Consider the following 144179-nt stretch of genomic DNA (forward strand, 5'->3'; position numbering starts at 1 on the left):
CAAGAGAGCCAATGGCCACTGTCGCCACTCCATGGGACCGGTCCGGGTTGACACACTTTGCCCCTCCTCCCGGTTGGTGCCCATAGGGCACTGGAGTTCACTTTGTGATGGAGGGGCAGCTGGTTCGAGCCCCGGCTGCCCCTGCATCGTCTGGCTCTGCCAGTCTTGGCGGCTCCCCAATGCCTGCACCCATTGTGTCGACGCCCTAGGCGATGCTCCTCAGTGACTGGGACACAACACCCAGTGACTCGGCAATGCCCACCTGCAGTCCAAAGATGTGCAGGTTAGGTGGATTGGCCATGATAAATTGCCCTTAGTGTCCTAAAAAGTAAGGTTAAGGGGGGTTGTTTGGGTTACGGGTATAGGGTGGATACGTGGGTTTGAGTAGGGTGATCATTGTTCGGCACAACATCGAGGGCTGAAGGGCCTGTTCTGTGCTGTACTGTTCTATGTTCTATGTTCTATGTTCTAACTGGGACAAGCCCCGCAGCACCTTGGCCATTCCCATCTGAGAGTGGAACATGTACTGCAGAACCTCATAAAGGTTGGCCTGGTGCTGGGTGACATCCCCCAGCGAGGCAGACATTCTGTCACGACCCTTAGCCATGGCCGTCACTGACTGCATGACACCTTGGACACATTCATCAACCATGCCGACGTCGTGCACCAGCCTCTCCACTGTGGTCACCACCCTAGTATTTCCCACACCGGGCACCCCAAATCAATTTCCAGCTCAGCACGACAACATCACTGAAGCATGAAGGGTTTACAGCCGGCACTGCCAAGCTGGCAGGAGCACTTTCAGGTTGCCAGCGCAAGGAAGCTCAGGTGCCAGGATGGCACTGTCAAAGGTCAGGGCCCAAAGGAGGCCAAGCCCATGAAAGGAGAGTGGAAGGCGGTTTGAAGGGTGGCGGTGAGCAGGGCAGGAAAGTAGGAGCCTCTGGGAGGTGGGGGGGGGGGGGGGGGGGGGGGTGGATGTGCTGAAGGGGGGTGGGTGCTGCAAGGGGTCTTGGAGGAGCCTTAGAGGGAGTTCCCATGGATCCATAGCAGGGTGTCCTCACTTGGGGTGGGGGCAGTGGGGTAGTGCCAATGTGTGGAAGGGGTGACTTTGCCCATGAGTGGGGAGAAGCTCACTTAAGAGATCGGGGCACCCTTTCGAAATGGCAATCCGATCTCTGAGTTCAACTCCCCAGTGCTGAATAAAAGTCTAAGGGCTCGATCCAATGGCCACGTTGTGCTCGAAAGTCAGCTTGCCATGGTACAGCGCGGCCGATAAAAGCCAGGAGACCCCGCTCCCAGGATTTACCCGGCAAATCTGCATATCAGAGCGAGACAGCTCATCTCCTGCTAATGTGCAGATTCCTGAGGTACCCGAGGCTTTAGAATTCATCCACTTCGCCTCGGAGACCTCGAGCAGGTGACATTCAGCACTGATGCCCAGAAATGGGCACACATGGGGTATCCCAGGGGATTGGAGGCCCTCGGCTGCATGCCATTTGGGCAGTGTGGTGCCCTGGCACTGCTGGTGCCACCTAGGCAGCCTGAAAATTTCACCCATGACAGTGCCACCTGGGTATCAGACTTGTACTGCCAAGGTGCCCAGGTGGCACTGCTAGCTAGCATGGGCACTGCCAAGGTGTCAAGCTGGCATTTTTTGTGCACCCGCGGTCAGGCTGGGGGTGCCCTGCGTGGATGTTGGGGTCGTGGGGTGGTGGGGCGAGGATCACTTTGGGGGCTACGGAGATCGGGACCCGCAAGCAGAGGTCCCAAGTGTGCAAAACACGAGTTGTCTTTCTCAGCGAGCGCTGGGAAATATGTGGCTAAACGCGGTCACTGTTTCCATTTAGTGGGATTGAGCCCTAAGTGTGGGCAGAACCGGTGAGAAACTCCCTGAAAAACCTGCCACAAATTAATTTAGAAATCTTTCCATTGATTTCCGCCCATGGTTTCAAACGTTCCGGATGATGCAAAGCTTCAAACATTATGATCTGTGAAATTGATAGGATAGAACTTCAAAAAGGGCAAAGGCAAGTTGGTGGAATGGGAAAGAAGGTGGCCGATGAAGTTCAATGTAGAGAAACATGAGGTGATTCATGTTGCTAGGAAGAACCATGGAAAAACAGTATAAAACAAAGGGTACAATTCTAAAGTGCAGGGCAGAGGGAGCGTGTGTTTATGTACCTCAGTCATTAAAGGTGGCAGAACTGGTTGAGAGCACAACTGATTAAGCCTACCCTAGGCTTTGTTAATAGGGGCATAGAGTAAGGAGGTAATATTGAACTTTTATAAGACACCAGTTCAACCTCAGCTAGAGTATTGTGTTCAGTTCTACGCACCACACTTTGGGAAGGATAGAAGACAATGGAGAGAGTGTGGAAAAGATTCACAAGAATGGTTCGAGGAATGAGAAACTTCAGTTACCAAGATAGATTAGAGAACTTGGGGCTGTTAACCTTGGCGAAAGTTGAGAAGAGATTTGATAGTGGTATTTAAAATTATCAGTGGTCAGGGCAGAATAGTTTGGGAGAAATTGTTTCAACTTGTGAAAGGATCGAGAACGAGAGGGCACAGAATAAGAATAATTGGCAAAATTGCAAATATGACAGAAGAAAAAACATTTACTCAAACGGAGAGGTTAATATCTGGAATACACTCCAAGAGCATGATGGAGGCATGTTCACTTGAGGCGCTCAAAAGGCAATTGAATTAGACTGTTATCTGAAAAGGAAGGTGTACAGGGTTACAGCGCGAAGGCAAGGGAGTGACACGAGGTAAATTATTCATTCGGAGAGCCAGTGCATACACAATGGGCTGAATGGCCTCCTTGTGCACTTTAACAATTCTTTGATTCTGTGATTGTGATTTGGTCGTGCCGTGTGCAGTCATCAGCCTGAGCTCAGGATAGAAATTCCCCCCCATCCAACTCGAAGTTGATATCAAACCTTCGACGTGAAGCATTTGTAACACTTCCTGTCACCACCATAAGAGCACAGTCCAGACCCAAGCTCTCTGTAAAAGACTTGCCATAAATACAGAATACCAGAAATCATTATTCATTATTATTATAATTTATTCCATAAACTGCTCTGTAATGTTCCAGTCTTTTGGATTACCTATATCATTTGCAACATTTTACATAAGTGCCAGTACCTATGGAAATTCATAATAACTACAAGATACTACTTCAAAGCATGGTATAGTTTGAGCCTAATATTTTAATGTGCAGTACATTGTAACAGAACTTCAGAACTAAATTATCAAACCAATATTTGGGAATAATGAGTCAGGAATAATGTTCATTTTACAGCCCCTAAGGAAGGTGAATTGCATTGCATTCAAGGTCAGTGCAAATAATGAAAATAAGTCTAAGCAATATTGTAGAGGTACAATACAGCCACACATGTCATTGTTAAATAATCACCATCATATTGGCCCATTTAAAATGATGAAAAATCTTCAAATGTGCGAATACAATAATCAAACACTGAATACCTGTAGTGCAGAGTGCTCTCAATCAGCAGCAGGAAGACATGTCACTGAAAAGGGACAATCCCTTCACACTAGCTGGGGAAATTGTAAAGTGAACAAGTCTTCATCCAGTGAACTTTTGCTGCACTGACTACTGTACCTTCATTTCAGTTGACCTCCATAAGCTTTGGGAATCACTTGGGTCTCTTTCTTACACTAGAAATTACAGAACAATGATCTGACGAGGGGGATAGATAGAGTGGACGTTCAGAGACTATTTCCTCGGGTGGATGTAGCTGTTACAAGGGGGCATAACTATAAGATTCAGGGTGCGAAATATAGGAGGGATATCCGAGGTAGGTTCTTTACTCAGAGAGTGGTTAGGGTGTGGAATGGACTGCCTGCTGTGATAGTGGAGTCGGACACTTTAGGAACTTTCAAGCGGGTATTGGATAGGCACATGGAGCACACCAGAATGACAGGGAGTGGGATAGCTTGATCTTGGTTTCGGACCATGCTTGGCACGATATCGAGGGTCGAAGGGCCTGTTCTGTGCTGTACTGTTCTATGTTCTATACCTTCAAAACTACCATCTTACCTCGCAGCCTGTTGATTAGAGCACTACTATTTGTTTGGCACTTCTGTTAAATAACAGAACTGCTGATATTGGAACTTCACTGCTTTGGTCCACTGCTAGAATTATTTTAGAAGTCACAACAATAAAATGAGAATCTATAAAGGCTATGCTTCTTACAACAGAGATTTTCTGTTTACAATAGTTCATCAGTGCAGATCATTATATACAAAGTATTTCAATAAATAATTGGTCTATTTGAATTCTAAGATAATATTATAAATCAAAGATATGTTTAATTAACACAAAAAGTGGAATGTTTTCACACACATGAAAATAAAAAGCATTCAGTAATTAAAACAAACAATGCTGTAAACCAAAAGAATATTAGCTATAATTTGGATCCATCTTGGGAAAAGTCTCAAGGCACTTCCTAGGCAAATCGCGTTTCCACCTTCAATAATTTGGGTCTGTAAAAAAATTGAAATTAACATTTAGAAACTAAAAAGCAACAGGTTCTGAGCTAAAGAAAGAATTTATTGACTGTATATATATTTTTAACCTATAAGCTGCACATACATTTATTGCAACTCATTTTCCTACATGTAGCATCGAGATGTTACAGTTTAACTAAGGTCTAAAACTCAAGTGGAAACCCACTGGGGATGAATTTGGACATTGCAGTATCCACTATATTTAGCCAATATTTTCTTTTTATTTCAGACCTGCTGCAATTCTATTTGACCCTGAGATTGCCTCTCCCGTGTATTTTCATTATCTCCAATACTTGCCAGTTCTTTGATTCTTTTCATGTCTTCCCATCATCTCCCCTCAGACCTTTCACATTGTCCAATAGATTTTTGGAACGCAATTTGTAGGTCAATCAGCCTGTAAGCCTTCTGAACCTGGAATAATGATAATTCTCTTCTTGTTTGCTTCCTTCCTTACTGTTTTCCAACCGAACTATTCTGATATGGAGTACAAAATCTGCTAGCTCGGCATTGTGCCAACCCACAGAGAAGCCCTGGGCAACCAGAGACAAACAGGATCTGAGAGATATTGATGGCGCTGAGGTATTGTCATGGACTCGCAATCCAGAGACCCAGGTTCATGTTCTGGGAACTGCCATGGCAGATGGTGAAATAACAATTCAATAAAAATCTGGAATTAAAAGTCTATTGATGAGCATGAAGCCATTGTCAGAAAAACCCATCTGGTTTCTGCTGCACATTAGCCCGCTACCACTCTGCTTCATCCAAGCCTTTCATTAAATTAACTGACAGAGGGATATTGTGTGAATGGGCGGCACAGTAGTAGTGGTTAGCACTGTTGCTGCACAGCGCCAGGGACAAAGGTTCGATTCCTGGCTTAGGTCCCTCTCTTTGCGGAATCTGCCCATTCTCCCCATGTATGCATGGGTTTCCTCCGAGTGCTCTGGTTTCCTCCCACAAGCACCAAAAGACATGCCCATTAGGTGAATTGACATTCTGAATTCTCCCTCAGTGTAGCCGAACAGGTGCCAGAGTGAGGCGACGAGGGAATTTTCACAGTAACTTCAAAGCAGTGTTAATATAAGCCTACGTGTGACACTAATAAAGATTATTATTAAATGCCCATCTACTAAATTGGCCATCAATAACATGTTATTTTAATTGGAGGCAGAAAGATGATAATAGAGGCAAAATTGGACAGCCCCCAACAATATGTGCAGGAACTGTGAAGCAGGAAAGAACCCCCAATCGTTGCTTCTGATGCAGACGGTAGGCCAAATTTATGCTGCTTACTAATTTGCAATTTGCCACTCAGCGCCAAGCATGCTGGAGGCCCATATTCATGTGAGGCTAGTGCCTCTTAGAACAGGCTTCTCCATCATATGGTTGTATGTGCCCGCAAAGCTCTTCTATGCGGCAGTTTCGGAAATGCCGATCAAACAGCTAAGTTGGAATGGAAAATTGTGCAAGTGGAAGTTCCTGCAATCACAGATTGTTTCTCCCCCCCACATTTCTGCTGAGAGGCTCAGTAGTGAGTCTAGTAGGAGCAAACGAGGGGGAGAAACAATCAGTGATTGGAAAAACAGCAGACACCAGCGGCAGGAAGTTTGGGCCCATAGAAACTGTGTGCTGGGAGTGGGGCCAGGGGAAAGAGTGAGCAATGTTTGTGGAAGTGAGTGTCTGTGGGAGTCAGAGAGGGAGTGAATGTCGTTGGGAGGGCATGTAAGTGAGAGAAAGAGAGGGAACGCGAAGCTTAATTTGTGTGTGAGGGGGATAAGTGTGTGTATGTGTGACAGAGAGAGAGAGAGACGTTGGGTGAGTGCGTGTGAGAGAGAGAGGTTAAGTGCCTGTCTGTGAGAGAGAGGGGGTGAGTGTGTCTGTGAGAGAGGATTTGAGTGTATGTCTGTGAGCGAGAGGGCATAGGTGTGTGTCTGTGAGAGAGTGAGGGGGTGAGTGGGTGTGAGAGGGAGAGAGTGAAAGTGTATGAGAGAGGGGTTGAGTGTGTATGAGAGAGAAAGAGAGAGGTGTGAATGCGCAGGTCAGTGTCTGTATGTGTGTGTGTGAGGGGGGTTGAATGTGTGTAAGAGAGACAGATGGGGGTGTGTGTGTGAGAGTGAGTGAGTGAGGGAGGGAGGGAGTGAGTAAATGTGAGAAAGAGAGAGGGTAAGTGTGTGTGAGGGAAAGAGGGTAAGTTGGTGTGTGAGGGAGAGGGTGTTAGTGTGTGTCTGTGAGAGAGGGTGGTTGAGTGTGAGACAGAAAGAGAGGGGTGAGTATATGTGTGAGAGGGGGAGGGTGAGAGCAGGGCCGGCTCAAGGCACCGGCAACTCGGGCAGTCGCCCGGGGCGCCATGTGCTAGGGGGCGCCAGAGACTGCGCATGCGCAGCTGGGCCGGTGCCAACCAGCGCATGCACGGTGGCCGCCCTCCCCAGGGCGGCCCCCCCGCCCTCGGTCCGCCCCCCCGCTCCGTCCGCTCCCCCCGCCCCCCCCCCTCGGTCCGCCCCCACCCCTCGGTCCCCCCCCGCCCCCCACCCCCTCGGGTCCGCCCCCCCGCCCCCCCCCCGGGTCCGCCCCCCTCTCGGCCCCCCCCCGCCCCCCCCCCCCCCCCCCCCCCCCAAGGGCGCCGAAGTTCAGCTTGCCCGGGGCGCCAGCAACCCTAGGGCTGGCGCTGGGTGAGAGAGAGAGAGAGGGCAGGTATGTGTGTGTATCAAGGAGGGTGAATGTGTGTGTACGAGAGAGAGGGGGAGAGAGAAAGGCAGTGTGTGAGGGAGAGAGAGAGAGTGGATGAGTGCTGACGGGAGAGTTTTTGGCTGGGTTGCACCCAGTCTCAGGGTTCACTTTCACCCACATGCCCACCGGGACTCTTACCCATTCAGGGCGACAGGGTACCCCAGTGGTTAACACTGCTGCCTCGCAGCACCAGGGACCCGGGTTCATTTCCGGTTTTGGATGACTGTCAGTGTACATTCTCCCCATGTCTGTGTGAGCTTCCTCTGGGTGCTCCAGTTTCCTCCCTCAGTCCAAAGATGTGCAGGTTAAGAGGATAGGCCATGCTAAATTGCCCCGCTAGTTCCTCAGGATGTGCAGGCTAGGTGGGGTTATGGGTTTATGGCAGGGGAAGTGTGTCTAGGGATGGCGCTCTTTTGGAAGGCCAGTGCAGACCCAATGGGCCAAATACCTCCTTCTGCACTGTTAGGATTCTATTGATTTATGGATCTTTCACAGTGGTGAGGGTGAACACACTGGGACTGTTGGCATGATTCTCACCATTGGAGGCTAGGTGCTCCAGCCAGAAGGAAATCCGGAGTTATTCTCACTGGCGCTAGGAGTGAAACCAATGTGCTAATCAATGGCATAGAATTGTTGTACCCAGGATCAGGGTTTCTTGCCAATCAATGACACATTGGGGTACATGTTGGACCCAAGAGGCGCAGGATCTAATCTTTCTGACATATCCCACACTCCAGAGATCGGGGTACCCTTTAAAAAGGGCAACCTAATCTCAGAATGCTGCTATGGCCCCAGCCTAATCTCTGGAAATGGGCCCCCTCTCAATTCCCCCCTTCAGTTCCTCCCTTCAACTTCTCCCCTCAGCTCCCCACCCCTCAGCCCCCCTCAGTCTCCGCTTCCCTTCTTCAGTCACTCCCACAGCACCCCCCAGTCGCTCCCTTCAGCCTTCATGGATAGGGTCATTTGGCTGATCTTCCCACCTGCAGTCTTTGAATACTTTAAACTGTCTGTCAGTACCTCAAAATTAAAGTTCTCTGACAATAAAATGAAAATCCTTCCATCTGTAGCCTGAAACCCTTTGAACTGTCTGTCAGCATACCAAGTTCAAAGATTAATGAGATGAAGGTATAAGTATTCCTTTATTGTGATGGAAGCTTTTCAATTTTGTTTTTTGCACTGTCAATTTCATTGCCCTTCTTTTCTGAGCCTGTTTGAATGCCAGAAGCCTATAAGCTTTGAACGGCATTGTTCACCTTCAATTTCATGGACCCTTGCCTTTTTACAAGCTTTTAGATTGGCAGGCTGAGGCATTTCAAAGGGAATATTAAGGGTGTTTATTTATATATTTCTACAGGGATCCGTCACCTCGAGAAGCAGCTGCTTTTCTAACCTCACGAAGGGAGAGCAAGTTTATGGATTCTCTAATTCAGCACTAGACTCCTTGCTCCACTATCCACAGGTGGCCATACATCCTTTCCAAAGGCAATAGGGTTTGATAGCCATGACAGTCAATGCTGGGAATCTAGCCCAAATTACCCAGATGGAGTGTCACAAAATATTTTCAGGGATTTCAAAAGACCGTCAATACATGGTCAAATGTCATATCCTACCAACTGCACCATGAACCTCACACACTTTTCTACATACCACACTCCCATCATCTACATACACGATTTTTATCAATCATGACCTCACCTTCACAGATATAGCACTGCTGCAAAAGCATCTCACAGCTTACATGCACCCTCAGCTATTCAACCTTTTAAAAATTTCTTTCATGGGATGTGGGCATTGCAGGCTAGACCAGAATTTATTGCCCATCCCTAATTGCCCTTGTGAAGGTAGTAATGAGCTGCCTTCTTGAACTGCTGCAGTCCATGTAATGTAGATACATCCACAGTGTTGTTAGGAAGGGAGTTCCAGGATATTAATTGAAGAAATGGCAAAATGGTTCCAATTCAGAATGATGTGTGGCTTGCAGCAGAGCTTGCAGGTGATAGTATTCTCATGCATCTGCTGTAATTGTCCTTCTAGGTGGTAGAGGTCATGGTTTGGAATGCAGTAGCGAAAGAACATGGATGAGTTCCTGCAGTGCGTCTTGTAGGCGATACACAGATGCCACTGTGTGTCAGTGGTGGAGAGAGCTACTGTTGAAGTTGGTGAATGGAGTTCCAATCAAGCACATTGCTTTGTTCTGGATAGTGTTGAGCATGTTGTGTGTAACTTGAGCTGTGCTCATCCAGGCAAGTGGAGTGTATTTCATCACACTCTTTACTTGTGCCTTGTAGATGGTGGATAGGCTTTGGGGAGTCAGGAAGTGAGCTACTCGCTGCATGATTCTCAGCCTCTGATCTGCTCTTATAGCCACTGTATTTATGTGGCTAGTCCAGTTCAGTTTCTGGTCAGTGATAAACCCCAGCATGTTGATAGTAGGGGAATCAGCAATGGTAATGTTATTGAATGTCAAAGGGTGATGGTTAGATACTCCTTTGTTGGAGATGGTTATTGCCTGGAACTTTGTGGCCCTAATGTTACTTGCCACTTTTCAGCACAAGCCTGGATGTTGTGCAGGCTTGTTCCAAATGGACACAAACCTCTTCAGTTTCTGAGGAGTTACAAATGGTACTGAACATTGTGCAATCATTAGTGAACATCCCTCCTTCTGATGTTATAATTGAGGGAAGGTCTTTGATGAAGCAGCTGAAGATGGTTGGGCCTAGGATGCAAACTGAGAAACTCCAACAGTGATTTCCTTGGGCTGAGACGACTGATCTCCAACAACTAGAACCATCTTCTTTTATGCTAGGTACGTATGACTCCAACCAATGGAGAGTTTTCCCCCTGATTCCCATTAACTCCATTTTTACTAGGGCTCTTTGATGCCATACTTGGTCAATGTTTCCTTGATATCAAGCACATGATTATAGTCACATCACCAAAATACTTACATCACACTCACTAACACTGGGGGGTGGGGTGGGGGGGTGGGGGGGGGGGGGGGGGGGCAAGCATGGCTGCATGGCTGAATCTATTGAAAATTATGGTAAATTCATACCTAATCCTTCTCATCACATTCCACATGCACATCAAACCTCAACCTCTTCTGAGTTACAAGCTTCATGTGGTGTAAACATGCACCTATTTCTTTCCCCTTCTTTCCTCATCACAACCCAATCTTTGTGTCTTTATCCTTCCAGGTGCACCAGAACTGCCACCTGGTCAGGCAGTGATGGAAGATAAAGAGATGAAAGAGTAGAAGGACACCGATGAAGAAGAAACTTTGTCATCTGCTCCACCATTCACAGCCAACAGCACAGTTACTGACATTGCAGGTACTTTGGAGGATAATGTCCAGCAGCATCTGCAGAGAATGAGACACCAGACACAAGTAGGCTGCAGCTAGCAAAGGGGGGAAAAGAACCAGGAAGTGTTGTTGGATGAGATCCCACGGGTGTTGTGTTGCTGAGGACTCAGATGAGTGATGGAGTGGTCAACTAAGGAAGACTGATGGATATGCAAAATTTAACATTTGTTTCATTGGCTGGCATAACAGAAAGCCTGCTTCCAAAGTGAAGAAGCACAGAGGATTCCGGCATTAACTTTGCACAAGGCTTTGGCAATGCTTGGAGTCCACCCTTTCCACTCTGGAAGTCATACCAGTGATCCCACTTGCAAGCTGAACCATGATACAGAGTCTAATGTCTGCTGTCCCAGCTTCCATTGCAGCAACCAACCACCTAGAACTTTGATGCTGCAGTGGAATCTCAGACTTCTGCAATAGAAGGCCAGTTTGCTTTTACACCGGCTCTGACTGCTCAGCTGACAAGATGAGCTCGATGCTACACAAACTGCTGCATTCAGGGCTGCAGATACCACAAAGAGGATTGTAGGGGCCCTCTATCAAATTACTAAGATGGTTGAGGTGCCAGTCCAGGGAGAGTCAGTGACTTTGTGAAGCGCAAACCTACTGTCCTCTCTTATGGTGACAACATCCGTCCTCTCATCACTGCTACTCTGCCAGTGCCCTTGTTGTGGTTTCTCAGCCAGCCCAGACTGTGCCTGCCCATGTTAGATGGTGCAGTGAGGCTGGGCTGGGCCTCCAAAGGCCAGTGCTGCTCGAGGTCATCCTCAGACCATGTGCAATCTCACCCATTGAAAGGCAACAACCTTTCACCAGACAGCCATGCTACAACCACTAGAATAACACTACATTAGAGCACCAGGGGAGGAAAAGGCAGTCAGGTACCAAAGGAATTTAAGATGTACCACAACAGGAAGGTCTCTTTATGTCCATCTACTCTGCATATTGTGATGGCCAATGCCTTCACCAACCACCCACACGTGGAAAGCATGCGTACAATATTATTTGACATTTGTATGCAGCATTGTGTGGCTGCTTTATAGATTTGTTTTGGAATATTTTTGCATTCGGCTTTATTTCACACTGTGGTCCAATGCATATCATACAGCAGGTAAAGACAGGGTGAAGAAGGCATCATGATAGCTGCCATGATAGCAGGCATTGGCCTGCACAATATGAAATGAAATGAAACGAAAATCGCTTATTGTCACAAGTAGGCTTCAATGAAGTTCCTGTGAAAAGCCCCTAGTCGCCACATTCCGGCACCTGTTCGGGGAGGCTGGTACGGGAATTGAACCATGCTGCTGGCCTGCCTTGGTCTGCTTTAAAAGCCAGCTCTTTAGCCCTGTGCTAAACCAGCCCCTATGCAGAGTAGCTGGATATAAAGAGACCTTTCTGTTGTGGTACATCTTAAAGTTGGCCTTCAGCAACCGCAAAGTGGCATGCATACAATCAATGATAACCTGGGGGATGTTGCAAATATCACTGCTCCAGCTTGGACGGAGCCAGATACACAAGCGTTCATGGCCATGGTCACCTCTGCTGGCATTGCCATCTTTGCCCTGTTCTAAGGCTGTAAAGGCAGTGGCAACAGGTGGTATATTTTAGTGAGGACATAATAAAGCAGAGATATTTAACACGCTGTCCATCATTGAGGTGCAGGACAGTGGACTGCTCTCATAATACCTTGGGTAAATATGATCTCTTGTTGAATGTCCTCCCATTTCACCTCCTCCCTCTTCTAGCAGCTTATCATACTCTGTGTCACTCCTGCTCTTTCACCCTGTCATGAAATAGTCAAAAGAGGATGAATATCACTGCACCCATGTCTGGGAGCAAGTTGTTTCTGCAAAGAACTTACTTCAAATCTTTCTCGGGGCCTGCAATGCATCTTAAACAAATTACTTATTTGATCACATATCCAGTGGTAATACGGCACATATTTGGTGCTACTGCAGTTCACTGGTCAGGTATCTCATGTGTGTGGGCAGCACGGTGGCGCAGTGGTTAGCATTGCTGCCTCACGGCACCGATGTCCCAGGTTCGATCCCGGCTCTGGGACACTGTCCGAGTGGAGTTTGCACATTCTCCCCGTGTTTGCGTGGGTTTCACCCCCACAACCCAAAAGATGTGCAGGGTAGGTGGATTGGCCACACTAAATTGCCCCTTAATTGGAAAAAAATTAATTGGCTACTCCAAATTTTTTTGAAAAGGTTTTTCATGTGTGTCATCAGCCAAATTTGAAGTGATATACCGTGTGTCTTCACAGCCACCACAAAGTCTGCTTGCAGGTCCAAACATGCCAGGGAACTTTAACTGCCTCAGCATGAAAGCACTATGGTGGCTTCCCAGGAATCCTGCATATGCCTGCACAAATATCTTTTTGGGATTCACACCAGTTGATGAAGCTGAAACCCCAGTTCATAAAATGCTCCTGATTGTTCAGTAGGTGCCTGGATCACCATGTGTTTTGCTGCACATGATGTTCTGCACCTGTGGGAAGCTAGTCAGAGACACAAAGCAGAGAGCCTACTCATTCTAACAGGTGCCATCACAGACAACGTTCTTAGAATTGCTGGCTCTGGAAAACAAACTCTTGCATTACAGGCCACCTTCTGGATATGCCTCCAGCAGAGCCCTGGAAGGTTACGGTGACTTTGATACAGCAAGGTCATATGTTGCTCAGTCCAGCAGGGAGCTGGCCTACCTCTAAGTGGCTGCAGATAATTCCCAACACCTGACATGACAATTGCAGCCACCAGAACTTAAGGGAACTTTAACTGTACAGCCCATGCTGAGGGCAGTGTCTCCTGTGAGCTGCAGCCTCCTCCTGCTTCCCGCTCTATTGTCCAACTCTTGGCCTCTCAAGAGCAGCTGCTGTTGTTGTTGTTACATCTGGTGCTGATCATATTGCTCCTCATCCAAGGTCCAAAATAGGGCAGCCAAGGCACCACCCATCCTGATGTGATTCAGAAAACCTCAACTGTTGAATATGAATTCCTTGGGAAAGTACCGAACAAACCTTTTCCACTAGTAGGTAAGAAAGCAGCTGTGAGTACTGAGTAGTTAGTGCAGTATTTCCATGCATTTGAATCAGCCCCTCAGTCGCCACTGCATTCCTATGCTGCTTTCAATAGCGAGTTTCATGAAACCTGGGATGCCATGTTAATTTAAATATGTGTTGAAATGGTCTTCCAATTAAGCGATTGCCATTTGTTAATAGGTTATCATACTTTTCCCCAGGGGTTGCAGACAACCAGGCAGGATTAATTAATTACCTCTTATTGAAGGCAACCTTAGGTAGCAATGAACATAATATGATTGAATTCACATTCTGTTTGAGGGAGGGAGCAATGGATCAAAGACATGGGGTGGAATTCTACGTTCCTGAGGCTAAGTGCCGGCGGCACCAATGGAGAATCCGCGGTAGATTCATGGCGGGAAAATCGGCGCAAGCCCCTCTCCGATTCTGCTACTGGTGAGTGGTTAGCACCAGCACCACGTGCAACACCCATGGATCGCATGAAAAACGGTCGGAAAATCGCCGAGTCCAGGGCAGCGCATGCGCAGGGCTGGCGAACTGCAGCAGTAGCATTGGAAAACATGGCGCTGTCCATGCTGGAAGCCTAACCTGCCCACCCTGACCCACAGCCCACCGCTTGGCTACCCCCCACCACTCCTCCCGGCCCTAGCAGAAGCCCCCTAGCCAGCGGCACAGATCCCAAACAAGTGTGGTGGTCCTGGACACTGTCAATCAGGACGCGCTGTAGCCACCTGGGTTGGCCACTTCCTCACACAAAATGGAAGAACGCAAAGGTTACAGGGAAAAAATGGACATTGGCAAAGAAACAAGCAGGTTGCAGAGACCCCTGTATTCTAGCTGCTACAGAAACCAGACAGAATTGTAACTAACGAGCTGCGCATATTAAGTGAGTGATTCACGGTGATTCCCAGGCACAATGGACACAACAGTTAACTGCAATCGCTACATTCTATGGAAGGTCAGACATCCCGGCGCCAGTGGAGTCTGAGACAAAGAACACCAATAAGGTGGAAGGAATCGCCCGGTGATCGAGGAAAAGCCCCGTTATTGGGGAAATTCAAATCAATCGATTGGGAAGAGACCCAAACGATTGCACGTTTATAGAGGGTCCACCCAGAAGGACGCAAAGCCCCTGGACCTATAAAAGTCAGGTCCCAGGACTGATTCTTTCTTCTTGACCAGGCGGCCCTCCCAGCAGAACACCTTTGCAGCAGAAGACCTTGAGAAGGAGAGGCCTAGTCAGCAGCCGCCATCAAGTAAGTGTCATACAACGCACGATACGAGAGTAGACACTCCTGACCCCTTTAGTCCACACCAACTGGAAGCCTGTGGATCCAGGACAAAGCAAGAGGCCATTGTTCCCTGATCCGGCAGTTCCCTTATTCCAGATAAGTATTGGCCTGTTAGTGGTAGGAATAGCCTAGTCTTTTAGTGTTATATGCATGAGTAGTAAATAACTGTTATAATAAACGTGTCTTGTTTTGAACTTACTAACTGGTGTATTGAGTTATTGGTCTGAACTTGAACTTGAATCTTGTGGCGGTATCATAATGATACCTGGCGACTCTAGAGCTAAGGAATAAAACAGAGCCAAATTGTGTGTAAAGCACACTCACCTAGAACGAGCAACAGCGCGCAGTCACAACGCTGTTGCCGCGCTATCAGCCAGTCCACCGGCGATCAGGCAGAGCATCGCGGGTGGGCCAGCTAATGACGCACCAATGGCGTTGCGACTGCGCGCGTCCCGATGACACCGATTTGTAGGGGCGGAGCATAGCGAACCGGCGACAAACCGGCACCTGTCCCAATTCCGGTGTCGGAAGCTAGTCTCCGCCCAATTGCTGATCCCGAGATCGACGTCACGCTCCGGATAATTCCGCCCATGGGCATTGGGGAGACTCTAGAGTATTTTTAATAAGGACATGGGGAGCCTACACTGAGTAAATAAGACAAAGTTTTATTTACAGAAATGATACGTACACGATCAGGCAGATCGTCACTGGTTTCTCTCTTTCTATGATCAATGCTTTACTGGCCGACCTTCTATATATTTGCTAATTGAGATACCCTGCATCTAGCCAGGGAGCTAGTACTCCGCAAAGAACATGGGAAAGTAGGTAGGTCCCTTGCAGGATATTACAGTATTGTGTATAGTTTTTGTCTTCCTATTTAAAAAAGGATAAAATGCATTAGAAGCAAGTTCAAAGAAAGTCCATACGATTGATCCCTGGAATGGGATGAGGACAGCAATGTTATGCGGAAAGGTTGGACAGGCTGAGCCTGTGTCCATTGTCATTTAGAAGGTCGAGGGGTGATGTTATTGAAACATATAAGTTTCTGAGGGAATACAGGACAGGGTGGATGCTGAAAGCATGTTTCCCCTTGTGGGAGAATGTAGAACTGGGATGCAGTTTAAAATTAAGGGCTCTCCCATTTAAGATGGAGATGAGTAGAATTACCTTCTTTCACAGGACCAGGAATCATTGGAACTCTTTTCCCAGAGATGAGAGGAGGCAGGGTCAATTAATATTTTTAATGTATATGTAGATAGAATCTTGATTAACAAGAGAATTAAAGCCATATTTGGATTCCAAATTCACCACATGCGGCTCATGATTAGCTACCATCTGGCAAGCATCCAAAATGTGACCATAGTAAAGTTTCACAATTATTGAAAGAAATTGATTTTGTCCTAACTCTGAATGCTCAGCATTCAGATGTGATATACGCAGTTCACTGTGCTCACACAGCAGGGCCAAGGAATTTTAACACCTAAAGCTAAGATCATTTTATGCATATACGGTATACTTACATGGCAAACATTTAATGTTGTGTACACAATGGGCTCACAGCTAATCTTGTTAGTAACCTTGCACATCTTTTATAGTCTGAAACAGAAAGCACACAATGGAATTTTAGAATTAAATATTTAGAGAACAATAACTTTTTGTGAACAATTTTATTCAAACGCAGTGAAAGTCTTGATGATTTTTAATACATTGCTGCAGTTCATTGTAAAATCAGAGCCTAATCCGGAAATTTAGACTCCAAAGGAAGTTCTGATCAACCTCCACAGAACGACCTCCACTGGAATATTCTGTCCAATTCAATAAAGCTACAGTGCTTTAGGAAGAGTGCAAAGACTTTAGAAAGGGCTTGGAAAAGATTTACGGGAATTGTTCCAGGGATGAGACTTCAATCATGAGGATAAGTTAGAGAAGCTGGAGCTTTCCTCTGCAGAAAAGTGAAGGTTGAGAGGACATTTTATTCTCCCTGTGTCTGCGTGGGTTTCCTCCGGGTGCTCTGGTTTCCTTCAACAAGTCTCAACATGCTTGTTCGGAGAATTGGACATTCTGAATTCTCCCTCAATGTACCTGAACAGGCGCCGGAGTGTAGCACCGAGGGCGTTTTCACAGTAACTTAATTGCAGTGTTAATGTAAGCCTACTTGTGACACTAGTAAAGATTATTATTATTAAACCAGAGGATAGGTGCTGATTTGAAGTGATTGGCAAAGGAACCAAAGGCGACACAAGGAAAATATTTTTTATGGAGAGAATGGTTACAGTTTAAAATACAGTGCTTCAAAGGGTGGTGGAAGCAGATTCAGCTATGCTTTTCGATCGGAAATTGGATAAGCGCATGAAAGGAAAGAAATTGCAGGGGTAGGGAATAGGGTCAGGAGTGGAACTAGCTGAATTGTTCTTGCAGAGTCAACAGAGGCTCAACTGATCAATGGTTATTTCTCTGTTATAACTGTTCCATGATTCCATAGGGAAGTGAAATTCAGTCTGTTCTTAAGGGTATAAATCAGGGACTTTCAGCAAAATCCAGTTTTTAAAAAATTTGGATCAATGTTGCAATTTTCACAGGCACAGAATGTCCCGAATGCTTCTTTTTGAAATATTTTATAAGTGCAGCCGTTGTAATATTAAGGAGCGGAGGCACTTCCCCACATTACACATTACGTGGGGCAGCACGGTAGCATGTTGGTTAGCATAAATGCTTCACAGCTCCAGGGTCCCAGGTTCGATTCCCGGCTGGGTCACTGTCTGTGCGGAGTCTGCACGTCCTCCCCGTGTGTGCGTGGGTTTCCTCCGGGTGCTACGGTTTCCTCCCACAGTCCAAAGATGTGCGGGTTAGGTGGATTGGCCATGCTAAATTGCCCGTAGTGTCCTAAAAAGTAAGGTTTAGGGGGGGGGGTTGTTGGGTTACGGGTATAGGGTGGATGCGTGGGTTTGAGTGGGGTGATCATTGCTCGGCACAACATCGAGGGCCGAAGGGCCTGTTCTGTGCTGTACTGTTCTATGTTCTATTACAATTATGCCACCATGGGGTAAATACAACTGCCACCAATTTGGAAGCCAGTGCATTTCTTGGAAGAAATTAGCCTGGGAGATTATGACCCAAAAGTTGACACCCTCATCTTTCATTTTTTGCCCAAGTAAATGGAGAAGCAGAATTGAAATTCTCTCTTTGTGATTTCAATCCTCACACTTTCATTTCCAGAAGCTTAATACTGTTCATTAAACATTGAAAATGTGATAATAACTTTGAAATTGTAAATTGATACCTTTGAAAATTGATCATTTTAAACTTTCTATGGTATATTTTATTTTGTTTCCTGATTCTAAGGAGGCTACCAAAAATAGACAGCAGAAATTAATGAACATTGTATCCTTGACACAATGACATTCATACAGTAGAATCAGTAGAATTTGTATCTCAGGATGATAAAGAAAAATGAACAAAACACTCCAATAAAACTATATATTAAAGTATATACTGTAAACTGTTGGCAGGTAATTGTAACAAAGACTAAAGAACATAAAGAGCAGTCATTGAGACAGAACCACCAACTAACATTAACTGATCAAAAATTATTCAACACTATTAAACTCATTTATCTATTGGGGGAACTTTTTCTACTTCAATATATATGAAATGTCAGAGCTGCAAAGTGAGGGGGATAGCAGCTCTGCAATCTGAGGCATTGGGAAAGAATCAGTTAGAGTGGGAGACAGAACAATAAATCTTAATTTCAGCATGGTGAGGTGTGATGCATATGAAAAACATGCACATCAGCAGATTTGGCAAAACATTGCAGAAAAGCTCAATGGTGCTGTCCCATATTTTCACCTATAAAAGGCCAGAAAGGAAAGCCTTTCAGATGGTCAACTTTTTCTTGTGTTCTGCTCAGACTGCAATTGAAGTGTTAATTGATTAGAATTGCATTTACCCTCTCTGTTAGTGGTCTAATGAACATTTTGACATGGAGCAAAGATGTAATGCTGCTGTTACACCACACGTACCGCTTTGGAAACTGGCACACTTTTTATGGGCTCCTGCCGGCAGGTATCATGAGGGGAGTGGGAAGAAACTTTCCTAAGTGTTGGATTTCATCGTCGATATCTGCTCGCACTGAGAGGAGGCGCCTGGCCTATGGGAAGTATTCAAACGTTGTCCAGCGGATTGCCGTGGATCTTGATGGTCGGGGGACAGTGTTGTGTGGCAGGAACAGGCTGGTAGAGAACCTTTGTTTTCCAGATGTTTAGTCTGAAGCCCATTCTCTCATACATCTCGGTTTGTAGCTTAGCCTCTGAATGCTCACACATGCACGTGTCATCTGTGTACTGCAACTCAGTGACAGAAGGTGAGGTGGTCTTGGTTCTGGTCTGGAGGCGCTGGAGGCTAAACAGTTTCTCGCTTATCCTGGTCAGCTCTGCTCTGGCGGGAAGATTCATGGTGATAGCGTGGAATATTGCAGTGAAGAAGATAGGGAAGATCTTTGGTGCAATAACGCAGCCCTACTTGACTCCAGTTTACTTGTATTGACTCTCTGATGGATCTATTGCATGTCATAGTGGAGCATGTCACCGTGACAAATTTCTGCAGAAGTAGAATTTGAGGAGGATGTTCCGCAATCCCTCACAGTTGACAGATTCGAAGACCTTTGCGAGATCGAAGAAGTGTCATGTACTGGGCTTGGTGTGGAACCCTGCACTTTTTTTGGATTTGTCGTGTGCTGAAGATCATGTCCATTGTGCCTTGATGACCGGAATCTACAATGAGACTCAGAGAGGAGCTCTTAAGGCACTGGGAGGAGTTGGTTGAGGAGGATTCTCGCGATGGCCTATATCGTGGCGGACAGAAGGGAAATCCTCTGTAATTTCAGGAGTTGGACCTGTCTCCTTTCTTGAAGGTGGTCACAATTATGGCGTCCCTGAGATCTCCCAGCATGCGGTCTTCCTTTCAGACGGGGGTCATGAGGCTGCGCATTCGTGTCACGCATGTCTCTCCGCCGTATTTTATTACTTCAACAGGGATTCCATCTGTGTTGTAAAACTTGTTGTTTTTCAGCTGTTCGATGGCCTTTTAAACCTCACGGCAGGCTGGGGCAGTGCGGAGATGGTGGTAGGTAGCGGGATGGTGTCGAGGGCAGGAGCATCGAGGCTGTGTCTTGGTTGAGGAGGTCCTTGAAATGTTCTTTCCAGTGGGCATTGACTGCCTTTGTACCTTTGATGAGCGCCTCTCTGTTTTTGGCTCTCAGTGTGAAGGTGTCTGGGTATTCGGACCCTAGATGGCTTTAATTGTGCTGGAGAAGCCATTCAGGTTGTGGTTGTCAGTAAGTTGCAAAGTCACTTGCGCTCTTTCCACCCACCATCTGTTTGTTAAATCAGGGGTTCTTTGTTGCACATCAGCCTACAATTGCCTGTTGGTTTGCTTTCTCTTACTTGGGTTTTTGTGAAGCTGCCAATTCAGGAACACCTTGAGCTTGTGGTCCAGAATATCCTGGATCTCCTGATCATTGTAAACGAACGGGTCTCCTCGTTGGTGCTGACTATGGTGGCTGGTAGGGCGGTCTCGTGGCTGTGGGCACTCTGCGGCTCTGGCTCGTTGGTCAACGCCAGATTGGCTGTGAGGCACCGGCTGAGTAGTTCTTTATTCTCAGGGTCTTTGAGCCCAGCTACATTGAATGTCCGGAAGCAGAGATTTTTCTGCCTCTGCTAGTTTGGATCCAGGTTGACGGAAGTGGTAGAGTCGATTAGTCGGTTGTCAGTCTGGCAGTCATCGACTCCTGAAATCGCGCAGGTGTTGGGGACGCCTTTTCGGTTCCTCGCTCAAATGATAATTTAGCCTATTACGTGCCAGTGCTTGGAGTGGGGGTGTTGTCATGAGGCCTTCTGCTTGTCTCTCTTGCAGAACGGGATGTTTGTTGTGACAAGGTCATGTTCGAAACTCCATTGGGGTTTGTTTACCCCACGTTTTCCCTCCCTAACAAGTAGGCTTACATGAACACTGCAATGAAGTTACTGTGCAAATCCCCTACCCGTCACATTCCGGTGCCTGTTCGGGTACTCAGAAGAATTCAGAATATCCAATTCGCCTAACAACATGTCTTTCGGTGCTTTGTGGGAGAAAACCGGAGCACCCGGAGGAAACCCATGCAGACACTGGGAGAACGTGCAGACTCCACACAAACAGTGACCAAAGCCAGGAATCGAATCCGGGTCCCTGCCACTGTGAAGCAACAGTGATAACCACTGTGCTACCATGCTGCCCATCTAAACCTAAACTAATTTTTAAACTAATGTGGCAGGGGGATGGGAACCAGATTGGGAAGTTAGAGGTCAGTAAAGAGGCAGTAACTAAAGCCAGTAAGGTATTAGATAATAAACTCAATGTGACTAAGGGGAAGAGTAGACAGGGAAGAGATGATGAACGCAAAGGGACAGGTGGTCTGAGGTGCATTTGTTTTAATGTGAGAAGTGTAGCAGGTAAGGCAGATGAATTTAGGGCTTGGATGAGTACCTGGGAATATGATGTTATTGGTATTACTGAGACTTGGTTGAGGGAAGGGCAGGACTGGCAACTGAATATCCCAGGGTATAGATGCTTCATGAGGGATAGAGAGGGAGGTAGAAGGGGTGGAGGAGTTGCATTACTGGTCAGAGATGATATCCCAGCTGTGATTAAGGAGGGCACTATGGAGGTTTTGAGCACTGAGGCAATATGGGTGGAGCTAAGAAATAGGAAGGGTGCAGTAACATTGTTGGGACTTTACTACAGGCCTCCCAAAAGCGAGCATGAAGTAGAGGTACAAATATGCAGACAAATTAGAGAAAAATGTAGCAGCAATAGGGTGGTTGTGATGGGAGATTTCAACTTCCCCAACATTGAATGGGATTCATGTAGTGTTGGAAGCGTAGGTGGAGCAGAGTTTGTAAGGAGCATCCAGGAGAGTTTTTTAGAGCAGTATGTAAATAGTCCAACTCGGAAGGGGCCATACTGGACCTGGTATTGGGAAATGATCCCGGCCAGGTGGTTGAAGTTTCAGTCGGTGATTACTTTGGGAATAGCGATCACAATTCCGTAAATTTTAGAATACTCATGGACAAGGACGAGAGTGGTCCTAAAGGAAGAGTGCTAAATTGGGGAAAGGCAGAGTATAACAAAATTCGGAAGGAGCTAGGGAATGTGGATTGGGAGCAGCTGTTTAAGGGTAAATCCACATTTGAAATGTGGGAGTCTTTTAAGGAAAGGTTGATTAGAGTGCAGGACAGACATGTCCCTGTGAAAATGAGGGATAGAAATGGCAAGATTAGGGAACCATGGATGACTGGTGGAATTGTGAGACTAGCTAAGATGAAAAAGGAAGCATACATAAGATCAAGGCAACTCAAAACTGATGAAGCTTTGGAGGAATATCGGGAAAGTAGGACGAATCTCAAACGCGCAATAAAGAGGGCTAAAAGGGATCATGAAATATCTTTGGCTAACACGGTTAAGGAAAATCCCAAAGCCTTTTATTCGTATATAAGGAGCAAGAGAGTAACTAGAGAGAGGATTGGCCCACTTAAAGACAAAAGTGGAGTCAGAGGAAATGGGTGAGATTCTTAATGAGTACTTTGCATCGGTATACACCAAGGAGAGGGACAGGACAGATGTTGAGGCTAGGGATGAATGTTTAAATACTCTAGGTCAACTTGTCATACGGAAGGGGGAAGTTTTGGGTATTCTGAAAGACATTAAGGTGGACAAGTCCCCAGGACCGGATGGGATCTATCCCAGGTTAATGAGGGAAGCGAGGGTCGAAATAGCTGGGGCCTTAACAGATTTCTTTGCAGCACCCTTGAGCATGGTTGAGGTCCCGGAGTACTGGAGAATTGCTAATGTTGTCCCTTTGTTTAAGAAGGGTAGCAGGGATAATCCAGGGATTTACAGACCTGTGAGCTTGACGTCAGTGGTAGGCAAACTGTTGGAGAAGATACTGAGGGATAGGATCTATTCACATCTGGAAGAGAATAGACTTATCAGTGATAGGCAGCATGGTTTTGTGCAGGGAAGGCCATGCCTTACAAACCTAACAGAATTCTTTGAGGAAGTGACAAAGTTAATTGATGAGGGAAGGGCTGTAGATGTCATATACATGGACTTTAGTAAGGCATTTGATAAAGTTTCCCATGGCAGGTTGATGGAAAAAGTAAAGTCGTATGGGGTTCAGGGTGTACTAGCTAGATGGATAAAGAACAGGAGACAGAGAGTAGTGGTGGAAGGGACTGTCTCAAAATGGAGAAGGGTGACTAGTGGTGTTCCACAGGGATCTGTGCTCGGACCACTGTTGTTTGTGATATACATAAATAACCTGGAGGAAGGTATAGGTGGTCTGATTAGCAAGTTTGCAGATGATACTAAGATTGTTGGAGTTGCAGATAGCGAGGAGGACTGTCAGAGAATACAGCAAAATATAGATAGATTGGAGAGTTGGGCAGAGAAATGGCAGATGGAGATCAATCCAGGCAAATGCGAGGTGATGCATTTTGGAAGATCAAATTCAAGAGCGGACTATATGGTCAATGGAAGAGTCCTGGGGAAAATTGATGTACAGAGAGATCTGGGAGTTCAGGTCCATTGTACCCTGAAGGTGGCAACGCAGGTCGATAGAGTGGTCAAGAAGGCATACAGCATGCTTGCCTTCATCGGACGGGGTATTGAGTACAAGAGTCGGCAGGTCATGTTACAGTTGTATAGGACTTTGGTTAGGCCACATTTGGAATACTGCATGCAGTTCTGGTCGCCACATTACCAGAAGGATGTGGATGCTTTAGAGAGGGTGCAGAGGAGGTTCACCAGGATGTTGCCTGGTATGGAGGGTGCTAGCTATGAAGAAAGGTTGAGTAGATTAGGATTGTTTTCATTGGAAAGACGGAGGTTGAGGGGGGACCTGATTGAGGTCTACAAAATTATGAGAGGTTTGGACAGGGTGGATAGCAACAAGCTTTTTCCACGATTGGGGGTGTCAATTACAAGGGGTCACGATTTCAAGGTAAGAGGGGGACAGTTTAAGGGAGATGTGCGTGGAAAGGGTGGTGGGTGCCTGGAACGCTTTGCCAGCGGAGGTGGTAGAGGCAGGCATGATAGCATCACTTAAGATGCATCTAGACAAATATATGAACGGGCGGGGAACAGAGGGAAGTAGACCTTGGAAAATAGGAGACAGGTTTAGATAAAGAATCTGGATCGGCACAGGCTGGGAGGGCCGAAGGGCCTGTTCCTGTGCTGTAATTTTCTTTGTTCTTTGTTCTAAACCGTCTCCTCCACTGAAAATCAGCAACATCCAACAGCCATGCTACAGCCAGAAGGATAGCACTCCCAGTGCTAATGTAATTCAATTTTTTCAAGGGTTCTTTGTGAATTTTCTTGAGGGCTACATTTTGGTTTTCAGGGGTTCCTTTTTCATTTTCACTATTTATTAGTATAGCATTACCTCCTGTATTTGTGTTGAACTACTTGGGATTTCTTCTTTAGATCTATGTTTTCTGAACTTTATTTTCCTAGGACCAACTTTTACCAACCGGTTGATCTTCGGGATCTATGCTGAACTTCGTGACCCACGCCGATCAACGTTCATGACCCATGCCGGGTGATCTTCCTGACACACCATTATTGATTACCTTTAATGTGACAGGCGAGTCTACTTGGCCCTCACAATCTCACTTGCTTTATCATTCAATGTTACATTTCTGCTAAGGACTTCAGCTGACGGTTTAAGTTCTCGCTGCATCCTTTGAAAATAAATCAATAGGTTTGTCCTCGAACCCGCCATGCTTCATCTTCAAATGCCTTTGATGTTTTGAGGGTTTTGAAATTTAATTTGCCAGTACTTCCCTGCAGATAACATACATTGGCTTTGCATCTTGATTTGCATTAGCAAAATAAACAATGCCACACCTGAAGAAATCATCTTTATACTGCATTGTTCCCAATTTCCATTTCTTCTTAATTGTTTGTTCCTGGAGCATTGGATACAGCTGGAACCAGCAGTGCATTAGAACATAGAACAGTACAGCACAGAACAGGCCACCCGGCCCTCAATGTTGTGCCGAGCCATGACCACCCTACTCAAACCCACGTATCCACCCCATACCCGTAACACAACAACCTCCCCCTTAACCCTACTTTTATTAGGACACTACGGGCAATTTAGCATGGCCAATCCACCTAACCCGCACATCTTTGGACTGTGGGAGGAAACCGGAGCACCCGGAGGAAACCCACGCACACAGGGGGAGGACGTGCAGACTCCACACCGACAGTGACCCAGCCAGGAATCGAACCTGGGACCCTGGAGCTGTGAAGCATTTATGCTAACCCCCATGCTACCCTGCTGCCATTGTCGTGCCCTGGACTCTCCTGAGAAAGCTCTCTCCACCAGATTCAATTTTGAGATCGTGGCCTGTTTACGTCTCTTCCTTTAATACAAAATTATTCATCTTCAGTTCTTCACACAGTCCTGTTGCTTGCTTGATGGAAGGTACAAAATGGAAGAATCTCTCCTCCGCGATTTCACGCCAGAGCATGTGACATCAGTGTATGGGATGCATGATCTGCACTCTACCGCCTCTTCCGGCAGGAAAACTCCATCATTGTTTTTACCCTTTGGTAAGGCATGGTGACTCAAATGCAGCAGGTAAAATGGATTGCCATAGAATGAAGGCACCATGATTGATACCCTCTGCCCATATTCATTGAAAGAACACCTTGGTTGCGTACAGTCAGGAATGCATTATGGCAGAGATTTTGGTGCAGTGGTAATGTCACTGGACTAATAATCCAGAGTCCCTGGCTAATGCTCCCACCATGGCAGCTGGGGGAAATTAAATTCAACTGAAAATTTTTGAATATAAAACATATCGTCAACTGTCATTGATCATTGTAAAAACTCATCTGGTTCATTGGTGCTCTTCATAGGGGAAATCTGCCATCCTTTCCTGGTCTGACCTCACTCCAGATTGACAGCAAGGTGGTTGACTCTTAATTACCTTCCAAAATGGCCCAGTAAACACTCAGTTTAAGAGCAATTGCCAGTGGTGCCCACATCACATGAAAGAATAAAGAAAGAAAAATACTGCACTGTCATGGTGTTTCATGATTGATGGAGGTTTGAATCCTACCAGGAGGAAGACACTCATGTGGTGGGACATATTCCTAATTGCCCTCAAGATGGTGGTAGTGAGCTGCCTTCCTGAACCGCTGCAGTCCATGTGGTACAGGCTTACCCACAGTGCTGTTAGGGAGGGAGTTCCAGGATTTTCACCCCAGCGACAGTGAAGGAACAGAGATAATTCCAAATCAGGATGATGAGTGGTTTGGAGGGGAACATCCTGCTGATGGTGTTCCCATGTGTCAGCTACCCTTGTCCCTCTGGATGGTAGCAGTCATGGGTTTGGAAGAGGGAGGTCATGCCTGATAAATTTGATAGAAATATTTTGATAAAGTGGCCGTGAGTGTGGATGAAGAAAATGCAGTTGATGTAGTTTCTATGGATTTTAGCAAAGCCTTTGACAATGTCCCATATGGGATACTGATTGAGAAGGTTGAAGCACATGGAATTCAAGGATACTTGGCGAGGTAGATCCGAAACTGGCTTAGAAATAGGACACAAAGGGTGGTGGTAGAAGGCTGTTTGAGTAACTGGAAGTCAGTGTCCAACGGTGCACACAGGGATCAATGCTGGGTCCCTTATTGTTTGTTTTATATATATAAATTGTACAGATGGGAACATGGAGGAATGATAAATAAGTTTGCAGACAACACCAGGAAGGGTGGTTAACAGTGAAGAAGGGGGAAGCACGGTGGCGCAGTGATTCGCACTGCTGCCTCATGGCACCCAGATCCCGGGTTCGATCCTGCCTCTGGGTCACTGTCTGTGTGGAGTTTGCTCATTCTTCCTGTGTTTGCGTGGGTTTCGCCTCCACAATCCAAAGATGTGCAGGGTGGATTGGCCACGCTAAATTACCCCTTAATTGGAAAAAATGAAGTGGGTACTCTAAATGTATAAAAAAACACAGTGGGAGGTGACAGGAAGATATAGATGGGTTGATCAGATGGGCAGACCAGATGGTATTTAACCCTGGTAAGTGGGAGGTGAGGCATTGTAGAAGAGGAAACAGGACAAGGGAGTATGTAATGAATGGCAGGACATTAGGAAGCTCAGAAGAACATGTGGATTTGGGGGTATTTGTTCACAGATCCCTGAAGGTGACAGAGCAGGTGAATAGGATAGTTAAGAAGGCATTTGGAACATTTGCCTTTATCAGTCGTGACATAAAATGTAAGAACAAGGAGGCTATGTTGAAGCTCTATAGTACGTGGGTTAGGCTACAATTGGAGTACTGTGTGTAGTTCTGGTCACCTCACAATAGGAATGCGATGATTGCACTGGAGGGAGTACAGAGGAGATTCACCAGGATGCTGCCTGGGATGGAGCTACTGAGCTCTAAGGAGAGACTGGATAAGCTTTGATTTCTTTCTACAGAGCAGAGAAAGCTAAGGGGGATATGGTATAAGATTAGGAAGCGGTTGCATTGGGTAATTAGGAAGCAGTTGTTCCCCTTGGTTGAGGGGTTTATCACAAAGATCTTGCAGATCGTCCACATTACCGCGACTGTTTGTCGGAGGTGGAGGGAGTAAATAGATGTGCTTCGGGTGCCAGTAAAGTGGGCTGCTTTGTCCTGGATGGTGTTGAGCTTCTTGTGTGTTGTGAAGCTGCACCCAAGCAGGCAAGTGTAGAGTATTCCAGCACATTCTTGGCTTGTTCCTTGTGGACATGCTTTGGGGAGTCAGGGGGTGATTTACTCATGCAGGCTTTTTAGCTTCTTACTTGTTCTACCACAGTATTTGTATGACTAGTCCAGTTCAGTTTTGCTCGGGCTCCTTGTTGTCACAAATGCTACCTTAATGTCAAGGGCAGTCACTCACACCTCATCTCTGAAATTCAGTTCTTTTGTCTTGGTTTTGTTTGAATTAAGGCTGTAATGAGATCAGTTGCTCAATGGCCCTGACAGAATCCAAATTGACCATCAGTAAGCAAGTCATTGCGAAGTGCCACTTGATAGCACTGTTACTGATCCTTTCCATCACTTTCACAGAATCCCCACAATGCAGTTGGAGGCCATTCATTCCTGGAAACTAAGGGGCAATTTAGCATGGCCAATCCACCTAACCTGCACATCTTTGGACTCTGGGAGGAAACCGGAGCACCCGGAGGAAACCCATGCAGACAGGGGAAGAAAGTGCAAACTCCACACAGTCACCCAAGGATGCAATTGATCCCGGTCTCTTTACTGATGGCTCAGAATAAACTGATGGGGTGGTAATTGGCCTGGTTGTATTTGACCTGTTTTTTGTGTACAGGACATAGCTGGGGTATTTTCCACTTACTAGTTAGATGCCAGTGTTGTAGCTGTACTGGAAGAGCTTGGCTCAAGGCGCAGGAGGTTCGAGAGCACAAATCAGTACAATTGCCAGAATATTGTCAGGACCCATAGCCTTCTCAATATCCAGTGTCTTCAGCCATCTCTTGATATAACGTGGAGTGAATCAAATTGGCTGAAAACTGACAGTTGCGATGCTGAGTACCTCCGGAGGAAATCAAGCTGCATCATCCACATGGCACTTCTAGCTGAAATTTGTTATGAATGTTTCAGTTATCTTTTGCACTGATGTGCTGGGCTCCTCAGGAGGAGGTTACCTTGCCCTTGTTTGCCCTGATGCCATGAGACTTCATGGATCAGTGCCAATGTTGAGTACTCACAGAAAACTGTATACCGCTGTGCCGCCACCTCTGTGGGGACAGGATATACCCAGGGATAGTGATAGTGGTGTCTCGGACATTATCTGTGAGGTATGATTCCATCACGATGAGTATGTCAGGCTGTTGCTTGACTAGTTTGTGGAAGAGCTGTCTCAAATTTGGAACAAACTAAGTGGCTTGCTTGGCAATTTCACAAGGCATTTAAGGGTCAATCACGTTTTGCGGGACTGGAGTCACATATAGGCCAGACCACATAAGGACAGCAGATTTCCTTCCTTAAAAGACCTTAGTGAGGCAGATGGGCTTTGACAAAATTTAACAATGTTCCATTGTCATCATTAGACTTTAGATTATGGGCTTTCTTTTATTGAACTCAAATTCCACTATGAGATTTGAACCCTGGCCCCCAGAGCATTACCCTGGGTCTCTAGGTTACTTGTCCAGTGACAATATCCCTGTGGTATCAGCTCTCCAAAGGGACAAAGGGAGCTGTTTTATTGTCATGTGATAGCATAGACAGTGATTTGAGAGGAAGTCCATTTATTTGAAAGTGACGTGCACAGGTTATCAAAAGTAGACTTTGTTGTACAGAAGGAATGTATCAGGGCAGCACAGTGGCACAGTAGTTATTACTGCTGCCCCACATCGCCAGGACCCAGGTTAAATTCTGGCCTTGGCTTACTGTCTGTGTAGAGTTTTCACATTCTTCCCGTGTCTGCTTGGGTTTCCTCCGGATGCTCTGGTTTCCTCCCACAGTCTAAAGATGTGCAGGTTAGGTGGATTTCCATTCGAAAAAATATACCCTGTGTGTCCAGGGATATGCAAGTTAGGTGGGGTTACGGGGATAGGGTGGGGTAGTGGGCCTAGGTAGGGTGCTCTTTTCGAGGGTCAGTGCAGACCTGATGGGCTGAATGGCCTCCTTCTGCGCTGCAGGAATTCTATGGTCAGTGATATGTTCCACAGTGCCCCTTTCAGTAAATGTCATCATGGTAAATCTGCCAGTGATCCAATCGTTCAAAAAGAATGAAAGGCAAATGCGGGTGTCTGTCAGTATTATCACATGGCTTTCACTTCCATTGAAATCAGTGGAAATGGAAAGCAGCTGGTGTCTATAACATTTGACAACCTGTAACACAAACCGGAGTCATTCTTTGTGGCTGGCTTAGAGGGAATATCTGTGGAGGGCTGTAGGCCAGAGTTTGATTGAAATATTATGGGGATAAAGGAATACTTAGCAGTTGATGTTTTTAGAATTGAGGAGTAGATTTTTGTCTTTGCCACCCAGGCACTAAGCATCACCTTATTATAGAGTGCAAGCCCAATGGGGAGGATCGCATGCCAGGAACTGAAGTTGCTGACTTCTGCTTTTCAATTATTGGAAGGAAAATGTATTGTGGTCGATAAGAGAAATGTGGTCATCTTCACTCCTCTCTGCAATTTATCCTAATGATACTTTATAGCTACGCAGAAAATCTCCCCCAGAGGGTTATATTGTAGTACTTTCTTAAAAATCTTTATTGTCACAAGTAGGCTTACATTAACACTACAGTGAAGTTGAAAATCCCCCAGTCGCCACACTCCGGCGCCTGTTTGGGTACACTGAGGGAGAATTCAGAATGTCCAAATTACCAAACAAGCATATCGTTCAGGACTTGTGGGAGGAAAGCGGAGCATCCAGAAGAAACCCACGCAGACTCGGGGAGAACATGCAGACTCCGCACAGAGTGACCCAAGCCAACCCGGGACCCTGGAGCTGTGAAGCAATAGTGCTAACCACTGTGCTACTGTGCATTAGACCCAAATTGGTTCTCTTCAAACCAGCACCTTGTCTTTGGATTCCAGAAGTATGCAGACAAATTTCAACAGACTAAGGGGCACAGTACGGGAGGTGTCTTGATCCATAACTATCCCTCAATCAAAAAGAGATTTTCTGGTTATTAATGTTTTTGTTTGCAAGACATGGTTGTGCCCAAATTGACTATTGTGCTTTATACCAATTAAGAACAATAACAATAACAATGCCCTAATATAACTAACTGGCCCTGAAATGTGGGAAAGCTTCAGGCATTTGGCCTCTGATGTGTTCCCAAAATGAGCCAAAACAAATTTTGAGCCGTTTTTGTTTAATGTGTACCTTGATTTGCAAGAATAACTTGTGAGTTTGTAAGTGATGATAGTGAACCTTGTAAAGTAAAACTCGGGTACTGTTCAGCAACAGAAGTGTAGAGTTGCTGCTTTGATAATGCTCAATATTTTCCACACAAGAATGCATTTTTCAATATCCAATTTAAAAATCATGACGGGATTAAGTTTTTATTTCAAAATTGCATAATAGAATGCTTTGACCACAAATTATTATTTGCTTTGGCAAAATGTAATCCTATCAAGAATTATTTTCTATGAGGAGCTATTTCAGACTATTTCAATGCAGCAAGACTTAATTTCATTAAGAAGAGCTTACATCTAACACAGTGCGTCATTCTAAAATGTTGTTTTATTTACAAAATGATGTGAAGAATAAAATAAGGGCTATATTTCCTCATGGGAACTGATCAGGGTCTGGGCAACACCTAATAACAAACTCAAGTTCTGCATGATGGTCACAGAGGAACTCTGGTGGTCATAATTTCAGTGTAGACAAGATGGTTTAAAGCCTGCACCCTGATCAAATAATCTCATTGGAAGTGCTGATTTGGATTTGAAGCAACAGTATCTGTGCTGTACAATTGAACACACAAAATTAAGGAACACTTAACAAATCAAACATGAGTTCTAATCTCATTATTAACTCAATTTTTTTACCTATTTAAATTTAGCACAAAATAGGCCTTTTCTCATTAGAACGGAGAAGGATGAGAGGCAACTTGTTAGAGGTTTATAAGATGATCTGGGGAATAGATAGAGTAGACAGTCAGAGATTTTTTCCCTGGGTGGAACAAACCATTACAAGGAGACATAAATTTAATGTGAATGGTGGAAGATATAGGGGGGATGTCAGAGGTAGGTACCCAGAGAGTAGTGGGGCATGGAATGCACTGCCTGTGGAAGTAGTTGAGTCGGAAACATTAGGGAGCTCCAAGCAGCTATTGGATAGGTACATGGATTACGGTAGAATAATAGAGCGTAGATTAATTTGTTCTTAAGGGTAGCATAGTAGCACTGTGGATAGCACAATTGCCTCACAGCTCCAGGGTCCCAGGTTCAATTCCGGTTTGGGTCACTGTCTGTGCGGATTCTGCACATCCTCCCCGTGTGTGCATGGGTTTCCTCCGGGTGCTCCGGTTTCCTCCCACAGTCCAAAGATGTGCAGGTTAGGTGGATTGGCCATGATAAATTGCCCTTAGTGTCCAAAATTGCCCTTAGTGTTGGGTGGGGTTACTGGGTTATGGGGATAGGATGGAGGTGTTGACCTTGGATAGGGTGCTCTTTCCAAGAGCCGTACTCAATGGGCCGAATGGCCTCCTTCTGCACTGTAAATTCTATGATAATCTATGATTAATCTAGGACAGAGGTTCGGCACAACATCGTGGGCTGAAGGGCCTGTTCTGTGTTGTATTTTTCTATGTTCTATGTTCTAAAATGGAATAATACCAGGGGCGAGATTCTCCATTTCAGAGACTTTGATGCTGGGACTGAATTGGTAAACTTCCACGACAACTAAACTGGCGCCGTTAATGGGCTAGCACCGGCGCCAGGAGAACTCAAGTGATTCCAATGAAACACGGTGTCCGATTCGCTGGGGTCGGGATTGCCACTTGAGTGGCTGACAAGCTGCAGCCACACACACTTATCCCAGCCAAGAAGATGGCAGCACAAAGAGCGGAACCCCGGTTCACGGGTACAAACTCTGCTGGACACCGTGAAGTAGAGGCAATCTTCACCGTGAAGTCACCTTGTTCCCCAGGGTGGGGAGAAGGCTGCCACCTTCCACCATACACCGGGCCTGGGTACAGGTGGCAGAGGCCGTGAGCGCCACGGTCCCCACAGCCAGGACCGGCCAGCAGTGTCACAAGAAGCAACACAAGCTCCTCAGCACAGCCAGGGTGAGTAGGCAGCACCGTGTCCCTGGCACCAAGCCCTGTCCCACACACCCGTACGTCCCCCCTCCTCCCCACGCAGAGGGTGACCGAACCACATCCATCAGCAGTGTGCGTGGTCCCCACCCTGCACCACATGGCAGCACCCATACCTCCCGCCATGGCCAGGTGCCCTGTTCACAAAGGCCACAAGCTGACCACCCACTGTGCGGCACATGTCCGCCTGCCTAACACTGTGCACTTTCTGTCTCTGCCCCACTCCAGGAGAAGGCAGCGTATAACCATAGAGAGAGAAAAGACCAGAGGGCAACTAACGAACCTACGACCCCTCACCGTCATGGAGCAGCAGGCACTAGACCTGATTGTTGAGCCCAGAAAGAGGGCAGTCACCGAGGTGGAGGTCAGCAATAGGCAAACAAGTGAGCCCCCGCTGAATTGCAGTATCCCCATGGCACATCCCCAACATGCCCGCACCACCACCCCACACCACTCCCTCACTGCCCCACTGTCCCCTCACAACCCCTTCACCCCTATACCTGATCACTACCCCCCACCATCCCCTCACCACCTCCACACCATCTTACCTCCCCCACACAACCCAGCACCCTAACCTACGATCCAATCATGTCTTGTGACTCATAGGATCACCTGGCGGCGCCGTGGGTACTTCTGGTGTCCTCTTTCCCCGACTCCAACCCCAAGCAGGTTCTAATGAGGACTCGGCAATGGACAGCGATGCAAGCCTGAGACACCCCGAAATACCAGTCAGAGACATCATTAACTTTCCGTCACAGTTGCCACCAACACCCTTCACCATCCCAGAGACACTCACCTCGGTTGGCATGTTAATGAAGAAGCTCTTGGGACTAGCTACCTCTCGACGGGTCTCGGGCATCTGGAAAGTGCGGTCCCATCAATAATAGAGAAGCAGACACAGAGCTAGGGATTACATGAGGGACTGTCAGTACCCTCCAGTGCCTGTAGGGGTCACTGGAGGAGTCCAATGGCCTGCAGGACAGGAGGCGGTGCCGACAATGCGAGCCACCTAGGCCAACACAGCGTCCGCGGTGGAGGCCTTGGGCCAAAGGTATTGGCCATGGGGCAGAATGTCCATTGCCGGAGCACTTTGTGCGAGTGGTGGACAGGTCAGGGCTGCCCTGTCACAGGCAGCGATGCACCAGGGCCTCCTGGTCTTGCAGCAGCGCTCCAGAGCTTGGCCTAATTACAACAGATTATGGCTGAGGGCATCAACGGCATTGCCTGGATGCTGGCTGACCTGATCCAGTCCCAGAGGGAAGTGAATATTCACTACGAGGAAGGTGGCCCAGTCTCTGTGCTCCATGGCAGCGATTAAGGAGACCCTGCTTGAGATGAGAGCGGACCTCGATGATTGGCTGCATCAGGTGATGAGGGAGCACCAGGAGTTCGATCCTGTCGCACCCCTGGTCCAAGGATTGGGCACCCCGAGAGAGGAGGAGGTGATGGGGCCCATGGCAGTGACACCCGGAGGGGAGGTGCCAAAACACCACAGTGCCTCAGACTCCCCACCTCCTGCCCCCGTTTCTTCCAATGCCAGTGGGCAGTACAGGGTGGTGCCAGGTCACCTGGGACACTGGAGCAACTGTTGGGCCCATTTGAGCCCAGTTGCTCCAGTGCAAGGCTGCCAAAGGAGACTCATGGTGGAAATCTCAGCAGGCCACCTCCACCCCTGATATACCGGCTGGGGATCCAGCTAAATGTAGTGTTAGGGCCCGTAAGGCCAAAAAGGTAGACACCAATTAAGTTGGCACGGGTGCAGAATAGCATTAGGGGCTAGGGCACAAATCATTCACATGTTATGTTCAAAATAAACACCTGGGCACAAAAGTTCCAAACTGCCTTGCTGCTCTTTCAGCGGGTGTGAGGAATGGGCTGGGCTGGGCGGATATCGGAGGTGGGCATGAGCGGGGCCCCAGGTTGGACACTGCACATCGCCCCAATATCCCACCCCTCCCCCTCAAACCCAAATCCCCCTCCCTCCACCCCACCCTCCCTCCGTTCCCCATCCGCACCTCCTCCACGCCAAGGATTCGGTATGTTGGAATGGCCAGATCGCATGCAGGGATCACTCAGGTGGACAGTGGAAAGTGCTACCAGGATCAGGGAGTCAGACATTACCAAACGACGCGGAGCACCAGAGCTCATCGGCGAGTGGGCCGCCATCATCCTCTATCCCATGGACCAGACGACTTGTTACTGCAAACTGAGGGCCCGCACTGCGTAGTGAGGCAGGTAGGAATCACACAAGGGGTTACAAAAAGGTCTTGTATTATCATAGGTCATACATAGATCATAGTGCATAAGGAGGCCCATCAAGTTTGCACTGGCCCTTGGAAAGAACACCCTACTTAAACCCACACTTCCACCCTATCCCTGTAACCCAGTAACCCCATATAACTTTTTTGGCCAAGGGCAATTTATCATGGCCAATCCACCTAACCTGCGCATCTTTGGACTGTGGGAGGAAACCGGAACACCCGGAAGAAACCCACGCAGACACGGGGAGAACGTACAGACTCTGCACAGACAGTGACCCAGTGGGACCCTGGAGCTGCAAAGCAACTGCGCTAACCACTGTGCTGTTGTGCCACCCATTGGGTGCAGGGGGATGGGTGGTCATGGGAAGGAGTGGTCGGCCGGTGGTTGGTGGGAGAGGGGGGGGTTTGGGAGTGGGAGTTGGATGTCCGTGCCATTGGCCAGGCTGTCTGGTTGGTAAACCTGGAGGCGATTAACGTGTTCCACCCCTGCCGGTCCTGGCGCACACATTGTGTGGCCTCTCGTGCCTGCCATGTCCTGCCCATCCTGGCCTACCCCCCATCCTCCTCATTGGATGAGGCTTGCCCTCATTCATTGCCCTCCTCCAGTACATCGCCCCTCTGCTGCGCCATGTTGTGGAGGACGTAGCAGGCTACTACAATGTGGGAGACTCTCCTAATGCAATACTGGAGTGCCCCTCCAGATCTGTCTAGGCACCTGAACTATATCTTCAGGATGTTGAATCACCGCTTGCTCATGTCCCTTTTTGCTGAATGGGCGTCATTGTAGCGGGTCTCCGCATCCGTCTGTGGCCTCTGGATAGGCATTATCAGCCACAACTGGAGCGGATGACCCCTGTCACCTAAAAGCCAACCCCTAACCCTGGGATGCGCCTCGACGGTATCAGGAACCGTTGAAGTATCAGGATGAAGGCGTTGTGCACACTGCTGTGTATTGGGCGCAGAAATGCATGATAAGCAGCTCATGGTCACACGTCAGCTGCATGTTCATTGACTGGAATCCCTTTCAGTTTCTGAAGATCAGCCAGTCATGGGCCGGTATTTGTAGGGGGATATGCATCCCTTCAATCACCCCCTGGATCCGGAGCATCTCGGCGATGGCAGTGAACGCTGCCCGGGCAACCTGTGGGCTCGGTCCACATTTTATTTGATATATTGTGCCGAGCAGGTTTAGAGGGCCTCTATGGTGGCACAGATGCACCCACTATGCCCCCGACCCTGGCAGACGCCCACCTCCCCCAACCAGCAGTCCCAGCAGGACCAGCAGCCCGCAGCGCCTCTGGGGAACATGGCCTACCTCCCCTCTGTTCCTTAGCAACCACTGCGGGTTTTTCCCAGTTTTTAAAAACACAAGTGAAACTTACCAACTGTAATTCTTCCTGCGGAGGGGGAGCATCTCGTGAGCCCCGGAGAATACAGGGTCGAGCCCGTTAAAGCCAACAGCTTTTACTGTACATGTGGAGTAGAATGCATTGGCGCAGCTGGTGGGGAACCAGAGCATGGCATTCCATCAGGCACCGCAGCATGGCATTCCGTCAGGCACCGCAGCATGGCATTCCGTCAGGCACTGCAGCATGGCATTCCACCAGGCACCGCAGCATGGCATTCCGTCAGGCACCGCAGCATGGCATTCCGTCAGGCACCGCAGCATGGCATTCCGTCAGGCACTGCAGCATGGCATTCCGTCAGGCACTACAGCATGGCATTCCGTCAGGCACCGCAGCATGGCATTCCGTCAGGCACCGCAGCATGGCATTCCGTCAGGCACCGCAGCATGGCATTCCGTCAGGCACCGCAGCATGGCATTCCGTCAGGCACCGCAGCATGGCATTCCGTCAGGCACCGCAGCATGGCATTCCGTCAGGCACCGCAGCATGGCATTCCGTCAGGCACCGCAGCATGGCATTCCGTCAGGCACCGCAGCATGGCATTCCGTCAGGCACCGCAGAATGGCATTCCATCAGGCACTGCAGCATGGCATTCCGTCAGGCACCGCAGCATGGCATTCCGTCAGGCACCGCAGCATGGCATTCCGTCAGGCACCGCAGCATGGCATTCCGTCAGGCACCGCAGCATGGCATTCCATCAGGCACCGCAGCATGGCATTCCGTCAGGCACGCAGCATGGCATTCCGTCAGGCACCGCAGAATGGCATTCCATCAGGCACCGCAGCATGTCATTCCATCAGGCACCAGAGCATGCCATTCCGTCAGGCACCAGAGCATGGCATTCCATCAGGCACCAAAGCATGGCATTCCGTCAGGCACTAGAGCATGGCATTCCATCAGGCACTAGAACAAGGCATTCCATCAGGCACCGGAACATGGCATTCCATCAGGCACCAGAGCATGGCATTCCGTCTGGCACCAGAGCATGGCATTCCATCAGGCACTAGAACAAGGCATCCCATCAGGCACCGGAACATGGCATTCCGTCAGGCACTAGAACAAGGCATTCCATCAGGCACCGGAACATGGTATTCCGTCAGGCACCTGCGCATGGCATTCCATCAGGCACCTGAGCATCGCATTCCGTCAGGCACCTGAGCATGGCATTTCATCAGGCACCTGAGCATGGCGTTCTGTCAGGCACCTGAGCATGGCGTTCTGTCAGGCACCTGAGCATGGCGTTCTGTCAGGCACCTGAGCATGGCGTTCTGTCAGGCACTAGAACAAGGCATTCCATCAGGCACCGGAACATGGTATTCCATCAGGCACCGGAACATGGTATTCCATCAGGCACCGGAACATGGTATTCCATCAGGCGCTTGGTGTTGGCGACAATTTTTGGCTCATGCACGATTCTCTGCCAAATCGCCTTTTGCGATTCTGGTATCGCTAGACAGAGAATCCTGCCCCAGTGGTAGTACTTAGTCTATGCTGCTGGTATTGTTTACAGGACATTGTCATAATATCCACTCATGTATATCATGAGATGCAGACAGGCAGTGATTAACGCACAGGATAACCAATGAACACACACGACATAGAACAACCAATCACCAGACAGGACACCACCACTATAAAGCCCACAGGGCATTAAGGCTCGCTCTCTCTCACAGGGCACGGCTAGGGAGATAGTCACAGTGCAAAGGCCAATGAACATCATCATCATGTGGTAGAGAGCTAGTCTGGTCAAGCCAGTAGGAGGTTATCAGTTAGGTTAATAGAGTGTCAACCCACAGCAGATTATGTACAGCAATCAACAGGTTCAATAAAACAGTGTTGGACCATCTCCTGTGTCAGAAGCCTGTTTTTCGTTTTACTGCGTCCAGTTGCAGTCGATGTTAGACCAGCACAGATAACACATCAGACATGTCTGTTAAAGAAGGTTTTGTCATCTTCTATGTGTTAACAGAAGGCCTTTATTAACTGCTCACAACTACATACAAATATGCAGTAAAGAGTACAAGTACGGAGCTATCTCCATCTTCAGTCTTAGCTCGTCTCTGATCAACACCACACTGACTCTAGGTCTGGGTCATGTGCCTTTTAAAATCATTGTGTGGACAGTATTGTACTCAGTCCCACATTAATCTTATGTGCACCGGTCCCTTCTACTACATTAAGAACCAGCGGACTGGGTTCTCCGCACCCTGGTGCCAAAATCGCAGCTGGCGTGGGGGATGAGAATCAACGATCCCGCAAGAAATCGGGATAGCCGCCGGTTCACTGATTCTGCTGGCCCCGAAAAGCGGCGTAGTTGGGGAAGTCCCAATGGTGTGGAACTAATGTGCTCCAGCTGGTCAGGATACTCGCGTGGTAGCTGCAGACTCAGTCCGTGGCCACCCTGTTCGGAGGCGGGCAGTTCGGAGGCTAGGGGGGGCCTTATAGGCAGCCGGGGGAGTGCTTCTGCGGGTGTTCAGGGTCGGGCGTGCAGTTGATCAGAGGGTCTCCTTACTGGATCTAGCTCCGCAGTCCGAGTCTGCCATGGAGCATGGCGCGGTCGCTGGAGGCCGCTGCCATGTGCATGCGCAGCCTCCCACCCAGAGGTGTGGGGGCCCATATCCGCAGCAAAAGCTGCGAGATCTATTTGGGTCCCTGCTAGCCCCCTGAATGGCTTGGAATTCGTGTTCCTTGGAACCAAGTTTTTCTGGCGTAAAACTACCGTTTTGATGCTGGCGTGGGGACATAGTCCCAATAATGGAGAATCCAGCCCAACATCTTTTGTCCTCCGGCTTTATCTGACTATTTGGGACGAGCTGCTGATCCTCACAGCCAGCTGACACAATGAGAAAAGACTATTTCGGGTGGCTGACAGCAATGCATTCTGGGACAAGGATTAGAGCAGTCTCTGATCTTTCAGGCAATTGTGAAGCCCTGTAGAGTCAGTGGGTGCTATTATTGAGAGGCCAACGTGCTGGTGAGTTAACCAGACCTATGACCTGCCTCATTCATTGATAACTAATTTTGCAAAGGGTCCTGTCAACAGTTATTAGGCCCCTGCAAGCATCTCAGAAGGTGCAATGTCAGTTTTAGACATACACTAGGACGGTTAATAAAAAAAGGACTCCATGAACTTAGCAATGGGACCATCGTCTGTGATATTTGGGCACAGGCTGACCCATTGCTAAATTTTCAGGCTATGCCTTTAGTTCAGCTTGAGGAATAATCACAATATTTACCAACTGCTTGTTAAATGTCTACACATACATGTTTTCTCACAGTGAGGAAAGTAACATTATTCCCCTTGGCAACTATGTGAATATATAAGAATGATGGATAGATTTGAAAAACAATGATATTCCTTTATGCCTTATATTTTGTTTATTTTACACAGAAGCATGTTCCTTGTGAGCCAGATTTAATAATACAAGGTTCATAAGAACAGATGCAGCTGGCACACAGGCTTAGATTAATCTGGTTATCTACTCAGACAAAGCCGCTGGGATGCATTTAGTGCAATTCTTCAGTATAAAACAGCTGCATTACAGCAACTGGATATGTCACAGAATACAGACTGATCGATTATGAGGTCTTAAGTTCCAAACCAACTCAGGCTGGTGGCCTGAGAATTTCCACTGTGTGCTGGCTTTAAGGTTTCTGTCGTGAATGAGTTTGGGTCCCTCAATCCAATAGTTACGAACACAAATGACTTAACTCACGCAGCAGGCGTGATTCGAGTTGATTTTGAGGCAGATTCTTTGGTCCTTTACTCTCCACATTATAGCAGAGGTGCAAATACTTGATGCTAACCCTCCATGACCAAAAGGAAATTCTTACATTTCTCAGCCTTAAATTTATATTCAAATAAAAGGAAAGCTTCAAACACAGTTCTTCAAATTCTTGATATGATTTTTCTCTCCATTATCCATTTGGGGCGTGACGGCGGCACAGTGGTTAGCACTGCTGCCTCACAGCATCAGGGACATGGTTTGATTTGGACCTCAGGTGACTGTGTTGAGTTTGTACGTTCTTCCCGTGACTGCATGGGTTTCATCCGGGTGCTCCGGTTTCCTGCCAAAGTCCAAAGATGTGCAGGTTAGGTGGATTGGTCATGCATGTGTCCAAAGGTTGTGTGGGGCTACGGGGATGGGGTGGGAAGTGGACATAGGTGAGGTGCTCTTTCAGAGAATCGGTGCAAATTCGATGGGCTGAATGGCCTCCTTCTGCACTGTAAGGATTCTATGATTGTTGATTCCATCTAGGTTTTGGTTCTGGAATGTTCCATCTGAGGGGAAGGTTTCCTCCCACAGTCCAAAGATGTGCGGGTTAGGTGGATTGGCCATGCTAAATTGCCCGTAGTGTCCTAATAAAAGTAAGGTTAAGGGGGGGTTGTTGGGTTACGGGTATAGGGTGGATATGTGGGTTTGAGTAGGGTGATCATGGCTCGGCACAACATTGAGGGCTGAAGGGCCTGTTCTGTGCTGTACTGTTCTATGTTCTATGTTCTAAAAGATATTCTGGAAGCAGTAGCTCAGAATCTGAGCACTCCTGCAACATAATTTTGGCTTCCTCAGTACTTATTTAATCAGGATGATCGCATTGCCATCAGAAAACATACTTCATTTTATTTGTTTTGGGATATCGGCAACAGTGTGAAGGCACCGTTGATTTTTTAAAACTCTTGCTATCTGAATACTATTGTGTAAGTGTTTTTAATGTTTCCTCAGAAGCAGCCTTGTAGCTGAATTTAAGCTACACTTTAAGGAGAGCGATTTTATAATATCACCAGAGATGACAATGTTGGCTATTTGCACTGACAAACAGGCAGTCTGTCGCAGTCTGTAATGTTAACTTCTTCTAAGTAAAGCTCTGCATTTTGGTTGAAACGTCGATGCCTGCAGACTCAGTCTTGAATTCACTGCATTAAAAAACTGCCAATGAGGTAGGTGAGCAGCATTTGTAGGCACCGGGAAAAAAAGTCAATCAATGTTTGTGGGCACCCAAAAAATTAATAAATAACTGAAATTGGTGCTACATGAAAGTTCCAATGTGGTAACCAAACAATATGTCAGCCACTGGAAGAACCATCCGAATCACCGAAAAATCCAAAGGAAAACCTTTGGAGAGATGTCTGCCGCATGCTCGCCCCCAAAATGAACTCGGCAGCCCTGAGTAGCAAGTACCCAGCAACAACTAATTTAGAGCTGGGAGTGTTTCAAAACACAAAGAGCTCAGGTTGTTTTTTGTTTTAGAGAGAAAAGTAATGATCAAAATTCATGGCACATTGTGCACTCACAGGTCCTTCCGTCGAGACGAATGGCAGGTCTGGGACTGTTTGATGAGAATACCTAGTGATGGAGCTCGTGTACAGAACAATTCGACTATTTTGTTCAAGCTAACAAGATAGCAGCTGATACAAACGTCCCAATGTTTCTGAGCATAATGGTGGGGGGGGAAACATTTAACCTCCTTAGGAGTCTGGTACAGCCAGTAAAACCAGGCACATAAACACATGAAGAAATAGTGGAGGTTTTGCAGGGCTATTATTCACCTCACGACATTGTTCCAATGGGAATTACACCCATTGTGAGCGGCTTCATTTTTTGGCCAATCTGCATATTAGAGCGAGACAGCTAGTTTGGCTTTTAATAATCTTTATTGTCGCAAGTAGGCATACATTAACACCGCAATGAAGTTACTGTGAAAAGCCCCTAGTCACTACATTCCAGCACCTGTTTGGGTACACGTAGCTGAGGGAGAATTCAGAATGTCCAAATTACCTAACAGCATGTCTTTCATTAATATGCAGATTCCCGAGGCATGGGAACCAGATGGAGTGGCACTTGTGGAGGTCTCCCAGGGAATTGGAGGCCCCAGGTGCTTGCCCTTAGGCAGTGAGATACCGTGGCACTGCTTGTGCCACTTTGGCACTGCCAACCTGGCACTTTCAACGTGGCAGTGCCACATGAGTGCCAGCCTGGCACTGACAAGGTGTCCAGGTGGCACTGCCAGCTGGCAGGAGCACTGCCAGGGTACCAGATTGGCACTGTGATCATCACCAAGCCAGTGAACAACTCTGATTCAATAAAGAGTGCAGGTCCCCGGAGCAACATCAAATAGACATAAAAATGAATGCCACCAAGTAAAGCTGCTACACAGGTCTACTTGTGTGGCAACCAGCATTAGCAGCCGCAATTCCATAGCAATGGGTCAGGTCTCAGCCCTACCAAATCCATATTAAATAACTTATTGGAGGATGATGCGCCATAAATATCCCCATCTTCAATGATGGAGAAGCCCAGCACATCAGTGCAAAAGATAAGGCTGAAGTATTTGCAACAATCTTCAGCCAGAAGTGCCAAGAGTATGATACATCTCGGCCTCCTACCCAGGTCACCATCATCATAGGTGCTAAATTTCAGCCAATTTGATTCATTCTACGTGAAGTCAAGAAACAGCTGAAGGCACTGGATACTGCAAAGGCTATGGGCCCTGGCAACATTCTGACAATTGTACAGAGGACACTTGTCACACCCCGAACTATGCTGTTTCACTACAGCGGCAACACTGGCATACACCTGGCAATGTGGAAAAACAATGGACACATATGGAAAAAAGAGCTGAATTCTAGAGAGAGGTGAAAGTCAATATCCTTGACATCAAGGCAGCGTTTGATTAAATGTGGCATCAAGGAACCCTAGCAAAGCTCGAGTCATTGGGAATCGGTGGGGGTGGGGGGGGGGGGGGGGCAGCCCTCTGCTAGTTAGAGTAATACATGACACAATGGAAGATGGTTGTGGTGGTTGGAGGTCAACCATCTCAGCTCTAGGATATCAATGCAGGAATTCTTCAGGGTAGTGTCCTGGACTCAACCACGTTCAACTCTTTCATCAATGACCTTCCTTCCCCCATAAGGTCAGAAGTAGGGATATTCATTGATGACTGCACAATATTCAGCACCATTTACGACTTCTCAGGTACTGAAGCAGTCCATGTCCAAATGAAAGAAGACCGGGACAATATCCAGGCTTGGGCTGACAAGTGGCAATAACATTTGCACCACACAAATGCCAGGAAGTAACTATCTCCAACAAGAAAGAATCTAACCATCACCCCTAGACATTCTATGGCATTACCATAATTGAATCCCTGACTATGTAGACAGCATGATAGCACAGTGGTTAGCATTGTTGGTTCACAGCGCCAGGGTCCCAAGTTCAATTTCCCGCTGGGTCCCTTGCGGAGTCTGCATGTTCTCCCCGTGTCTGCGTGGGTTTCCTCTGGGTGCCCCGGTTTCCTCCCACAAGTCCCGAAAAATGTGCTGTTAGGTAATTTGAACATTCTGAATTCTCCTGAACATTCCGGTGCCTGTTCGGGGAGGCTGTTACGGGAATCGAACCGTGCTGCTGGCCTGCTTGGTCTGCTTTCAAAGCCAGCGATTTAGCCCTGTGCTAAACAGCCCCTCTGTGGCTAAAAGAGCAGGTCAGAGGCTAGGGATCCTGCGGTGAGTAACTGACTCCGCAAAGCTTGTCCTTCATCTACAAGGCACAAGTCAGGTGTGTGATAGAATATTCTCCACGCCTGGATGAGCGCAGCTCCCACAACACTCAAGAAGCTTGACACCATCCAGGACAAAGCAGCCCACTTCATTGTTACCCCATCCACAAATGTTCACTTGCTCCACAACCAACGAACAGTAGCAGCAGTGTGTACCATCTACAAGATGCATTGCAGGAACTCAGCGAGGGTCCTTCGTCAGCACTTTCAAAACACATGACCACCAATACCTAGAAGGACAACAGCAGCAGATAAATGGAATACAATTACCTGGCAGTTCCCTTCTAAGCCACTAACTATCCTGACTTGGAAATGTTTTACCATTCCTTCACTGTCACTGGGTCAAAATCCCTCCCGAGCAGCACTGTGGGTGTACCCACGCCACAGGGACTGCAGTGGTTCAAGTAGGCAACTCGCCACCACATGCTCAAAAAGGTAATAAGGGATGGGCAATAAATGCTGGCCTAGCCAGCAATGTTGACATACCGTAAATGAGTAAAAAAAGGTTTGACATCTCGACAACTATTCTAGACAATATCTTCACCCTTTCTAAAGCATAACATCGACCCTAATGTATGCTGCCCAGAAGTGAACATGCTATTCCAGCTGAGACCTAACTAGCTTTATTTAATAAGATTTAACACACTCTCATTGCCTTTCTATGCTACCTTCCTATTAATAAAGCTAAGAATCCACTTGTGTCCTTTTCAATTTGTCCTGCCACCTTTAAAGATTTGTGTACATACACACTCTGATCTCTGTCCTTACAAGCATTGTATCACTTAGTTTATTGTACTTATTCTTCTTATCAAAATATATCATTTCAAATTTCTCTGTGTTAAATTAACTCTGTCATGTATCTACCCATTTTACCAATCTATGCCCGGAAGGTTGTTCCTATTCTTCCTACTGTTTGTACCATTCCTGAGTTCTGTGTCATCTTCAAACTTTGAAATTAAATCCCCTATACTCAAGTCCAGGTTATCAATATATATTAAAGAGCACTGCAGCACTGACCTCACCTGAGGAAGGAGCCGTGCTCCAAAAGCTCGTGTTTGAAACAAACCTGTTGGACTTTAACCTGGTGTTGTAAGACTTCTTACTGTGCTCACCCCAGTCCAACGCCGGCATCTCCATACCCTGGATTAGTTGAGCATATTTAGTGTTGAGTCTACCAAAACATCCACATTACTTTCACCTTCATTCTTAGCTATTCATGACCATTCATGGAACATGTATCCCACTTATTTTTCTTTCTCACAGTTTTTGATTTGATTAATTTATTCTCACATGTACCAAAGTACAGTGGAAAGTATTTTTCTGCGGCCAAGGAAATGTACACAGTAGACAAATATATATATATATATATACAGGAAAGGGAAGATAAAGTTACCATAGTCCTAGATGACCATAGGTTGCTTTGAGGGGGGAAAGCTGACTGGTGGTGATTTAACCTGAGGATCACCACACCTCAGGCAAGGGGCAAAGTTGTGAAAAGCAGAGCTTTCATGAATAATCTATATACAGTAAATGTCATTTGATGGCATTAAATTACCTTTGTTATTATTTTGCCCACATGCTTATTTTGCTCAATTTACTGTAATTCTGAGTTCCCAATATTTAAAATAAATCAGTGTGTTAAATGCTTTCAACCATTTCTCAGAATCACTCTATATATTCTAGTCTCTAAAAGTCTGATGCTTCTTTAGCTAAGTATTGTAGATGTCCCCATATAAGTTGGCCTTTGAAGCCTCGCAAAATCCCTCCATAATGGGAGTCAACTTCTATGCCGAATAGAAAAGTGAATTGCCGCATGGTTGTGGATGGTTGCTGTTTTGAAATGTGACCAACATCCGAGAGAGAAAGAATAAATGTGTCTTAAATTCCTATACATCTTCACAATACAGCTCATATCGCCTGCTTGATCCCTTGCGTCCAGTTTTAGCACACCATTTGCGAGGTGAAATATTGAAGCCAACTACTTATGCAAGTATAGCATGTTCAGCCTGAAAATGGGTTCGGGTTTTACTCTGAGAATATGCAAAAACTTGGGAGGGATTCTCTGTTCTGCCGCACCCCCACGCCGTAGGGAAATCTGCAGGCGTGAGTGCGCTGCCGGGGAAACGGAGGATCCTGCCGAAGGAGAATCCAGCCCATGATTTTTGGGGCCAGAAAAATTGGACTGTTTTATACACCAAGTTGACTTACATGTCATGTTTTACAATTTTTCCATGAGATTTTACATATTTTCAGGGCTACCAGAATTCCTTACAAAGTTTGTTGTAGGAAAATAACAGGATTTATGTTTCTTTATAATGAACATTCACACAACTATGATGTGTTAAAAAAAATTACTTCAACATGTTTGTTCAAATTAACTTCCCGTTGTTAGATTTCTGAGTCAACTTTTTCCCAGTAAAAATTTCTGGATGCAATTTTGGCCAAATACTTTTGATGCCAAAGACTCTTAGGTGATAGATTGGGGTCGTAAACTGAAACCACTCTTTTGCCTATGTGTGTGGAAAACATCCTCTTGCTAAAGGAATTGAAGCCAGTGTTAGGAACAGCATTCAAGGTGTTTTTCACCAGCTAATTGCCATTTAAATATTTGTGGCACTCAGTCCAGAGGTTTTTGCACCTAATGCTTCCCTGTCCAAAAGTAACGCCCACGCACATATAGGGGATAGAAAAGAGGAAGATTTACAACTCTGGGCAGCAACAGTAAAAGAAACAGAGAAATGAATCAGTTCATGTGATTTCCAAAGTCTGAGAAATCAAAGTTCTCAGGGTGTTTCCTTCATGGTGGAATTCAGTCCAGATGATCTTTCGTTGGAGACAACAATATGAAATCCTGGAAACTAAGGATAGTGCAACCCAATGGGTTTTCTGTGCTTAGACCATTTGGCAGATAATGAATCGAGATTTTAAAAATTAAACAGGCTTCAAGGATTTGATATAAAGTGGCTGAATGCTTTGTTAGCCAGGAGCTGCTGGAGCTCTTTCTGGTTTGTGAAAAATCAGTAGTCTGAGCTGCAAGGGGAGAAATGTAATATAAAAATAATCCAAAAGGCTCGAAGCATGGGGTTATATGTCATGGCCCATTAATTAGTTAATTGCAGCCTCGCAAGCAGTTCCTGTGCTCCTGGTTAAAATCTATTGGGTGGGATTTACTGACCATGGCAACGGGATATTCCGGCCCCACACCGACGCAAGGGTTTCCCGCCAACAAGTAGTGCAGTCACCAGGAAATCCCGTTGACAATGGCTGGGTCAGTAAATCCCATCGGCTAGCCACCTCCATCGCCGATAAACAAGCGGTGGATTGTTCAATAAATTCCCGCCAACTGTTTCTCTTGGGAGCAAAATGGTGCCATTAACACATCTTCAGGTATAACGAGTTTTTATATCTCTATCTTTGTTATCACCCTGCCTGGAAGAGCTGGTTCATCTTGTTAGTTATCCAGTTTTATCACTATAATGTGATCTTATAATGGGGTATGGATTCCACAAGTATGGATATAGAACTCTTTTGTTCTTGCATTTCTGTTGGAACCTTCCAGAACAATCATGAGTCATGTAGCTTATAGAAGCTTATTTGTAGTTCAGAAGAGGTCCATTTAAAAATAACAAAACAAGATCAAGTTTTGATACATACAGCTTTCATTCCTTTTCATGCCATATTGACATAACAGTATTCATCGATCTCTAAGTGAGCTTCGGGGTCCCTCACATCCCCCACTCACAGGCAATGTCAACCCCCCCCTCCACACACACACACACATGGGCATTTCCCCCCCTGCCTCCCAAGTGAGGACACCCCACTATGAGGTCCCTTTTCAGGCCTTCCTGCACTCCTTTCAGGTCTCCCCCTTCCAGGACGCCCACGCTTCTGGAGGCCCCTTTATACCCTTCACCTCTTCACCCTTCATATCTCCCTCATCCCTCCTTTCATGGGCATGACCCCCCCTCAGGCCCTGACCCTTGGCAATACAACCCTGGCACCTGGGCATCCTGACACTGCCACCCTGGCAGCCATGACAGTGTTCCTGCCAGCTTAGCAATGCTCCTGCCAGCCTGACAGTGCCATGTAGGCATCTTGGCAGTGCCAGGATGTCAGTGCCAAGATGCCCAAGTGCCAGAGGAGCACCAAGGTGCCATTCTGCCCTGTCCCTGACTACCCAGGTGCCTACAATGGCCATCTTTGTGTGGGTCAGTATTAAACTGTGCCTGGCTGGGGTCTCCCTGCTGAGGCCAGTAGATACTGGGAGCCTGATAGATCCAGCATCAGCATGGTTAAGTAGGCTCTTAAACCCACTCAAACAATTGTGATACCTCACGAGACCTGGTTAGATTTCGCAAGGCTTACCGGCCTTCAAAAAACATGGGGAGGCATCTCCCGGCATCTATCAACCGTGCTGCGCATCCGTTCGGGTGGGACGCGGCTGTTAGTTGACGCCCAGTGTCACACTGTCCAAAGTGCTACCCAATGATCTGTCTGAAGAAAATTTGTAAATACTCAGTATTGGCCAAGATTGAGATAGGGGAAAGTGTAAACATAAATTGTCACAAGTAGGCTTATATGAACACTGCAATGAAGTTACTGTGAAAAGCCCCTAGTCACCACATTCCGGCGTCTGTTCGGAAATACAGAGGGAGAATTTAGAACGTCCAAATTACCTAACAGCACGTCTTTTGGGACTTGTGGGAGTAAATCGGAGCCCCCGGAGGAAACCCACGCAGACACGGGGAGAACGGCAGACTCCACACAGACAGTGACCCAAGCCGGGAATCGAACCTGGGACCCTGGAGCTGTGAAGCAACAGTGCTACAACATGCTCTATCTGTGGAATCTAAAAGACATGTATCCACAGACATGGAGTGCCACAGAGAAACCTACTACTGCACAACTTTCAGCTTAGAAATGTTCACTTATTACAGGTCCAAGATCTAAAGTCCGGGAGTCCAAATACAATCAGTCTTTCTGGGTGTCATAGATGTTCTAAAGTCCTTGCGATTGTAGGTAAACCGACATATTGTGACCTTGCACTAGTGACAATACATGGAATCAGTCAAACCCTAAACGGCAGATAAACCTCAGAAATAACTTCCTAACTGCCTCAGTTCATGACCTAACTTTCAAATATCCAGAATGTTTTAACAAAATTGGTAGTTTCAAGAGAACAGCAATATTACACTTGCAGGAGAATGCAAGTCGGATGAGTAATATGGTACGCCTTGTGCTGTGCAAATGTCAGCAGCTACAAGAAGAAATGGCGAAAGGTTCCTTGCTACAGAAACTGTGAAATATCATCAGTGACTCAATTCAACATGTTCACAGACACGTGAGACAAGTTGGCCTTACAGAGATGAGCTAGGCAACTGCTGAGAGTCATTTTTAAAGGCAGGCAGGTCATCATAGTGGAATCTTTGTGACCTGATATTCTTCAACAACTTCATCACTCATGTATGGGCATGGATTGGACAAGCAGACTCACAAGAGAAGCAGTCTATTGGCTGGGTGTGAACAATAATATTGATGTTGTCATGAGGATATGTGAGGGATGTCATGTTAGCACAAAGAACAACAGATTTCAAATGAGGTTCCTACGTGGTTAGCACTGGGACTGCGGCGCTGGGGACCCGGTTCAAATCCTGGCCCTGGGTCACTGTTGATGTGGAGTTTTCACATAATCCCCATGTCTGCGTGAGTTCCACCTCCACAACCCAAAGATGTGCAGGTTTGGTGGATTGGCCATGCTAAATTGCCCCTTAATTGGAAAAAAATAATTGGGTACTCTAAATTTATTTTTTAAAAATGAGGTTCCTACACATCCTTGGTCCAAAATCGTATCCATGGTAATGACTTCATTGTTACTGTGAACTGCTTCACCAAGTACCCCATTATTCAACAACTGCACAATACATCAAGCACACTGTTCCACAAATAAGTGCTATTTTCGGTACATTGGGTGTGCCCGGGGAGATCATTACAGATAACAATATGCAATTTTTTTGGGAAGCCGTTTTAGATATGTATGAGAAGTGGATCATACTACTTCTTCTCTTCCATACCCTAGATCAAACAGCCAAGCAGAACAAATGATTCACATGGCAAAATCCCTAATTCTCAAATGTAGACAAAGTAAGCAAGACCTATACATTGCAATGTTACATCTGAAAGTGGCACCTTTAAGTGCAAGTACTCCAACACCAGAAGGTAGACTACATAGTGGGCACCAATTTACCCATTCTACTCTCCCAGAAAATAGAACTCAACTTTTAAGAGATGATTAGCGTGCGTACTAAAAATGCAGGTACAGAATTGCCAAGTTTATAGTTGAGACAAAAGTTCACTTCTAGGATCACACAGAAGGTATATGCCAACCAGCCGAGGTGACAAAGATTTACTCAGAACCAAGGTGCTATGACGTCATTGCACACAAAGGCACAACGGTGAGGCGTAACCGAGGACAAATCAGATCCATCCCAGCTCCTCAAACACCATGCAGCCTGACAAGGTCCCAAATGCAACCAAGAACAACATTCAAGAATGACAGATAATTGAGGACCATTAAAGAAACTTCCAGATAAAGTTAGCATGGCAACATCTGAGCATACCAGCATAAATTCTATGCTTAAAATATCATAAATGCATCTTTTACAAACACTTAGATAATGGTAATTAAACATGAACATTTATTGTCAATAGATATTCTTCTTTGGAAGAGGGAAAAGTATTTTTTAAAAGAAAGGGAGATGCTGTAACATGCCTTTAAGAAGTAGAAGTACACTGGGCTAAATCCCCAGCACACTGGGCTAAATCGCTGGCTTTTAAAGCAGACCAAGGCAGGCCAGCAGCACGGTTCAATTCCCGTACCAGCCTCCCCGAACAGGCGCTGGAATGTGGCGACTAGGGGCTTTTCACAGTAACTTCATTGAAGCCTACTCGTGACAATAAACGATTTTACAGCTGCGATGGCTGAGTGGTTAACGCGTTGGACTTGAAATCGAATGGGGTTTCCTCGCGCAGGTTCGAGCCCTGCTCGTAGCGACTGAGTTGCGAAATGTTTGCTCAACTCCCCGCACAAGTCGCTGACTGAAGAATGAATCATAATTTCAGGGGCTGGTTTAGCACACCGGGCTAAATCGCTGGCTTTTAAAGCAGACCAAGGCAGGCCAGCAGCATGGTTCAATTCCCGTACCAGCCTCCCCGAACAGGCGCCGGAATGTGGCGACCAGGGGCTTTTCACAGTAACTTAATTGAAGCCTACTCGTGACAATAAGCGATTTTCATTTTCATTTCTTTTCATGTGATCATCAGAATGGAAGTGTGTCCTGTGATCCAGTCTCCTTTTTATTTTTGCCTGTGAGTAGAACAGAGTACAGCTCTGATGTCTTCAAAGCTTTGTATCTCATGCGTTAGTTTAAATAAATGAACCCACAACATGTTTATACAATCCCTTAGAAGTGATGGGTGCCATTATATCATTATAAATAGATAATCAGGATGGGCTGGACTGTTAGGCTGATTCACAATCAACAAAATGCTCAAAGTTGGGCCTTACCTAATGCAGATCTGCAGCTCTCTCAATGGAAGGGAACAGCTGACCCAGCGCTCAGTTAACTATTTTTAAACGGCCATTTTTAAATTACATCTCAATCTCTGGAGCTCACAAAGTGACCCCCGACACCCCCCTCCCAGATCGAATACACTATCCGCGCAGGACACTCGGCCCGATCACCACCATGCAACATATGCCAGCTTGGCAGTGCCAACCTTGTACCCTGGCAGTGCCCCTGCCATCCGACAGTGCCACCTGGGCACCTTGCCAGATGGTACACCTAAGCTGGTAGTGCCAAACTGGCAGTGCCAGGGTGCTCAGGTGGCACCAGCAGTGCCAAGGTACCACCCTACCCAAAGGGCATACACTGAGGGCTCTCCAAACCCCTCCGGGACCCCACGACGGCTGTTCCACCTAGTTCCCCATTTGTGGAGACAACAACAGAACCGCATTCGCCCAAGGTCTCAGAAGTGAAGGAGATATATCCCATGCATGGGGTACATAGGGAATCTGCACATTAAAGTGAGACAAGCTATCTGTTTCAAGATGCAGATTTGCTCAAAAGTGATCCAGCCCACAACGGGTAGGATTTACATTGCAATATCTTGCGTGATTGTCTTAGACCTCGCGAGGAGTTGTGAGCCGGGTATGTGGTAGTATCATAACTATCAGCATTACAAGGATTAATGTAGTTTCCCCACACTGCCCCAAGTAGCCCTCTAGAGGGAACTGCAGATACTACCATATAAAAGAGTGATGTTAGACTTTTGGGGACGAGTGTAAGTAGGAGACAGCTAGTGAAGGTCATAAGAGCAGTTAGTGTGAGAAGGTTAGATTATAGTTTATACCAGTTAGTGAGATTAGCAGACGATGTCATTGATTCTGCATTCTAAAAGGACTAAGTGTCAAAACCCAGTTTAGTAGTGTAAATAAAATCATACCTTTGTTTAAATAAAAGCTATATTGTGGTCTTTGTGGAACACTACGCCAACCATCCTAAATAAGCAACACAAAGAACACCACAGGGTAGATCCCAGGAGCGGGGTCTCCCGGCTTCTATCAGCCATGCTGTGCCGCAGCAAGCTGCTTTTCGGTGCAGCATGACCATAACATCACGCCCCATGTACTGAAGTTTATCATTGAAACTCAATTAACAAGCCATCACTGGGGCCAGGGACCAATTGTGGACAACACCTATTGGGGCAGCCATTGCTGTTAGCTGTCTCTCGATGGACTATAGAAGATACATAAAAATGGACTCCCTACTGGGATCCATTGGAATGTCACCAGGATTTAGCCAGCGCGGTGCCAGGCATTCCCAATGCGAACAAAAAGTAGCTCAAGGTAGCAAATTATCCTCAACATGCTTTCTCAATTCACTGCCCGCTGGGTGATCGCATGGCAAAGGTTCTCAGTGACTCTGAATTGTATAGAACCTTGGATACATCACACCATGAGTATTATGTACGGTTACCAATGAGGAAGGATATATTTGCCATAGAGAGAGTGAACCAGGAGCGGGCTCTCCCAGCTTCTATCAGCCATGCTGTGCCGCAGCAAGCTGCTTTCCGGGTTCTCAGTGCTGATAATATGTTACAGCAGCAGGAAGAAACATAGGGAAATAAGAGTAGGCCTTTCAGCCTCTCAAGCCTGCTCCGCCATTCAACTGGATCATGGCTGATCTTCTATCTCAATAACATTTTCCCACACTACCCGAAATCCCTTACTATGTTCAATATCTTGAAATCTATAGGTCTCCGTCTTGAATGTGCTCAGTCACTCATTCACCACAGCCCTCAGGGATAGAGAATTCCAAAGATGAACCACCCTCCGAGTGTAGAAATTTCTCCTCATCTCAGCCGCAAGTAGTCTGTATTCTGAAACTGCATCCCTTGGTTCTAGATCTCACAGGGAGGAGAAACACCCATCTTGCATCTCCCTGATTGAGCTCTGTAAGAATTTTGTATGCTTCAAAGAGATTACCTCACATTCTTCTAAACCCTAGACAACACGGGCCTTGTATCCTCAATCACTCTCACCTATTAGGACAATCTCGACATCCCAGGAAAAGTCTGGTGAACCTTCATTGCACTCCCTCCATGGCAAATATATCCTTCCTCATTGGTAACTGTACATAATACTCATGGTGTGAGGTATCCAAGGTTCTATACAATTCATAGAGTCATAGAGGTCTACAGCACAGAAAAGGCCCTTCATTCCATTGCATTTGAGCCTGTCAAAAAAAAACAGATAACTATTCTAATTGCATTTTACAGCACTTTGTCCATATCCTTGTATGACTTGGCATCGCAAGTGAACATCTAAATATTCCTTAAGTGTTGTTAGGGCCCCTGCCACCATCATTTCAGGTAGTGAATTCCAGACTCCCACCACCTACTGGGTGAAAAAGCTTTTCCTCACATCCCTTCTAAACCTCCTGCCCCTTACCTTAAATCTATTCTATAAGTCATTGATCTCTCCATTAAGGGGGCAGGTTTCTTCCTGTCTACTCTACTTATGCCCCTCATAATTTTATACATCTCAATCACATACCCCTCAGTCCCCTCTGCTCCAAGGAAAACAGCCCCAGTCCATCCAATACAAAGACATAAAATACTGGACAATCTCAGCAGGTCTGCCAGCATCTGTGGAGAGAGAAGGGAGCTAATGTTTCGAGTCTGGAAGACTTAAGAATCATCCAAACTTGAAAGATTGGCTCCCTTTTCTCTCCACAGATGCTGTCAGACCTGCTGAGATCGTCCAGTATTTTCTACTTTTGTTTCAGATTCCAGCGTCCGCAGTAATTTGCTTTTATCCCAGTCTATCCAATTTCACTTCATAAATAACACTCTCCAGCCCAGGCAACATCCCGATAAATCTTCACTGCACCCTTTGCAATGTTATCACATTAATCCTATAATGTGAATTACAGAACCGTGCACAATGCTCTAGCCTAGCAAACATTTTATATAGCACAATCTCCCTGCTCTTAACCTCTATGCCTTGGCTAAAAAAGGTCGGTATACCATATTCCTTGCTTTTTAAAAAATAAATTTAGAATACCCAATTTATTTTTCCAATTAAGGGCAATTTAGCGTGGCCAATTCACCTACCCTGCACATCTTTGGGTTGTGGGGGCGAAACCCATACAAACACGGGGAGAATGTGCAAACTCCACACGGACAGTTACCCAGAGCCGGGATCGAACCTGGGACCTCGGCGCTGTGAGGCAGCAGGGCTAACCCACTGCGCTGCCCCATATTCCTTTCCAACCACTTTATCCAACGGAGCTGCTACCTTAAGGGTCTGATGTACATGCACATCAAGGTTCCTCTAATCCTCTGTGCTTCCCAGGGTCCTGCTATTCATCATGTATTTCCTTGCCTTATGTGTCCAACATCACCTCGCATTTATCCAGATTGAATTCCATTGACCACAAATCAGCCAATTTTACCAGCTTGTCTGCATCTTCCTGTAATCTAAGGCTATCCTCCTCACTATTTACCACCCCAACTAATTACATATCATCTGCAAACTTACTGATCAATACTCCTAAATCATTTATATAAACCTCAAACAGCAGGGGTCCCAACACAGATCCCTGCGGGGCCCTACTGGACACAGGCTTCCACTCAGAAAAGCACCATCTGCTACCTGCCACTCTGCATCCAATTTGCCAAACTTCCTTGGATCCCATGAGCACTTACCTATCAGTCTCCTATGTGGAACCTTGTCAAAGGCTTGTTGAAGTCCAAGTAGACTATGTCAAAAGCATTTCCCTCATCTACACATCTGGTCACCCCTTAGGAGAATTCAGTCAAGTGGGTCAGACATTTCCTCCCCTGAACAAAACCATGCTGACTGTTCCTGATTAATCCCTGCCTCTCCAAATGCAGATTAATTCTGTCTCTCAGAATAGCTTCCAATATTTTCCCCACCACTGAGGTTAGACTGACTGGCCTGTAGTTTCCTGGTTCATCCTTTCCACCCTTCTTGAATAATAGTACCACATTGACGACCCTCCAGTCCTCTGGCACCTCTCCTGTGGCCAGAGAGAAATTGAAAATTATTGCAACACCTATTTATTTCTTCCCTTGCCTCACTCAACATCCTGGAATACAGTTAATCCGGCCCTGGGGATTTATCTACTTTGAGCCTACCAGACCACTCAGTACGTCCTTTCTATGTCACAGTGGTTAGCACTGTTGTTTCACAGTGCCAGGGACCCAGGTTTGATTTCTAGCTTGGGTCATAGTCTGTGCGGAGTCTGCATTTTCTCCCTGTGTCTGCACGTTCTCCTGGTGGGTTTCCTCTGGGTGCTCTGGTTTCCTCCCACAAGTCCTGAAAGGCGTGCTGTTAGGTAATTTGGACATTCTGGATTCTCCCTCAGTGTACTCGAACAGGCGCTGGAGTGTGCCGACAGTAACTTCATTAATATTAATGTAAGCCTACTTGTGACAATAATAAAGATTATTTTATTAATTAATTAAAGAATTAATTAAACAAAGAATTAATTTACAACCCTACCTGCATCCTCCTAATCCACACAGAAATTACCACCATGGTCCTTAATGGCCCATACTCTTTCCCTATCCTTTTCCCCTTGATATACTTGTAAAACAATTTAGGGTTTTCCTTTATTTTACCTGCCAGTGTCCTTTCATGTGTCCTTTTTGCTCTCCTAATTTCCTTTTTACGACCATTAACCTCCCTTTTTCGCTTTATGCAATACTATATGCCTCGATATCCAGGATTCACTGGACTTGTTGGTCCCACCCTTTTCTTGATTGGAACATGTTGGCCCTGTACTCTTCCTATTTTCTTCTTGAATGTGTCCCTTAGTTCTGTCACAGATTTACCTACAAGTGTCTTCTCCCAGTCCACTCTGGCCTAATCATATCTGATCTTATTAAAATGGGCTTTCTGCCAGTTTAGAACTTTGGTTTCATGTCTATCCTTGTCCTTTTCTGTAACCATTTTTAACCAAATGGAGTTATGGTCACTGTCTGCAAAATCCTCCCCCACTGATACTCCAATCACTTGTCCAACTTTGTTATCTAAGATTAAGTCCAGGACCACCCCTTCTCTTACAGGACCTTCTGGGTACTAGTTTAAAAAGTTCTCCTGGACGCATTTTATGAATTCCTCTCCCTCTAAACCTTTCACGTTCTGACTACCCCAGTTAATGTTGGGAAAGTTGAAATCTCCCACTATTGCTATCCTATTACTTTTACACCTTTCTGAAATTTGCCAACATATCTGCTCTTCTATTTCTCTCAGACCATTAGGGGGCTTATGGAACACTCTCAGTAATGTGATTGCTCCTTTTTGATTTTTAAGTTCTACCCTGGATTATTAAGCGGCCTATCCTGCCTCTCTCTCAACCTTGTCTTAGTGACAGCACTAACATCATGCCCCCATGTTTTAATCATTTGTGCCCTCACCTCATCTGTCCTGTTCATCAGACTCCTGGCATTAAACTAAATACCATCCAATCTTGCCAAACTTCGTTATGACTCAACTGGCCTATAACTTCTATACCTTCTTGACTCACTTGCTGTCTCTTTTAATTGTGACAGTGCATCTCCCCCTGCTGAACCTTTTCTCAGTGTCGCAGCCCTGCCAAGTTAGTTTAAACCCTCCCCAGCAGCACTAGCAACCTCCCTGCAAGGGCACAGGTCCCATTTCAGTTCAGGTGCAAACCATCTGCTTTGTGCAGATCCCATTGTCCCCCAAAACAGTCCTAATGTCCCAGAAATCTAAAGCCTTCCCTCCTGCACCATCTCTTCAGCCACACATTCCTCTGGACTAACCCTCTATTTCTATATTCAGGACCATATGGCACCAGAGGTAAAGGAGGGATTACTATCGCCTGGGCACTGTTTTTAAATCTACTTCCTAGCTCCCTAAATTCTGCTTTCAGGACCCCATCCCTTTTTGCAGCAAGACTTATCTATTCCTGTACTCAAGTCCCCTTGCGTTAAAGGCCATTTGCCTCCCTAATCGTTTGCTGTACCTGCATGTTGGCTTTCAGTGACTTATGAACAAGGACACCCAGAACCCTTTGGATATCAACACTTTTCTATAAAAGTGGGTAAGTTCACATTTTTTCCACGTCATATTCCATCACCAATCTTCTTGCCCACTCAGCCTGACTAAATCCCCTTGAAGCCTCTTTGCATCCTCCTCACTGCTCACATTCCCACTTGGTTTTGTGCCATCAAAAAACTTGGAAGTATTACCTTTGTTCCCCTGATCCAAATGATTGATATGGTTTGTGAATAGCTGGGTCCCAAGCACTAATCCTTGTGGTACCACACTAGTCACAGCCACCCAACTCGAGAATGACAAATTTATTCCTATCCTCTGTCTGCTCTCCAATAACCAAATCTCAATCCATTGCAGTATATTATCACCAATTCCATATGCTCTCATTTTTCTTACTCATGTCCTGTGTAGGACCTTGATGAAAGTCTTCTGAAATTCCAAGTAACACCATGTCCATTAGTTCCTCTTATCTATTCTGCCAGTGACATCCTTAAAAACAGGATTGTCAAACATGATTCTCTTGCATAAATCCCATGTTGACTTTGCTCAATCCTTCTATTGTTTTCTAAGTGTCCAGTTATCATATCCTTTATAATGGATTCTAGCATTTTCCTTATTTCTGATGTCAATAAAATAGGTCTGGGGCAGCACGGTGGCTCAGTGGGTTAACCCTGCGGCCTCACGGCGCCGAGGTCCCAGGTTCAATACCGGCTCTGGGTCACTGTCCGTGTGGAGTTTGCACATTCTCCCCGTGTTTGCGTGGGTTTCGCCCCCACAACCCAAAAAGATGTGCAGGCTAGGTGGATTGGCCATACTAAATTGCCCCTTAATTAGAAAATTTAAAAAAATAAAATAAATAAATAAAATAGGTCTGTAGTTCCCCATTTTCTTTCTACTCCCATTCTTAAATAGTGGCTTACATTTGCTGCCTTCAAATCTGCAAGAACCGTTCCAAAAATGATAGAATGTTGGAAAATGACAACCAATGCATCCATTTTATCTACAACCACCTCTTTCACACACTGGGATGTAGATCATCAGGTTCAGAGGATGTCAAATTTTAGTCCCATTAATGATTTCAGTCCTACTATTTTACTAATTCTAATTTCTTTCAGTTCCTCATTCTCGCTATTCCCTCGGGCTTACTACTTTTTTGGCACCTTGAGCAGCCTTTTTGTTGAATGGTGGCACAGCGATTAGCACTGTGCTTCACAGTTCCAGGGACCTGGGTTTGATTCCAACCTTGGGTGACTGCCTGTGTGGAGTTTCCACATTCTCCCCGTGTCTGCGTGGGTTTCCTCTGGGTGCTCCGGTTTCCTCCCACAGTCCAAGGCGTGCAGGTTAGCTGAATAGGCCATGCTAAATAGCCCCCAGGTAGGGTTACGGGAATAAGGTGGGGGATTGGGCCCAGATAATGTGCTCTTTCAGAGGGTCGGTGCAGATGCAATGGGCCAAATGGCTTCCTTCTGCACTTTGGGATTCTATGATTCTGTTCTATGATTCTCTGATCTAATATAATCTTTAACTTCTCCTGTTAGTCATGAAAGGATCAACTTTCTTGCTTGGTTTTTGAACCTCAAAGGAATGTATATTGTAAACATGTATTAGTTGTTTAAATGCTAGCCACTGTCTGTCTGCTATTATATCTTTAAATGTAATTTCCCAATCTGCCACTGCCATTTTCCCCTCATAATATTGTAGTTTCCATGTTTATACTTAAGACCTTAGGTTTATATTGAACTGCGTCACTTACAATTTTAACATAATATTCTTGCATAATAGGGTCACTCTTCCCCCAGAGGCCCACTTACAATGATGTTATCAATTATCCCTTTATCATTGCACAATACTAGATCTAAAATAGCCCATTCTCTAGTTGGTTCCTCAAAATACTGTTCTAAAAAAACATTTTGTTTACATTTCAGGAATTTGCCCTCCACAACGTTAGTGATAATTAGGTTTACCCAGTTCTATTTGGAGATCGAAGGCCCCCCCCATGATTACCGTATTACCCTTGTTGCAAGGACTTCTAATTTCCTGATTTGTATCATGCCCTTTGATATCACTATTGTTTGGTGGCCTATAAACAACATCTGCCAAAATTTGCTGATCTTGCTGTTTCTTAGCTCCATCCAAACCGATACTGCAATTGATCTTCCGATCCAAGATTCTTTCTTACCAATGTTCTGATTTCACACTTTATTAACAGCTCTATGCCACCTTGTTTTCCTTTTTGGCGATCCTGATCCATTCGGAAGACATCAGGCTGCCCTGGTAATGATACTCCCACAATGATACTATGCTTCGCAATAATTGTCTGTTACTGGGGTCTGCTTGACAATTTGATGGGACATTAAATGTGTAGAGTAAAGGGCAGCACGGTGGCGCAGTGTTTAGCATTGCTGCCTCACGGCGCCGAGATCCCAGGTTCGATCCCGGCTCTGGGTCACTGTCCGTGTGGAGTTTGCACATTCTCCCCATGTTTTCGCGGGTTTCACCCCCACAACCCAAAAGATGTGCAGGGTAGGTGGATTGGCCAGGCTAAATTGCCCTTAATTGAAAAAAATGAATTAGGTACTCTAAATTAAAAAAATAAATAAAAATAAAACTATGCGGTGTCGCAGAACCTGCATAAACATTGGCAAACCAGTTGAGTTTTTGTACAACAGCCTCTCAATTTTCATAGCCATTTTCCTCCTGTTGACCTACAAATTTCCAACTATATCAGCAGCTTTCATTGCTGCGATCCCAACTGTTATGTCAGAATCACATCAGCCAGTGCCTTCCATTACCGGCCCAATCAGAATTTGCAAGGTTAGTGGGAGAGCACCTCATTTGCACAGGGTAGGAAGACAAATAATGTACCACGTTTCTTGCATATTTGGCGTTCATTTGTCGCATGTGCCAAGAATATTTATGACAGCGCACCTGTGGGATTTGTTCAAGACATCTGCGCCTCCTATCATTGTAACCAGCCCCTGAGCTGTGCATGATACGTTTTTTTAAATTTCCTCTCTGTGAGACCAGTCTGCTTTTCTGGATGACACTCTGATACTTCTGCACTCTTAATGGGAACCATGAACACAAAGAACATCAGTTGAAGAGATGAGTACTACGATATTGTACAACACTCTTGTTTGTATGCCTTGGAAGTCGGGTTCCTGCTGAGAATGGAAAAGTATGGAATTATCCCCATGTATTCATTACTATTTTAAACTTTGGCATGGGTACTAAAAAACATTGGCGCATTGAAGGCATTGAAAAAGTAAAGGATGGTGTAAAGCAGACGGTCAGTCCACGAACTCCAATTTTGCAACCTGCCAATGCTGAATTCCACCCCCATATGGTGTGTGTGCCATCAGACAGAGCTTGCCTTCAAAACAAGGCAGATTTTCTCAGATAAATTATTTTCAATAATTCTTCAGAAAGTTAGAAAATATAGCAGATATGCAGTGAATCGAATGGACTCCTTCAATGTATTACTGAAGTATTTTTTTTACCACTGACGTAATAATCCTATCCTCCTATACATCAGAAATATAATATAAAATTGCTCATCTGTATCCAATTTACATTTCTGTGCTGCCTCTAATTTTATTAGCCAAGAACGTCAGTGATTGTCATCCAAAATATAATATATAAACTGTTAGATTAGGGTGCTCACAAAGTTTGTTCATGTCTGCTTTATATGATGTGTGTTTTGGACATCTTTTGAATACGCTCATAGCTGGGTCAATCCATTCTAATTTACTGAAGATGCAGCTTACAAATTAACAATAACTATTAGAATTATAGAGCACAGAAGGTCATTCATTCAGTCCCTCCATATGTCTGCCAAAAATAAAAATTTATATTAAACAGAATGTTTGTTTAACCATGGCAAGAAGATAAAGCAATGAGCACTTTTCTATGCCCTAGGTCATGGTGCCAACAGTTCAAAAGTGCATGTAGAGTCACTGTGGGGTCAACTGAGGAGTCCAACATTTTATATAATGGCATGTCTTGCTTTTCTTTTTCAGCTACAAATTCACACATTGGTGAATCACAAGGAAGATAGTAGAAATAGGTCAGTTTACTGAGCTGTTGATCCTCCTGGACAAGGTCTGCCAGCAGAGAAATAACCATTTGGGCATGTAATCAGCACAGTCATGTGTAAAGAGGGGGCAATTGACCACTCTTGACCACTGCTACTCAAAAATCAAGGGCGCCTATCGTTCCATCCCCCGACCGCACTTTGGGAAATCAGACCATAAGACTGTGCTCCTTCTCCCGGCTTACAAGCAGAAACTCAAGCGGGAGAATCCAGCTAAGAAGGTTGTGCAGTGCTGGTCTGAGGAGACAGAAGAGCTCTTACATGACTGCTTGGAGACAGTGGACTGGTCCATATTTAAGAACTCAGCGACTAACTTAAATGAGTATGTCACCACCGTCACAGACTTCATCAGCAAATGTGTGGACGACTGCGTGCCAAAGAAAGCAGTACGTACGTTCCCCAACCGGAAACCATGGCTCAACCGCGATATTGACTCCCTACTGAAGGACAGATCTGAGGCGTTCAAGGCAGACGACCCTGTCCTATACAAGAAATCCAGGTACGACCTCCGCAAAGCCATCCGAGATGCCAAGAGAGAATATCAAACTAAGCTAGAGTCACAGACAGACTCTCGGCGGTTGTGGCAAGGACTAAGCAACATAACGGGCTACAAAGCGAAGCTGAGCAGTATCTCTGGCAGCAGTGCACCCCTCCCCGATGAACTTAACGCATTCTATGCTCGGTTTGAGCAGGTAACCAACAACCCGCTATCGAGTGCCCCAGCAACCCATAATTCACCCATACCCACCATCACAGTTTCCGAAGTCAGATCGGCCTTCCTGAAAGTGAACCCACGGAAGGCGATGGGCCCGGACGGGATCCCTGGTCGTGCTCTCAGAACCTGCGCGGACCAGCTGGCAGAGGTTTTCACAGACATCTTTAACCTATCCCTACTCCACTCCGAGGTCCCCACCTGCTTCAAGAAGACCACCATCATACCGGTACCAAAGAAGAACCAGGCAACGTGCCTCAATGACTACCGCCCGGTGGCCCTGACGTCAGTTGTAATGAAGTGCTTTGAGAGGCTGATCATGAAGCGCATCACCTCCATACTCCCGGAACGCCTTGACCCACTTCAATTCGCATACCGTCGCAACCGGTCCACATCAGACGCCATTTCCCTGGCCCTACACTCATCCCTAGAGCATCTCGAAAACAAGGACTCCTACATCAGACTCTTATTTATTGACTACAGCTCCGCCTTCAACACCATCATCCCAGCCAAGCTCATATCAAAGCTCCAAAACCTAGGACTTGGCTCTCCACTCTGCAACTGGATCCTTGACTTTCTGACCAACAGACCACAGTCAGTAAGAATGAACACCAACACCTCCTCCACAATAGTCCTCAACACCGGTGCCCCGCAAGGCTGCGTACTTAGCCCCCTACTCTACTCCCTGTACACACACGACTGCATGGCAAAACTTGGTTCCAACTCCATCTACAAGTTTGCTGACGATACGACCATAGTGGGCCGGATCTCAAACAACGACGAGTCTGAATACAGGAGGGAGATAGAGAACTTAGTGGAGTGGTGCAACGACAACAATCTCTCCCTTAATGCCAGCAAAACTAAAGAGCTGGTCATCGACTTCAGGAAGCATAGTACTGTACACACCCCTGTCAGCATCAACGGAGCCGAGGTAGAGATGGTGAGCAGTTTCAAATTCCTAGGGGTGCACATCACCAAAAATCTATCCTGGTCCACTCATGTCGACGCTATCACCAAGAAAGCACAACAGCGCCTTTACTTCCTCAGGAAACTAAGGAAATTTGGCATGTCCACATTAACCCTTACCAACTTTTACAGATGCACTATGGAGAGCATCTTCTCGGGCTGCATCACAGCCTGGTATGGCAACTGCTCGGCCCAGGACCGCAAGGAACTTCAGAGAGTCGTGAATACCGCCCAGTCCATCACACGAACCTGCCTCCCATCCATTGATTCCATCTACACCTCCCGCTGCCGGGGGAAAGCAGGCAGCATAATCAAGGATCCCTCCCACCCGGCTTACTCACTTTTCCAACTTCTTCCATCGGGCAGGAGATTCAGAAGTCTGAGAACACGGACGAACAGACTCAAAAACAGCTTCTTCCCCACTGTCACCAGACTCCTAAATGACCCTTTTATGGACTGTCCTCATTAACACTACACCCTGTCTGCTTCATCCGATGCCAATGCTTATGTAGTTACATTGTATATCTTGTGTTGCCCTATTATGTATTCTCATGTATTTTCTTGAATTCTGTTCAATTCCCTTTTCTTCCCATGTACTGAATGATCTGTTGAGCTGCTTGCAGAAAAATACTTTTCACTGTACCTCGGTACACGTGACAATAAACAAATCCAATCCAATCCAATCCAATGGTGCTGAGTGCCACGTTTCAATTACCAAACGAATCAACCAATGTCAGAAAAAGTCACTTTGTAGACATAGCAAGAGAAGATGACTGTCACATTTTTGCTCAGGCATCATGGGACACACTCACTGCATGAACAGAATAATATGTGTGTTCATAATACATCATGGTCCAAAATCTCTCTGGCACTTCCACCTGTTTAGATCTCTTCTTGTATAAAACCTTTTGCAACTCTAAACTCTCATATGACAGGGTCCTTCCCCTACTACCTGTTTCAGAAAAGATAATCTCTCTGCTGCCACCTTTGAGATCCGCTTCATCTACTTACATTCATTTTCTGCTATTAACATTGCTCCACCAGAAACTGGCTCATAATATCCAGGAGAGACACACTGGTTGTGGTTCCCAGAAATAAGGGGATTGGCAGATTTAAAGGTTCAAGTATGGAATCATAGAATCATAGAACCCCTATAATGCAGAAGGAGGTCATTCAGCCCATCAAGACTGCACCGATCCTCTGAAAGACCAGACTACTAAGTCCACTCCCCCATCCTATCCCTGTAACCCCTTATAACCAACACATCTTTGGATACTAAGGAGCAATTGTTTATGGCCAATCCACCTACACTGCATATCTTTGGACTATGGGAGGAAACTGGAGCACCCGGAGGAAACCCATGCAGACACGGGGAGAAAGCGCAACCTTCACACAGCCTCCAAGACAGGAATTGAACCCAGATCCCTGGCCCTGTGAAGCAGCAGTGCTAACCAATGTGCCACCATGCCATCATGGAGCTGCTCGGAACATAATGCCTGCTAATGAAATGAAGTAGTTGCTGGATGTGGCCATCCCCCAGCCTTCTGCCAAGGTGGGAGGAGGGTCACCTTTTAGGTTTTCCCCCTGCCCCTGAACTCTTCCCACCAGCCAGAAAATTGAATCAGTGCAGGGAATGTCCATTAAGTCAACATTAATTGGCCACTTAAATACCTCAGTTAGGGTGAAGGCTGGTGTTCTGATTTAGACTCACCTGTCCCTTTAAAAAATTCTGGAGAGACGTGCAGGCCAGGCAACAGACCAGTGGGAAGGCCATCCAAAGACTTTTCTGGCCATCCACCTGCCTACAAACCTGATGGCAGGGGAACATAAAATTCTGCACCTAGTTCTAGGTTTGGACCAATGAACAAGTGTGTGCCATAATCTCCAAAGCTGACAACCAAGGTCAAAATAGGCATCTGAGTTGAGTTCTGTGGCGGTAGATGCAAGAAGCCTAACTTTACCTCAGTGTGAAGGTGAAGGATTACAGCAAACCATCCGATCCTCATGGAAGCGACACCTGGGAGATTGTCCCAACACTGGCCCCTGTCTGATTGACATCATCCACAAGCAAATTTCATGGATCAGGCCATCGCTGGGGACCCACAGAAGGTAAACCAGGACTTGAGGGACTGGTGAGAGTAATTAGAATCTTCATGATCAGAACAAGAGGAAACACCTTGGGCAGGAGAAGCCCATGGTATCCTTTAGGGACAGGGAGGAGCATTCTTTTTACTTGTTTGAAAAAATATAATTATTTCCCTGGGTTTCATGTAGCCAAAGTCCTCGGCTATGTTACTGGTGGGTTTGAGACCTTACAACACTTGGCCAAGTCGATAGCTACATTGGTACACAAACCTGATGATATCATTGGGACGTGACTTTGCAATTTATATTAGGTCACTGATCCGTCGGGGCTGGTGATATTCACAAGCCAAATTTCAGGTTTATTAAAATGTTGGGAAACATGTTGAGAATTGTGGCACCGACGGGGGTTAACATTTCCCAATAGTTTTGGATGAAAGTTGAAAACAGCAGTCAATATTATCTTCATAAAGTAACCTTGAAACATCTTTAATCCATTTTGGAGCTTACACTCAGTGACATCTGCAAATAATGTTCTGTTGTCAATTAGTCACTCTGAGAGTTAATGTCCAAAAGCATGAAATGGAAAACCATTTGTTCACATTAAGCCAAACATAAGTTTTCACCAAATCACGTTTAGCAATTTGATTCAAGTTTATAATGGTACATTAGAAAACATATAAATAAAGACCAAAATCATTTAATAAGGAATAAACTGTGGGTAATTAAATGTGTTTAGTACTCACAAGCTGGTGTAGAACAATCCCTTGTGTTGTAGTAGAGACGTTGAAATTGCTTTCTACATTCCGACGAGAATGAAATTGGTCCTGTTTGATAATTAGTAGGATGTTTATAAAGATGCTTCTGCCACAGGAAAATGTATTATTATTTTAATGAATCATTATTCATTGAACACAGTACGAATAGTTCCTACCTGCAAAATGCTTTATGAACTTTTCTTTCGCCTTGGGGTCTCTATGGACAGCCTCTGTGGGGAAAAAAGGTTAATTTTTTTTTAGATATTCTTTTAGATAGTTTTAGATTTTAGAATTTTGCTAATGCTTGTCCTTTTTATCTGACTGGCAAAATGTATATATTTTGAATTGGCCTGGATGGGTGGCAAAATGCGTGGAGTACATTTTAATGATCTCAAATTCCAAATGTATAAATTTGAAAAAAGAAATCAATTATTTTTTCATACGAAGACTGGCTGCTGTCCCAGGAATGCAATATAATAATAATCTTTATTATTGTCACAAGTAGGCTTACATTAATACTGCAATGAAGTTACTGTGAAAATCCCCTCGTCGCCACACTAATCCGGCTCCTGTTCGGGCACACTGAGGAAGAATTCAGACTGTCCAATTTACTTAACAAGCATGTCTTTCGGGATTTTGTGGGAGGAAATGGGAGAACCCGGAGGAAATCCACGCAGACACGGGGAGAACGTGCAGACTCTGCACAGGCAGTGACCCAGCTGGGAATCGAACCTGGGGCCCTGGCTCTGTGGAGCAACAGTGCTAACCACTGTGCTACTATGCCACCCTTATACCTTCCTATTTATTTTACAGAAGTGTCACCACTCAAATTAAGGACCCCTGGAGGTTGAGTTACAAAGAAGAAGCTTTAAATGCTGAAAATCCAAAACAAAAGCTACATAGGAAGCCCAGCAGTTCTGACAGAAAGTTTGCACCAAAAATGTTAAACTGTCTTTGTTTTGAATGGTGTTAGATCTCTTGTGTACTTACAGCATTTTCTGTGTTTTACCAATATTCTCAGCAGTGAGTTTGATCTTTAAAGTCAACACTTTCAAAATTTAAATTTTTTCTTGCAATTATGAATATACGAACAACTGAAGAGGTGCTGTTAATCTCACTGGATGGTTGACTAATGCTTTTTATTTTGGACATGCCATCTAACCCAATGGAGAAGCATTCACTGAGATGCATTATCCATCTGACAGCTGAAAAGTAAGAGTTCCTGATGAACTGCAGAATGTACCAAGACTAAGGATAGCAAGTGTTTTGTGTAGCCATTCCTGTCCACGAAGCCACAAATGGATTCATAAGAAGTTGGCAAATTGATATGATGTTTCATTTTTTTGTTCAAGATCAGAAATACTCAATTGATCTTGGTGTCAAAGTGAAAATACATGTCAGCGGACAGAAAATCATGATATTTAGCCTTGACATTTTGGGATATAAATCGTATATTTTCTTCCCATTGTACTGCATTATATTACATTAGAGGAGGTGCAACTAGTGCACAAAATGCAAGAGATAAATAGGATAATTAAGTAATCTGGGCTCCTCAGGAAGTTGCAAAGTGACTCAAAAATTAGTAGTTCCTTCTTAGCAGTGGAATATTTGGCGCATCCTGTCACATTCTTATAGGAAGCACCATAAATGCCACAGTGCAACACTTTCTTGACCTGTCATTACGACAATTCCAGCTTGCGTGAAGTGACAACTCAAGAACCAATGCAGAGTCAGTTGTGTTCATCCACAAGCTTCTCTCATGATTCAAAATACTATCATGACATATGGAGTGGATGCACAGACCTTTAGCCTTTAGCAGACCAGTACCAAAGCAAATTGCAGATCTCTAAAAATTTGGATTTTGATATAATCAGAATTATGCAGAATGTACCATCTAGTAAATGGTGCCACTCTTTCAAAGTAACTCATTGATATCAACTGCAGTTGCCTTTATTGACTAACTTCAGAAGATGATGGAACAGAGATTACTTCCTGCTGAAATGATAAACATAGGCTATGATCTCCAAAAAAGATTTCACGAATTTACACCATTTTTGCTTTATTGTGATAGTTTTGTTCATACAGGTTATAACGAGGGCGGAGCTGACTTACTTTTCTGAAATACTTATCAGTAGAGGGCACCATTGTTGCACATTAATGATTAGAATCACAACTTTCAAGCTGTTTATCTTTGTGGTCATCACTTTGAACACAGAGTACACTTGAAAGGTTGGCTGAAGAAAGTAATCTTAGTTCTTAAAAAGCTCATATTTAAACATGAAGAACCTCCATGGCAGCATAGTCACAGGCTTGGTTACACTAAGTTCAAAAACTATGTGAACACACAGGTGGTTCTCATATCCAATTAATTTGTAAAATTTGCTCTATGTGGGTGCAAGTGAGGAGGAATTGACTGGATTTACAACAGATGACGTCATCCCCATCTGTCTCCTATCTGACTGAGAACAAAAGGAGGCAGATCACAGAGAGTGACCACAGCACGGTAGCATTGTGGATAGCACAATCGCTTAACAACTCCAGGGTCCCAGGTTCGATTCCGGCTTGGGTCACTGTCTGTGCGGAGTCTGCACATCCTCCCCGTGTGTGCGTGGGTTTCCTCCGGGTGCTCCGGTTTCCTCCCACAGTCCAAAGATGTGCAGGTTAGGTGGATTGGCCATGATAAATTGCCCTTAGTGTCTGAATTTACCCTTAGTGTTGGGTGGGGTTACTGGGTTATGGGGATAGGGTGGAGGTGTTGACCTTGGATAGGGTGCTCTTTCCAAGAGCCGGTGCAGACTCGATGGGCCGAATGGCCTCCTTCTGTACTGTAAATTCTATGAAATCATTCCTGTCAGGACTTTCCACTGTGGAGGAAAAGGGGACTTTATCCTATCATAGATCCGACTTTCCATCCCACCCCAGTAGACACTGGGGTAGTTTTTTTTTCAGGTGTAAGGAGTTCAGGTTAAAACACTCTGAGGCCACATTTATTGTGTACAAGCCATTCTAGTGTCAACATTATTACCACTTGATGGCATTAACCAAGTACCTTAATAGGCATCGGTGTCTGAAAATAGCAGATGAAAGGATTTCATACAATATCAAAGCTTTATTTTTGATTGTGATGAAGCCTGCTGTTACATTACGTTATTAATCAGAGAGCTTGAACAACATTGCCCAGCATTAATTAAGATCCCTGCTGTAGGGAGCAGCATGGCGGTGCAGTGGTTAACACTGCTGCCTCACGGCACCGAGGACCCGAGTTCGATCCCGACTCCGGGTCATTGTCATTGTGGAATTTGCACATTCTCCCCGTGCCTGCATGGGTCTCACCCCTACAACCCAAAGATGTGCAAGGTAGGTTTATTGGCCACGCTAAAATGCCCCTAAATTGGAAAACAAAAATAATTAAGTACTCTAAATTTATTTTGAAAAGAGGTCCCTGCTGTATAGCTGAATGTGAATAATACTCTGCCTGCCAGGAGACAGTTCTACTCCCTAGTAGATAAACTTGGTTGGAAAACCTTGGATGGTCCAGCACAAGAAGAATCCCGGGGCCACAACGTGGGACAGTACCTGGCTCTGCCATTATTCCACATCTTTTCTTTCCCCAGGTTGCCATTTTTAAGTAAAATGCCTGCAGTGGATCTGTTTTATACAGACCCATCCTCAAATCAAGGCAATATTTTTTCGAGGAGTTCTCAGCTACCCCAGGAATTCAGCTAAACACACTTGAAATGCCTCTGTAACATGTGTCCTGAATCCCTTTGAGGCATTTAACACAAAGGATAATCAAGAACTTGGTATTTGTGAAGTTTCAATCAACCTGAATTTGAAAAACAAATTAATCCAAGTTCCCATTCAACATAGCAGGCACATTGAACCACTGTTCATGCTACTCCACTTCCAAATGTAACACTTGCTTGATTGAAATTCATTATCGTACAATTTTATTCATGTTGTTCAGCAAGTTTCTTTTCCATAGTCCACTATGTGTTGGCTGGAGTGTTAAACTGAAAACACCAAAATCTTCACAACACTTCAACTGATAGACTTCTAATTATGTTCAACGGTTTCATTATCTACATCTCAAATCGCCTCCTGTCATGATCACAACCAAATAACATTCGCAGATGCCAGGCAATGACCATCTCCAACAAGAGAGAATTAAACCATCGCTCCTTGAGATTCAATGGCATTGCCATTACTGAATCCCTGACTATCAGCATCCTGGAGGTTATCATTGACCAGAAACTGTACAAAGTTGTTCCAAGAGCAGGTCAAAAGGCTAGGAATTGTGCAGCAAGTAACTCATCCACAGACTCGCCAAAGCCTGCCCACCACCTACAAGGCACAAGTCAGGGGTGTGATGGAATAATTCCCACTTGCTTGGATCAGTGCAGATCCAACAACATTCAAGAAGCCTGCAACCATCCAGAGCAAAGCAACCCACTTGATTGCTCCCCCTTCCACAAGCATTCATTCCCTCCACCCCGATGAACAGTAGCAGCCTTGTGTACCATCCACAAGATGCATTGCAGGAACTCACCAAGACTCCTTCGGTAGTGCCTTCCAAACCCATGGCCATGACCATCTAGAAGAAAAACGGCAGTAGATGGATGGCAGAACCATCAGCTGGAGGTTCCCCCTCCAAGCCACTCACCATCCAGACTTGGAAATATATCTCAGTTCCTTCACTGTCGCTGGGTCAAAATTCTGGAACTCCCTCCCTAACAGCACAGTGCATTTACCTACACCACATGGACTGCAGCAGTACAAGAAGGCAGCTTACCATCACCTTCTTAAAGGCAATTAGAAATGGCCAACAAATGCTGGCCTAACCAGCAAAGCCCACATCCCTGTAAAAATGAAGTTTTAAAAGCCCAGAATCTCGAGGTGCCGTCAGGTGAAATAATTTGTCCTGTGACCATATGAAGCACATCACTCTGCAACGGATCCTACTGCCTCACAAGCTGAACAGGGCTGCTTGCATTTTGTTTGCTTTAATTTTTTGACAACTTGGAATAAAATCCAGAATGATGTGGGCAAAAATAGAAATCAAAAATAGCAAAATAAAAATAAAATGTTTTTGTAAATGATTGATTTCTTGCTATATCGGGTTATTTATAAATTGTTCCGACTTCTTGCGGAGTGTATAAATAAATTTAAGCATTGACATGTGAATTCCACAGACAAAAACATCATCTGATTTGAGATCAGACACGACCTAGAGGCTAGGAACAGTAACGCTTTAAGCATGGGGCTGGCCCAAATCCTTATTTTACTTCAAGAGGATTTTATATTTAAACTACAATTGTTCCATTCAGACATCACACGAACACTATACAGGATCATCCTATCATGCTCTTAATGCCATTCCTAATGACCAAAGTGCGTGCGCTTGTATGCTTGCCCCTGTTATTGTGGGTAGAATGATCCACACTTGTTCACTAACTCTCACAGGTTGACCCGGGATTATAGTCTGTTGTCACAGGATTAGTGTTGGGAAGTGGAGGACACCGCGTGTAACAAGACACACACACACACACACTCAGGCACCTACCCTGGTCACTTCTTACCTAATGGTCTATCCGACCTTGGGAGAAAGGTGGCTTTTTCCTCTGTGAAGTATTTGCCGTCTCGGTCCAAGGCACTTGAAGTGCTGTATGGTTTGGCTATGTGCCTGCCCCGGTGACTGCTGTCTCGCACACCTTTGAGAGTGAGGTCTAGGGGCGATGGTCTCCTTTTCTGCCTGGATCCTGCTCTGTTTCCACAGTGTCCCACAGAGAGCAGCAGGAGCACGATGCCCAGAACAGTATGCCATTTCCTCCGGCCCATCTCTAGGTAAAAGAGAGATCGACAGGAGATGAACATTCCTTTCAGAAGCTTTTGGAAGCACAAATTCTCTCCTAATCCTGCCACACAGTTTGCTGACCGAAAAAAACGTGTTTCAATCCGGGGGGGAGGGTGACATCAGACCGGGGAGCAAAGCAGAGAGCTGGCGCAAAATGTACAGGATTTATTTTATACTTAAGGCTCCCTGGATCAAACTTAAAACCTTGTCATCACGGGATGAGGTGGTGTCACAAGGATAACTCAATCTCCACATTCCGGAGTTTACAGCCTGCTCGTTCATACGAGCTGTCGTTCTCCCATCCCCCAACCCCCCCTCATCACTTGTTTCGTTCCAGATAAATATCTCGTTAGGTCACATTTATAGACATGGATTAAGAAAGGTATTGCCAAAGCAGCACATTGCAATCCAGGCTTTAGTTTAGATCTACTTTGCACACATCACTGGATCGAGCAGTTTAGCAACCGCAGGGGTCAGGAACAAATGGACAAAGAGTATTGAGACTCTGCAACTTTGTCTGTTTCCAATGGTCCACTCAGGCAAGTGTGGCTGGCGTCCCGCTGGACAGAACTTGTTGCACAACTTCACCAATCCGCTCCGAAAGAATACATTCAACTCACAATATTTTAGGAATGACATTTAAAGCTCAGCCGGTGAAACTTTCGTCAAAATATCTTATAATAGTTTTATGCTGGCAGCATGTCCCCACTGCCTGCAGGCTCACCTGAACTTCAAACGATTCTGCCTTCGGCCCCTTTCAGATTCTTTCTGAGGAAGAGAGAAGCGACCGTTTTGAAAAAAAAGTGCTCCCGTGATTCCAAACAATTCCGTCTCGCACTAAGTAGATCCAGTGGCTCTAGGTAAGAAGCGCAATGTTCTGCATTCATCCATCCACACGCCGGGCGTTTTATACAGCCAGCAAAGTGTTACTTCAATATGATACTATCGACTTTGGGTAGGTGGCAGGCAATGAAAATTTCATCTCCTGCTAATCTTGCTTCCCAAGTTGCCGCTGGCACACGTTCCCTGTCCTCCCGGTGGACTGAAACTGAGGTCCATCAATTAGGATCGAGCTGAAGTCTCCAGAAAGTGGAGATTTCCCCAAGAGCAGGAAATGCCTGTCGAGTTACTTGCAAATCTGATCATCAGCGGCGGTGCCATGTTGTGCAAGGATTATGTTCACAATTTTGGGATTCCCTCAAAGCCGCTGACGTCAGAATTGTCAAGTGGAGCGGGCAGAGCTTTCAGTCAGTTAAAACACAGGAGAGAGAAATGTGTAAACAGTGCCTAATCTCAGAGCATCCAGTGTGATCCTTCTGCAACCACATTCACTGCAGCCTTAAATCTTCAGGACGAGGAAATCCCCCGTCCACCCACCGCCCACCCAAACAAAGCGAGTGTTATTTATCACCTTCCCTGTCCCTCTCCTGTCACCTTTCAATGCCAGCATTTCTCAACGTTGCTAGTTTAAATTATGAAGGACCTGAAAAGAAAGACACAACTCTGGCTGCCTGCTGCCACCCAGTAACAAGTCCATCTCGATTAAATAAAAACACAGGCAAGAATACGGCTGCAAACATGATTTTAAACAAAAACAGAAATATTTATTTTCTATTCCTGGCGAATGTGCTTTGAAATATCGCTGTCCCGCAGGCTGCGTTGCATTTACATAGAAACAAAGATAGAAGGCCCATCCTTCTCAAATTTACCCCCCCCCCCCCCCACGCCCCCACCGAGGTGTAGTGCTCCTCAGGTTAAACCACCACCAGTCTCCTCTCTCCCTAAAGCCCAACAGGTTTGCTTTGAATCACTAGCTTTCGGAGCACTGCTCCTTCATCAGGTGAATGAAGAGGTGGGTTCCAGAAACATATATAGACAAAGTCAATGATCCAAGACGATACTTTGAGTGCGAGTCTTTGCAGGTAATTAAGTCTTTACAGGTCCGGATGGAGCGACTGGAGAGAGGGATAATCACAGGATAAAGAGGTGTGAATTGTCTCAAGCCAGGACAGTTGGTAGGATTTTGCAAGCCCTGGCCAGATGGTGGGGGGTGAATGTAATGCGACATAAATCCAAGGTCCCAGCTGAGGCCATACACATGTGTGCAGAACTTGGCTATCAGTTCATGCTCGGCGATTCTGCGTTGTTGCGCATCCTGAAGGCCACCTTGGAGAATACATACCCGAAGATCAAGGGCGTGATTCTCCCTTACCCGGCGGGGTGGGTGGTCCCGGCGCCGAGGAGTGGCGTGAACCACTCCGGCGTCGGGCCACCCCGAAGGTGCGGAATCCACTGCACCTTCAGGGGCGAGGCCAGCGCTCAAGTGGTTTGCGCCGACCTGCCGATGCGGAAGGGACTTGGCGCCATGCAACTGGCTCCGAATGGCCTCTGCCGGCCGGCGCGAGTTGGTGCATACGAGAGAGCGTGTGCTGGCAGCATCCCAGTGCATGCGCAGGGTGGGTTCCTCTCCGCGTCGGCCATCGTGGACCTTTACACCAGCCGATGTGGAGGAATGGAGTGCCCCCACGGCACAGGTCTGCCCGCGGATTGGTGGGCCACGCTCGCGGGCCAGGCACCGTGGGGGCACCTCCCGTGCCCCCCCTCCCCCCGGAGGCCGCCCGTGCAGCCAGGTCCCGCCGGTAAATACCTACTCTAATTTATGCCGGTGGGACCGGTCGTAAACAGGCGGCCACAGGGCCCATTGCACGCCGGCGAATCGCCAGGGGGGGGGAGGGGGGGCACGCTGCCAGCGGCTACCGACCGGCATGGCTCGATTCCTGCCCCTGCCAAATCCCCGGCGAGGGGTCGGAGAATCCCGCCCCAGATTCTGAATGTCCTTTGTTGCTGAAGTGTTAGCTGACTGGAAGTGAACATTCCTATCTGACGATTGTTGTGCGATGTCCATTCATCCGTTGTCGCAGCGTCTGCATGGTCTCGCCAATGTACCACGCTTCGGGACATCCTTTCCTGCAGCGTATGAGGTAGACAACGTTGGCCGAGTCGCAAGAGTATGTACCAAGTACCTGGTGGGTGGTGTTCTCACATGTAATGGTGGTACCCATGTCAGTGATCTGGCTCATCTTGCAGAGGTTGCCATGGAAGGGTTGTGTGGTGTCGTGGTCGCTGTTCTCCTGAAGGCTGGGTAGTTTCCTGCATTCTCCAAGGTGGCCTTTAGGACAGTGTCAATGCAGAATCGCCAAGCAGAAACTGATAGCCACGTTCCGCACACATGAGTACGGCCTCAACCGGGACCTTGGATTCATGTGGCATTACATTCACCCCCCCCCCCCCCCCCCCCCCCCACCATCTGGCCAGGGCGTTCGAATTCTTACCAACTGTCCTGGCTTTAGACAATTCACACCTCTTTAACCTGTGATTATCCCTCTCTCCAGTTGCTCTGCCTGGACCTGTAAAGACTTAATTACCTGCAAAGACTCGTACTCAAAGTATCATCTTACATCATTGACTTTGTCCATATATGTGTTTCTGGAACCCACATCTTCATTCACCTGAGGAAGGAGCTGCGCTCCAAAAGCTAGTGATTCGAAACAAACCTGTTGGACTTTAACCTGGTGTTGTAAGATTTCTCACTGCCCACCCCAGTCCAACGCCGGCATCTCCATATCAAAAGTGTAGAGCTTCCCATGGTCATCTTGGACTATGGCAACTTTATCTTACCTTTTAATTAGAAAATAGGAACACGAGGAGGCCATTTGGCCCTTCGAATCTGCTCCACCATTCATTCTGATCATGGCTGATCTTCAAATTCAATGCCCTGATCCCACCTCCACACCCCTCTCCCATATCCTTTGATCCCTTTAGCTATATCTAATTCCTTCTAGAAATCACACAATGTTTTGTCCTCAACTACTTTCTGTGGTAGTTAATTCCACAGATACACCAGTCTCTGGTTGCAGAAATGTCTCATCACCTCAATCCTAAAAAGGTTTAGTCTTTATGCTCAAAACCCTAGTTCTGGACTCCCCCACCACCGGGAACATTCTTTCTTAATCTACCCTTTCTAATCCTGTTAGAATTTTGTATGTTTCAATCAAATCCCCCCTCACTCTTCTAAATTCCAATTAATATAATAACTAATTTAGTCTCTCATCATATGACAGTCCCGCCATCCCAGGAATCAGCCTGGTAAACCTTCACTGCACTCCCTCCATAACAAGAACATTTTTCCTCAGATAAGGACACCAAAACTGCACACAATACTCCAGGTGTGGACTCACCAACAAATTATACAATTGCAGTGAAATATCCCTATTCCTATCCTTAAAATTCTCTCTCTATGAAGGCCAACATACCATTTGCCTTCTTTACTGCCTTCTGTACCTGCATGCTTACTTTCAGCAACTGATGCACAAGCATACCAAGGTCTCGCTTTCAGCCTGCTAGCCAGCTTTCTATCCATCCCTAGTCATGACCCACAATCCCATGCGCTTTAACTTTACATAGTAATCTGCTATGTGAGATCTTATCGGAAGCCATCTGAAAGTATAAATAAACCAGGTCCACCGGTTCTCCCTGGTCAACTCTACTTGTTACATCTTTAAAGAGTTCCAGTAGATTTGTAAATCCATGTTCACTTTGCTTGATTATTCCACTGCTTTCCAAATGCTGTGTTATGAAACCCTTGTTAAAGAACTCTAGCAACTTCCCCACTACCGATGTTAGGCTCACTGGTGAAATGAAAATGAAATGAAAAATGAAAATCGCTTATTGTCACAAGTAGGCTTCAAATGAAGTTACTGTGAAAAGCCCCTAGTCGCCACATTCCGGCACCTTTTCGGGGAGGCTGGTATGGGAATTGAACCATGCTGCTGGTCTGCCTTGGTTTACCTTAAAAGCCAGCGATTTAACCCTGTGCTAAACCAGTCCATAGTTCCTTATTTTATTTCTACCTCCCTTTTTGAATAGCGGCTTATATTAGGTCTCCTCCAATCTGTAGGGACCATTCCAGTGTCCAAAGAATTTTGGAAAATAATCACCAATTAAACTATTATTTCTAGGGCCACCCCCTTAAATACTCTGGCCCCAGAGATTTGTCTGCCTTCAATCCTATTAATTTTCCCGAAACTATTTATCTATTAATATTGAGTTCTTTCAGTTCCTCACTAAAACTTGTGTTTCTCAGAATGTCCGGTACATTATTCATGTCATTCCTTGTGAAGACAGAGCAAAATATCAATTTAGTTCCTCAGCCATTTCTTTGTTTCCCGTTATAAATTCCCCCTTTTCTGACTGTAAAAGACCTACATAAATCTTTGTCAATCTTTTTCTCTTTACTTTCTGATAGAAACTTTTACAGCCAGTTTTTATGTTCCCCACTGGCTTACATTCATATTGTATTTTTGCCTTCTTCATCAATCCCTTGGTCCGACTTTGCTCAATTTTAAACTTTTCCCAATCCTCAGGTCTAGAACATAGAACATAGAAAAATACAGTAAGAAGTCTTACAACACCAGGTTAAAGTCCAACAGGTTTGTTTCAAACACGAGCTTTCGGAGCACGGCTCCTTCTTCAGGTGAATGGAAAGGCTTGTTCCAGACACAGTCAGAGATGCCCCGGAATGCGAGCACCTGCAGGCAATCAAATCATCAAAGATGCAGAGAGAGAGGTAACTCCAGGTTAAAGAGGTGTGAATTGTCCCAAGCCAGTTCAGTCGGTAGGCCTCTGCAAGTCCAGGCTTGTTGGTGGGGGCCGAATGTAATGCGACATGAATCCCAGATCCCGGTTGAGTCCGCATTCATGCGTGCGGAACTTAGCTATAAGTTTTTGCTCAGCAATTTTGCGTTGTCGCGTCTCCTGAAGGCCTCCTTGTAGAATGCTGACCCGGAGATCAGAGGCTGAATGTCCTTGACTGCTGAAGTGTTCCCCAACTGGAAGGGAACAGTCCTGCCTGTTGATAGTCGCACGATGCCCGTTTATTCGTTGTCGCAGTGTCTGCATGGTCTCGCCAATGTACCACGCTTCGGGACATCCTTTCCTGCAGCGTATGAGGTAGACTACATTGGTCGAGTCGCACGAGTATGCGCCGCGTACCTGGTGGGTGGTGTTTCCACGTGTAATGGTGGTGTCCATGTCGATGATCTGGCATGTCTTGCAGAGATTACCCTGGCAGGGTTTTGTGGTGTTGTGGTTGCTGTTCTGAAGGCTGGGTAATTTGCTGCAAACAATGGTTTGTTTGAGGTTGCGCGGTTGTTTGAAGGCCAGTAGTGGGGGTGTGGGGATGACCTTGGCAAGATGTCCATCCTCGCTGATGATGTGTTGGAGGCTGCGAAGAAGATGTCGTAGTTTCTCCGCCCCAGGAAAGTACTGGACGACGAAGGGTACTCTGTCAGTGGTGTCCCGTGTTTGTCTTCTGAGGAGGTCGGTGCGGTTTTTTGCTGTGGCGCGGTGGAACTGTCGATCAATGAGTCGAGCGCCATATCCCGTTCGTACGAGGGCATCTTTCAGCATCTGTAGGTGTCTGTTGCGCTCCTCCTTGTCTGAGCAGATCCTGTGTATACGGAGGGCTTCCCTATGGACAAGCCCTCCGTATACACAGGATCTGCTCAGACAAGGAGGAGCGCAACAGACACCTACAGATGCTGAAAGATGCCCTCGTACGAACGGGATATGGCGCTCGACTCATTGATCGACAGTTCCACCGCGCCACAGCAAAAAACCGCACCGACCTCCTCAGAAGACAAACACGGGACACCACTGACAGAGTACCCTTCGTCGTCCAGTACTTTCCTGGGGCGGAGAAACTACGACATCTTCTTCGCAGCCTCCAACACATCATCAGCGAGGATGGACATCTTGCCAAGGTCATCCCCACACCCCCACTACTGGCCTTCAAACAACCGCGCAACCTCAAACAAACCATTGTTTGCAGCAAATTACCCAGCCTTCAGAACAGCAACCACAACACCACAAAACCCTGCCAGGGTAATCTCTGCAAGACATGCCAGATCATCGACATGGACACCACCATTACACGTGGAAGCACCACCCACCAGGTACGCGGCGCATACTCGTGCGACTCGACCAATGTAGTCTACCTCATACGCTGCAGGAAAGGATGTCCCGAAGCGTGGTACATTGGCGAGACCATGCAGACACTGCGACAACGAATAAACGGGCATCGTGCGACTATCAACAGGCAGGACTGTTCCCTTCCAGTTGGGGAACACTTCAGCAGTCAAGGACATTCAGCCTCTGATCTCCGGGTCAGCATTCTACAAGGAGGCCTTCAGGAGACGCGACAACGCAAAATTGCTGAGCAAAAACTTATAGCTAAGTTCCGCACGCATGAATGCGGACTCAACCGGGATCTGGGATTCATGTCGCATTACATTCGGCCCCCACTAACAAGCCTGGACTTGCAGAGGCCTACCGACTGAACTGGCTTGGGACAATTCACACCTCTTTAACCTGGAGTTACCTCTCTCTCTGCATCTTTGATGATTTGATTGCCTGCAGGTGCTCGCATTCCGGGGCATCTCTGACTGTGTCTATATAAACATTTCTGGAACAAGCCTTTCCATTCACCTGAAGAAGGAGCCGTGCTCCGAAAGCACGTGTTTGAAACAAACCTGTTGGACTTTAACCTGGTGTTGTAAGACTTCTTACTGTGCTCACCCCAGTCCAACGCCGGCATCTCCACATCATAGAAAAATACAGCACAGAACAGGCCCTTCGGCCCACAATGTTGTGCCGAACCCTTGTCCTAGATTAATCATAGATTATCATAGAATTTACAGTGCAGAAGGAGGCCACTCGGCCCATCGAGTCTGCACCGGCTCTTGGAAAGAGCACCCTACCCGAGGTCAACACCTCCACCCTATCCCCATAACCCAGTAACCCCACCCAACACTAAGGGCAATTTAGCATGGCCAATCCACCTAACCTGCACATTTTTGGACTGTGGGAGGAAACCGGAGCACCCGGAGGAAACCCACGCACACACGGGGTGGATATGTAGACTCCACACAGACAGTGACCCAAGCCGGAATCGAACCTGGGACCCTGGAGCTGTGAAGCAATTGTGCTATCCACAATGCTACCATGCTGCCCTTAAGAATAAATTAATCTACACTCCATTATTCTACCATAATCCATGTACCTGTCTGTTGCTTTTTCTTGCTAATTTGTGTGCTTCGTCTTTGAATCTAACACTATCTCTAATTTCCTTTGTAAGCCATGGTTTGACCACAGTTCTCCTTCTTCCCTTGCGCCAGATAGGGATAAATAACTTTTGGAGTTTAGCTATTCGTTCCTTGAATGCCTGTCATTGCCTGTCCACTGCCGTTCCTTTCTGTAATGTTTCCCAGTCTATCATAGCCAACCCATGCCTCAAACTATCATTGTTACATTTATTGGGACTAAGGACCTTGACCTCAGAATCAACTACTTCACTATCCACCTTGATAAAGAACTCTAACAAATTATGGTCACTTATCCCCAAGGGCTTTCTCACAACTAGATTGCCAACTAATCTTTTCTCATTGCACAATACCCAGTCCAGGATGGTCTGTTCCCTTGTTGGATCCCCAATGTAATGGTCCAGGAGCAGCACGGTGGCACAGTGGTTAGCATTGCTGCCTCACGGCGCCAATGTCCCAGGTTCAATCCCAGCTCTGTCCATGTGGAGTTTGCACATTCTCCCCGTGTTTGTGTGGGTTTCGCCCCCACAACCCAAAAGATGTGCAGGATTGGTGGATTGGCCACACTAAAATTGCCCCTTAATAGAAAAAAATTAATTAGGTACTCTAAATTTATATTTAAAAAGATGTACTGGTCCAGAAAACCATCCCCGTATACACTCCATAAATTGCTCCTCTTTTGTACTGTGACTAATCTGACTCACCCATAATCACAGATGTTCCTTTATCACAGGCATCTCTAATTTCCTGTCTAATGCTATTCCCAACATTACCACTGCAGTTTGGTGGTCTATACCACCTCTATGAATGTTTTTTGCCCATTGGTGTTTCTTAACTCGACTCATAAAGATTCAGCATAATCTGTGCTAATATCTTTCCCCAATATTGTATCAACATCTTCTTTAGTCAACAATGCAACTCCGAGGGCAGCACAGTTGCACAGTGGTTAACATTGCTGTCTCACGGCACCGTGGTCCCAGGTTCAATTCCGACCCTGGGTCATTGTCCCGGTGGAGTTTGCACATTCTCCCCGTGTCTCACCCCCACAACCCAAAGGTGTGCAGGGTAGGTGGATTGGCCACACTAAATTGCCCCTGAATTGGAAAAACTGAAATGGATACTCAGAATTTATAAAATAAAACAATGCAACTCCATCACCTTTTTCTTTCTATCTGTCTTTCCAAAAAACTGAATATCCCTCGATGTTTAGTTCCCATCCTTGGTCACCTTAGAATCATGTTTCTGTATATAATACCCCTTTACATTTATCTGTGCAACTATTTAATCCACTTTATTTTGAATGCTCTGAGTGTCCAGGTACAAAACCTTTTAACGTTTCTTGTCCTGTCCCTATTATTTTTTATTGTGTCCTTATCTGATTCTGGCCCTTGATTTCTCTGCCTATCTCTTTTCTTATTCTCCTTGCTGTGTTTTTCTCTTGTTTTGGATTCCCCCTGCTCTTAATCCTTACATAGGTTCCCACCCCCCTGCCATATTAGTTTAAACCCTCCCCAATCGCTCCAGCAAGTACCACCCCAAGGACATCAGCCCTGCTCCTGCCCAGGTGTAACTTGTCCATCTCCCCCAGAACCAGTCCCAATGCCCCAGGAATCTGAAACCCCCCTTCACACACCACCTTTTCAGCCACGTATTCATCATATATATCCTGCTGTTTCTACTCTGACTAGGATGTGGTAATCCTGAGCTGACTACTTTTGAGGTCCTACTTTTCAATATGCTTCCAGCTCCCTATATTCTGCTTTTAGGACCTTATTCCTCTTTTTAACCGATGTCTTTTGTACCGATATGTACCACGACAACTGGCTGTTCACCCTCTCCCTTCATATTCTGCAACCGCTCTGAGACATACTTGACCCTAGTACCAGGGAGGCAACATACCATCCTGGAGTCTCTTTTCCATCCATAAAATGTCTATCTATATCCCCTCAAAATTGAATCCCTTATGATTATTGCATTTCTATGCATTTTGCTCCTCCCCTGTACAACAGAGCCAACCGTGGTGCTACAAATTTGGCTTTTGCTGCTATTATTTTCTGAGAGGTCATTCTCCTCAACAGTATCCAAAACGCTATATCTGTTTTGCAGGGGAATAGCCATAGGAGACGCCTGCACTGTCTGCCTAGCCCTCTTGCTCTGCCTGGTAGCCACCCATTCCCTTCCAGCCAGTGGAGTCTGAGCCTGCGATGTGACCACCTCTGTATACGTGCTATCCACGATACTCTCCGCCTCGAGGATGCTCCGCAATGTCTCCCAACGCTGCTCCAGTTCCGAAACTAGGGCTCTGAGGAACGGCAGCTGGCAACACCCCTACACACCTGCTGTACACCTTGAACTGGAAACTATCCTGGTTAATGACCCCTGAGTAAGTGCATTCACACTTATCCATCAAACAGAGCTGGTGGTCAAGGATTCAATTAACAAGCAGGGGTCTCTGCAATGGGGGGGGGGGGGGGGGGTTCCAGGCATTGGTCTCTCTTATGGGGGGGGGGGGCTCTCTGGTAGTGGTCTCTGTAATGGGAGGGGCTTTCTGTGGGGAGTCTCTCTTATGGGAGGGTCTTTGGTGGGGGGGTCAGTGGGGATGCCTGTCGGGGGTGGGTTGGGCAGAATTGTGGGGGAATGTGGCTCTCCGATGGACTTTGCGGGCAACCCCCTAAAAGAGTTACCCAACATGAGGGCCACCTTTCCAGGGCCACGCTGGAAAATATCTGTACCAATTCCCGCCCATTTGAATCCTGGCCGAGAGACCCAGAGATTCACTTGGGCTTGAAGAACTTGTTGTCCAGCCCGTTATTAGGATGCAAATGGTTCAAATTGACCCATTTGGATTCTCCCACAGCACTCAGCGTGAACCTTTGTGCCGCCAACGGGGGACCAGATCATCAGAAGGGATCCAGGCGGATTTTTGGCCGACACTGTAATCTCTGCTTCATCAGAAACCCCGCTACCGACGGCAAGCAGTGGGAATCCAACCCAGCATCTCCAGTGTCTGCTTGTTCCCACATTAAAGCAGTTGTAGAAGCATGTCTATTTCTAGTTATCTGATGCCTCCCAGGCCACACAAGGGCCTGGATTCGGCTTAGGTCACTGCCTGTGCGGAGTCTGCACGTTCTCCCCTGTCTGCATGGGTTTCCTCCAGGTGCTCCGATTTCCTCCCACAAGTCCCGAAAGATGTGCTGTTAGGTGAATTGGACATTTTAAATTCTCCCTCTGTGTACCCGAACAGGCGCCGGAATGTGGCGACTCGGGGATTTTCACAGTAACTTCCTTGTCATGTTAATGTAAGCCTAGTGTGACAATAAAGATTATTATTATTATAATGGTGTGCCTGTTGTCCATAGCCAGAGGTTGGCTAGCCACATTTCTCTATCATTTAAAATTAGTAAAATGCCCATTGACGCGTATGTCAGCACTCCATGAGGTATATCCGGAATCTTTAATCTTGACTAGGAAGCATTATTGTTCCTCGTCTTGGTGTGACTGGGAAGGTTTGAAGATCAAAAGGACCTAGGTGTGTTTGTCCACTGATCTCTGAAGGCAGAAGGGCAGGTTAATAGGGTGGTGAAAAAGGCATATGGGACACTCGCTTTTATCAATCGGGGCATAGATTACAAAAGCAGGGAGGTCACGATGGAGCTGTATAGAACTTGGGTGAAGACACAGCTGGAGTGCTGTGTACAATTCTGGTCGCCACATTATAGGAAGGATGTGATTGTACTGGAGAGGGTACAGAGAAGATTCACCAGAACGTTGCAGGGGATGGAACATTTAAGTTGTAAAGAGAGGTTGGATAGGCTTGAGTTGTTTTCTCTCGAGCAGAGAAGACTGAGGGGTGACCTGATTGAGGTGTACAAGTTGATGAGGGGCATGGCATTTGTTCCCCTTAGTTGTAGGGTCAGTTATGAGGGGACATCATTTCAAAGTGAGAGGTGGGAGGTTTAGGGGTGAATTTGAGGAAATCATTTTTTTCCCAGAGAGTGGTGATGGTCTGGAATGCACTGCCTGGGAGGGTGGTATGGGGGGATGCCTCACATCCTTTAAAAAGTACCTGGATGAGTACTTGGCACACCATAACATTCAAGGCTGTGGGCCAAGCGCTGGCAAGTGGGATTAGGTGGGTCTGGGCCTTTCACGCATTGGTGCAGACTCGATAGGCCGAAGGGGCTCTTCTGCACCATTTTTCATTGGTATTAATTGTGTTCCGCGTAGCACTGGTGCAAGCCCCTACACTGTCGCTGAATTGGTCCACGCTCAGCGCCAGATTTGCTAATGTGAAAGTCCACGAATCCTGCCCTGGCCATCAACACTTAGTCCCATGAATAGAGGATCCAGCCCCTTGTCTTTTGCACTGATGTGTTGGGCTCCCCTATCATTGAGGATGGGCTATTTGTGGAGCTGTCTCCTTCTGTTAGTTGTTTAATGGCCCACCACCATTTATGAGCAGATCTGCCAGGACTGTAGAAAGATCTGGGGCCAGATTCTCCGTTTCTGAGGCCCTGGGCGAGATTCTCCGTCAGCTGACGCCTAAATTGCGAAATGTGAGTGGGCGGAGAATAGCCAACCAAAGCCAAAATCGCGATGGGCACTGGTTTGACGCCAAATCGGGATCCTCCAACATCCCGAAAATGTGTCGCTTGCTGCGCGCCGTTTAAACACCGTTTGCATATCATTAACAGGCCTGACCCTGTATTCTCCGGGGCCTCCGCAATTCACCGCCTCCAATGGGCGGAGTTCCTGACAGCACGGTTCACTTGTTGTTTCAAAAATCATGACCATGGTGTCATGGCTGCTGAGAGAGAGAGATAAGGACACGGAGTATAGCGACTGGCTGTGCTGGCTGGGATGGGAGAGCCCCTGCCAGGGCTGGGGGAGGGAGAAGCACAGGCCGAGCAGCTGGGGTGCCCCCCCCCAACAGGACTAGGGCGGTGCCCAGGCACCACCCGCCATTACGGTAGCCATCTTGCTGACCACCCACTGACCACCCACCTCGGCCTCTGCTTCTATACAGTGACACCAGCTGTATATGGATGCCCACCCCCCCCCCCCCACATCACAGCGCGCCCCCTCGCCCCAAGCATCCTGCCCAACTGGCTGCCACCCATCGGAGGACCACCCAGGGCCACACTCACGGCAGTCGCCAGTGAGAGCAGTGCCAGCCAACGGTACACCTGGCAGCCAGGGATGGGCGCTAGGACCAGGGGCCCCCATTATGCCGGACACCACAGAACAGGGATGAGGGGATGGTGGGGGGTCATGCGGGGCCGGAGCCTGCAGTGCCAACCGGAGCCACCGTGTACCCCATGGAATCTGGTTGGGCACTGGAGTATGCACAATGCTAACATGTTGGCCTTTCACCCCCTGCAGACGATGGCATCCCTGGTAGTCGTCGCAGACCAACACGGACACCCGCTACAACGATGCCCATGCAGCGATCAGGGGTGGATCGAGCAGTGCTTCAGCGTCCTGAAGATGCGATACAGGTGCCTGGACCACTTTGGAGTGGTTGTCCAGTACAAGGATGAGAGGGTCGCCTGATTTGTGGCGGCCTGCTGCATCCTCTGCAAGAGCAGGCCTCGTCAGACGAAGAGGATGCGGGGAAGGGGGAGGATGAGCAGCCTGGGCAGGGACGGGAGGACGTGTGCGCCAGGGCCAATGCGCATGGGACACTCTGATTGCCTCCAGATTCACCAACTAGAAGGGGGGGTGGAGGGGGCTGCTGGCCCCGTTTGAAACCCCCTCTGTTATACATACCTGCAGCGCTCGGTAGTGGGGCACTGGGTTGACAGTAATCACGGGTCTGGTCCATGGGATGGAGGATGATGACAACCTGCTCTGTGATGAGCTCGTATGACAACGTCCAACACATGGGTGATCCCTGCATGCGAGCTGGCCAGTCTATCATACGGTCCCGTCGAATCCCTGGGGTGGGGGGTGGTGGGATGGAGGGTGTGAAGCACGGCCCTCCCACAGGGCCTGCACCAGTCCGCCAACTCCCCTCTGCACCCCCCCCCCCCCCCCCCCCACCTCCGGCCAACCCGAACCAGCGCACCCCCACCCTCACCAGACAGAGCACCGAGGCAGGTTGTAATGATGGTGACAGGTGTTTATTGTGGATGAATACATACAGTCTGCACCCCAGCCCCTTAAACTAAACTGTGCCCTGCACCCGTGCCAACTTAACTGGTGTCTAACCTACTGGCCTTACGGGCCCTAACACTATGCCTAGATGGCGTAGGAGTGGAGGCGGGCTGCTGTGACTCCTGCCTTACAACTAGGGTGTCCGTAGGCGTGCATCTCCTGAGGTGACCCGACCTGGATGGGCCCGGCTGCTGCTCAGGTGTCCTGGGTGGCGTGGTGCCACCCTGTTCTGTCCGGTGCCCACCAGATACACCGAAACAGGAGGGAGGGAGTCTGAGCTACTGCAGTGTTCCTGCACCTCCCCTGCGGGATGGGCCTCATCACCTCCTCCTCCCTCAGGGTGCCCGATGGCCCTTGGGCTGCTCCATGGGATGGGGGTGCGAGCAGAGTCATCCCCTGAGGCTCTCCCACCATCTGCCACTGCCAGTCCTGGAGGCCCACTCTAGTCTCGACCAGGGTCTGCATGCTCGCGGCCATGGAGCACAGGGAATGTTCATCAAGTGGAATCCCTTTTGGTTTGTGTACAGCGGCCTGTTATCCACAGGTGCTCGTAGGGGGACATGCATCCCGTCGATCGCCCCCTGGACCCAGGGGAACCCGGCGATGGTGGCGAACCCCACCGCCCAGGCATTTTGGTGGGCTCGGTCCAAATCAAAATGGGTGCATTTTGCATACAGGGCCTCCATGATGGCATGAATGCACCTGTGCACCAAGGTCTGTGAGATCCCGGGCAGGTTCCCTTCGGTGACTGGAAGGATCCTATTGCGTAGAGCTTCAGTGCGACCGTCACCTCGACGGACACCGGGAGCAGGTTTCCTCCCCCATACCTCCGCAGTGCCAGGTGTGCCATCATCTGGCAGATAGAACATAGAACATAGAACATAGAACAGTACAGCACAGAACAGGCCCTTCGGCCCTCGATGTTGTGCCGGGCAATGATCACCCCACTCAAACCCACGTATCCACCCTATACCCATAACCCAACAACCCCCCCCCCTTAACCTTACTTTTTTAGGACACTACGGGCAATTTAGCATGGCCAATCCACCTAACCCGCACATCTTTGGACTGTGGGAGGAAACCGGAGCACCCGAAGGAAAACCACGCACACACGGGGAGGACGTGCAGACTCCGCACAGACAGTGACCCAGCCGGGAATCGAACCTGGGACCTGGGACTCTGGAGCTGTGAAGCATTTATGCTAACCACCATGCTACCGTGCTGCAACAGATGTGTTGCACTGTCTCTCTGCTCAGCCGGAGTCTTGGACAGTATTGCCGGTCCAGTAGGTCCTCGAACGTCAGGCGGTTCTGATACACACGAGGCCTCATGCGGTGCATCCTTGGCACTTCTCTCTCCTCAGCCTGTTGGGCGACTCACTCTCCATCCTGGGCAGCTGCCACCTGCCCCTTCACTGCTGCAGCTTCCTACTTCTCTTCGAGCAGCACCAGCTCCTACAGCCACAAGGCATCCCGCAGATTTGCGGTGACTAGCAGGGCGGTCACCATTGCTCATCGAACTCCAATATCCATTGTAGCAGGAGGTAAAAGGCCGACATATTAGCATGGTGCGTACCCCCGTGCCCAACCAGGTCCACCGGGCTACATGGTGACCCTGGTTGGCACTGCAGGATCTGGCCCCTCACCTCCCTTCCCCCCATCCCCTCTCCACTGCCGCATCGGTGGTCGGCACTACGGGAGCCCCTGACCCTGGCGCCTGTCCCTGATGCCAGGGGTACTGTTGGCTGGCACTGCCTTCGCTAGGGGCTGCCATTGGTGTTGCCGTGAGTGGTGGTGGCCAGTTGGGCACGGGGTTTGGGGTGGGAGGGCAGTGTGGTGGGGGGTGGGGGAGTGAGGTGCAGGGGTTGGGGCACCCATACAGTCGGTGTCACTGTGCAGAACCAGGAGCCAAGGTGGGTGGTCAGTCGCTGCGCAGCATGTTGACCACTGTAATGGTGGTCCATGCGTGGACACCGCCCCAGTCCCCTGGGGAGGTCACGCCGGCCACTCGCCCTGTCCACCCCATCCCCCTCCCCCGGCAATGGCAGGGCCCCCCCACCCCGCCAGCACAGCTAGTGTCCGTCCCGGCAGTCCTCTCCGTGTCCAACCTCCTCTCTCACCCTCTCATTAGCCACCACGTCAGGTTCACGATTTTTAATAGCATATGTGAACCGAACTGTTGGGAACTCAGCCCATCGGAGGGAGGCCCACTCATGATGTGCAAACGGGGTTTAAACTATGCGCAGCATACGTCGCACTGACACCGTTTTCGAGGAGATGGAGTGTCGCGGTTGAGTGTCAAACCGGCACCTGTCACAATTTCGGCATCGGGAGGTATTCTCCACCCAATCGTACATGCCGATTTCGCCATCGGCTAATGGAGAGTCCCGCCCCTGATCTGCTGGTTGTGGGATCAGTTATCAAATAGCAGAGGGAGAACGCGCAGACTCCACACAGACAGTGTCTCCACATTCTCCCTGTGTCTACGTAGGTTTATTCCGGCTGCTCCGGTTTCCCCCCACAAGTTCCGAAAGACTTGCCTGTTAGGTGAATTGGACATTTGAATTCTCCCTTTGTGTACCCGAACAGGTGCCAGAATGTGGTGACTAGGGGCTTTTCACAGTAACTTCATTTCAGTGGAGGGGCTGGTTTAGCACAGTGGGCTAAACAGCTGGCTTGTAGTGCAGAACAAGGCCAGCAGCGCGGTGTTGTTGAAAATACGGAAGAATTGTCATTTGAAACATGGAAGTATCTGGTCTGAGAGAAACATGAGAGGATACAGGGAAAGATCCCACAAAAGGTTAATAGCAGCTGCAAAGAGCAGGATTATAAAATGCAGATTCTTTCTCTCAAGCATGCTTAGCAAACACACAGGATTCTTGTATTAAGCTAAAAACAATGGTTCACACCTTCATTGAAAGTAACTATCTTAGGAAGCATCTGCAAAAGCATGGATAAGGGTTTCAATTGAATTAAGTGACGAATGTTTAAAACAGGCAGGTCTTTCAAGTTATAACCAAGTGAATTTTTAGCATACAGCTAAAAGCAATGGTTCACACCTTCATTGAAATGAACTCTCTTAGTAAACAGCTGGAAAGGAAAAGATGAGGTTCAGTTGAATTAGGTGAAAATTCTAAGCGTGAAGTTCTGCCGATATCAAGTAAATTCAAGAAAATTGGAGACTATCTGTCTGCGAGAAACATAATTTAAAGTCAAAATCAAAGGCAAAGTTATGAGCTGGGGACAATTGGAAAATTAAACTATTGAAATGACAGGAATTAAAAGTGACACCTCTTGAAACCAAAGCATTTTTGAATATCACAAAGGACAATGTAATCAGATCTGAGAGGTGAGGTTATGCCCAAAATGAACACTTAGTTGTATTAGAATGTTTTAGATCAAATTGAAATAAGCTAATTTACAATAAAGTCATTAAAACTTAATAACTGTTCAAAAGAGAATATAAGCCCGAAGAAAGGGGACAGCCAGCAGAGCCAGCTCTCACAGCTCGGTACATGGGAAGGATAGGACACAGCAACCGAGCTCACCAGCGAATACATCTAAAGAAGACCAGATTTTAAAAAGAAGATTGATTGTCAAGTTGGGCTTGAAGGTCCCTTCAACCAACCTGAAGGATCCAGAAGCAGGATCGTTTTACCTTTCTGTAAAGAAAGTGTTTGTAGCTTTTAAAAGAAAAATTATAATAATAAAATAACTTAAAAGTTTTAACCTGAAACAGTGGTTATTAGCCTACTTTTCTTACTTAGCAATGCAGGACCCAGGACATCGATGCTATTAAGGGGTAAGTAGGTAAAATTCTTTCGTGAAGGTATGGGTTATACCGGGGGATAACTTGAAAATATAGTTTGACCTGAATAGCACCCACCGAAGCCTGCATCGCAGTCAGGGAGTGAGAATCCCTGTTCGCCATTTAGAATATCGACCCTTTTTGGTATAGGGGGAATTCTAAGGATAGTGGTGAGTTTTAACTTCAGCGGGTTCCATTCCCACACCGGCCTCCCCGAGCAGGCGCCGGAATGTGGCGGCTAAGGGCTTTTCCCAGCAGGCTTCTCAGTGAAGCCTACTTGTGATAATAAACGATTATTATTAATGTAAGCCTACCTGTGACAATAAAGATTATCATTATTATTAGGCTAGAGAGGCTGAATGCCTGCTCGTGCTCACAGTTTGTATGTTTACTTGGAACTGATCCTCAGAGTAACAGGGGAAGGAGGCAGAGGGAAAGTGTGATGCAATAATTGGCCATTTAAAATTTGAGATTTATAGTTTTGTTCACAAAAACTATTCAGTAATATAGGACAAAGCTGGGTGTTGTTGCGCGTTCTGATGAGTGTGCTTTACACTCAATTGGCTCTGTTTTATTCTTTAGCTCTAGAGTCGCCAGGTATCTTTATGATACCGCCACGAGGTTCAAGTTCAAGTTCAGATCAATGACTCAAAACACCAGTTAGTAAGGTTCAATCAGACACGTTTATTATTTACACAATAAATCGAAACTCATGCAACTAATACTAATGGACTAAACTATTCCTACCACTATAAGCCAATACTTATCTTCGATAAGGGAACCCACTGGATCAGGGAACAATGGCCTCTTGTTCTGTCCTGAGACTGCAGGCTTCCCAGTTTGTACGGGCTAAGGGGTCAGGAGTGCCTATTCTCGTAGCGTGCGTTAGTTGGACACTTACTTGTCGGTGTAGCTGTTGGCCAGGCCTCCTTCTCACGGTCAAGTTCTTAGAGAGCTGCTGCAAAGGTGTTCTGCTGGGAGGGCCAGCTGAGAGAGCGAACTAAACCTGGGACATGACTTTTATAGGTCCCAGGGGCTTAGCGCCCTTTTGGGTGGACCCCGATCCTACTGTCAATCGATTGGGTCTCATCCCAATCCATTGGTACGAATCCCCCAATACTGAGGCTGTCCCTCGATCGCGGGGCAGTTCTTCCTAACTGGTTTGTTTCCTTTTGTTTCAGACCCCGTTGGCGCCGGGAAGTCTGACCTGCCTAGAATGTCCCAAATGTAGTTAATCGTTGTATCCATTGTTCCCGGGGATCGCTTCATTAATATGCAAACTGCTGGTTTTGGTGCTGTCTGCTTTCTTTGCAGGCAGAATACACAGGAAGATTCTGCAACCTGCTTGTCTTTCTTAAATTGTCCAATTTTCCCTGCGTGCTTTGTAAATCGCCATTTTGGGTCGGGAAGTGGCCAACTTCGGTGGCTACACTCCCTCCTTGTGATCCTAACGCGAAGCGTGAAGGATCACATAATTATGTTGTCTTCATTCCCTGACCTCAGCGAGTTCCATGGCCTCTGCACTTTCCTCAACTATGCAGAAAAATCTTACCTAACAATTCCTAAGTGGCGCTATGTCATAAAGGGACATGCATTACCAAACCACAACGGAACCTCTAACTATCTCCCACCCGCCCTCCTCCTCTAACCAAAAAAAAAGACTGTGTTGAAAAGGAGCAGCGGACATCAGATTCTCGGCGGGAGCAGTGGCGAGGGGTCTTAGCGAAGTTAAGTTTACCTCTTTAAAACTTTAAAAACTTACCTGGAAGAGTGACATCTTGCAAAGCAGAGATCTGATTGGCTGGTAAGGAAAGTGCTCCAATTAGCAGCAGCTGGGAGAAATTTAACTCTTCCGTGTGTTGGTAAGAATTGTGATTGGTAAGTAAAATCTTTGTTCCTTTCACTTATTAATTATTTGATAGTATAGTTTGTAGTCAGTTAAGGTAAAGGGTAAAAATGGCAGGAGATCCCAGACCCGTGTAATGCTCCTCATGCTCAATGTGGGAGTTCAGGGACGCGGCCAATGTCCCTGACTCCTTCATGTGCGCGAAGTGTGTCCAGCTGCAGCGCCTGTTAGACCGCATGACGGCTCTGGAGCTGCGGGTGGACTCACTTTGGAGCATCCGCGATCGAGGTCGTGGATAGCACGTTCAGTGAGTTGGTCACACCGCAGATTAGGATTGGTGAGGGAGACAGGGAATGGGTGACCAAAAGGACAGAGAAAGAGCAGGAAGGCAGTGCAGGTGTCCCCTGCGGTCATCACCCTCCAAAACAGGTATACCGTTTTGGATACTGTTGGGGGAGATGACTCACTGGGGAAGGCAGTAGTAGTCAGGCTCTGCTGCACAGAAGGGCGGGAAAAAGACTGGCAGGGCTATAGTCATAGCGGATTCAATTGTACGGGGAGTAGACAGGTGTTTCAGTGGTCGAAAACGAGACTCCCGAATGGTATGTTGCCTCCCGGGTGCTCGGTTCAGGGATGTCTCCGATCGGCTGCAGGACATACTAAAGGGGGAGGGTGAACAGCCAGTTGTCGTGGTGCATATAGGCACCAACGATATAGGTAAAAAAAGGATGATGTCCTACAATCAGAATTTAGGGAGTTAGGAGATAAGTTAAAAAGTAGGACCTCAAAGGTAGTAATCTCAGGTTTGCTACCAGTGCCACGGGACAGTCAGAGTAGAAATTCAAGAATAGTCAGTATGAATACGTGGCTTGAGAGATGGTGCAGGAGGGAGGGGTTCAGATGTTTGGGACATTGGAACCGGTTCTGGGGGCGGTGGGACCATTACAAACCGGATGGTCTACACCTGGGCAGGACTGGAACCAATGTCCTAGGGGGTGCTTTTGCACCCTGTTGGGGAGGTTTTAAACTAATGTGGCAGGGGGATGGGAAACAGATTACGAAGTTAGAGGTCAGTAAGGAAGAGCAACTAAAGCCGGTAAGGTACGAGATAATAAGCTCCGTGTGACTAAGGGGAAAAGTCGACAGGAAAGAGATGATGAATGCAAAGGGACAGGTGGTCTGTCGTGCATTTGTTTTAATGCGAGAAGTGTAGCAGGTAAGGCAGATGAACTTAGGGCTTGGATCAGTACCTGGGAATATGATGTTATTGGTATTACTGAGACTTGGTTGAGGGAAGGACAGGACTGGCAACTGAATATCCCAGGGTATAGATGCTTCATGAGGGATATAGAGGGAGGTAGAAGGGGTGGAGGAATTGCATTACTGGTCAGAGATGATATCCCAGCTGTGATTAAGGAGGGTACTATGGAGGATTCGAGAACTGAGGCAATATGGGTGGAGCTAAGAAATAGGAAGGGTGCAGTAACATTGTTGGGACTTTACTACAGGCCTCCCAAAAGTGAGCATGAAGTAGAGGCACAAATATGCAGACAGATTATAGAAAAATGTAGGAGCAATAGGGTGGTTGTGATGGGAGATTTTAACTTCCCCAACATTGAATGGGATTTGTGTAGTGTTGGAGGCATAGATGGAGCAGAGTTTGTAAGGAGCATCCAGGGGAGTTTTTTAGAGTAGTATGTAAATAGTCCAACTCGGGAAGGGGCCATACTGGACCTGGTATGGGGGAATGATCCCGGCCAGGTGGTTGATGTTTCAGTCGGTGATTACTTTGGGAATCGCGATCACAATTCCGTAAGTTTTAGAATACTCATGGACAAGGACAAGAGTGGTCCAAAAGGAAGAGTGCTAAATTGGGGAAAGGCAGAGTATAACAAAATTCGGCAGGAGCTAGGGAATGTGGATTGGGAGCAGCTGTTTAAGGGTAAATCCATATTTGAAATGTGGGAGTCTTTTAAGGAAAGATTGATTAGAGTGCAGGACAGACATGTTCCTGTGATAATGAGACATAGAAATGGCAAGATTAGGGAACCATGGATGACGGGTGAAATTGTGAGACTAGCTAAGATGAAAAAGGAAGCATATGTAAGATCGAGGCGACTCAAAACTGATGAAGCTTTGGAGGAATATCGGGAAAGTAGGACGAATCTCAAACGCGCAATAAAAAGGGCTAAAAGGGGTCATGAAATATCTTTGGCTAACAGGGTTAAGGAAAATCCCAAAGCCTTTTACTCGTATGTAAGGAGCAAGAGGGTAACTAGGGAAAGGATTGGCCCACTCAAAGACAAGAGAGGGAATTTATGCGTGGACTCAGAGGAAATAGGTGAGATTCTTAATGAGTACTTTGCATCGGTATTCACAAAGGAGCGGGACAAGACGGATGTTGAGGCTAGGGATGGATGTTTAAATACTCTAGGTCAAGTTATCATACAGAAAGGGGAAGTTTTGGGTATTTTAAAAGACAATAAGGTGGACAGGTCCCCAGGACCGGATGGGATCTATCCCAGGTTACTGAGGGAAGCGAGGGTCGAAATAGCTGGGGCCTTAACAGATATCTTTGCAGCATCCTTGAGCATGGGTGAGGAACCGGAGGACTGGAGAATTGCTAATGTTGTCCCTTTGTTTAAGAAGGGTAGCAGGGAAAATCCAGGGAATTACAGACCTGTGAGCTTGACGTCAGTGGTAGGCAAACTGTTGGAGAAGATACTGAGGGATACGATCTATTCACATCTGGAAGAAAATAGACTTATCAGTGATAGGCAGCATGGTTTTGAGCAAGATCATGTCTTTGAGGAAGTGACAACGTTAATTGATGAGGGAAGGGCTGTTGATGTCATATACATGGGCTTTAGTAAGGCGTTTGATAAGGTTTCCCATGGCAGGTTGATGGCAAAAGTGAAGTCGTATGGGGTTCAGGGTGTACTAGCTAGATGAATAAAGAACTGGCTGGGCAACAGGAGACAGAGAGTAGTGGTGGAAGGGAGTATCTCAAAATGGAGACGGGTGACTAGTGGTGTTCCACAGGGATCCGTGCTCGGACCACTGTTGTTTGTGATCTACATAAATGACCTGGAGAAAGATTAGCAAGTTTGCAGATGATACTAAGCTTGGTCGAGTTGCAGATAGCGAGGAGGACTGTCAGAGAATACAACAAAATATAGATAGATTGGAGAGTTGGGCAGAGAAATGGCAGATGGAGTTCAATCCAGGCAAATGCGAGGTGATGCATTTTGGAAGATCAAATTCAAGAGCAGACTATATGGTCAATGGAAGGGTCCTGGGGAAAATTGATGTACAGAGAGATCTGGGAGTTCAGGTCCATTGTACCCTGAAGGTGGCAACACAGGTTGATAGAGTGGTCAAGAAGGCATACAGCATGCTTGCCTTCATCGGATGGGGTATTGAGTACAAGAGTAGGCAGGTCATGTTACAGTTGTATAGGACTTTGGTTAGGCCACATTTGGAATACTGCATGCAGTTCTGGTGGCCACATTACCAGAAGGATGTGGATGCTTTAGAGAGGGTGCAGAAGAGATTCACCAGGATGTTGCCTGGTGTGGAGGGTGCTAGCTATGAAGAAAGGTTGAGTAGATTAGGATTGTTTTTGTTGGAAAGACGGAGGTTGAGGGGGGACCTGATTGAGGTATACAAAATTATGAGAGGTATGGACAGGGTGGATAGCAACAAGCTTTTTCCAAGAGTGGGGGTGTCAGTTACAAGGGGTCACAATTTCAAGGTGAGAGGGGGAAAGTTTAAGGGAGATGTGCGTGGAAAGTTTTTTAAGCAGAGGGTGGTGGATGCCTGGAACGCTTTACCAGCGGAGGTGGTAGAGGTGGGCACGATAGCATCATTTAAGAGGCATCTAGACAGGTATATGAACGGGTGGCAACAGAGGGATGTAGACCTTGGAAAATAGGAGACAGGTTTAGATAAAGGATCTGGATCGGCGCAGGCTGGGAGGGTCGAAGGGCCTGTTACTGTGCTGTAATTTTCTTTGTTCTCTTTGTTCTATCCTTAATAGACTATACTCAACTTGCATTCAATCATTCTATCTTCCTATCAGGACAACAATAATGGCAGCCTTCATGGTTCATATCTCTGGCTCGGCAGTCGAGCTCAGAGGTTAATAAGCATTCAAAAGCACATTTCTTTATTTACAGTACAACAACAACAACAAAAATCCTTTATTACATTTCAAGGGTTTTGGGGGAATGGTAGAAACCGAAGATAGGGGATCGCATCCTATATACCGCCGAGGTACGAGAGCGGTAGGCTCTCCTTCGCCATTTCCTCATTCGACAGGTCTGCACTATGATGCAGATTATTGCTCATGCTAAAAGTGATTCAACTACGTATGACAAGGAGTACCAAGCCATAAAGTTGGTACACCAGGTCGGGTTACTGCTACTTGTTACTGGGCTTTGAGTGTTCTATGGAAGTGAAACATCAACGGCCGGTGGAGTGGGGGAAAGGGGGTTTGCGTCCGCGCGCAACCACATGGATTCCATAATCCATGATAAAAAAACGAAAACATCTTCTTCTCTTGTCTTGCTTTGATCCCTCCTCGGAGCGTCCGAAAATCTATGGGATCAAGCATAGTGTCTGTTAGTGTTCCGCTTAATATCTCGAATTTTAGTATGTCTGTCCTCTTGTGCCAAGTTTCCCTTTATGATTGGTCACTCTCTATGATTCCCTCATTTTTTTTTCAAAAACGAATTTAGGACCAGACATATACTTAAATACTGTACCACTGCGAGCCGTCTCGCAGGCTTTGCGTTTTACCATCCAAATGTTCCAGGATGTAAATAGCATGGGGAGTTGGCAACCAAAGGGTTACCTGAAAACAAAATAAGCAAAATCTAATTTTTGAAACCAAAAGAGCCAAAATGAGGTGCGTATGGGCCGCGACGGGTAAGATTTGGGTGGAATCCACGGGTAGGGCGTGCTGTGCCGTACCTGAGCTTAGCTGACCAGAGGGGGTTCTCAGACAGGGCGGGTCCTCAATGCCATGTCTCCACTGCCTGAGTGACCTGAAACGAACGGGCAAGAATGTAGTCATCATGGGGGTTGCCTCTTCCATCCTTCAAACAGAAGAGCAGTTACGAAACTGGAGCTAGCAAGCTCTCAGAGGATTCAACAGATATGCCTGTTGGCTAGGCCTCAGACATTTCAGCTGATAAGGCGTCTGGCAAATTCTCCTAGGTTTCTGCGGACAAACTTGGCTTTTGGCCGCAGAGCTTTCCGACCTGTAACAAAAAAAGTGCAAAAACAAAACAAACAAACATGCAACAAACATACTGCAGGTTCCATCAGAAAAGGACACCATTTATCACTCAAGCGGTTCCTCTTTTACATCATCTGGACACATCAATCATCATCTTCTGCGAACAGGGTCGCAAACGGATTGCCATGTTGGGAGTCAAACGTAATGTCATCCTCTTCTCCCGGATCCCATACCCTTGTATGCACCAGGCTCGATAAGGCTGCATTGTGTGACCGTGGGTCCAGCTCGTCATTCCGAACGAGTCTCTATGAGTTGCCTCGGTGCCAAATGGTGGTATCTAAGTTCGTATGAACGTTGTCGGGGTCGTCATAGTTGGGCGGTGGGTCTGGGTGTGGGTTTGGTGTTTTAATGTAGGTGATCTCCAAGGGATCACTGGAGTCGGGGTTGTAGTCGCTGTGTGTGTGGTCTGTGGTTTTGGTGCAGTAGAGAGGAGTGCTGTGGCTGTTGTCAGAGTCACAGTCGCTGTCTCTGCTGTGGCAGCTTGTGGGCGTGTCGGGGCGGAGTCTAAAGACAATGGGCGGAGTCGAGGTTGAGTCCGTAGAGGTGCTGGTCTGTGAGGGGGAGGGTGGAATTGCGTCTCTAGGGGGCATGGCCTGGAGGTCTGCTGCATCAAGCATAATGTGATGAGAGTGATTGGACTGTGATCCATATGCCTTTAACTGGTTGATATAGAACCAGGCAGTCTTCCCGTTGGGGAACGTTATTGTGTAAACGGAAGGGCTAACTTTATCTGCAATGGAATAAGGGCCAGAATATTTGGGTGAAAGGAATGTACTGGGGTTGTAGACAGAGAGCATGACCTGCTGCCCTACTGCAAAATCGGTGACGTGTACCGTTTTGTCGAAACAGGCGTTATTGTCGAAACAGGCGTTGCTCTGTTTCTTTCTTGTCCCTAACTTTACCGCGGCTGCGAACTGAGCCAATCTTACATTTTCTACCAATTGTTTGACCGCTGACTTGTGGGTGAGGGCCGTCACCTCGGGGCTGGTCAAGTCAAGTCCTAAAAGGAATTCCGAACCTTTCATGGGGTGTCCGGTCATGAGTGTGTGTGGGGTGAAACCTGTTGAAGTCGAAACAGTGTTTCTCAAAAACATTAGCGTGAATGGGAGGACTGAATCCCAAGTCGTGTTATTCTCCTGGACCATCTTTCTAAGGGTTGATTTTAGAGTCCGATTCATGCACTCCACGATACCACTCGACTGAGGGTGGTATGCGATGTGGAATTTTTGTGAAATGCCAAATATAGTCAGGACGTTCTTCATAACCCGTCCTGTGAAATGATTCAATACTTCTGGGGAGTCCCCATCTTGTAAAGATGTGGTGTGTTAAAACCTTTGCCGTTGTTTTCGCTATATTGGTTCGAGATGGGAATGCTTCTACCCATTTAGTGAATGTGTCAATCGCTACCAAAACGTATTTATAGCCATTCCTGCACAGGGGCAATCGACCTATAAAATCGATCTGGAGGTTAGTCCAGGGGCCATTAACGGGGCGAGTGTGACTGAGCTGTGCTTTCCTTGAATATCTCTCCGGGTTATTCTGTGCACAGATAAGGCAATTCTCAATGTAATGTGTTACATCGTCTTTTAAATTTGGCCACCAACAGAGCTGTCTCAGGTGGGCTGTGGTGGGGTCTATTCCCTGGTGTCCATGACCATCATGGAATAAACAAATTAGCTGATCCCTGTCCTGTTCAGGAACCACATACAAAGTGTCTTTTAAAACAATACCCTCATGGGTGGTCAGTGATCTTTTAAATCTTTCGAACGGGGCTGGGTACTTCCCTTTAACAATCTCCCTGAGGTTTGTTTTTGGGCTGCGACTAAATCCTCAATATTAGTCTGTGATATCTGTACTGCACTAACTGGTGCGCTTTCCGGGGCGCATTCGGTGGGGGGTTCCAAAAGTACCCACGTCTGGAACCTGCTTTCGCCAATGCGTCTGCTTTCACGTTACCGGGTGGGGAAGAACGGTGGTGACTTCTAACTTTTATTATCCCGAAAGTCCTGTCCTTTGCCTTCTGTAAAATATGTCAGAGTAATGGGGCTGATGGAAGGGGCTTACAGTCTGCGGAAACAAAACCTCTTGTCTTCCACAGGGGTAGGAACTCAGTTAAACTGTTGCAGACATATAGACTACCCGAATATATATCTGCCGGGCTGGGAAACTAATCTGGGTGGTCCACTATATATTCGATTGCAGCTAGTTCTGCTGCCTGCGCGCCTAAGTGACCTGGAAGTTGCAATGCTATCTCTTCAAGGGCGCGGCCCTGTGCGTCCTCCACGTATATACTGCATCCAGTAATACGTTTGCCATCTAAAACGGTGGATGAACCATCCACATAAATCCTCAAAGGTGCGCACGTGTCTGTGTGCTGGGGGCCCTGGGGTGAACTTCTTATCTTCCTGGGGGGTGTCTTCGCAATAAAGGGTCCTGTATTGTGAAGAGGGGATATTATCTCACACTCATGGGGTGTTCCTGGGTACTCGAGGTTATCTGCCAAAAAGGTGTGTGTCTTTGTCCGTTTCACTGTGATGTCCCGTCCTTGCAATAGAAGGGTCCACCTAGCTGCTCTGATTTGACTAACTGAACCGTCCTTCAGTCGTCCGTCTAATAGAAGCTGTGTGGGGGTGTGTTCGGTCAGAATCGTGATGGGGTTCAGTCCGGTTATGTACGAAAAGTACTGCACTGCCCAGAATACTGTGAGCAGGTGCCTTTTGCAGGCTGAAAATCCTTGCTCTACTGGGTCCAAAATTCTGGAGGCATAAGCCACTGGTCTTAGCTGCTCATGCCGTTCCTGAAGGAGCACGGCCGAGAGAGTCAGATCTGTGCTTGCTACCTCAATTGCATTGGGGAAAGTGGGTCTGGAACTTGGAGTGCGGGGGCTGCGATAAGGGCTCTTTTTAAATTGTCCACAGCATCCATATGCTGCGGAAGCCATTCCCAAGGGGCTCCTTTCTTTAGTAGGTCTGAAAGGGGGGCTGCTTTCATCGCGAAACCGTCAATGTGGTTCCGACAGTACCCAACCAGTCCTAAAAATGACCGAAGGGCTGAAACATTTTGGGGAAGGGGCAATTTGACGATCGAGTCAGTCCTTTTGTACTCGATCTCGCGTTTGCCGTCCGTGATGATTGTACCCAAATACATCACTTTACTCTCCAATATTTGGGCCTTTTTGGGATTCACTTTACATCCAATTGTTTGCAGTAGTTCCAGGAGTTCAGACAGAAGCGTGATGTGCTCTGCCTTGGTGTCTGTGTGCAGTAGTAGAACGTCCACATACTGGACCAGACATTCGGGGCGAGAGAATTTAGACAATCCATTTGCTAGCTGTCAGTGGAAAATGGAGGGGGAATTGTGGAATCCTTGTGGAAGGCATGTCCACGTGTACTGCTGACCTTTAAAAGTGAATGCAAATTTGTACTGGCACGCCTTTGCCAATGGGATGGACCAGAAGCCATTGCTAATGTCCAAAACCGTAGAGTCCCTGTTTGAGCATGGTCTCGGGACTTGTGGCTCCAATGGGGGCTACTGCGGGTGTGACTTTATTGAGTTCCCGATAGTCGATGGTCAGTCGCCATGATCCATCGGGCTTCCTCACTGGCCAAATCGGGGCATTATTAGTTGAGGCTACTGATCGGAGTATGCCCTGCTCTAATAAGCTCTCTATTACTTTCGCGATTTCTCCCTCTGCTTCCTGGGAAATCTGTATTGTCGTTGTGGTCTAGGGTCAGGTCCTGTAATTTGAACTGATCCAGTCATTCTGCCGCAGTCGTGCCCTAACCTGTTTGTCCGTGCTGAGCGTGGTCGGATCAAAGCAATAATCTCCTACTGCGCTAATCCTGTTTTCATACTCACCTACTGTGAACGTTGCAGGGGCTCTTTCTGATCTTGCCATTCGCCAGACACACTGATTGACTGGGTCGAACGACTGGGTGTGTGCATTCATAAAATCGATGCCTAGTATGTGTTCTGCTGTGTGGGGCAAATCCACTAAAACAATGGGGTGTCTGGTGGTAATGGTCCCTAGCTGAATGGGTACAGGGGCTGTAATGTGTCCCTGCTGTGAGTGGCCTGTAAAGCCGCTGAGTGTGATTGTGGCTGTAGTGGGCCACGTGTCCTTTTGGTACATAGTGGAGGAATTTATGGTCGTGCGGGACCCTCCTGTGTCCCAGAGTAATTCTATGGGCTGCCCCCGTATCTTTGCTGTGACTACCGGCCGTCCGGACCTGTCCCAAAGGGTGTCACAGACCCAAGTTGGGGAGCCCAAACACCGTCAGTCCGTTCCGTCCACATTGGTCTGTCCTGAATGAGTCCCTATACTATGAATGGGCTTTGCTCTATTTCTGTTCAGAGTGCCTGTCTGCTGGCCTCTCTGAGATTTCTGCGGGGCGTTGCATTCTCTTGCAAAATGTCCTAACTGTCCACAGTTAAAACATTCTTGCGGCTTCTGTGGGGGTTTGTTCTTTCCTTCATTCACCCAGGCGGGGTTTTGGTGCGCTGTCACTGCCTGAATATCAGCCTCTGCCTGCTGATTTTCGGGTTTCGGGTTTCTTAATTGTGGGCTTACTCTGTACAGATTGCTCCCAAGCGCGGGACAACCTTTTTAGTACCATTTCTCATTATGTGCGTCTTCCGATGGGTCGTAATTCGCACACGCTTTCTGTCCAGCCTCTGTGGCATGGGAGATAAGGGTACGGGTCCATTTAGCCATGTTGTCTGCGGTTAGATGGGCGTGATCTAAGTTCCCAAATACTGCCGTGAAATGTATCCACAGCTTTCCTGCAAATGCTGTGGGGTGCTCGGTCTTCTTTTGCCTACACTTGTTGTTTAGGCCTTCTACTGTTATATCCTATCGCATTGAGAATCGACGTGTGCAACTCTTCCAGCGTGCCTCCTCCAACGTTCTGTGGGTCTGGAAGGGCTGCTACCACTGAGGGGTCTAGACTTAAAACAGTGAGCATCACCTGCTTTAAGTGAGGTGAGGTGAGGCCCATCCAGGCCGTACATGGTCTCCTGTTGCTTTACTCTCACGAAGAATTGGTGGGGGTCTGATTTTGGCACACGCATCCTGTAATTGGGTCACGGTTAAGGGGGTGGTATAAGTGAAATCTGGTGCGCCGTCTGCGGATGTTTTGCGTTGGGTGGTGACCGGATTCATGGGCGCGGGTGCTGTCTGTTCTGTGGGGGGTTGGGGCGCTTTCCTCTTCTGCTGCGTTTCTAACGCACATATTCCCTGAACATATCGCTGTGCTGTTTCGTTCAATTCCTGCCAATCTGGGCCATTCTCTTCATCTAATTGTGGTTTGGAACCCATTTTGAACAGAAAGCCGAGATTGTAGTTCCGCAATCTGCTTTCGGCATTTAGCGTGGTCCACTGAGCTTTGCCTTTGCTCAGTGGTGGCAGCATGGAGTGCTTGTAAAGCTGCCTTCAGTTTGCTGCATTGCTTCTGCAATGCCTCTACCTGCTTCTTGGTTTCCTCTCTTATCAAGACTGCGCGCTGTATATCCTGATAGGCCTTTTCATATTGTGTTTGGGAGCTGCTTAAGTGCGCCAGACAAGACTGGTGTGCCCTCTTGGCATCATCCACCTCTACATCTTTTGCTGCAAGCCTCCTTCTTAACTCTATATTCTCTCTTTCGACATCACTAACTTCCACCTTACTCATTCTATTTCTCTCTTCTAAATCTGCGCGGAGCGTCCGAACAACCTCCTCTGTGCCTCGCAATTGAGCCAAACAGGACACGATTGCCATCGGCGTACGTGCTTTACTCAAACTCTTTTTATGTATCTCACACAGGTTCTCCCACCAAGTATGTCCTATACTCCCGGGACCTGTTTCCTCATTCAAACAGAATTCGCTCCAAAGGGGCCATCCTTTCCCTTTGAGGTATATTCTGATCTCCAGTTCCCAAACGGGACACTGTCCTACTCTGCTGCTGGTCGCTGCGACCACGAATTCCTGAGAGTGCATGAGGCGTTCCATTGCCTGCATGGCCACCTCTCCTATCTTAATGCTCTCTCTTAAATTTAGAACAAGGGATGCTAAGGCGGTGTTATAAATACAGGTACGGCTTTCGCTAATTTCCGAAGTATAAACTCCCGACAGTTTTTTCGCAACAAATCTCTCGGTTTTACCTTATAACCCTGTTAGTTACGCATGCAAAAACACACTTCCAAATTGTGAGGATTGATGTGATCTACTTGAACACTTGTGGGTTTTTTTGCCTTTTACCAATTGGATTTCTGATTCAAATTGCTGGGTTCTCTCGGAGTGGGGGTGCCACTTCTAGTCGAGTCCCATCTGGGTCACCACTAAATGTTGCTCGTTCTGATGAGTGTGCTTTACACTCAATTAGCTCTATTTTATTCCTTAGCTCTAGAGACGCCAGGTATCTTTATGATACCGCCATGAGGTTCAAGTTCAAGTTCCGATCAATGACTCAATACACCAGTTAATAAGGTTCAATCAAACACATTTATTATTTACACAGTAAATCGATACTCATGCAACTAATACTAACGGACTAAACTATTCCTACCACTATAAGCCAATACTTAACTTCGATAAGGGAACCCACTGGATCAGGGAACAATGGCCTCTTGTTCTGTCCTGAGACTGCAGGCTTCCCAGTTGGTACGGGCTAAGGGGTCAGGAGTGCCTATTCTCGTAGCGTGCGTTAGTTGGACACTTACTTGTCGGTGTAGCTGTTGGCCAGGCCTCTCCTTCTCACGACCGAGTTCTTAGAGAGCTGCTGCAAAGGTGTTCTGCTGGGAGGGCCGGCTAAGAGAGCGAACTAAACCTGGGACCTGACTTTTATAGGTCCCAGGGGCTTCGCGCCCTTTTGGGCGGACCCCGATCCTACTGTCAATCGATTGGGTCTCATCCCAATCGATTGGTACGAATCCCCCAATACTGAGGTTGTCCCTCAATCGCGGGGCGGTTCTTCCTAACTGGTTTGTTTCCTTTTGTTTCAGACCCCATTGGCGCCGGGAAGTCTGACCTGCCTAGAATGTCCCAAATGTAGCTAATCGTTGTATCCATTGTTCCCGGGGATCGCTTCATTAATATGCAAACTGCTGGTTTTGGTGCTGTCTGCTTTCTTTGCAGGCAGAATACACAGGAAGATTCTGCAACCTGCTTGTCTTTCTTAAAGTGTCCAACTTTCACTGCGTGCTTTGTAAATCGCCATTTTGGGTCGGGAAGTGGCCAACTTTGGTGGCTACAGTGTATAGAGTTAGTTTTCAGATCAACAATGATATGATGGGCTGGCGGTGGAACAGCCTGGAGGAACTAACCGATCTCCTCCTGTTCCAATGTCTTTCTGCGTATTAAAATTAACCAGAAATGATTTTCTTTACTTCTTCCATCATTAATGCTGACATTATAAAAGGTATGAGGAATGGACTCATAAACCTAATGCTACCAACTGCTAAACCACGCCTGATATCAAAGAGTTAGAAATATCGTCTGCTGCAATTTGTTGTGTGTCTAAATCATTTTGTGTTCGGAAGTATATTGTGAGACACTAATATATATAAAGCTGGTTTGGGTGCCCTTTCTTAATTATTTGCATTTGCGTAATTGGAGTCACCCTCTTCTGGTTCCAATTGTAGCTTGGAACAATTCAAGGAAGATGAGGAAAAACATTAGTTTGCCAGGGAAGTGAGGACCCCCTCCCCATCCAATTCCAATATAACTACCTCACGGAAAATGAATGGGTTGATTCATAAGACAGGTAGAGATAGGGTTATCCAATATGCACCGGGACAACCTACAGCTGATTGCCAAGGCAGGCATGGGACTGTTTGAAGCAATGAAGATGAAAGCTTCCTCAGATCTTTTTAGAGGGAACATAAGTCAGTAGATCACAGCATAAAACACAATGCTGATGCCTGATTCGTGGGAGCAAGCAAGAAACAAGAGAGACCACAGGAATTTACTTCAGATGCCAAGATTCTCAAAAATAGAGGGTGTCATTGATAACAAGCTACCGCATTTCTGAACACGTTGACTATTCTAGCACTAGAAATATTTGTATATGAAATATTTTGGAAAGAGGTTTTGAATTTAATGTGGCTTTAAAAGGACAATGATCACAGGATAACCATAAGCTGGACTATGAATTTGAAGTTGAATGAAAGGTAGTTAAAATGCTCATGAAATGATACTGTTCCCAAAAAATAAGCAGTAAGCAAGTCAGTGCTTTTTCTCCACAAAATAATAAACATCATTGGGCGGCAAGGTAGCACAGTGGTTAGCAATGTTGCTTCACAGTAACTTAATTGCACTGTTAATGTAAACCTATTTGTGACAATAATAAAAGATTCTTATTATTACATCATGGATTGGATTCTCCGATTAGGAGACTACGCTCTCACAAGGGAGCTGAATTGCTTCTTCTTTCACACTTGTGTTGGGAGTGATTCAGTGTCCCTTGCCATCTAGATTTACAGGGATCACAAGGGATTCTGTTGTAAGTCACACAATTGGACCGCCATTTTAAGCAGGCGGCCTCATAGTGAGGCCTCCTCCACACCCTGCAATGCAAATCACGTGCTCACCTGAAAGAGGGTCATCTTCCTACATGAACCATGGGAATTTCTGGATCACCGGCTCCCTCCACAGAACGCATGCATGAGGGTAACCCGACCACTTTAATGGATCTCAAGTACCCTGCTGTGAAACTAACTGCAATGTTTAGAAACATCGAGCTATGACTGACAGCTCATGACCACATCAAAAACAGTTTGGTGCTTTCTGCTGAGAAAAAGAGGAAGTGAGAGCCCTTAACTCCTAGATGTTTATAAACATCGCAGTTAGTTTCACAGCAGATTACTTGAGATGCATCCAAGCATGAAGGGAAACTAAAATAAATATTCCAGACATCCGGCTGCCTGGAAGCTGTCAATTTCAGACTATTAAAAGCTATTTCTCTTTGAGGTGAATAGAAGCTTTGCAGATCAAACGATCTGACACAGTTTAAAGACCTGTAATGTGGTTTTGGCCTTCTATTAGTTACAGCTTACGCTTTATAGATATATGTCTGAGGCAGTATGTTTAAGGCACAGTTGAGTGAAAAAGCAGTGATTTTTTCCACTGTTTCTGCCTAGACTACTCTTTAACTTCCAGACGGGGGCTGGGGGGGGGGGGGAGAGGGTAAGGGGTTCTCTGCTCTGCAAGAAAGGGGGTTCTCTGCTATGGGGAGTTCCTTGTTATGAGCGATCTTTGATATGGGAGTTCCCTGTTATGGGGGTTCTCTGCATTGGGGGTTCTGTGCTGGGGGGGAATCTATCATATGGGGGGGTTCCGTGTTATTGGGGTTCTCTGCTATGGGGGACTGTCTGCTATGGGAGGTTTCCCTGTTATGGGGGTTCCCTGATATGGGGCTTCTATGATATGGAGTGATGAGCTATTGTGGGGAGTTTCCTGGCAAGGGGCTTCTCTGCTCTGGGGGTTCTGTGATATGGGAGGTTCCCTGTTATGGGGGTTCCCTGTTATGGGAGCTTCTCTGATATGGGGCAGTGCCCTGTTATAGGGGTTCCCTGTCATGAGGGTTCTCCACTGTTTTTTTTTGCTATGGGGGTGCCCTGTTCCGATTGGTTCACTGTTATGGGGGTTCACTGATATTGGGGGTTCCCTGTTATGTGGGGTTCCTTGTTATGGGGACTCTGGAGGAGTTCTCTGATTCATTGTGGGGGACCTCCGAAGGACCTTGGGGGCATCCACCTTAAATACATACCACCTTGGCACACCGCGAGGTCCACCATGTAAGGGCCATTGTGCCAAATACTGGTACCAATCCACGCCTGTGTGTATCCCGGCCCAGAGAGCTGGAGAATCACTGAGGCATGGGAGAATACGGGGTACCACCCGTTAATGGGATGCAAATGGGTCATTTTGACCCATTTGCATCTTCCCGCTAGTGCAGGGCGCGAACCTCGGCGCTGCTGCCAGCGGGGGACTGGAGCATCGGAAATGGATTGGCGCTTGTTCTTTTCCCCAATGCTGGATCATCTGCCGCACTGGGAACTCCGTTACCAGTGGCAAGCGGCTGAGAATTCAGCCTCATGCGCTCATTGTGAGTAATTAGAAACAAAGTGAAATTTTATAATCTAAAAATAGTAGTCAGGGTTTTGAAAACATCACCACATATCCTGGCAGTGAAGTGCTGGGAAAAAATTAAACAGAGGACACTGTCAGAAGAAAAGTTCAACCATAGATTATAGAAAAGGAGACAGAAACACTTCTCTATTCATGTTAACAACAATGTCCTGCAATATTAGGGTAAATTGGGTGTTCTTTATTTTATATAATTCCTTGCAAATTCAATTCAGCAACTTTGTGATAACTATTGCTCTGTACATTTCATCTTGCAATTTTTTTTCTTTAAATTTAGAGCACCCAATTTATTTTTTCTAATTAAGGTGCAATTTAGCGTGGCCAATCCACGTACCCTGCACATCTTTGGGTTGTGGGGGTGAAACCCACCCAAACACAGGGAGAATGTGCAAACTCCACACGGACAGTGACCCAGAGCTGGGATCGAACCTAGGACCTCGGCACCATGAGGCCGTAGTGCTAACCACTGTGCCACCCTGCTGCCCTTCATCTTGCAATTTACCTGATCGAATGTTGACTCAGTCTATTATTTGAAATGCTGAATAAAGTATTCAAAACAAGGGAGATTCAATCTGTAATCAATTATAATCCCGCACGCCAATAATACAAGTAGATTTAAGGTAGTGCGAGCCAACTCTCAAAAAACATATATCTGTAACCTTGTACATTAGCTTTGTGACATTATGCAAATATCACCCATCTCAACCACCAATATTCAGGAAGTTGCCTCAATGCCTTAATCCTCCCTAACCCCTTTAGCAAAGAAAACCACTTAAATGATGACAGTTTGTCGACAAGTCATGTCCATTGTTGCCATGACTGCAATCAAAGTGATGGAGTGGTACAATGCAATACTTTCAGACTGGTGATTTGAAGAATCATAGTGGTATTGTGCACAGTTCTGGAATCCATACTATAGGAGGGATGTGATAGAACTGGAAAGGGCGCAGAGGAGGTTTACCAGGATATTTCAGTTATGAAGAAAGATTGGAAATTATGGAGTTGTTTTCCTTGGAGCAGAGGCGACGGAGCGGTAACATGATTGAGATGTATAAAGCTATGAAGGGCATAGAGTAGACAGGGAGAAGCGTTTCTCCTTGGTGGAGGAATCAATGACCAGAGTGCATAGATTTAAGATAAGGGGCAGGAGATTGAGGAAAAGCCTTTTCACTCAGAGGGTGGTGGGAGTTTGGAACTCACTGTCTGAAAGGGTGGTGGAGGCAGAGACCCTCATAACATTTAAGAAGTATTTAGATGTTCACTTGCAATGTCAAGGCGATGGGTCAAGTGCTGGGAAATGGGATTAGAATGGTTAGGTGGTTGTATTTGATCAGCAGACACAATGGGGCAAAGTGCCTTTTCTGTGCTCTCGACCTCTATGACTCTACGATGTTGAAAACCAAGTTTCCCAGCCAAGACAGTTTGAAACAGAATTTACATAGTTCTCCATATGTGGGGCTGAATCCTGCAATTTTGGGGCTATGTCCGGAGGATCTGTGGCGTTTTACTTGGGAAAAATCAACGATGCCCCAGCATCGATCCTCCGACCGGTGAGGGGCTGGCAGCCGCGCCACGTAAAACGCACAGCCTTCCCGATATAAACAGCTGGAGAATTACCGGGCCCGAGGCCAAACATGTGCACGGCGAAGACTTGCAGCAGACGGGGGGGGGGGGGGGGGGGGGGGGGGCACGCCGCCTGGCGCAGAGCGATTCCCGCCCCCGCTGAATCATCTCCGGTGCCGGAGATTTCGGGACACGGCGGGGGAGGGATTGACGCCAGTCCCCGCGGCGATTCCCGCCCCATGAGTCAACCGCGTAGTTGGGAACTCGGCCCATCGTGGGCAGAGCATCAGGGGAGGATCTTCAGGTAATGTCCTGAGGCTGTCCTAATGGCATACGCTGTGCTCCTCGATGATGGCGTTTTGGAGGGGGTGGGGTATGCAAAAACAGGTGCCACCCCTGATTCCATTGGAAAAAGGGATTCTCTGCCCGATCGCCGATTACAAAATCGGCATCGGAGAATGGAGAATCCCGCCCAGGATCTCCAAATTGTGATAGAGAGAATTTCCCCATTCACAAAGGGCTGTAGCATAAAATAGATGATGAGGAGGCCCTGGCTTCAATGGATCTCAACTTCCAGTTGCATATGGCATCAGAGGACAGGCAATCTTGGAAGTATTCTCTGATTCTACCTTCAACTCCCTTGCTGACTTCCCTTTTCCCCACTTACAAATAAAACCATTCCCTCAAACTGCTCTCTTCGTCCAAGTTTAACCAATTCCCATGAATAATAAAGCACCATATCAGTGTACAGTCTTTTAAAATAAATAATTACCCAGGTCAAACAAGAATTTCCTGTCCTCTTTACTAACATTGTGCCTCCTAGCTAGATGTATGTGCTTTGCTATCACACATTCTATTGCTCTTTTGAAGTATTAGCTAAGGGTGTGGATGGCATGGGCTAGTTGTCTCCTCATGCTGTGTGGAAGGGTTGCAAGGCAGCTGGCTCCTGGAGGGTGTACACGTGCAGCCAGGCCTATCTTCCAGCCATCCACTGGTGTGATGCTATGTGGTGAAAGACCAAAAGCTGTTGGTCCAGTCGTTAGACAGAAGCCATCAGCATTCAACTTGACCCTGAATTCATGTCCTCATCAAGCAACAAGATGGCTCGCCTAATGGCAACTAGTAGATTCTAAAAGCCCTGAGGAACAGCTGCTACCACAGTCTGATAGTCCCAATTCATGGTGCACTCCAATCTGTGGCTGATTGCTTCTACAGCTATAGACAGTGCTTCCATTAAGTCAATGTCAACTCTCTCTCTCACTCCACAGCTCCTGCCGGACCTGCTGAGTGTTTCCACGTTTTCTGTTTTCATTTCAGATTTCTAACATTTGCAGCATTTTGGAAGCATTTACCCTTTCAAATGGATGTAAAATACCCCATGTTATCACTTTGCTGTTTGTGGGAACGTTGTGTGTGCAAATTGGCTGCCATATTTCTTCAATACAACAGTGACTACATTTCAAAAGTACTCTGTTGGCCACAAGGTGCTTTGGGATGTTAGGTGCTTGCGAAAGATTCTAAACAAATGCAAGTTTTTTTTCTCTTAGCAAAATGGCATTTGGTCATCAATCCCATTCTCTTTTGCTTCAGTTCCCTGCGAATAATCCAATGCCATACTCTCGCTATAATTATCTAATTCTTTGCAGGAGAAATAATGTTGGTGCCTTGTGGCCAGGGGCAATTGTTGAGCGGGGTGGGCAGGGGATGCCTGGATATGAGTTTTCCAGATCAAACATTTCAAAATGACAATTTTTCAAATAGGAAGTTGATAACACTGCTCAAATAGAAACATTATCCATTCTATTAATATATAATGCAAATAATGCAAATAAATAAAATAAAATAGGCTTTTTGGACAGATATTCTAAAACATGAAGTCTAAACAGCAGTTAGGTGTTGCTAAGCTATCAATAACCATGTTATTATTCACTGCATTATCTCAATGAAGATTTAGAAGCCCAAGCTTATGTAATCGGTTTTCACCCAGATCCAAGGGCGGAGCCAGTGAATTATAAATGTTAAACCCTTGCTCAAAAAAAAGGAGTAAGGTTAAGCCCAGCATTTTACAGGTTAATCTGTTTAACCTCGATGGCAGGAATGCTTTGAGAAATTATATTCTAGGACAAAGTTAACAGTCACATGCATGAACTAATTAAGGAAAGCCAGCATGGATTTGTTAAGAGCAAATCATATTTAAATAATTTGATTGAATTTTTTGATTGAAGCAGAAGATAAGGGGAGGAATTTTCCTGAAAAAATGACAAAGTGTCATTTCGGACGCGAAAGCCGGTGTGATTCCAACCGACTCTGTCGGCAGGGAACTGATTGCGATCTTCCCACACTTAGTGCAATACATGAACCCTCACATGAAACACACTGAACCGGAGTCCTCAGGCATCTGATTCACATGACCTGTGGCTCAGCTGTGCATTGTTAACAAGGGGGAGCTGCATTTAAATGGTCCCGTGGCATTCACTCCCAGTTAACCCAGGAAGATGGGAATGTGGGGACCTGCTCCTCGCTTCCTGGAGGGAGGTCTGAACATGGTTCCGGATGCTGTGGAAGAGAGGTGGGGCACCCTGTATCCCCATGTGAATAGGAGACCCCAAAGCAATGTGGCTAATCCTGCCTGGGCTGCAATGGCTGTTGGCAGTCAGTGCCAGCAGCATGAAAAGGAGGACTGGTGTCCAGTGTTGAAAGAAAATGACTGACCTCCTATCAGCTCCAAGGGTGTGTTTCCAGCTCTCTCCTTCTGGCATCAATCCTGTCTGTCACCTCTGTAATGTCATCATTAATCCACTCATTGTCACCTCGCAGCATCCCAACACACAAATTCCTCAGCATCTTCCTCAGCACCCCCTGACACTCCCCATCACAACCCTTTCTTGTCCAGGAATGATGTCCACATATGCCACTTACTGTAGACCCCAATCCGCCAGGTGTATGGCTCACAATATCCCCTTTGTGTCTCCACAGAAGAAGATAGTCCATAATAAAAGGTTGAGGGAGAAGATGGACAGGGGAATGCTTGAGTTACGGCTCCTCATCCCTACAAGGAAAAGGCAATGGAGATCACAAGGAAGGACCAAGGGAGAGCAGTGACGGACAGCGAGGCTGGCCTTCACTAGAGAAGTGAGGATCCACTGCACCTTCAACCATATGATCTGTCTCAAATGAACTGTAAGTTGCCCAGACCCTTGTCCTTCCCATTTTCTGAACAGATGTCCCTTGTTTTGCAGGATCACCATCTGATGAGGCCGGGCCATCCGTAGTCACAGCCTCCCTTCAGCCCTCGACAGCACCTTGGAGGAAAGCTCTGAGGAATACAGCAAAGAGGCATCACATCCATCACCTGCACTATCCATCAGTGCAGAGACACACAACTCACTGGGTGATCTTAGCAGTCAGTCTTCAAGTCATTTTCTGGTAAGCACCACACAGCTGCTGATCCACATCTCACAGACGTAGGAACGTCCCAGGGATCGGGCAGTGGAGTTCTGCTAGATTCCAAGAAACAGCTGGCCCCCAGACAGATACAGTAATTTCTCCCTGAGCTGCTGTAGATGCAAAGGCAGAGCCGGGAAATCCAGGAGGATTTATCAGCGACATTCCTGAAACTACAAGGCCAATTGGAAAAGTCCCAAAACCTTCAGTCACAAGAGATGTGGTTGGCATTGCGTGGCACCCAGGCCAACATTGCAAGGCTGGTAACAGCAGTGGAAAACCTGGAGCAGGACACCCAAGCTATGAGTGGTGGAGTCCAAGGCATGGTTCATTCTCTGAGGACCATGGCTGAGGGCCTTGGGAGCATGGTCCAGTCACAGAGGGCCATTGCTGAGGAGCTCAAGAGCTTGATTCAGAAACAGAAGAGCATTGCTGAGGGCTTTGACACCATGGTGCAGACAATTGCGAGCATCCAGGACTGGCAGTGCCAGGTGACTCAGAGGCTTCTGGAGGTCAGTCCACCTGCTCCTCCAGGAATTGGAGTAGTCCAGGGGCCCACAAGCACCCCAAAAGAGGAGGAAGCACTGGAGCCCATGCCAGGGCCTTCCTCTAAGGAGACTGGTGGTCTGCAGTGCTTATGAACTCCCCCTTCCTGACACCAGTGCATATCAGGACCAGCAGGCAGAACAGGCTGATGCAGCAACACCAGTGACACCCAAAAGTTGGCCGGGTCCCTCCAGGTCCAGGCTCTCCAGAGGACACCCGCCCAGGACATCTCAAGCTACAGGATGTGGAAGGCGGCAGGCTGCCTCCAACTCTGATGTGCATCTTGGGATAACACCTAGATGTAGCCATAGGCCAGGTAAGATTAAGAACTTTTAGGAGCACAGAGTGGACAAGGGTGAAGTCAGACATTGTTAGTAAGGGAGTAGATGATGTAGCACTGTAATGATTACCCACATTAAAGAATTTTGCACTGCATCAAAGCCTCCACACCTTGGTCTTTGATCCCCATCCCACAGGGAGAGTACCTCCCTGAACTGAACTTCGGCCTTCCTTCAGGCCCTCCAAGCAATCCCAACAGGCAGTCCCCATGACATTCACAGTGACAGACATCCTGGAATCGCTGCTTCTTCACTCGCTGAACCCTTGGCCTTGCCTTTTTTACCCCCTTGGGGCAGTGGGATAAAGAAATGCACCCCAGCCGAGATCTCAGAGATGAGACCAGGCAGCACAGTGGCACATTTGTTAGTGCTGCTGCCTCACACCACCAGGGACCTGGGATCAATTCCGGTCTTGGGTGACTGTCTGCGTGGAGTTTGCACTTTCTCCCTGTGCCTACATCAGTTTCCTTCAGGAGCTCCGGTTACTTCCTAATGGTTTGCAGTTTTGGTCGATTGGCCATGATAAATTGCCCCTTATTGTCCAAAGATGTGCAGGTTAGGTGGAGTTATAGGGTTGCAGAAATAGGACAGGGGAGTGGGCCAAGGTCGGGTGCTCTTTCATAGGGCTGATGTAGACCCGTTTGGCCAAATGGCCTCTGACTGCACAGTAGGAATTACATTCTATGTGTCAGTGTACATATAGGAGTCAGACTTAAGCGGAGCCTGGGGAACATAACAGCTTCCCTCACAGCAAGTCGTCATCACCCTCCTGCCTTGACAAATTACTCACTTTTACTGCCAACCCAGGCCCATCACCCTCGTGAGATATCAGAAAGACCTTGGGGGGCAGCACGGTGGCGCAGTGGGTTATCCCTGCTGCCTCACGGCACCGAGGTCCCAGGTTCGATCCCGGCTCTGGGTCACTGTCCGTGTGGAGTTTGCACATTCTCCCCGTGTCTGCATGGGTTTCACCCCCACAACCTGTGGTGATATAACCACTGTAGTTATGTGTACTTGCAGTAGGGGGATGTATGCCTGTACCTGTAATACAGGTTCCTCCGGTAAGCCCCTGCCGGCTAGCTCCGCCCACAGGGAGCTTGTGTATAAATATGCATGTGAGTCACTCAGACCCTAGTCTACAGTTGCAGATGGAGGAATAGCATCGCACAGCAATAAAGTCTCTATTATACTTGTCTCTCGTCTTTGATTATAATTGTTAGCGCTACAGAACCCAAAGATGTGCAGGGTAGGTGGATGTGCCAAGCTAAATTGCCCCTTAATTGGAAAAAATTAATTGTGTACTCTAAATTTATTATTAAAAAAAAGACTTGTTGGGGGGGGGACGGAGTTGTAAGGTTTGTGGGGTTTATAGGTTGGCGGAAAGGGTTTTTTGGGGGAGGGGGGCATTAAATGTCGGGAGGGGAGTTGTGGTACTGCCGAACACCAAGCCTCCTAATCTGAGAATCTGAAGGTTATCAGGGCCTCCCTGGTCCTCCTGGCCTGGTTCACCCTGGCTGCCTGCACCTGTCCTCCATCTTCCTGGTCTGCCTCGGGCTCGTCCTCGACTCACTCCTTGTCATCATTCTCATTCGAGGAACCGACACATTTCTCCCTCTCCTCCAAAATGTCACCCCAATGCTGTGGCAGGTTATGGAGGACAGAGCAGACCACAGTAATGCAGGAGAACCTCGGGGGATACACTGAAGAGCACCATCAAAGTGACCCAGGCAACAGAATTACATCTACACTGGCGTTATCACCCATGACCTCAGCGGGTAGCCCTTGTCCATAAGAGCCATCCTTGCATCCTGGAGAGATCTACAATTGCCCAAGTATGTATCTAACATGCATGCTCCCTGGATAGCTTATACACACATGCATGATGTTGAGGCAGTGATTGCATACGTGTTGGACGTCCAGGGAGTAGAACCCTGTTTGGTTGATGAAGGGCAGTCCCTGATAGCCCGCTGGACCCGAGGCATCCTGGCAATGGTGGCAAATCCTGGAGCCTGGGCCTCTTGGTAGGCCTGGTCCAGGACAAAGTGGATGTATTGGGGTGCCCAGGCATACAGAGCATCCATAAACTCTCAGATACATTTGTGGGCTGAGGATTGAGAAATGCCACACAAGTCCCCACTCGAGCCCTGAAATGACCTACTAGCAAAAATGTCCAGGGCTGCTGTGAGCTTCATGGCCACTGGGAGTGGGTGTCCTCTTCCTCCACAAGTACATGGCATGTGTGCCCCCAATAGGGGGCACTGACTCCTTGCTCAACTGAGTCTTGGGCGGCACATGGTTTCTGACACCTTATTTGAAGGACAAGTGGGTCCTGTACACCCGGGTCACCTTCTCCGCTGTCTTGTGCCCCACTCATCAGCCTGATGGGTGACCAGAACTTGAACCTGGCCAGTGGCCCCTGTTGTTCAGGTGCACGTTCCAGCCTGGATTGGCTTTGTCGGACTCAGCAACGTCAGTCTGCCTCCAGAGCAGTAATCAGGATAATCGCCAGCTCCACTGACTCTACCTTGTTACAACTCAGTAATCTGGGAGGAATAGGGGAAAGAGAAAGCAATACTCAGTTAGGTCATCCATCCGGCAACCCTGAATCCCTCCCACCACCCATCGTCCTCAAGATCATGGAGGCTTAACGAGGCAGGGGTGTCCCCTCTCCCCGTTACTATTTGCCCGAGCTATAGAACCACTGGTTCGGGGGTGGGGGGGGAAGGTGGAACATCGGGTCTTGCTATACGCAGATGATTTGCTCCTTTACATTTGGGACCCTGTGGAGGGGATGGGGGGGGGGGGGGGGGGGGGAGGTTGCGGATCCTGAGGGATTTTGGTAGTTTTTCAGGGTACAATCTGAACATGGGAAGTAGCGAGTTGTTTGTGATCCAGGCCAAGGGGCAGGAGGAGAGATTGAAAGAGCCGCCGCTCAGGATGGTCGAGAAAAGTTTTTGTTACCTGGGTATACAAGTGGCCAGGAAATGGGATGCCCTGCACAGGCTCAACCTGACCCGGTTGGTGGAGCAAATGGAAGCGGACTTTAAAAGGTGGGACATGCTCCCGCTGTCACTGGCAGGGAGGGTGCAGACCGTGAAAATGACTGTCCTCTCCAGATTTTTGTTTGTCTTTCAGTGCCTCCCCATCTTCATTCCTAAGGCCTTTTTTAAACGGGTGAGTAGGATCATTGCGGGCTTTGTGTGGACGAATAAGACCCCGCGAGTAAGGAGATCGCTGTTGGAGCGCAGTCGGGGGTGGGTTGGAGCTGCCGAACTTTCGCAACTACTACTGGGCGGCCAATATAGCTATGATTAGGAAGTAGGCGATGGCTGGGGGTGGGGGAGGGGGGGGGTGGGGGGCGGCGGTGTGGGAGCAGCTGGAAGCGGCGTCATGTAAAGGTACTAGTCTGGGAGCTTTGATAACGGCTCCTTTGCCGTTCTCGCCGACCTGTTCTCCACAAGTCCGGTGGTGGTGGTGACACTGCGGATCTGGGGACAGTGGAGAAGGTACAAGAAAGTAGAGGGAGCATCGGTCCGGGCCCCGATATGCAACAACCACAGGTTTGTCCCGGATAGGATGGATGGTGGGTTCCAGAGCTGGCAGAGGGCAGGCATCAGAAGGATGGGAGATCTGTTCATAGATGGAAGCTTTCCCAGTTTGAAGACGCTAAAGGACAAATTTAATCTGCCGCCAGGAAACGCCTTTAAATATCTGCAAGTACGAGCCTTCCTGAAAAGACAGGTCGTGGCCTTTCCGACGCTGCCGCCACTGAGGATACAGGACAGGGTGGTCTCCGGCACCTGGGTGGGGGAGGGGAGGGTGTCGAATATCTACCAGGAACTACAGGAGGCAGAGGAAACCCCAGTGGGGGAGCTCAAGGGCAAGTGGGAGGAGGAGCTAGGTGGGGAGTTGGAAGCGGGTCTGTGGGCAGAGGTCCTAGGCAGGGTTAATTCCTCCTCATCATTTACCAGGCTCAGTCTAATTCAATTTAAGGTGGTCCAGCAGGCACACATGACGGCAGCGAGAATGAGCAAGGCTTTTGGGGTAGAAGACAGTTGTATGAGGTGCAAGGGCAGCCCTGCAAACCATGTCCACATGTTTTGGGCATGCCCGGAGCTTAGAGAGTTCTGGCAAGGGTTCACGAGGGCAATGTCCAAGGTGCTTAGCACCTTGTTGGGGGTGAGGGGGGGGCGTTTATTGGGATGGTGTGGGAAGACTGGGTCACGTGGGGTAATGTCTATTTAATTGTTATTGTATAATCTCTTTTTGCACTATGTTAATGTTCACTCTATTTTGTTGTTATTATGGTCACACTAATAAAACTACAGTTTTATTATGAAAAATTCTTTTAAAAAAAGATCATGGATGCTGAAAAATCTTTATCATCTCTGGCGGCAAACGCCACCTCGACTACCTGCTGCTTATAACACATCTTCATTCCAATGACCACAGTCACTGCTCATGCCCCTTCATAGTTGCCAATGTGCTCCCTTCTGGTTGTTCAGTCCCTTCACATCAGCAGCAGCGGGGTCCAATACGTATTGCTGCAAAAGGAGGCCCATGTAATCCTTGAGGGCTCCTGGATCCCCCCAGTACAGTCGGGTGGTTGTTGTTGCAAGGTGCTAGCTTCTCTCTCCCAATGCCCAGCACCCAACCCTCAACCCTTAACACCTAAAGATTCAACCCGTATTCCTGACTTGGAGAATAGGGGCAGTTGGTAGTGGTGAAGAATAAATGATGATAGCCAATTGATTGGGCGAGCATGACTCGCAGGAATGTAAGAAGGAACAAAAATTCTCAAAGGCAGAGAAGGGAAACATCAATAAGCACCATGGACACTCAGGGTTGGTCATCCTTCTGTCTTATTGCTGCCATGCCTTTACACTTAATACACTTAGGCAGCCATTGCATGACATATGACTTAAAGCCCAATGATGTATCCCATATTTTCCCCCTCCACCCAGCCCAGAACATTACTGTTCCACCTTTTCTTTCTCGGGTTACATGCAGTCGGCCCTTAGGATAGCAACCAACAGTCTTATTACTCTTTTCCACCCAATCAGGAACTCTCAATTTTCAGGCCGTTGGGAGCCAAAATTTGGGAGATTCGGCTCAGCTCACTGATGCTCAGCCTGAAAATTCAACAGTGGCCTTGGGAAGGTCTCCATTCAAGAACATTTGCACACTCTAAAGTCTGAGAGGAGCCAGCTGCTTGGATGGAAAAAAGAATGTCTCAAGCAAGCCACAGAACTCTGTCATAATGGAGGATGAAAAAAAAAACAAATTGAGTTCAGCTAGGCCCCAGGTGAGGATTCAAGGAAGCTCTTAGGAGTTGATGTGGCATAAATGCAGAGTAAACAAACAATCTCAATAGGTCCTATGAAGCAGACAGCAGCTGGCTAAAACCACAGAGGTTTGAAAAAGTTAATGGGGTGTGAAATTGAATATAAATAAGTAAGCAGGCAAACGGCAACAGTGAAACCACAGAGTCTATTGACACTTCAAGGGGTGTGAAATGCTTCTCCAAGACACAAGCCTCGGAATGAATCTGTCCTGCAAGAGGACTTTCGGACAGATAGTCTGCAGCTGTGCCATTCCTGTCGTGTGTTGAACATGAAAGAAAGCCGGCTTCTAGGCTTCACAGACCCACCCTGACCCCCATCTGGGTGTGACCCTTAAGCTGACCCCGTCCAGCTCAGCTTGGGTACCCCCCAACTCCCAGCTCCCTTGAAGGTCCCCCACCCCCCCCCCCCCTCCCCCACTCCCCCACTATCCACACCCCCACAACATCTGGCCAGGGGCTCTACTTTACCCTGGTGCTCCCTGGCACTAATTGGAGAGGTGTACTCGCCTCCCCTCCCCCTCGGAGTCCATGGAGGCTGGTCCCCCACTGGTGTGCATGAAGATTCCATGAGGCCGCAACATCTGACTTTAATCTTGCTACGGTGATTACAATGGATTCAAATGCATGCTAATCAGATTCTCGACCTTTCGAGGTGAAATCCTGAACACGCCCATGCGAGGGGCCCAAGAGGATCGCAAACTGATTTGTGCTCCCGTTTTGGGCCTCACGCCAGATTTTCCCGACAAAATAGGATTTGCACTGGGCGTAACACATTGTCCCCGTGGTGTACATGGAATTCAAAAAAGCATTTGATAAAGTGCCACATAACATGTTTGCCAGCAAGGCTGAAGCCCATGGAAAAAACCAAACAGTTGTAGCATTCTACAGAATGGTGAGTGACAGGAATCTCAGAATAGGGTGCTTCTCTTGACCTACATTAATGGCATAGAGCAGGCAGTATTTGTGAGTAGCCAGGACTATCTGCAAACCTCCACAAATGTCATGCACAACGCTGATGTGGAAGTCCCATTCCTATCTGCAATTGATCCAATTTTTGCTGGTAGGAATGGGCCATGATCCATACATGAGGGAAACCCAAACTTGGCAGTGCTGAGATAAAACTGACTCCATTTTGACTGCTGCAAGGTCCTTACATCAGAGTGTGGAAGTCAATAATTTATGGAGCGGATGTAAACCTAGCTGAAGGGTAGACAAGGTCTTTTTAACTAACATGACATGAAGGTTGTTTTAAAAATCCCCTTTTCTTGAAACAGTAAATGAAATGGCTACAGGTGTCAGTGAGAGTTTTTTTTTAAAAGGTGAAGACAGCACAAAGGAGCCAGCTGAACTCTGCACCTGGTATACGCATTACCCTCTCCTTCTGTGAACCTGTTGGAATGAGCCCATAAGGACCAAGCAGGCTCATCTGTGACATTAAAGGCAAGTGAAAATGGAGTGTTGCGAAGGTTGGCCGGTTTGGGTCCCGAAGGACGGCCGGTTGGTAAGAGTGGGTCCCGGGGAAACATTTTTTTGAAAAACACTGGTTTAGACAACAGTGGGTAAGATTGTGTTTATCAATGACAGCATCCTACTGGTAAAACACTGGTGTTCAAACAGATATTGAAACAAAGATGAAATTTAATCCCCACAAACACCAAATACTTCTCTTGCTCTGGGGAAGAATTGTTGTTTACTTGGGAATTATAAGCTTCAGAGAAAAGTTCATGAAAATAATATAAGAAGAAAATCTACCTTCAGAATAAGAAGACAAGTATGACAAGACAGGGATAATTGTAAAAACAAATACTGTCCAGTTGGATACTTGCTGCATTTTGTGAGTGAACCATATGAGGTCAAAGTATGTTTCACAACCCGAGATTGCAGTGGCAACACAAATGAACCACTCTCAAACCATTCCAAATCCATTTTAGGTAATTAATCAAACCTTGAACCTTCCACAATTTTAAACTCAATTCCTTCCTGTTCATTACAAGGTCTAGTCCAATGTTATTGTGAATTTTTGTTGATAAAATTAATCAATTGTGATTTTTCAGCACTTCAGTAGCAGGGACTTCTGGCAGAGATCTCCCATCATAAAAAATATTCCATCTCAGCCTGTGCAAGTTTCTTCGCATTGGGACCATGAGGAATTTCTTCTTACCCCATAATGTGACAGCACTGCTGCCATCAAATGTAGAATCTGAAGATGGCATCAATCCTTTTCACAGAGTGAGAAGAGAAAGTCTGATAGAGAAGAGAGAAAGAATTCTGATGGTATATTTCAAAGCCATCAATGTGAAGAGTGCCACCTGCTGGGCAGCATCAATGTATAGGATAGCGAACCTTGAGTCACATTCAACAAGTAGCAGGAACATTTGTGGCCTTATATTCTGACAAGTATAAATGATTGCATAGTTGAGGTTGCAAGCTTTTGTCAAGCACAGAGATGGACGGAACAGCATTGAACAGTAGTCTCTGCCATCCAGCTATTCAAACAATTGCCAATGTTTTTCGGGTGAGAAGACAGTGACAGCTACTGGTGGCTTACATCCAGAAGAAACTCACGGGCATCAGCTATTTTCTAACCATTCACACACAGAAGGAGACTTTTTGGGCCCACCGTGCCTGTGCTGGCGATAAAGCAGTTATCCAGTCTAATCCCACTTTCCAGAGCTTGGTCAGTAGCCCTGCGAGGTTTACAGTACATCAAGTGCATATCCAAGTGTTTTTTGAATGCCACAAAGATTTCTGCCTCTACCATCCTTTCAGACGGTAAGGTCCAGGTCCTGACCGCCCTCTCGATGAAAATAATTCTTCCCTAATCCTGCAACGAATTACGTGAAATCTATTCCCTGTGGTTATTGACTTCCCTACTATGAGAAATAGATCCTTTCAACCACCCTATCTAGACCCCTCATAATATTATTCATCCCAATTAAATCTCCCTACAGCGTCTGCAGTCCCAATTTATCTATTCTTTCCTCATTGCTAAAATTCTCTAATCCCGACATCGTTATAAATCTCCTTTATACTCTCTTTAATGTGATCACATTCTTCCTGAAATGCGGTGACCAGACTCCAGCTGTGTTCTAATAAACTGTTTTATACAATTCCAGTATAACCTCTTCATAGCTGAAATATTATGGTTGGGATCCATCTAGGAAACCAAAACCATTTGAAATAGAAGTGGAGTCGGCCATACACTAAGTCCTTACTACGAGTTGTGTTCCTGAAAATTGCTATTTTAAGCGAAGCAACCTTGAGTGAATCATAGTTTCCCATAGGAATCAATGCTGAAGCTGCAGTTAGATTCTGCTGGACATTTGTTTCTCATAAAAAGACAATGTACAAGTTGAAATACTGTACCATGAACGGACAACGCTGTGCATTCCTAGCTGAAAAAAGTTGCGAAATAAAATGAATCACTAAATAGAAAAGTCATGTCAATAAGACATGAAAAGAAGTAAAAACTGTGTGACTATCAAAACTTTGATCTATTTTGCTATTTTAAAAATGGACTTTTGCTGAAGCACAAAATATCCACTACTAGTCATAGGATTGATTGTCCATCTGTTCTTGAAGCTTTCAAGGAAATTACATGGACAGAAGAGTTTCAATCTCAGAGGCCATTGTGATCACAAAACTAGATGTTTAAAGATAAATTGACTTCCCGAGCCAGGGCAATAATAAAGACAGAGACATTAAACTTGTTCCACCTGGAGAGGTGTTGACAGCTACAATTTTGCTCCTAAGGGAAACAATGGATTTTGCCCAGAACACAGAAATGTTTGAAAGGCTGCTATTAACTCATTAATGGATCGTGTCATGTGACTCCATGCATCTAGCCCTTTGGCCCATTTTACTATTACGTGTCTAGCCTCACAGCCCAGTCTGCTGATTTAACACCAACCGAAAAAACTCTAACAAATCTCCTACTGACTAAGCAATCAGCCACCATCTCTCAATTCCTTGAAGCTGGTTTGATTTTAAAAGTCTCTGACCATTGCCTGCCCAGCAGTCTAAACACAGAAATCCCATTATGCGGCATTGTCATTTGTTTCAAGGGATTTCATATGGCTGTCTCCATTGAAGAATTTATGTGGACTGAACTTTGCCACGTAGGAAACACCCTCTCGACTTAGACTTTTACTTTGGGAATCACGTCAACCAATATTCATTTCTAGTTTTCATAGAACAGAATATCTTGAGTGCAGAAGGAGGCCATTCAACCCATCAAGTCTGCACCAACCCTCCGAAGGAGCACCCTATCGAGGCCCACCACCCTTCCCTATCCCCATAATCCCAGCTAGCCTGTGCATCCCTGGATCTATGGGGCAATTTAGATTGGCCATTCCATCTACTTGCACATCTTTGGACTGTGGGAGAAAACGGGAGCACCCGGAGGAAACCCATTCAGATACAGAGAGAACGTGCAAATTCCACACAGTTACCCAAGGCTGGAGTTGAACCCGGGTCTCTGGCACTGTGAGGCACTAGCGCTAACCACCGTGCCACCCATACTGCTGTTACTGCTCCTGCTGTTACCCACACTTGTTAAAAAAAATATTTTTGTTTTTTCCTATAACCCTTCCCTGTTATCAAATATCACGAATACTAACAATCTACAGACCAAGGATTGATCCTTGTCAAGTATGCGGGCAAAGATGTGGCTCTAGGATCAGGCTTATCGACCATGTAAGAATACTCTGAACCCATGACCAGTAGCACAGTATTCCTGAGATGGACAATTATATTTATCAGCAAGTGATCACCGAAGAAGAAGACTATCAAATAGGTTCTGTTAATGGATGTTATATACCTAGTAATTGAAGATAATAGGGTGATCAGGTGTTGGGAACTGTTCGGATAATTACACTCAGATGGGTAAAGAAGAGCCAGTCAGCACTGGAGGCACTGTTGGCATAGAGAAGTATGCTCTGTAACAAGCAATAACTAGTCTCAACCAAAGCATTCTTGTGTGTGTGTGTGTGTGTGTATATACTTGGAAAGAAATCCCAACCCCACCCCAGGTTTGAATATGAAAAATCGAGGCCAGGATTCTCTGGTAACCGGCAGGGCGGGCTGTACCGGCGCCAAGGAGTGGTGTGAACCAATCCGGCATCGGGCCGCCCTGAAGGTGCGTAATCCTCCGCACCTTCGGGGGCTAGGCTGGCACTGGAGAGATTGGCGCCGAAGGGCCTCCGCCGGCCGACGCGAGTTCACACATGCGCCTGAGCACCAGCGTGTTCTGGCACATGCACAGAACCACTGGCGTGTTTCCTGCGCATGCGCAGGGGGTTTCTTCTCTGCGCCGGCCATGGCAGAGCTTTGCACAGGCCGGCACGGAGGGAAAGAGTGCCCCCACGGCAAAGGCCCTCCCGCAGATCGGTGGGCCCCGATCGCGGGCCAGGCCACTGTGGCCCCCCCCCCCCCCCCCAGGGCCGGATCCCCCCGCGCCCCCCCAAGGACTCCGCCGGATGCCCTCAGAGCCAGGTCCCGCTGGTACAGACCTGGTCTAATCCACACCGGCGGGACTGGCCGAAAACGGGCGGCCGCTCGGCCTATCAGGGAGCGGAGAATCGCCGGGGGGGGGCACTGTCAACGCCCTCGACCGGAGCGGCGCGATCCCCGCCCCCGCCAAAAAAACAGTGCCTGAGAATTCGGCAGCCGGCGTCTGAGCACCGGGGCGGGATTCACGCCACCCCTCGGTGAATCTCTGACCCGGCGGGGGGGTCGGAGAATCCGGCCCCGAATCTTTTGATTTAATCATAAAATGAGCTTGCTGAGTTTAACCTATAACATTGCACCTCACAAACTCAGGGTTTGGGGGAAACCCGCAACAGCCTATTTTAAGAATAATTTTAAAATGGTTTTGCCAAAAGGACAGACTGGGAGAGGATAAAGAAGTTCAGTTTGTCTCTCACCCTGTCCACAACATAAAAGACACCCTGTAAAAATTCAAATTAGACATCGTCACCAGTCTCTCCTCCTTTTTCAGTTGTTTCTTGATTTGGGGATGACTTTCCACTCAGGTTTGATGGTCAGGAAGGTGTTTTACCACTTTGAGGAAAACCCCAATGCCTTTCAGTGGAGATGCCTTTCAGTAATTTAAACCTCGATGCTGGGAATGGTCCACATGGGCACCAACGACATAGATAGGAAAAGGGATGGGGATGTAAGGCAGGTATTCAGGGAGCTAGGATGGAATCTTAGAGCTAGAACAAACAGAGTTATTATCTCTGGGTTGTTACCCATGCCACGTGCTAGCGAGATGAGGAATAGGGAGAGAGAGCAGGTGAACACATGGCTACATGGATGGTGCAGGAGGAAGCGATTCAGATACCTGGATAATTGGGGCTCATTCTAGGGTAGGTGGGACCTCTACAAACAGGATGGTGTACACCTGAACCAAAGGGGTCCCAATATCCTGGGAGGGGGGGGGGGGGGGGTGTTGCTATATTTATCTGGTTATAAATACAGCGGTCAATATGGTCGCCTTCCTTGATCCTAATTATGTTTGCTCTAGAGTCGCCAGGTATCTTTCGATACCGCCACAAGGTTCAAACCTGAATACTGATCAAAGAACCAATGCACCAGTTAGTTAGTTCAAAGTCAATACTATTTATTTACACACACAGTAATATCTACTCATGCACAAAATACCACAAACTAAACTATCTCTAACGCTAACGCCTATACTTAACTTCGGGTGCCCACTCAGTCAGAGGAACAATAGCCGTTGTTCGGATCTGAGGCTGTTGGGTTCGAAGAGGTAACCGGAGAACAACTAAGGTCATCTGTCTGGTAGCGAACGTTGACCTTGGATTTACTTGCTTCTGGTGCAGCTGATGGACGGGTCTCTCCGCTTAAAGAGCTGAGTTCAAGAGAGTGATTCTCTCTCGGGGGCTTCTTCATATACCTGAAGGGGCTTTGTGCGCTTTTGGGCGGGCCTTGAACGTGGCGACGATTAATTGGGCCGTATTCTGATCACTCGTATTGATCTTGACCAATAAAGGGGTGGGTGCCCTGATGGCTGGGCGTGTCTTTGGTGGCCGTTGGCCTTGCTTTGTTTGTGTCTTCCTGGCACTGGGATGTCTGCAATAGTATCGGTTACTAGGGCAGCACGGTGGCCTAGTGGTTAGCACAACCGCCTCACGGCGCTGAGGTCCCAGGTTCGATCCCGGCTCTGGGTCACTGTCCGTGTGGAGTTTGCACGTTCTCCCCGTGTCTGCGTGGGTTTCGCCCCCACAACCAAAAAATGTGCAGAGTAGGTGGATTGGCCACGCTAAATTGCCCCTTAATTGGAAAAAATAATTGGGTAATCTAAATTTATAAAAAGAAAAGAAAAAAAAAAAATAGTATCGGTTACTTGAGTGTCATTCCTTTGTTCCCGGAGATGGGCCATCAATATGCTAATTGACCTACAGTTTCAGTCTCGTCTGGGAGTTGCCTTCTCAATATGCATACAGACTCTGTGCCTGCTTGCTTTCCTAACATTGTCCATATTTCCCTACAGTCATTGCGATCATCCATTTTGTATTCTGGAAGTGGCCATCCCAGATGGCGACAGGGGGAAATTTGCTAATGCTCTTCGGGAGGGTTTAAACTAATTCAGCAGGGGGATGGGAACCTGAATTGTAGCTCCAGTGTACAGGAGGTTGAGAGTAGTGAGGTCATAAGTAAGGTTTCAAGGTCGCAGGAGTGTACAGCAGGCAGGAAGGTGGTTTGAAGTGTGACTACTTCAACGCCAGGAGCATCCGGAATAAGGTGGGTGAACTTGCAGCATGGGTTGATACTTGGGACTTCGATGTTGTGGCCATTTCGGAGACATGGATAGAGCAGGGACAGGAATGGGTGTTGCAGGTTCCGGGGTTTAGATGTTTCAGTAACCTCAGGGAAGGTGGTAAAAGAGGGGGAGGGGTGGCTTTGTTAGTCAAGGACAGTATTGCGGTGGCAGAAAGGACGTTTGATGAGGACTCATCTACTGAGGTAGTATGGGCTGAGGTTAGAAACAGGAAAGGAGAGGTCACCCTGTTGGGAGTTTTCTATAGGCCTCCAAAAAGTTCCAGAGATGTAGAAGAAAGGATTGCAAAGATGATTCTGGATAGGAGCAAAAGTAACAGGGTAGTTGTTATGGGGGACTTTAACTTTCCAAATATTGACTGGAAACGCTATAGTTCGAGTACTTTAGTTGGGTCCGTTTTTTGTCCAATGTGTGCAGGAGGGTTTCCTGACACAGTCTGTTGATAGGCCAACAAGAGGCGAGGACACATTGGATTTGGTACTGGGTAATGAACCAGGCCAGGTGTTAGATTTAGAGTTAGGTGAGCACTTTGGTGATAGTGACCACAATACGGTTACGTTTAATTAAGTGATGGAAAGGGATAAGTATACCGCAGGGCAAGAGTTATCGCTGGGGGAAAGGCAATTATGATGCGATTAGGCAAGACTTAGGATGCATAGGATGGGGAAGGAAACTGCAGGAGATGGGCACAATTGAAATGTGGAGCTTGTTCGAGGAACAGCGTGTCCTTGATAAGTATGTACCTGTCAGGCAGGGAGGAAGTGGTCGAGCGAGGGAGCCGTGGGTTACTAAAGTAGTTGAATCACTTGTCAAGAGGAAGAAGGAGGCTTCTGTAAAGCTGAGACGTGAAGGTTCAGTTAGGGCGCTTGAGAGTTACAAGTTAGCCAGGAAGGACCTAAAGATAGAGCTAAGAAGAGCCAGGAGGGGACATGAGAAATCTTTGGCAGGTAGGATCAAGGAAAGCCCTAAAGCTTTCTATAGGTATGTCAGGAATAAAATAATGACTAGGGTAAGAGTAGGGCCAGTCAAAGACAGTAGTGGGAAGTTGTGCATGGCGTCCGAGGAGATCGGAGAGGCGCTAAATGAATATTTTTCATCAGTATTCATACAGGAAAAAGACAATGTTGTCGAGGAGAATACTGAGATACAGGCTACTAGACTAGACCGGATTGAGGTTCATAAGGAGGAGCTGTTAGCAATTCTGGAAAGTGTGAAAATAGATAAGTCCCCTGGGCTGGATGGAATTTATCCTAAGATTCTCTGGGAAGCTAGGGAGGAGATTGCAGAGCCTTTGGCTTTGATCTTTATGTTGTCATTGTCTACAGGAAAAGTGCCAGAAGACTGGAGGATAGCAAATGTTGTCTCCTTGTTCAAGAAGGGAAGTAGAGACAACCCTGGCAACTATAGACCAGTGAGCCTTACTTCTGTTGTGGGCCAAGTCTTGGAAAGGATTATAAGAGATAGGATTTATGATCATCGAGAAAGAAATAATTTGCTTCGAGATAGTCAACACGGTTTCGTGAAGGGTAGATCGTGCCTCACAAACGTTATTGAGTTCTTTGAGAAGGTGACCAAACAGGTGGACAAGGGTAAAACAGTTGATGTGGTGTATATGGATTTCAGTAAAGCGTTTGATAAGGTTCCCCATGGTCGGCTATTGCAGAAAATATGGAGGCATGGGATTGAGGGTGATTAAGCGGTTTAGATCAGAAATTGGCTAGCTGTAAGAAGACAAAGGGTGGTGGTTGATGGGAAATGTTCAGTCTGGAGTTCAGTTACTAGTGGTGTACCACAAGGATCTGTTTTGGGGCCACTGCTGTTTGTCATTTTTATAAATGACCTGGAGGAGGGCATAGAAGGATGGGTGAGTAAATTTGCAGATGATACTAAAGTCGGTGGAGTTGTGGACAGTGTGGAAGGATGTTGCAGATTACAGAGAGACACAGATAAGCTGCAGAGCTGGGCTGAGATGTGGCAAATGGAGTTTAATGCAGAAAAGTGTGAGGTCATTCATTTTGGGAGGTGATTAATTTTGGAAGGAGTCTCAGGAATACACAGTACTAGGCTAATGGTAAGATTCTTGGTAGTGTGGATGAGCAGAGAGATCTCGGTGTCCATGTACACAGATCCCTGAAAGTTGCCACCCAGGTTGATAGGGTTGTTGAGAAGGCGCAGTGTGTTAGCTTTTATCGATGGAGGGATTGAGTTTTGGAGCATGAGGTCATGGAAGCTGTACAGAACTCTGGTGCAGCCGCATTTGGAGTATTGCGTGCAGTTCTGGTCGCCGCATTATAGGAAGCATGTGGAAGCATTGGAAATGGTACAGAGGAGATTTACAAGAATGTTGCCTGGTATGGAGGGAAGATCTTATGAGGAAAGGCTGAGGGAATTGAGGCTGTTTTCGTCAGAGAGAAGAAGGTTAAGAGGTCATTTAATAGAGGCATACAAGATGATCAGAGGATTAGGTAGGATGGACAGCAGAGCCTTTTTCCTCGGATGGTGATGGCTGGCATGAAGGGACATAGCTTTAAATTGAGGGGAGATAGATATAGGACAGATGTCAGAGGCAGGTTCTTCACTCAGAGAGTAGTAAGGGCGTGGAATGCCCTGCCTGCAACAGTATTGGACTTGCCAACATTAAGGATATTTAAATGGTCATTGGATAAACAAAAGGATGATAATTGAATATTGTAGATGGGCTTTAGATTGGTTTCACAGGTCGGCACTACCTGTTGAGGTCCGAAGGGCCTGTACTGCGATGTAATGTTCTATGTTCTATGAGACCTGGCTGTTGTACCAGAAGGGGCCTAAACACTAGCAATGTTGACTGCCCGTTCTCCAGCCTCAGGATGTTTTAAACCATTGAATTTCACTGCTAGGCTGAATGCTTTTCTTGCTTTATTTGCATCAACAGGCACTCACAAACCAGTTACTCGGCATTTCTGCCTCACATTTTGAAGTGACTGAAAAGTCTCAGCCACAGCAAAACTCCGACTTTTAATTCAAATTTTAATCTTCCAACATTTTATTTGAAAAAAATCAACTTTTAAAGTTCGCCACAATAAAAATCTAAAATGTAATTAACTCTGGCTTTGAATGTCCCTGTTTATGTTTTATAAAATATTGATTTTGCCTCGAATTCGGCACTGCCAACAATGGCGACAACCTGACAAGACCCAATATGAAATGCAGGGACCGACATGCACTGCTCAATGATGCATGAAACCCAACGATGCAAGGCAAAACTTTATATTGGAAGCCAGGATTCATGTCGGGAAGCGAGACTTAAAACAAACATCACTCTATCATAAATCAATTTAAATTGGGACACCTTAAAGTGAGGACTCACTGTATAGCTCTATTGCCTGCTCCAACATTCGCTAAGATAATGGTTGACCTTCTATATCAACTTCACCTTCCTGTACTATTCTCACACCCCTCAATTTTCATAGTATCAACTGTCCTGGATATACTCAACAACTGAGCATCAATAGCTCACTGGGGTACAGAATTTCAAAGATTCACAAACCTTTGAGTGGAGACATTTCTTCTCTGCTAATTGTGCTGCCATAAATAGAAGATCGCATTTACAAAAGTGCAATGCCACCTATCTTTGTCGAAACTAAAGCCTCCTTTTTAACTCGAGAGTGTAAGCCACACAGGCTGGGACAGAGATGGTTGCAAACTGTCCAGATTTCAGCAGACATCATGGGCACAATTCAATGGAAAGATTTCTAAGTGTCACTTTGGGGGCATTTCGCACGGTGTTTCTCGACGGCCACATTGGTGAGATCACAGCATGTATCAATGGCACTTAGTGCCAAGAATGAGTCCCCACGAGATTCTCGCCATTACTGCCTCTCTTTCCATCTAATTCATCTGACACACATCTCAGCTTCTCACTGCTAACAAGAAGGAACTGCTTTTAAATGCTCCCTCACCACTGAGTCCCAGTCAACGCACAAACATGGCAGACCTACTCCTCACTTTGGCAATGTCAACCTGGCCAGGTTTCTCAACGCCATCGATGAGAGACAGCCACCCTGTTCCCCCAAGGGGGTTGGAATACCAGCAGCAGGGTCAGTAATGCTACCTGCGAGGTAGTGGCAGCGATTGTCAGCTCGGGCAGCATGACCAGGAGAACCAGCGTCCAATGCCGGAAGAAAACCAACGACCTCCACCAAGCTGCAAGGGTGAGTTATCACCTCTCTACTTTCTGCTTGCCAGACCTCAGGTTCTAAAACCCACCGCACCCTACCCCCCCCCCCCCCCCCCCCACCCCCCACCCCCCCACCGATCACTGGCTGACAGCTTGTAGATCGTCTCAATGGAATGTTCAAGGTGTTGGATTGCTCTGCCACATCTTTGAGCTGTGTCTGTGCTAAGTAAGGATCTGCAAAGGCAATGTCCTTGAATATATCATCACATTGGTACAACATTCGAACGTTGAGGTTGCACTTTATGCTTGACACGCAGCAATGCTCGTCTGTGTATCCTGAACAGCGATCCCTGTTCTGTTCATACTAAGTAGGACCTAGGTGCTACCTGTTTCAGAACCTTTGCAACATTTTGCCAGCCTCCTTCTGGATTCTGAATTCTCACAAAGTCACCTTCCTGGCGTTCAGCCAGAGGTTTAGTTTTATTGCAGACCTCTTGTTGCTTCTTTTTTGTCATTGTGATTCTTTCACGTATCTCTTTATTCACAGTTTCTTGACTGATGATTTCTGGTGAAGTGGTTCTTAGTTTTCTCCCCATCAACATTTGAGCAGGTGAGAGACCTGTTGATAATGGTGTTGCCTGGCATGCTAACAACGCTAACGATATATGTCTTGATCATCTTTACTTGCTTTGTGGAATAATTTCTTAATTATCCCTATTCCTTTCTCTGCTTTCCCATTAGACTGAGGATAATATGGGCTCGACTTTACATGGTTGAAATTATATTTAATTGAAATTAAATTATATTTTGTCCCTGTCAGGCAGGGAGGAAATGGTCAAGTGAGGGAACCATGGTTTACAAAAGAGGTTGAATGTCTTGTCAAGAGGAAGAAGGGAGCTTATGTAAGGATGAGAAAACAAGGTTCAGTTAGGGCACTTGAGGGATAAAAGATAGCCAGGAAGGAGCTCATGAAAGGGCTTAGGAGAGCTAGGAGGGACATGAGAAGTCCTTGGTGTGGCGCTAACAATTATACTCAAAACCGAGAGACTAGTACAATAGAGGCTTTATTGCTGTACGATGTTGTCCCTCCATCCGCAACTGTAGACTGAGGGTTTGAGCAGCTCTCATACATATTTATACACAAGCTCCCTGTGGGCGGAGCTAGCCGGCAGGGGCTGGCCGGAGGAACCTGTATTACAGGTACAGGCATACATCCCCCTACTGCAGTACACATAACTACAGTGGTTATCTCACCACATTCACCCCTGTAAAAAATGAGTCCGGCGGGGGTGACATGTAACTGTAATACAAAGGATGCTATTTACAAGAGGGTCCAACAAGGAAAATCAAGAGTCCATCCGGTTAGCAGGTTACAGGTTGAGCCGAATCGGTGGTCGGACGTTCCGCTGTGATCGGCGTAGCTGTGGTGGTGACGTCGGCACAGGCGGTGATGGCCCCGATGGTGCAGGTGCTGGCGGTGTTGGTGCTGGCTGCTGGCGGGATGACTCCGAGAGCAAGCCAAAATCTTCCATGTCCTCCAGGGTGGGCAGGGGGATGAGGGATGGACCTGATGGGGACGAATAGGGGGGCGCTGGGGTTGGCGCAGGAAGGGGTGTGGGCATGGGATCGGCACCTGAGGGAGCCAGGTCCCGGAGCGAGACTGTGTCCTGGCGGCCGTCGGGGAACTCCACGTAGGCATACTGAGGGTTGGCGTGGAGAAGGCGTACTTTGTCCACCAGGGGTTCCGCCTTGTGGTGCCGTACATGCCTACGGAGAAGGACTGGGCCCGGAGTCGTGAGCCAAGTCGGGAGCGACACTCCGGATGTGGACTTCCTAGGGAAGGCAAAAACGCGTTCATGGGGTGTACTGTTGGTTGCGGTGCACAGTAGCGACCGAATGGAATGGAGCGCGTCAGGGAGGACCTGCTGCCAGCGAGCGGCTGGGAGGTTCCTGGACCGTAGGGCCAGCTGGACAGCCCTCCCTCTCTACCTGCCCGTTTCCCCGGGGGTTGTAGCTGGTCGTCCTGCTGGAGGCGATACCCCTGCTGAGCAGGAAGTGACGCAGCTCATCGCTCATGAATGAGGATCCCCTGTCACTGTGGATATAGTCGGGGAAACCGAACAGGGCGAAAATGGAATCCAGGGCCTTGATGACGGTGGCAGACGTCATATCTGGGCATGGGATGGCAAAGGGGAACCTAGAAAATTCATCGACCACACTAAGGATGTAGGTGTTGCGGTCGGTAGAGGGAAGGGGCCCTTTGAAGTCCACGCTGAGGCGTTCAAAGGGGCGGGATGCTTTCACCAGGCGCGCGCGATCTGGCCGGTAGAAGTGCGGCTTGCACTCCGCACAGATCTGGCAGTCTCTGGTGACTGTCCGTACTTCCTCGACGGAGTAGGGCAGATTGCGGGCTTTGATCAGATGGTACAAGCGGGTGACCCCCGGATGGCAAAGGCTGTCGTGCAAGGCACGGAGCTGGTTCACTTGTGCATTGGCACATGTACCTCGGGAGAGGGCGTCTGGGGGCTCGTTGAGCTTGCCGGGGCGATACAAGATCTCGTAGTTAAAGGTGGAGAGCTCGATTCTCCACCGCAAGATTTTGTCATTCTTGATCTTGCCCCGCTGCGTGTTGTTGAACATGAAGGCTACCGACCGTTGGTCAGTGAGGAGAGTGAATCTCCTGCCGGCCAGGTAATGCCTCCAGTGCCGCACCGCTTCAACGATTGCCTGGGCTTCCTTTTCGACAGAGGAATGCCGAATTTCGGAGGCGTGGAGGGTGCGTGAAAAGAATGCCACGGGTCTGCCGGCCTGATTCAGCGTGGCGGCAAGGGCGACATCTGAAGCATCGCTCTCTACTTGGAAAGGCAGAGTCTCGTCTACGGCGTGCATCCCCGCCCTGGCTATGTCATATCGAATGCAGGCGAAGGCCTGTTGTGCCTCGGCCGAGAGGGGAAAATGTGTGGACTGGATAAGTGGCCGGGCCTTGTCTGCGTATTGCGGGACCCACTGGGCGTAATAAGAGAAAAACCCAAGGCAGCGTTTGAGGGCCTTGGGGCAGTGGGGAATTGGGAGCTCCATGAGGGGGCGCATGCGGTCGGGATCGGGCCCCAGTAGTCCGTTTTGGACTACGTAGCCAAGGATGGCTAAGCGGTCTGTGCGGAACACGCATTTCTCCTTGTTGTACGTGAGATTAAGGAGAGATGCGGTGTGGAGGAATTTATAAAGGTTGGCATCATGGTCCTGCTGGTCATGGCCGCAGATGGTGACATTGTCGAGGTACGGGAAGGTGGCCTGCAATCCGTACCGGTCAACCATTCGGTCCATTTCTCGCTGAAAGACCGAGACCCCATTCGTGACGCCGAAGGGAACCCTCAGAAATTGGTACAGACGACCGTCCGCCTCAAAGGCAGTGTAGGGACGGTCCGATTTACGGATGGGGAGCTGGTGGTAGGCGGATTTCAGGTCAATAGTAGAGAAGACCCGGTACTGTGCAATCTGATTGACCATATCAGAAATGCGGGGGAGGGGGTACGCGTTGAGCTGCGTGTACCGGTTGATGGTCTGGCTGTAGTCCACGACCATCCTGTGCTTCTCCCCGGTCTTAACCACTACCACCTGGGCTCTCCAAGGGCTGTTGCTGGCCTCGATGATACCCTCCCGAAGCAGCCGCTGGACTTCGGACCTGATGAAGGCCTTGTCCTGGGTGCTGTACCGTCTGCTCCTGGTGGCGACGGGCTTGCAATCCACAGTCAGATTGGCAAAGAGGGAGGGGGGCTCGACCTTGAGGGTCGCGAGGCCGCAAACGGTGAGGGGAGGTAGGGGTCCACCGAATTTGAGGGTGAGGCTCTGGAGATTGCACTGGAAATCCAGGCCTAGTAGGAGTGAAGTGCAGAGGTCGGGGAGAATGTACAGACGGAAACGGTCGAATTCCACACCCTGTACAGTGAGTTTAACCAGGCAGAAACCCTGGATCGGGACAGAGTGGGAACCGGAGGCAAGGGAGATCTGCCGGTCGGCGGGATGGATCGCAAGGGAATAGCGCCTTACCGTGTCCGGGTGGACGAAGCTCTCGGTGCTCCCGGAGTCGATGAGGCAGGAGGTCACATGGCCGTTGACCAGCACCGATGTGGAAGAGGGTGCCAGGTTGCGAGGACGGGACTGGTCGAGCGTAACGGAGACGAGCAGTGGTTGGTCGGCGGTTGAGTCAGATGAGTCCGACGAGGAGCGGTAGCGACCCGTGTCCCGTGATGGCGGCCCCTGGAGACGAGATGGCGGCATCCGCAGTACCTGTGGGTAAAATGGCGGCGTCCATGGAGCGCACGTTATGGGGTCGGAACAAAATGGCGGCGCCCATGGAACGCACATGGCTGTGGTGGATGAAGATGGCGGCGCCCATGGGGTGCACGTGGCGGAGGCGGCAAAAGATGGCGGTGCCCACTGATTGCACGTGGAGTCGGGGGAAGTGGACGGCGGGGCCCATTGAGGGAGCGGCTGAGGCGTGGGGACCGGCGGCGCGATAGTGGCGACCGTCCGGGACTGACACACCGCTGCAAAGTGGCCTTTCTTTCCACAAGCTTTGCAGGTCGCTGTGCGGGCCGGGCAGCGTTGGCGAGGGTGCTTCTGTTGGCCGCAGAAGTAACAGTGGGGACCCCCAGGGGGTGCGGTGCGGCGGGCAGCGCAGGCATAGTGCGCGGGGGTGGCTGCTGGGGGGGCCGTTTGCGGGGTCCACGAGGGGTGGGACGGATGGGCCTGGGGAGCCGTTTGCGGGGTCCACGAGGGGTAGAACGGGTGGGCCGAGTGGCTAGCGGAGTAAGTGTGCGCACTACGGGAGGCGGCCGTCATGGAGAGCGCCAGGGCCTTTGCGGCCGCGAGGTCGGGGGCGACCCCTTCCAGCAGTCGTTGCCGGATGGGGTCCGATGCAATGCCTGTAACGAAGGCATCGCGCATGAGTAAGTCCGAATGTTCCGCGGCTGTGAGGGCCCGGCAGTCGCAGTCTCGTACCAGAGGTATAAGGGCCCTCCAGAAGTCCTCAATCGACTCACCCGGCTGCTGGACGCGAGTAGAAAGTTGATGCCTCGCAAACAGGGTGTTCGTCGATGGTGCATAATTCTCCTTGAGCAGTTCCATAGCTGCGGTGTAGTCGGTCGCATCTTGAATGAGCGGAAAGACGCTGGAGCTAAGTCTGGAGTACAGGAGTTGCTTTTTCTGAGCCTCCGTCGGGGGAGGGTGTGCTGAAGAGATGTAGGCCTCTAAGACTGCGAGCCAGTGATCAAAGTCTTTTCTGGCGTGAGGCGAATGTGGATCCAGCTGCAGACGGTCAGGCTTGACTCTGATGTCCATGGTGACTGGGAAATCGTACAGCAATAAATTGTGGCGCTAACAATTATACTCAAAGCCGAGAGACTAGTACAATAGAGGCTTTATTGCTGTACGATGTTGTCCCTCCATCCGCAACTGTAGACTGAGGGTTTGAGCAGCTCTCATACATATTTATACACAAGCTCCCTGTGGGCGGAGCTAGCCGGCAGGGGCTGACCGGAGGAACCTGTATTACAGGTACAGGCATACATCCCCCTACTGCAGTACACATAACTACAGTGGTTATCTCACCACACATTTGGCGGGTAGGATTAAGGAAAACCCCAAGGCTTTTTACACTTATGTGAGGAATAAAAGAATGACCAAGGTGAAGTTAGGGCCGGACAAGGACAGTTGTGGGAATGTGTGCATGGAGTCTGAAGATATAGGAGAGGCCCAAAATGAATACTTTTACTCAGTGTTCACAAAGGAGAGGTGCCATGTTGTTGAGGAGGATAGTGCAATACAGGCTGGTAGGCTGGAGGAGGTAGATATTCGGAAGGAAGATGTATTAGAAATTTTGAGAAGCCTGAGGATAGATAAGTCCCCTTGGCCTGATGGAATATATCCTAGGATTCTTTGGGAGGCGAGGGATGAGATTGCAGAGCCTTTGGCTTTGATCTTTATGTCCTCACTGTCTACAGGAATAGTGCCAGAAGACTAGAGAGAAGCGAATGTTGTCCCCTTGTTCAAGAAAGGGAATAGGTATAACCCTGGGATTTATATGCCAGTTAGTCTCACTTCGGTCATAGGTAAATTATTGGAAAGGGTCCCGAGGGATAGGATTTATGACCATTTGGAAAGATACAGCTTAATCCAGGATAGTCAGCACGGATTTGTGAGAGGTAAGTCTTGCCTCACAAGTTTGATTGTATTCTTTCAGGAGGCAACTGAGTACATAGATGAAGGTTGATGTTGTACACATGGATTTTAGTAAGGCATTTGATAAGGTGCCCCATGGTCGGCTTATGCAGAAAGTAAGGAGGCATGGCATAGAGGGAAATTTGGCCAATTGGATAAGTAACTGGCTATCACATAGAAGACAGAGGGCGGTGGTAGATGGTAAATTTTCATCTTGGAGCTCAGTCACCAGCGGTATACCACAGGGATCAGTGCTGGGTCCTCTGCTATTTGTGATTTTTATCAATGACTTGAATGATGGAGTTGAAGGTTGGGTTAGTAAATTTGCTGATGACACCAAGATTGGTGGAGTAGTGGATAATGTGGATGGGCTGTTGTAGGCTGCAAAGAGACATTGATAGGATGCAGAGCTGGGCTGAAAAATGGCAGATGAAGTTTAACCCTGATAAGTGTGAGGTGATTCACTTTGGTAGGACAAATTTGAATGCGGATTACAGGGTTAACGGCAGGGTTCTGAAGAATGTGGAAGAGGAGACAGATCTCGAGTTCATGTCCATAGATCTCTGAAAGTTGCCACCCAAGTGGATAGAGCCGTGAAGGAAGCATATAGTGTGTTAGCATTTATTAACGGGGGATTTAGTTTAAGAGCCGTGAGGTTATTCTGCAACTGTACAAGACTTTGGTTAGACCACATTTGGAGTATTGTGTGCCGTTCTGGTCACCTCATTCTAGGAAGGATGTGGAAGCATTGGAAAGGGTGCAAAGGAGATTTACCAGAATGCTGCCTGGATTGGAGGGTAGGTCTAATGAGGAAAGGTTGAGGGAGTTAGGGCTTTACTCATTGGAGCGAAGGAGGATGAGAGGTGACTTAATTGAGGTGTATAAGATGAAGAGAGGGATAGATAGAGTGGACGTTCAGCGACTATTTCCTCGGGTGGATGTAGCTGTTACAAGGGGGCATAACTATAAGGTTCACAGTGGAAGACATAGGAGGGATGTCAGAGGTAGGTTCTTTACTCAGAGAGTGGTTGGGGCGTGGAACGCACTCCCAGCTATGGTAGTGGAGTCGGACACTTTAGGAACTTTCAAGCAGTTATTGGATAGGCATATGGAGTGCACTAGAATGATTGGGGGTAGGTTGATTTGATCTTAGTTTCAAACTAGTTCGGCACAACATCGTGGGCCGAAGGGCCTGTACTGTGCTGTACAGTTCTATGTTCTAAACTGTGCCCACTCCCAACTCGAGAAACATGAACATTGTCAGAGACAACTCTAAAAGGTATCCCGTGGTGTGCAAAATCGTTCTGGCAGTTGAATCTTTCAGCATCATCACCTCTGGAAAATTGGCGTAATAGTCAAGTAGTCGTGATCCTGGAAAGAGAATAAATCCATTGCCCACTTTGTTCTATGGAGTAGTAATGATTTCCATCTGTTGCATAGTACATGCTTGAACATATTGGTCAATATCTCTGTTCATCCCAGCCAAAACACAGACCGTCTGGCTCTCCTACGACACTTTGATGACCCTCGTGAATCTGCAGCAGAATCCCTAAGCTTAAACTGGCAGGTATCACAATCGTGTCTCCCTTGCACAGGACACCATCTCTTATATCTCGAAAGGCTGATTTGCATCCAGCAGGCCATCCTTCTTTTAGGTATTGTTTGACCTTCCGGAGCGTTAAGTTCTTTTCAGTTTCGGTTTTTATGGTTTGTAGTTTGCGATCAGATACTGGCAGTAACTTGGTAATTAAATGAGCTTGAGATTCCACTATTTGAACTAACTCGGGTTCTGATGTTTCAGCATCAGTGGTTACCCTGGATAATGAATCTGCCACAACTCGGTCCTTCCCAGGTGTATACACCAGGTCAAAATCATATCTTCTGAGCTTCATCGCCATGCGTTGCAACCACGGGGATATCTCATTCAGTTCTTTTCTGTGATGTTCACCAATGGTCTGTGGTCTGTTTCGACCATAAAATGCAGTAGGTCATAGATGTAGTTGTGGACTTTCGTAATGCCAATGGTGAGGCCAAGGCACTCTTTCTCAATCTGCGCGTATCTCTGCTCCATTGGAGTCATGGACTGCGATGCATATGCAATTGGTTGCCACACCTCGTGGTCATCCATCTGTAGGAGGACTGCCCCATTTGCTGGCATCAGTGGAGATCTATATCTCTCTTTTGGAATCATAGAATGTCAACAATGGAGAAGTGGTCGGGACTGCCTTCATGTCCTGCCACTCCGCTGCATGAGCAGACGTCCATTCAAATTCAACATTATTCTTAATGAGGTTCCTTAGAGCCTGTGTTCGACTTGACAGGTTAGAGATGAAGTTTCCCATGAAGTTCACCACCCCAAGCATTCTCATAATCGCCTTTTTGTCCTCTGGTATGGGCATTTCCCCAATGGCCTTTATTTTGTCCAGGTCTGGTCGAATTCCTTCTCCTGAGATTATGTCACCCAAAAACTTCAACTTTTGGATGCCGAACTGGCATTTGCCCCGATTCAGTTTGAGACCATAGTGTTGAACCCTGTCAAACACCTTTCTGAGCCTGTTCATGTGTTATTCTGGGGTGTTAGACCAGATGATGATGTCATCCACATAGACTCGCACCCCTGGAATCCCCTTAATTACAGTCTCGATGGCTCAATGGAATATCTCTGAGGCCGATGTGAAAGAAAACGGAAGGCGATTAAAAGAGTACCCTCCTAAAAGGCATATTTAATGTGCAGAGCTTGCCGCTTGGGCCGTCCAGCTTGTGTTTTGTGAGAAGCATGGCATTTTCCATTTCCTCCGTAATTGCTTCCCTCTTGGGGATCTCATACTACTCCCTCATTATGTTGACATTAAGGTCCTTCAGATCAATACAGACCCTGAGGTGTCCATTTGTTTTGTGCACGCAGACCATTGAACAGACCCAGTCCGTTGGTTGCGTGATCTTGGAGATTACATTCGGTTTTTGCATGCGCTCACGCTCAGTTTTAAGCCGCTCTTGTAATGGAGCCAGCACTCTCCATGGCGCATGTATTACTGGTTTGGCATCCTTTTTCAACTTAATTGAATAGATGAACAGCAAGGTTCCCATTCCCGAAAAGACATGATCATACTCGTCCAAGAGTTGTCCTATGTCACCCTGGAGCACATCCAGCACACTGTCAATCATGTAAATGTGCTTAAGGATCAGCCTCTCGCAACCATCCACTCCAATTAATGATGATTTCTCACCCTCTACTGCCTCGAAGTCGATGGGTATCTCAATTTTCCCATTCTTGACAACAAAACATCATGACGCCTTTGTGGTTATCCTGTTACCATTGTAATCTGTGAGCCTGCAGGCAGATTTCTTTATCAGTGGTTTTGCAATTGCTTGTTTTAAAGATCGGTACGTGATGATATTTGCGTGCGCTCCTGTGTCAATTTTAAATCAGATTAATTTTCCATTTATTTCTAATGAGACATTCCACTCCTTAATTATCTTTGAGAGTGCTTTACTGGTCTTTCTTCTCGATCCAGTAAATCAATCCTAGTGATAGCTTCTATCATGAAGGTATCTGAAAGTGAATATGGGGAGCAATCCTCCTCATCCGCTACGATGTTAGATATTTTTCTCTGCACCGTGTACACTTTGGATCCGTCTGAAATCACTATAGGACTCATTAAATTTGGTTACTGGAACAGTTGCTGATAAACAACATTGTGCTGTAAAGTGGTTCAGTTTGCCACAATTGGAACAATATTTCCCTTTCGCCAGACAATTTTTGTGACTGTGGACGTGTCCACAGCTTGTGCACATCATCACGCTCGTGACATCACTTTCAAAATGGCCCCAGGCCATTGTACGCAGTTTTCTTTGCTGTGACACAGCATTAATGGCGTCAGCCATGTTTCTCAATTTTGCGCTCTTTTCCCTTGCCATGAATTTGGCATATTCACTCAATATCTGTTCGCTGGCCTTACACATATTCATAGCTTCTTCAATCGATAAAACCGGTCTTCTTAACATTTTCACGCGCCACCGTTCATCGCTTATTCTGAACACAACTTTATCTTGCAGCATAGTCTCGGAGGCTGAGGAAAAATTACAGTACTGTGCTCGCATCTTTAGAGCTGTGATGATTGAATCTACAGACTCTCCTCTGCACTGCAGCCATTTTTAAACATGTAGCACTCATAGAATTTTTTCAGGATTGATAATCTCTGTAGTATTTATTTTTATCCTCATCTGCACTGAATTCAAACAAATTAACGAGCTCCAATGCTTGTGGTCCAACCAGATTTAGTAGGAGCGCTATTTTCCATTGATCTGAGGCATTTTCAAGCGCAGAGGCAGAAATAAAATCTTCAAACTGTTGCTTAAAGAAAGCCCAGTTCTGGCATAGCTTACCGTGTGTATTGAAGTGCTCAGGCTTCTTAGACCATAAGACATAGAAGGAGAATTCGGCCACTCGGCCCATTGAGTCTGCTTCGCCATTCAATCATGGCTGATATTTTTCTCATCCCCATTCTCCTGCCTTCTCCCAATAACCCCTGATCCCCTTATTAATCAATAACCTATCTATGTTTGTCTTAAAGTCACTCAGTGATTTGGCCTCCACAGCCTCTGCGGCAAAACGTTCCACAGATTCACAACCCTCTGACTGAAGAAATTCCTCCTCATCTCAGTTTTAAACGATCGTCCCTTCAGTCTGAAGATGTGCCCTCGGGTTATAGTTTTTCCTAATAGTGGAAATATCTTCTCCACGTCCACTCTATCTCGGCCTCTCAGTAACCTGTAAGTTTCAATGAAATCCCCCTCATCCTTCTAAACTCCAATGAGTACAGACCCAGAGTCTTCAACCATTCCTCATACGACAAGCTCTTCATTGCAGGGATCATTCTTGTGAAGCTCCTCTGGACCCTTTCCAAGGCCAGCACATTTTGTCCTTAGATATGGGCCCAAAATTGCACACAATACTCCAAATGAGGTCTGACCAGAGCCTTATACAGCCTCAGAAGTACATCTCTGGTCTTGTATTCTAGCCCTCTTGACATGAATGCTAACATTGCATTTGCCTTCTTAACTGCCGACTGAACCAGCATGTTCAGCACGGTAGCATTGTGGATAGCACAATTGCTTCACAGCTGCAGGGTCCCAGATTCGATTCCGGCTTAGGTCACTGTCTGTGCGGAGTCTGCACATCCTCCCCGTGTGTGCGTGGGTTTCCTCCGGGTACTCCGGTTTCTTCCCACAGTCCAAAGATGTGCCGGTTAGGTGGATTGGCCATGATAAATTGCCCTTAGTGTCCAAAATTGCCCTTAGTGTTGGGTGGGGTTACTGGGTAATGGGGATAGGGTGGAGGCGTTGACCTTGGGTAGGGTGCTCTTTCCAAGAGCCGGTGCAGACTCGATGGGCTGAATGGCCTCCTTCTGCACTGTAAATTCTATGAAAAATTAACCTTAAGAGAATCGTGATGTGGAGATGCCGGCGTTGGACTGGGGTGAGCACAGTAAGAAGTCTTACAACACCAGGTTAAAGTCCAACAGGTTTGTTTCAAAATGACTAGCTTTTGGAGCACTGCTCCTTCCTCAGGTGAATTCACCTGAGCTGTATTCACCTGAGGAAGGAGCAGTGCTCCGAAAGCTAATGATTTGAAACAAACCTGTTGGACTTTAATCTGGTGTTAAGAGAACCATGAACAAGGACTCCCAAGTCCCTTTGTGCTTCTGATTTCCTAAGCATTTCCCCATTTAGAAAATAATCTATGCCTAAATTCCTCCTTCCAAAGTGCATAACCTCACACTTTTCCACATTGTATTTAATTTGCCACTTCATTGCCCACTCTCCTAGCTTTTCCAAATCCTTCTGCAGCCCCCTTGCTCCCTGAATATTACCTGTCCTTCTACAGATCTTTGTATCATCTGCAAACTTAGCAACAGTGCCTTCAGTTCCTTCTTCCAGATCATTAATGTATATTGTGAAAGGTTATGGCTCCAGCACCGACCCCTGAGGCACACCACTAGTCACCGGCTGCCATCCTGAAAAAGACCCCTTTATCCCCACTCTCTGCCTTCTGCCAGTCAGCCAATCCTCTATCCATGCCAGGATCTTACCCTGAACACCATGAGCTCTTAACTTATTTAACAGTCTCCTATGCGGCACCTTGTCACAGGCCTTCTGGAAATCTAAATAAATCACGTACACTTGTTCTCCTTTGTCTAACTTGCTTGTTACTTCCTCAAAGAACTCGAACAGATTTGTCAGACACGACCACCCTTTGACGAAGCCGTGCTGACTCAGTCGTATTTTACCATGCACTTCCAAGTGCTTCGCGATCTCATCTTTAATAACAGACTCTAACATCTTACCAATGACTGAAGTCAGGCTTACCGGCCTATAATTCACCGCCTTCTGCCTCCCTCCCTTCTTAAACAGTGGTGTTACATTAGCCACCTTCCAGTCCTCAGGGATCCTTCCTGCCTCCAGTGATTCCTCAAAGATCAACACCAATACCTCCACAAAATCTCCTCAGCTATCTCCCTGGGATGTGTGCCATCTGGTCCAGGTGACTTATCCACCTTCAGACCTTTCAGTTTCTCCAGAACCTTCTCCTTAGTGATGGCCACTGCACTCACCTCTGCCCCCTGATTCTCCTGAAGCTTTGGCATCCCACTGGTGTTTTCCACCGTGAAGGCTGATGCAAAGTAACTATTCAGTTCATCTGCCATTTCTTTGTTACCTATTATTACTTCTCCAGCCACGTTTTCCAGTGGTCCAATGTATTTTTTGCCTCTCTCTTACCTTTTATATATTGAAATAAACTCTTCCTATCTACTTTTATATTACTATCTAGCTTGCACTCATATTTCATCTTCTCTCCCCTACTACTTTTTTTTAGTTATCCTCTGCTCTCTTTTGAAGGATTCCCAATCCTCTGGCTTCCCACTAATCCTTGCCACTTTGTATGCTTTTTCTTTTGCTTTTATGCTGTCTTTGACTTCCCTAATCAAGCATGGATGCCTTGTCCTGCCCTTGTCATGTTTCCTCCTCCTTGGGATGAATTTCTGCTATGTGTCCCGAATATCCCTCAAAAACTCTTCCCATTGCTGTTCCACTGTCTCCCCTGCTGGGCTCCTTTTCCGATCAACTCTGTCCAGCTCCTCCCTCATGTCTTTGTAGTTACCCTTATTTAATTGTAATACCCTTACATCTGACTCCAGCTTCTCCCTCTCAAACTGCAGGGTAAATTCTATCATATCGT

At 47.1% G+C, this 144179-nt stretch overlaps 1 protein-coding gene, 1 long non-coding RNA gene and 1 other non-coding gene across 6 annotated transcripts; 2 read left to right on the forward strand and 1 right to left on the reverse strand.

The window, feature by feature from the left end:
- Nucleotides 1-3922: 3922 nt before the first annotated feature.
- Nucleotides 3923-73396, reverse strand: alkal1 (ALK and LTK ligand 1). Of its 4 annotated transcripts, none has more exons than XM_038809342.1 (6): nt 72853-73396; nt 71854-72114; nt 66451-66504; nt 66263-66343; nt 16477-16552; nt 3923-4512 (listed from the first exon to the last, which is right to left on the reverse strand). In XM_038809342.1, the coding sequence occupies exons 2-5, from the start codon at nt 72110-72112 to the stop codon at nt 16488-16490; spliced, it is 459 nt and encodes a 152-aa protein (XP_038665270.1). In that variant the 5' UTR covers nt 72113-72114; nt 72853-73396; the 3' UTR covers nt 3923-4512; nt 16477-16487. The 4 variants fall into 4 exon arrangements, with proteins under 4 accessions (XP_038665270.1, XP_038665271.1, XP_038665269.1 ...); XM_038809343.1 differs by lacking the exon at nt 72853-73396 and adding an exon at nt 72333-72454; XM_038809341.1 differs by lacking the exon at nt 72853-73396 and having other exon boundaries at nt 71854-72319.
- On the forward strand, nt 51023-51104 carry trnas-uga. The gene has a single exon. It is a non-coding gene; the product is annotated as a tRNA-Ser (tRNA).
- On the forward strand, nt 72863-114371 carry LOC119972513. Its single transcript, XR_005462065.1, has 3 exons — nt 72863-72988; nt 112062-112217; nt 112325-114371. It is a non-coding gene; the product is annotated as an uncharacterized LOC119972513 (long non-coding RNA).
- Nucleotides 114372-144179: the final 29808 nt, after the last annotated feature.

The sequence above is a fragment of the Scyliorhinus canicula genome, chromosome 10 (assembly GCF_902713615.1).
Source record: "Scyliorhinus canicula chromosome 10, sScyCan1.1, whole genome shotgun sequence".
Taxonomy (NCBI): Eukaryota; Metazoa; Chordata; class Chondrichthyes; order Carcharhiniformes; family Scyliorhinidae; genus Scyliorhinus; species Scyliorhinus canicula.

Excerpts from the sequence above, each read along its gene's own strand:
- alkal1 (XM_038809341.1), bottom strand. The coding sequence starts at position 72,148 with ATGTTCATCTCCTGTCGATCTCTCTTTTACCTAGAGATGGGCCGGAGG. Across the intron at positions 66,505-71,853 it reads AAGGTCGGATAGACCATTAG|AGGCTGTCCATAGAGACCCC; the intron begins GTAAGAAGTGAC and ends TTTTCCCCACAG. Across the intron at positions 66,344-66,450 it reads GTTCATAAAGCATTTTGCAG|GACCAATTTCATTCTCGTCG; the intron begins GTAGGAACTATT and ends ATTATCAAACAG.